A 144,179-nucleotide genomic window follows, 5' to 3' on the forward strand; every position below is an offset into this window, starting at 1 on the left:
AAAATAAAACAAGCTGTAAATCTGAAAACTGATTAAAATTGAATTCATTTATAGGAACAATAAAATCTATTGGATAAAAAACTTAGAATAAAAAAACAGTACGGAAAATGCACAGAACATCTAAATATAGCATATTTGTTGAAAAATATATAGATATACATACACATAGTATATACATGCATATATACATATTACATGTATATATATAAGTATATACATCATGCATGGGAACAAAAAAGTAATGATTTCAAAGTACATTTTGAGGAAATCAAAAATTCAAATTAACCTTAAAACTAAAACTCGGTGGCACGACAGCCCATAGAGGGCCAAAGCCTACTATGCTCTTCTAAGTTTTCTTGACCTTGGGCTCAGGAACAGACGTTCCAGTTGGATGGTCAGCTGAACCAGGAACCCCCAGTATTTAGTCCTCTAACATGCTTGGTAAGAATACATATAAACAAAACGGTTGAACAGGAAATGCAGGCAAAAGAATATTAAATAAAGTAAATTTGAATAGCTTAGAAATCCAAGAATATAATAAAATACAAACAAAAACTTACTTTAATAAACAGTAAAATGAAAATAAATTAGTTTATCATGTAGCAAATCATAAAATGTAAAATAATTTTTCACTAAGCTTCATCATAAATTTAGAAGCCTTTTAAAAAAATATTAAGATTGATATCCTATTCAAAAGTGATGCTTTAATAAACATTGAATGTAAGAAAAAAAAATTTTCAAACAAAAAAAATTATAAATAAATAAGTTTTTTCCCCCATTTTTATTTCAAGGCTGACGATCCCTAACACAAAAATTCCAGATTCATATTTTCTACAAAAATTTATTAATATTAGTTAAAATTCACTTTAAAATTAGTTAACAAAATATTGGTAACACAACAAACAAACAACAAAAAATTTAACAAAATTTTGCTGCAAAATAATTTATTAACTTGAAAATTTTTTATGTTTTATTTTAAGCCAGAGTGATGATAAAAATGAGAAAATTTTGTTTTTGAGCAAAGTCTGTTAGTTAGAATCATATAGCTTCAATTTTAGAATTTTGTTGAATTTATAGCAGTTTTAGCTGTCACTTTTTGACATAATGCTCACAAAAATTATGGAGTGTTAATATTTAACATTAACAATCGTAGGTAAAAATTAAGCAAACTAGTGATTAAAATAAATTAAAAAATATTAGCCACGGAAACTTAATAGTTTTGAAGCAGTTTAATGGCTTTAAAGAGAAAACTTTTCCTACAAAGTAATTTTTCTTTTACTCACAAAATGGACCTAAATTGTCTAAAACAGTGTTAAATTATATTTAATTGGCTTCCTCTCATTAACTAACTCTGATTACCACATCAACTACATAAAATGAAAACCTAACAATAGGGGCCAAATTTCTGATGAAAGATGATTAAATATTGGAAATTAAAAGGCTTCAGGGAATTAGATTAGGAATTAAATATTGGAAAAGCTTTTATGTCAAAATGCTTTGGATCTTTAAAAAAAATCACTTATTTCTCAATTCTGTCATGTATGCTTTTAAAATTCCGTTATGACCATTTTATTTAGGTGTCAAATGACAATTGCCAATTTTACCCATAAAATTATAAGAAACAAAATAGGACAAATTTATCTATTCCAACAATATGAATGTCTCTAATCATAACCAGTTTTTCAAGCAAGTTTGGATTATACATTTGGTTCTACAATATTCACAATTACAAGACGCAATGACAATTGAGACAACAAATGTTTCTTTTTGTTTTATTTATTATCTAATTCTATAATCTGATTTTTATGGATCACAGATGCACAGGAAAACAAGCGCCAACTATGCTTTAGTTCACGTAGTATTTAAATGAACAATCAAATGTGTTTTCAAATGAGCTTTCTGGGTAAAACTCTTACTACAATAATGGCACATAAAAGGACGATCACCAGTATGAACAACAATATGCCTTGCAAGTTTACTTTCGTAAATGAAGTGTTTCGGACAAAAAGGGCATTGTAATTGCACAGCAGAGTTTACTGATTGTTTAAAACTAGGAGATCTATTAACTTGATTTATCTTTTGAGATGGATTAACTAATGGTTGAACTTCACTAATCCTTTTAGGTTCCATATATATCTTCACTCTTTCGGATAAAGGATTATTTGAAAGAAAATATGATCCACTTTGATGATCACCTAAGAAAAAGAAAACAGCAGTAAAATTACAAACAAGCAATAATCAAAAATGGAAATATTGCAAAATAGTTATACATATAAAAAATTTTAAAATACAGCACCAAAACACAATTAATTTTACTGAAAAACAACCAACTACATAGTCAGCATCAAAAATTGAAATTTTTACTTTTAAATTGTATTGGTTACTTAAGATGCATAATTAATTTGTTGTTCATAAGTATACAGTGGCTATTTTGTAAATAAAAGTTCCTTTAAAAAAAAAACTCATAAAGAGAAAATTCTTTCTTTGAATACATAACAATCATTTTAAAGGAAGGGAAAAAATTGCTACAAGCAACTTCAGATAACAGTTTAAATTTTACTTTGATTCTTCAATGTAGAGTTAAGTTGAATGTAGAATTTAATGACAAGAGGGAAAAAAAACATCTTAATTGAGCTAAATCTAAACAATGTGCTCTATGCAAGCTGATAGAAAGGTGGGGTAAACCATGTCAAAGACAAGAAAGGAAGAGATAGAGAATCTGAACCTCAATAGGGTATCTGATTGTGAAACTACCAGAAGTCTAGTTCTGTTTCATCAAAAAAGTGTTACTTAAATAAGTTTATTTAATAGAATTTAGAATTGAGTTTAATTTAGTGACTAGAAATAAAAAAAAATTCTAGACTAAGACTAACTCATTATTTGGTTATTATATATGAAGAATTTCAAAAAAATGTTAACTAAGTTTCCACCTTATTGTACCATCCATAAGCAAAAAGTTGAAAAGAAAAAATTATTTATAAATAAAAAAACATGCAGAATAAAGAATTTTAATAATTTATTAAAGAAAAAATTTACTATTAGATATTAAAAATTTCAAACAATTTGATCCTAAAGCAATAGATTGATGATTTGAATAAGTTGATGGAAAAATTTTACATTTACAATTTTTTGAACTATTGTTCAAATTTCACATCATGAGAACTTTGGATAGCAAGATTAAAAGAGAAACCAATGTTAAGAAAATGAACAGTTACTGTCAAACTTGAATTAGAAAAGTTCAATTACAAAAAAATGAAGATTTTGCAGAAAATAAATAAAATAACATAGAATTATTGCAGATATTTATTTTAAAATAAAAATACCATTACATTTCATTTTTAACAAGGAGTAATGCACACACACACAAAAAAGAGATTTTTTTAATATTTTTGGGTCAGAAAAAAAAAAGATTAAGACTACAATACTATACAATTATACAAACAAAATTATTTTCATTCATGAAAAAGTAATTAAATTTCTGGGGGGAAAAAACAAATGTTTTAATAATGAAATGTAACTAAGACCAGAAAAAATATATAAAACAGTCGTAATAAATAATTTATTTTTAAATTAAAATTCACTATAAATTGCAAAAAAAATTTAAAAAATAACATGCAAAAAAAAAAAAACATTTGAAATTGAGTACAAGTTATAAAAGCGACTAGAAAGTAATTCAACCGTAATTCTTGTGCAACAAAATATTAAAAATAGCAGTATACATACTTTATGTTCATATAAAATACAATTGGTTTTATGAAATAGATTTTAAAAGTTCTATGGAATAAAGTTTTGATCATTTATTTGCTAATAACATTTCTATATAATAAACACTGACATTGATTGTTTCTACATTAATTACCATAAATTAATTCTAAAGATTTGCTCTACAAACATGATAGATAAATTGATCTCTCCTTATAAACCCACGATTACATGCTCTACAAGCATATGGTCTCTCACCTGTGTGAATACAAATATGTCGCATTAAGTTAGATTGAGAAGCAAAAGCTTTTGGACAGAACCTACACTTGAATGGTTTATCACCGGTGTGTGTTCGAATGTGGCTCACTAAATAGGATTTCCTCTTAAAAGACTTTTGACAAAACTCACAAACATATTCTTCGTTATAGTCTAGTTGCATAGATGGAACCATCTCTAGGTTTTCATCGTGAGGTAATATCAATTGGTTTGGCTGGATAGCTTCAAGTACATCCATACTTTGCGAAGAAAACAAATCACTTTGGACGTCAACATCTGAAAATAATAATAATTTCAACAGTTTTACTAATAAAACAAAAATACCGTTAAAATAATCTGAATCAAATTACAGAAAATTTTTTCAACATAAAATGATAAATATACTTAATATTCTTTCAAAAATAGCTTAGTAGCAAACATCAATATGCAAGAAACATTTTAGAATAGATAATTTTGCTATAATAGTAATCAAACGAAATAGTAACACAGTTAAATCTGAAAAAAATTCAAAAAATTAATCAAAATTATTTAAAGAGAAATGTAGATTAGAGTAATAACCCATAAAATAATTTAAATAAATGTTGATAATTTATCAAAACAATCATTATTTAACAAGGCTATTATAGACTAATTCATAGGCAACAGGATATAGTAGTAACAGTATATTTTTCAATATCATTTAATTTTAAAACTGTAAAAGAATGTGTGATGCATTTAACTCATAAGTGATGCATAAATAGAAATTACATACATTGCCGCAATGGGAAGATATTCCTCTTGGTACTTAACAGAGTTCTCCCTACGAATAAAAGAGGGACCAACTTAAAGGGTATAACTTTTGGGCAAATCTTTAATTATTTTTATAAAAAGTTTTGCAAGTATAAAAGACTATTGTATTGCCTGACGATGGTAATTGGTTCAAACAGATACCAAAATGGAAATATCCCTGCCACATTATTCTATCCACTGTTATTATCCACTTCTCTTTCAAAAGGGCCAAGCTTGACCAGAAAAATAATGACCACATACAAAACTATGCACATAGTTTATTGAAACCATACACTGGTTATTTGAAATATTAGAAACTAATTAAATAAAACTAATATTAACAATAAGGTGCTTTAAAATGTTTATTTACAAAATCGAGAGCTAGCAAATATTTTATATATCATGACAGTGAACAATAAATCATAATTATGCAATATGAACATAAGAAATACGGATAATCACATATTTAAATAAAATACCAAATATTTCGCATATATATAAACAGCAGGAACTAGACATAAAACTTCTGCCCGCAACAGCAGGAATAAAAATCGTGACCTATTTTAAACGTAGCTAAACACAAAATACAACAGCATAGAAATTCTTGCCCCCCAATGAGAATGTTCCTATACGCTTTAAAAATTATATGATTTTCCTTTCAAATATTTAAGATCAAAGTATTTCTCATAAATTAAGGTTCATGAACGCAATCGTACACCAAGACATCACACACAATCAAGAATTTGCAAATATTTTATAAAAAGAGCAATTCAATTATATTTCAGTAATATTTCCGCAAGAGATATCCATAATAATGATCACGGATAATCAGACAACTCATTAAATAGTGTTCATTATACCGCATTAACAGCACTAAATATAAAACTTTGCAAGCAGTAACAGGAATAAAAATCGTGATCTATTGTTAATGTAGCTATATAAAAAAATTTAACACAAAACAAAGCATGGTAAAAATGCTTGCCCACATTAAAAACGTTCCATTACATTTCAAAAAAAATACGATACTCTTTTTAGAGCTTATATGATAAATTTATTTCTTATAATTTAGGAATCTAGTACACAAACACACAAACGTCAACAATTCCAAGAAAAAAAACAAGCAGCTGCCATATTGAACAACGCGCCTGTCTTTAATGCCACATTTTGATAGATGTAACATTAAAATAAAAGTACTTAATGTATAAATAAAGAAATAATTAAATTGCAACAAAAAAAATTTTTTAAAAGGCATGCTTGTTTTAATAACTGACAAAATCTGATTTTTTTTTTAATTTACTTTTATGAGCTATTTCAAGTTGGCAATGGAAAAGTTAGGTCATTTGTTTTTGTGAACCCTTATTATTATAAAAAAAATTTCTCAGTTCACGAAAAGATTGCCATATAAATTATAATATTTTATTCATAATTGTTTTTCCATTAACTTTAACTGATTTCTTTTTATTTCAGTGGTTTAAATTTTAACAAGGCTATAATGAATTGTTAAATGTTTAGACAAAATTTCCACACTACGCGAATCGAGAGGACCGACTTTATATTTTGTTGTCATTACTATTATTAACTGAAATGTTATATTGTTTATATTTTAAGTTTACTGAATGGTTTTTTGACATTTTCTATTGTAACTAAATGCCTTGTAAAATTATTATTAGGCTCATTAAGTGATATCTATAAATGCATGCCTTGTTGTTTTATGAAATAAGTAAACAAAATCAGTATTTTTGTTTCATTATTATGAATAAAGATTGTCATAAGTAATCGTCCTTCTTACTTTTAAGGCTATGCCGTTTTTCGTTATTGTAATTTGATTAAATGAGATAATGCCAATTTCTAATTTTTCTCTTATGTTTGTTTAATATGCTAACATTTACAAGTGCTACGAAAAAATTCGTCTACTATCTAACATAGGGAGCTACTATATAACATATCCAATATTCGGAAATATTTCCGTATCTGATCTGTTATGTCAACCATAAACGCCCAGGCTCCAAATAGATTTTAAACTTGTTATTTTAATAAAAGAAGAAGACAAGAAGGTTTGTCTGAGGATAGCTGCGTGTTATACCCCTCAAATTGGTCCTCTTGACTGATATTTATTGATTGTTTCTTGGGGAGGACACAGCTCAAAGGTTGCCAAGGTTTGGGGATTATTCTGCCTCAGGTCGTAATACAGAATTTTTCATAATTACTTGTGAGCCACTGCCCAGAAATTGCCAAAACTTGATGATTATTTTATCTTTGGTACCGATCCAAGAAATTTCCATTAATTATGAATTATATGAGAAGTTTGCATTTTTATGTCCTGAATTATTGATAACAGATATTCAGATAATTAAAATTAAGAAACCTTTAAAATACTACAAAATGAGGATGGAAAATAGCCTATAAAATGTTCAGGGGGAAATTAAATAGCAGATGTCCGCTTAATGAATCAAATGTCCATTTCAAGTTTTGTTTTCTTAAAAGTATTTGCAAGGCTGCTTCTATCAAGCTTCATGATAAATTATAGTGTTAAAAATTACAATTTTGTACAATTATATACTCTCAAACATTAATGTAAATTTCAAGTCAAAATCTCACAGATTAGGAAATCTTTCTTTTTAATTAATGAATTAAAGTAATTTTGCTTGTTTTTAAGTGGAAATACTACACAAGTCGATGCATTAACTTTCATGGAAACTTTAAAGTGGAATATATTCACAAACAAAACTACATAAAACCCATATAGATCTTCTAAAAAATGTACTGACATTTTTAGTAAGTATACTTTGCTCCATTGGTAATAAAAAAAGATACCATTGGATACTAGTCGGAAACCACTAGTGTATATAATGCAAATGCAACAGTATTAGTTTCAATAGGTTTATAAACTGTAATCTCTAAATTTATATACGGTTTAGGAATTAAAACATTTTACATTATGAGAAAATTGAATTTCTTAAGAAATACGTTATGCAACAAAATTATAATAACTTTCTTTCTTTTAAACTCTAAAAGAGACTTTTAATGTTTTATTTCCATGATTGCACCATTGCAGGGAATATTGTCTGCAGCACTATTTATTTTCCTAGTACTAAAATTTTCATTTCTTAATTATGAAGTACACAGTTTAAATTAATGAATAATGTTATGGTTATATATATTTTAAATTTGCATGATTTACTGTTCTTTTTTGAGAATTTAGTGAGTAGTTCAATTTTTAGTTAATAAAGTGAAGAATATTTTATTTTTATCTGTTACTTATTTTGTTGCACAAATTTATCTAATTATCATGATTACAGAGATTTTTGCGCGTATATTGTGTTGTTAAATATTGTTGAAGTACTTCCTATAAGTAAACAATTTATTTTAATTATCATCATGATTTTTTAACCAGTATGGATTTGTTTTGCATCTGTATAATTTCTCTCACTAAATTCGCTGCACTGTTCTTGAACGGTAAACCATTTTTATAATTTTGTTTTAAATAATATATTTATTTTTCAGGTTCTTCTTTTTGTTTTATTCTATTTTTGGAATGATTAATAATTAAGTTTTGGTTTTTGATATGTCACTTAATTTATCTATATAATTGTATTTATTTATGACTATTTATTAATTACATCCAGATTTTTTTTTTTTTTTTTTTCTTAATTCCAGTTTCTTACAATTTTGATGACTTTTAACTTTTTTTGTTCATCTAGCTTTTTTACACTTGAATGTATTTTTTGTGAATTAATATTTTCAGTTTGAAATTTAGGATGTTTAATTGTTAATTATAAATTTGTCTTTTATTTCTGAATTGTCTCATCGAAAGATTCTACTATAATATTTTACTGTATTTTCATTTATTAATCTGTTATGCATCAAAATAAGGACTAACTGCATTTTTGTCTTTATTAATTTACTGTATCATTAAGTATTTAACAGTATTTTTAACATATATTGTCCTGGGATATAATGTCCTGTTTAAAATTAAAATAAAAATTTTATTTCAGATATTTATTTAAACTAATAAACTTTTCTGGAGTTGTATTATTCATCATATGTATTTTCTGGAGTTATGGAGTTGGAAATTATATTTTAACTACATTTTTTTTAATGTGTATATCATTAGTTATTGCTTTATTTCAGCTACTTATTTTGTGTGTTTCAATTTTTATTAGATTTAATTATTAAATGCATAAATACTTCTTTCATAATTTCTCAATTGTTATTTTATTTGTTTTTTTCCTAGGCTTTGTATTTTAATTTCTTAGGGCAAATTAAATATATTGTATATAAAGTAACTACCAAGCTCCAATATTTTTGTTTTATTTATTTATTTTTTATTATATTTTACCTGTTACATTATTTTTATTTATTTTAATAATAACTAGTTTTTTTTCTTATTTCAGATGTTTGTGCTAATAAAAAATAGCTAGTCACCGCTTTAAAATTGTGCTTATATATATAATAATATATGTTTGATGCATTAACATTAGATATAGTAACTGATATGGTGTATAAATTTGCATTTTAATATCTTTATCTCTTGTCAAAAATTGTTTTTATTATACCTAGTGATGGCAATTCATATTTTGTTATATTTTATTTTTGTGTTAGCTATATTTCATATTTCTCTTTTATTTTTATAAATAGTGATTCCTAATTAGTTTAATTTTTATACATTGTTTTATTGTTTGCTAGAATAGTTTAGTTACTATTTAGTTAATACTTACTTATTTTGATTTTTATTCTTGTTAATAATGCTATTGTAGTAATTTATGTTCCTAAAGTTACTATTCCTAAAATATTATTTAAATTAATGTTTTATGCTTCTTTTTTTTATTATTATATAAAAACTTGACTGATTCAAGAATTGAGCTTGATCTAATATTAAAATGTCAGTTGCCTTGTTTTTGAGACAGCACTAATTATTATTTCATATTAACTTTTCTTTTACATTTATTTTGCTTTGATTAATTTTTAGGAGACTGTTGTTATCTATAAGGTAAAATAACACAGTCCTTCTATTCTCTATATGAAAAATGTGAAATGATATATTATCCATGAAATGTATTAACATTTCTTATTATGTTACTTAAAAAAGATAGTTCATAGCCTGTAGGTGTTCAAGTTTTTCAAAAATAAAAGGACCGCTTTTTTCTTTATTCTCATATTAATTAACCTTTCCAAGATATATGCCCCTTTAAAGAGATTAAAACCCTCAATCTGCACCCACAAACCCTAATTTTAAAACGATTGAAACCCTTAAAAAAATATTTTTTAAAAAAATATTTGCTGGACAAATAATTTTAAAACTTCTACTATTTTTTTTTTTTTTAATATTGTCGTTTGCTACATTTTAAATATTGCAACTATTTATTGTTTTAAAAATAAAAATCAATTGAGAAGAAATGTTTTAAAATCAACAAAGAAAAATTCAATGATTTTTTTAGGAGGGGAGAGGGGAGGGGCATTGAGTTATTAAGTTTGAGATGCTGAAAATAAAAGTTATGAATCTCTGTTTTTTGAGCGACAAATCAAAATTTTGTGCAAATGTATTTGATAAAATTTATTATTGTTATAATTTGAAGCATTTAGTTTTCAATAAAATAAGGCTGAATTTACTTTACTTAAACTTTTACTTTTAAGAATTGCTATACTTTACTTTTAAGAATTATCATCTAATAATTTTTTGTAAGTTATGCAAAATTTACTTTCTAATTTTACCATATTTCTTTTACTAGATATTGATGCAATCTTTTCTTGTTGTTAAATATCTAGAAACTTATCAGCATTTATTTTTTCGATACTTTTTATGTAATTTAATATATTTTTATTTTGTAGAACATGTGTGGAACATGATATTCCGCTCTGCACAACTGTTTTCTTGGGGCAAAATAAGTAACCATGATAGTTCTGATAAGCTACCTGAGTTGAAATGCGACCGTTGCTCTTATGTTACGGATAAAATTGTCAACTTCCAAAAACACATTTCCATCCATGTTGGTGATGAAATCCCTGCGTGTGAGCAGTGTGGAGAAGAATTCAATGATGAAATTGAGCTCCTGCGTCACCTTTGCAACTTTTCAGGGACAAAGACTATTTGTTGCGAGTTCTGCACAAGGAAGTTTGGCTATCTGTCGAGTCTTAAAAAACATCAGCGTCGACATACGATGTATCAAGCCCATAAATGTGCCTTATGTTCCAAAAGATTCAATGAAAAAAATGAGTTGATACGCCACTCTAAGACCCATCGAGGTGAGAGAAACTTTGACTGTGACCTCTGTGATAAGAGTTTCTACGAGAAAAAAGATCTGTCACGCCACTCGCATTCTCATAGTGGAGAAAAACCATTTGTTTGTGTCGAATGTGGGAAAAAGTTTAGTCGTAAGAATGATCTAGTTCGACATTCACGCTTGCATACTGGAGAAAAATATTTCAACTGTGAGTATTGCGGAAAAGAGTTTTATAGAAAAGATAAATTAAAAATCCACGTTCGTGTTCACACAGGAGAAAAGCCATTTTCTTGTGACAAGTGTGGGCGAAAGTTCAGCGCAAAAACAGATATGAGTCGCCATTATCGCTTGCATACTGGTGAGAGACCATTTTCATGTGCCGACTGTGGAAAGAATTTCAGCCTTAAATCCAAATTGCGTGATCATGTTTGTATAAAAGAATTGGGGTTCGAAGATAAATCAATGCCTCTTACCATTGATTTGAAGTCTTAGCTTCATAAATCTGGAATAATTTCTGCCTTAAATCTAAATCCTGTTAGTGTAAAATATTTGGGGTTCAAAGATAAATGAATGTCTCTTACCATTGATATGAAGTCTTAGCTTCATAAATCTGTGTGTTACAGCAAATGCAAAGTTTGATATTACTTAATTATACTAGAAAATTTGTACAAAACAGTTTGAAAAAGGTTACATTTTTAAAAAGTTCGCAAATTTATATGAAATTGTATTTTACATGGTATAAAGCAGTATTCTTTATAGCTTTTTTCAAATGTCTTAAGAAATTTTTTTTATTAAGAATGTTTGTGCCTTACTATACCAGTTGTTTGACAATGTTTGCAAAGAATCAAAGTAGCGAAACATACTTGTTTTCTTAAAAAGTTATAATGTTAGTGTTAAAATATATACCATTATCTTTTCCATACAAAAGTAGAAATGTCAAGTTTGTTTACTTACAAAGAATTGCATTATTGAAAAGTTCACAAATTATACTTTTTATCAACTGACGATTTTTAAAAATATTTATCACTTACGTTAAGAAATGTTTTCTCATGAAAAATGTTTGTACCTCAATATACACATTGATTGTTGGTGCTATTTGTAAAAGTCGTAGTAATGAACATTTCCGTGCTCTTGATACTTTATAATGATTGTGAAAAAATGTATATGAGTCGGCATTGATAAAAAAAATTTCACTTTGTTGTGCTTACTAATAAAAATATCAGGGTTTGAGGATAAATTTTTTATTTTTTTGTATTTATTTAAAATTTTAGCTAGTTTAATTTGCAAAATTTAAGTTGCATCATGCTTTGATATTAACCCTTTGTGGGGCTTGAAAATTTAATCAAAAATTCTCAACAAGGAGTACCATAAGAATTGTGGTTATCGTATGTACTCCCATAATGACGTAAGCTTCTTATTTTAATATTTTTTCAAAATTTAGAGCGATTGATGAAAACTTGCAATTAAAATGGAACTACTGGAATTTTAATAATTTGTATTGTCAAAGATAAGTAGAACAGTTCTTATTCCACTGCCCCTAAAAGGGTTGAGCAAGTAGCTGTATTTTTCAAAGAATCACAAATATTTTTAAATGTTGTTGAAATGATCTGATTTTTAGTCTCTAATATGGCTACATCTTTATTTTTGTGGTAAGAAATTTTCTTTTTATAAAAAATGTTTGTGTTTTTTTGTAATTTGCATCAATTAATGATGCCCTTAAAAATCAAGTGTACCTTGAAATGTCTCATTGTAATTTAAACTGTGAATACAGTTTTAAATTTTGAACATGGTTTAATCAGTTTAAATTTTACTGTTATTTCGTATTGTTTAAAAACTTGTAAATACCTTTTTTCTAGTTAATTTAGAAATTGAATGTTTGTTTATTTTATATCTTTCTCATGCTAGTGAAAAATATTTTAACTTAGCTGGATGCTGTGTTCTTTACAGTGTTGTATATTCATAAAACTGATTGACCAGCCAAATATGTGTCCGGAAAAAGAAATTTCGAGATTATTTTATTAGTTAAACTTTCTCAAACATTAAAGGTAAAATTGTTAAAAATAGAATCCCACATTAACTTTTTATCTTGTGGATCATTAGCAAAAACAAATAAATAAAAGAAGCAAAATAGAGGTCATTATAAAATAAGATTGACGGTGTTTGAAACAACTTTTCTAGCGTTCATTTTTGCATAATTCCAAAATCCATCTGTCTGATTGGTGTGACTTAATTCTTTCTTTACAATTCAATGCCCAGATTCATAATTAAAATGTTTTTAAATTGCGCATCAAGAGTCATATTGATGAGATTTAACAAATCATGATTTCGTATTTGGAAATCTCAATATAGCTAATTTAAGTTGAAATAAAGTCACAAATAAATTACTTGGATGCAAATCAGGATAACTGAGTGTGTCTAATAATCAGACTGTATAATATACATGAATGCCGTTGGCGAGAAATTTGTAAATTTTTTACTATTACTAAAAAAGAAAAAACCTGCCTCTTCAAAAAGTTTTTTAAAACTCTCGAGAAAAAAAAAAAAAAAATTTTTTATGCCTTTTCCTATCAATGCAAACGCGATTCAAAATTACATTCACATGGTTTGAAATCACACATCGTGATTCCTATTTACGTGATTTAAGATAGCACATTGTGTTTCGTATTTTCATGATTTTATATCAAATATCGAGGTTTGTCACACAATTTAAACAAATGAAAAAAATCTCGCTTCGATATTTTTATTGAAACCTTGATTACATTCTGTGGGTAAATGCTTCCTACATAACACTTTTATCTTGTTCTAATTTCCGGTATTTTTTTTTTTATTAAGTAAAAAATGTTTTTGCTCCTAACATTATTGGATTTCTATTTTCAGCTTTTTTTGGTTTTTTCCTCTTATCCCTGTAGTATAAATCAATATAGAATTCTATTAAAATGAAACATTTTTGAAGAAAAAAAAACATGATTTTCAAACGAATTTTGTCAAAATGAGGTGGTAAAAGCATAAAACAAGTAATGAGAGTTTATCAATGCTTGCAGAAAGTTTTTTAATTGAGGTTTTGTGTTCATAGAAATTTTTTCATTTTATCTAAATCTGCTAATAATCTGGATTCTGCTGTACCTTTAAATTGATATTTAGTTATAGTAAATATCATTAAACTAGCATTCTTATAAATTACAAAGATCACTGTGATAGTTAATGTTGATTAAAATGTTTTCTACAAGTTTTTAAAAACTAATAAATTCAGAAATTGTGGTTTGAAGTTTTATGGATAATTAAAGAAGTGCCTTTCATTCCTTCTTGTCATTTCATAAACTATACATCTTTTTTATAAATTTATTCTTATGCAAAAATAAATTTAGAGCTTTTATTTCTCCTTATTGCATATTATAATATATATTTATTACTTTTATTCCTTCTTGTCATTTCATAAACTATACAATTTTTTCTTATTTAAGAATAAATTTTGCTTATTTTAATAAATCTGTTTATAATTAAGTATACTAAAGGAGTGTTTTATAGTTATACAAATAGAAAATGCATAGATATTCTTGTAAACCTTTGTAATTTCATACTATGTAATAGTTACAGATTCTCCGGAGATTTTCAAAATATTCCTGAATTTCAATGTAATTTTTCATATTCACATGAAAAATTCAAATCTCTCAATTGTTGCCGAAATGAAAAAAATGCTAAAGAGAAAATTTGCCCTTTAAGAAGACTTTTTAAAAGAATGTCTCTTTGTAACAGTGTACATTTTTATCAATTTTTTTAATCGTTGATAATATCATTAAAAATATGCAGCTTTTTTTTATTGTACAAAAATGTATTGTTTTCATTTTATGATATTGGCAGCTATGTTGTCTCCGACAATAGTAGATTCTTTTACCTTTAACATTGATAATCCAATTTTTAAAAACATTAAATATTTCTTTAATTTATTACTTTTTTTTAATTTCTAATTGTAAAAGGCTCATGTATGTAGATGGAACTTGACTGTAGTTTTGTCTAAAACTTACACCATTCAAAAATAGAATTTTGAGATTTTTGAAGTGTGTTTTCCAAAATATTTTAAACAATGCATGCAAGTTAATTCATTTGAATTTGTGAAAACTTATGTGTATTAAATATTTATAAAAAAAATAGTATATTTAGTGTTAAAAGATCAAATTTTAAGCATTCGCATTTTATATTATATTTAAACCCATCTTTCTTCAAAGTACGAAATAAGTATTAACTGCTACTGTCTCTAAATCGACCCATGTTCAGGGTTTATCCTGACCCACATTTTATGGGGGGTTTTTTTATTCAATATTTTTGGTTATTAAATTTTTCCTGAAGTTTAAAAACATATTTTTTAAATTATTTCTTCCATAATGGTTAATTATAAACGTTGTTTTTTAATATTTTATATACATTTGATGTCCATAAAATCTAATTTTTAAGGTTTTAGTACTGTAATAATAAGTGCATTATTTAGTTTTCATAAGAAAACATCATTGAGTGCCTGTTACTTTTGTTTGTTATTGACCTAAATGTTATTCTACAAGTCTATGTGACTAAATTACTCTTCTCAAACCAATGTAATTTTTTTTTCCTATATTATCTTTCTGCTTTAACAATAATTATGAAATGTAGCTATACATTATATATGTATAGGGGGCTACTTAATCATTACACTGAATATATATTTTTTGAGTACTTTATAAAAATGGGATAAAAAAAGAAGACACTTTAAAGATCAATAATTAATGTCACAAATTAATGTTTATGTGAGAAAGTTGAAGAAACAAATCAAAATCTGGCAAATAATTATTTAAGTCTGAATACGGATATCAAGGAAATAGGAAACCATCTTGATTGCTGGGTGTAACTAAAAGATGTTCAATTGTTTTTTTCTTACTTAAATATTATTTAAACTTGCTTGAATAATTAAATAAGTATTACTAATACATAGTGAAACAGTCAGCAGAAATCAATGCAGAACTTTTTTTGTTCTAAAATGCTCAGCTTATTTTTTTTTTTCAGAACTCTTTTTTAAATTAATTTAAACTATCTTTGATGAATTAAATACCTATTAATTTTGGAAATTATGAGTAAACATAATACATAACATTTTAAGTATGTTTAATGTCAATCATAATTGGAAAATATTGCAGTTTTTCTATTTTGATGACTATAAAAATCCCTATGTGTAAAATATTTAGTACATTATGCAATAATTATCATGAAATTTTATATTATTTTGTGAAATCTACTGGATTTTTTCCTCTCCATGTTGACAGCTACGTACATTGGCTTGTGTTCCAATATAGCCAAAGGATATTTTTAAATAAATTTCTAAATAAATTTTTAAATGTCTTCATTCAACAGAACTTATCTAAACTTAAATGTTTGTGTGTCAAAATTGGAAAGATAAATCATTCCTACCCTACATTATTCTTCTTTATTGCATGCTCTCTCAAACTTTTGCAATTTATGTTTTTGGTCTTTAGGTAACAAATATAAGTTCCTTGTCTAAAATGTGCTCTCATTTTAAATATCAAACAAAAAATAAATAGTAAAGAATTTTTAAGTTAAAATTTCTAGCTTCAAAAAGTTGTTAAGTCTTTTGCGCTTTTTTTCTCCAAGAATCACAAATTTTTCTCAATTTCATTGTTAGTAAAATTAAGTATGTAGCTTGTAATAGTTCTTTGCATCTGTATAAGAGTGTTAAAGTAGTTATTTATTATCAAATCCGTCCATGTGTGTTTGGTAAATATCGTCTAATATTCTGCTCTTGATGTCTCACTCAGAATCTGTAATAAGATCTTTTTATGTGTCTCAGTGTTTAAAACTATTTTAAAAATTTTAGGGGATGCTAGATCACCATATATTGTTCCTATCATTAATGTGTTTTTGTAGATTAAAATGATTTAACATCTGTTTACATTATATTGTGTATGAAGGCCTTATTTGAATAGTGGACCAACAACTCATGAGTTACAGACATAACACATTACATGTGAATATTTTTTGCAATATTATTCCAAAAAATATTATTCAACTGTTATAAATTAAAATTTAGGCAAGATTTAATTAGTGGCACCCCTCTGTTTAGCTGCAGAAAAAAGCTACTACTTTTAATACAAGACAGAAATGAATAGCAATGACGTGAAATTGAGGCTCATTTAATTTCTTTAATTAAGTTAATTGGCTCACTATTCAAATTAGACCCTCGTATTATTTCCTATAATCAAATATGAATAACTTTTATGCAGCTGTTGTATTGTTAAAATGTACATGTTTCAAGAGCTTATTTGTTAAGCAACATTTTAATAACGAAATTTTTCAATATAAAAGAAACTCAATTTATTGTCTTTTTAAGTAAAGCTCTTTTCAGTAGATTTGTTAAATTTACTAAATTATCACTAGAGTTCTTCCATTATACTCTGCCTATGTAAAGTACTAATTAAGTTGAGCTTTTTTTTTCTTTTGCATGACGAACTTTTTTGTATTTTATGAAAAGTGTAAGTATTACGTAATCATTATTTGTTTTGGGTGCTTACAACTAATTTTTCTCCCTTTTTTTTTTGAGGTATCTTTCATAATGAAAGCTAGTTTGTTGTGATTGTTAAATAGTACTGTTTAGTTATATACTATGTAGTTAATCCAATCTGTACATATTTTTATTTGTATGTATTAGTTTCTTCTAATTTATCTTTTTGTTTGGGTAAACTTTATAATGTATATTATTATAATAAGTGATGGGTTCAATGTATCACAAATTTAGTTATTTGTCTTTTCTTTAATTGCATTAATAAATATGAAAAAAATTTGTTTGTTCTTTGCTTTAGTTTGGAAAATTTAAATTGTATTGTACATATTGCCATCATATGATGCTGCACCAATCACTTTTTCCAGCTTCAACTAGTTCTGATTGTTGCTTAATTTCAAACTGCTCCAAAATTGACATTTTTCAAAAATTATTGCAAAATTTGCCTTGATCTGCTCCAAAATTGGCACATTTTCTTGACTTTCAAAAATAAAAAAAGAGAGGGAGAGAAATTAGATCTTTACTTGAGTTTGAAAAATTAATCAATAGTCTACTAAATTTCTTGAAGTCAGGACCAAATTTTAGGATCTGGCGATCTGGGAGATAACCGTGTGCCAACCAGGCCCTGATTTATCATAAGACCTGAGAGGCCAAGGGCCCTCTAAATGTTACAGATATATTCTATCTATCAGGGCTGATTGTGCTCCGGAAAAAATCCTGATTTCCGGATTTTTCGCTAACAGTGATCCGGAAGTTTCCGGAGATCGAAAGTCCAGACTTTTCAAAAAATCATTGATCACTTAAGTTTCCAGAAATCAAATTTTTAAAGGTGGAACTTAAAAACACAGTTTATTTAATTTGTTTGTAAGGGAGAGCCACAGAGATACTTTATAAGCTTATATTCCTGATTAATATTTATTTTTTATCACTAAATAGTTGTTAACTCCAAAAAAAAAAAAAAAGACATATTTGTAAATTTTAATTACTTCTCTAGGTTATTATAGGTATGTGTAAATGGTATAAGTATGGGTAAAATTTTAAATATATTCTTAGTAAACTAAGAAATATTGAGAAAAAGGAAAGAAAAAAAACCTTGTTTAAATTTTTTTCAATTTAAACTGTTTATTTTTTGTTGTTTTTTTTTTTCAAATTCAGGAAATTTCCCGGAATTATGACTTGGACTCACAATCACCCCTGATTTATGTTTTTCCTTAAGAATTGTCTATTAGAAATAAGAGTTAACAAAAATTTAAATAAGTATATAACCTTAAATTTACTTGCGTTATAAATAATTTAAAAACTCTTACTAATTAAACAACATGTAAATTTGCTTTAGGTTAACAACCAGGGGGCTCCTGACTGTTCTGTATCTAGGTCCCCGCTTTCCTAGATTAGTAGATCAGACTCTGGTGCCAGCAGTCAGTTGTAGGTGTTAAAAAATGCGATATTTCGATGCTCTAATTTACTAGATTACTGGGTTCGAAAATAACATTGCCCATAGCATATAAATATTCAATCAGAAATATCAATTGCCCTATGCATTTTGGTGGAAGTTGCCAAGATGTCTAATGAGGTGAGAAACTAAAATCGACTACATTTGTCCTAATTATTAATTCCCCTAATCATGCTTATTTTTTCTCTAAATTAAAAGGAAAAAGGTGCTTCTCTCGTTACTCAAAAACTGTTGAAGAAATTTTGCGCATTTCTGGAGCAATGTTTCAAGAACATTTTGTTATCAAAATGATATTGTTGCGGTCACTAGTTTTTTAGTTATTTTATATATAAGTTGAAGTTTTTCTTTTTCACCCTGATAATTTAGTTTAACGAAAGCTATTAATAGTAATAAAATTGTAACTATTAGTAGGCTAATTTTTTTCTTTTTTTACTCGTATGTCTGATAGCAGGACGTCTCACTTAATTTAAATCTGGTTTATAATGACGGTTTTTCGAGGTAAAGACCGCTCTTACATTGACCACCCTGTATATAGAACTGAAACATAACATAATGAGTAGCATAAAATTACGAGAGTCATCCTTTGCAATTAAATTGAATTTCATTAAAAACCACGAATTGTAAAATTTTATCAAGAACTTATGCACATTTCAGAGTAAAAGAATTTTTTAAAAAAACTAGGTACGTTTGGTTACAGTGTCCTAGTGTATCACAATAATATGCAATATTGGGATACAAAAAAGGAACACTGAATAACTTATGATCTAATTTCACGCACAATGGTTTAGAGAGGTAATCTCATATGCTGATTAATTATTTGTGCCGATGATATTTTTTTAGTTACGAAATTAGGCACAAAAACATACTTTCTCTAAATAAACCTGATTCTGTTTAGCATGATTTGAATTTCGGACCCTCTAAATGTGAGGAGTAGCCGCAATCTGAGAAATATAGTGCCAATAATTTGGTCTAAAGAGCGGTTAAAAGTTGGGACCTTTTAATTTTTGCGTAATTTGCCATATTTCGTAGACTTCTTAAGCAAATAAAAAAATTTTGAGCGCAGTTATAAAATTATTTTTTATACCCTTGAGTGTTAATACTTTTGTCAGAATCATTCAAATCGATTTTCATGAGTTTAATCGATAATAAAATTAAGTTTTAAAAACTCTGGCTACTAGTTCAGTATTAAATTACTTACTGAAAGGGATAAGCCACATAATTTTATTACTTTACAATATTTCTCTTGACCAAAATGAAACTGCCTTTTTTTTTCAAATGCTATAGATAGTAATATTAACGAATGATACTTTATCATAAGTTTGTTGAGCACAAAAAAAAAGCATGAAAATTAAAATTCAAAATAACGAGGGAAGATACTTCTTAAATTAGTGCCACATTCCATCACATTTACAATTTTTTTATATTAATCTTTTTTATAATCAGGATTCTTTCAACAATTATGTATTAAGCCGTGGCAGCTCGGAGTAAAGAGCGTTTGCCTCCCAGTGAGGTTAACCTGGTTCGAATCCCAGCGGTGGCTGGTTGATACGAATTCTGCTCCCTGCTCGCTCTGACCACTGTGCTGACGTATCCTCAGTGATACGCGGAACATGAGTTAGAATCCTTTTGCTGTCGGGCTAACTGTGGAAGGTTTTCATCTCCCTGAAAGGCAATTGCTGGTTAGTTCCATCAAAAACTAGCTGGTCCCAATGCTTGGTCCAGGATTTCCCTTGTCTTTTGGATTGAGTTCAAAATTACTAACTAGGGAAGTGTGACTCGCCAATTCTGAAATAAACTAGTGGGATGTATGCCTTATAAGGAATAATTTTAGGGGGCAACATTCATTTCGGCCCATAGAAGGTCCTGTGAGAGATAAAAAATAATTCAATATATAGAAAAATCGGTATTCTATTACTTTAAAGCAGACTATTAGTTATTGTAATTGTCTCAAAATCCAATTAATTTGTAATTAATTGGATAATTAATTAATTTGCTAATTAATATATTAATTAACATTCGTTTCGGCCCATAGAAGGTCCTGTGAGAGATAAAAAATAATTCAATATATAGAAAAATCGGTATTTTATTACTTCAATGCAGACTATTAGTTATTGTAATTGTCTCATAATCCAATTAATTTGTAATTAATCGGGTAATTAATTAATTTGCTAATTAATAAATTAATCAGAAAATTAATTAATTGCTAATTTTTAATTAATTCGCAATTACATACTCCAATTAATTTAGAAAGTTTTTTGAAAAAAAAATGAAAAAAAATTAATGTCATTTTTTTTTTAAATTAACCTAACAGGTTTTTTTGAAAAACTACGATATATAAATTTTTAAAATCAATTTTAACAATAAATATGCATTATATAGTACGTGAAAGTAACAAAAATTAATTGGAGTATGAGACAATTACAATAACTAATAGTCTGCATTGAAGTCATAAAATACCGATTTTTCTATATATTGAATTATTTTTTATCTCTCACAGGACCTTCTATGGGCCGAAACGAATGTTACCCCCTAAAATTATTCCTTATAAGGCATACATCCCACTAGTTTATTTCAAAATTGGCGAGTCACACTTCCCTAGTTTCCCTTGTAAGCTATGGAGTTGAACATTGATAGTCGTAAACTCAGAATTGGGTCTGCTGTTCAACACCTTTTGTAAAATAAAATAAAAATACGATTATAGATTTAAAATTAAAATTGCGTCATAACCTCCCGAGTAGTACTAGGCAATATCAAAATGTCAATATCACGATAGATTGTCAGAAAATTTCGATAGTCCATGTTATTGATCAATTTTTTCATTACCTAAATGAGTTTTATTAACAGTCGTGACACTATCATTTTCAATATTTATCCTTATCGATATTTGTCGTCAACGATCGCGACATTATTATATTCGATATTTATTGTTGATAATAAACACAATATTATCGTTATTGTTAGTAATAGTGAGATACACTAATCGCAATATATCGTAAAAATACATTTGAAAATTTTGTTTAAGGAGATGTGTAAAAATAATCAATGAATCGACCTATCACCCAGTTCTAATCCTGTGTAAAGTTCAGAATCATTTTATAGTACATATTTGGCCACCTTGTAATTTTTGTAACTTGTGCAAAATGTATAGAAATACGTAATAAATATTTCAGCAGTTTATTGCATTTATTTAAAACTAAACGTAATAATATTTTTTCGAATAAATTCTTTAAAAATAACTATAACTTTTGAAAAAAAATTATTATGTTAGAGAATGAAAATTAACTTAAAATTTAAAACATGCATCCAAAATTTAATTAAGTAAATAAAATAATTAAAAAATTGTACATGCTTATAATTATATATTTATGAATCAGATATGTAAGCGTTTAAATCACATGAATCCTATTTGTTAACATAAATTGATTCATATCCTATAACATCTCCGGTATCGATTGTCATTATATTATTTGTAGATGACTTATGATTACCTAAATAAGTATAAACTCTCTGCTAGCATGCTTGTTACATTATAATTATCTAGAGGAAAAATACGCATTAGGCAAACATAATCGACCACAATTGATCAATTTTTTGTTAAGAGGTCACCTTTTAAATTACAACACTTCAGTAGCTTTAGATCCTCTTATCATTATATGCCGATGTAAACAGCTGGAAGCTGTAATATATCTTCATTACTCATTAGAAAATGAAATCATTAAGGATTTTTGAAACAGCCGTGTCAGCACGATTGATTAGAAATATTTATTCTATTGAATATAATTTCAAAAACAGCTCCGTTTTTAGCTTAGCACTTCCAACCGAAGCTATGAATTTTTATTTTTTGCCCCGAATTTGCTATGATTTTCACTGTTGATATTGATCAGTAAGAATAATTAGTGTAGGGAATACCGGGCAAATGTGAAATGGCAAACAACCCTTTAACCTTAAAGCAATAACAATGTAAGTGTTTATCACTTAAGCAATATCAGAGTAAACACCAACTCAAGCTATGAGAGTTTTTTCTTTTTTATCCAGAATTTGCTACGATTTTCACGGTTAGGATAGATTAGTAAAACTCTTCTGAGTTGGGAATACTGAGCAAGTCTAGAATGGCAAACATCCCTTAACTTAAAGTAATATAAAATCAGTGAAAAGAATGTCATCGTTATATGTGTGCCGGGCAAAAGTCTATAACAATAAAAGGAAAAATCAGTGTAGGCAATACCGGGCAACGGGCATTAAAAACCTTCCAAAGGGACAACTATATAGCTTTTTCTACCTGACACATATCTTATAAATGGTGATGATAGCGTTTCCTAAGATTTTGCGAATTTCGGACAAAATTAATTCGTTTAAAATGAACTAAATTAAATTTGTTTTTTTTTTTTTTAATTTTTGCAAATATTTCATTCATTGTGGCAAAACTACAACTACAAATATTAAATACCAATTCACTAGTGTGTAAAACATAGCTTGATTTTGCCATGAGGTACTTTTTGGTTGATGAAGGTTAGCATAGTCAATGATTAATTTCCCTTAGAAGAACTATTCTTTAGTTTTTTAGTTCGGAATATAAATATAAATTTAACCAAAAACGATACAAATCATTAATTTTAGAGCCTATACAACTATTTTTTTAGGAAAATTCGAATGTTTATTTTCATTTTGGGTGTTAAGTAAGATAAGTTTAGTTTATGCATTTTAATATATATATATATATATATATATATATATATATATATATATATATATATATATATATATATATATATATATATATTATATATATATATATATATATATATATATATATATATATTATATATATATATATATATATATATATATATATATATATATATATATATATATATATATATATATATATATATATATATATATATATATATATATATATATATATATATATATATATATGAGTGGAGTGTGTGTTTTCAAAATATATAACAACCATTCGCAAATTGGTAATTGACTGATTCGTAAAGTATTCGCAAATTGTCCGTCAGGTGATATAAAAATTTTCGGATACCATAACCAGAAGTAACTAAATAGGCAAATCGATGCAAAATAAAAATGTTATTTCAAAACTTTGAAAAAAAAGGAATTACTTTCAATAATTTCTGATTAAACGATAGAATTTTGATGTTCTAAAACACATACTTAATGCATCAATGGGGTTGACACCTGTCGCAATAGTTTTGTCAAGAGAGTGGTCAAAAGTTTGGGACCCTTAATGTTTTTAAAACTTTTTACGTATTTCACCAGATCTCGATAATTTTTTATACGAATTGAAACAATTTTGCACAGAATTATAAAATTAGTTTATCCACAGATAATTATAAGCAGAAAATAATTTTTAATAATATTTATTTTTAATTATAATTAAATATATATTAATAATAATAATTTTAATTTTACTGTTTTATTTTATTATAGTCGAAAAAATTTTAAGTTGAAGGATACCTTATTTTAAACCTTACCTTATTGAAGAATGTTATTTCCAAGGGAGCCGGCAGGGGGGTGCAAGGAGGTGCACTTGCACCCCCCTGGCTTTTTTTAAGCAATTAGAGATACAGAAAAACAATTTTGTTATAAATTTTTTTTATTAATAATACTTTTATTCAAAAACAAATAATTAAGTAATTATTGATACATAATAACAATTAAAAATTTGTTTAATCAAACAAAAATTGTAATCGTCTTGTTTGCTGTTCAAATCTGTTAATAACTTTTTCAATGAATCCTGAGTCATCTTTTATTATTTTCTTATGCACAAACTTGGTAGATATCTAAGCTATATTTTTAAATTTCATTTCATAAAATATAAATAATATTATATTTTCTATTAATTATTTTTTTTAAGAAAGGCGTATAATACAAACTGACCTCTCACAACTGTAAAACTTCATCAACACAATAATTACCAATGTTAAGCGTGCACCACGTTAGTATACGAAACTACTGTTCGTAGTTATTTGAGTTTCAATGCCAGCACCATCAATACAGTTTCTCGTGGCAACATTTGCAAGTACAAGAAATTTGTACTTTTTTTTAAATACCTTGTTAACAATGAAGAAATGTATCTTGAAAAAAATTAAGAGATGAAAGTATATGTAATAGCAAAACAAAATGTAATAAAAAAGTATTTAAAAAAAATTGGGGGGGGGGGGTCTTGTTTGTTAGAGGGTTGCACCCCCTTTCATATTATTCTGCCGGCGCCCTTGGTTATTTCATATGGCAAAATATTAAAGTTGAACGAAATATATTGATTTCGGTTCAATATTCGATTTCTCAGAAACTATTCGGCCGACTAGGTTCAAATTTTGCATTTTGTTACATAAAAATGTGTTTTTTAAAATTATGTAAAAATTAGTTTACCTCATAATTCAAAAATTATCAACTGTTATATTTATTAAATGTAAGAGTATGTATATGTATTGTAAATAATTATTAAAAGAATTTTTTTTTTACCTATAATTATCAATGGATGAACGAATTTTATTATAATGTGCAAAATTTTTTACGAATTTTATTATAATGTACAAAAAAAATTTCTGAAAAACTTCTCGAGATATGACGAAATACACAAAAAAGAAAATTAACATCATTACTAGGTTCGAACTTTGAACCACTCTTTTGACCAAACTATTGAATCGAAGGTCAAAGGTCATTCAAAAATCTTCCAAGTATTTTCTTTCTGATTTTCCTTGACTAAGACCAGTGTTTCCCAAAGTATGGTACGCGTACCCCCAGGGATACGGGAACAGTTTATCGCAGGTACGCATTCTTATGAGAAATATCTTGCAACAAACGAAAATTTTATTTAAAAACAAACTAGCCATGAAAATTTACGATTACGTATTTTTCTATTGGCTATTTTTTGCAGAGTTGTGATTTTTAAATTTTGTGAAACTTTCAACTCATTTTTGTTATTAGTGGTACACAGCGTTATGAAAAATTTAGAAAGGGTACACTAAAGTCATAAGTTTGGGAAACACTGACTTAGACCGTCGAAATCTTCTTGAGTTATCTGTGAACCACAAATGTATATGTTTCTGAAAATACATACTAATGAGTAGAATATAAGAAAATTAACACGTGTGTGTCGAACAATGGTTTAAATAACTCAGAGTAACTTTTGATCTAATAATCGAATTTTCACGTACTCGGACCCAATCGGTTCAAGAGGGTGGCCTCAAATATGCTAATTAATTAAATGCATACTAATTAATTAAATGCATATATTAAGTTACTAAATCAGTCAAAAACTGAGTGCTTTCTCTGAAAAAACATGCCTTTTTTCTCGACAGATTATGATTCCAGCTTCAATCATGTGAATATGATCCCAATAGATTGGTCAAGAGAATGGTCTAAAGTTTGCACCTCTTAATGTTATTTTCCTTTTTGTTATTCCACCATACTTCGAGAACTTTTTAAGCGAATTGAAACATTTTTACAAACGATAATAAAATTCGTTCATCCACAGATTAATAAAGGCAACAAGAAAATTTCATAATTATTTATAATACATATAGTATGTAGGACAGGCCTGGTTGGTAGGGCACTGGGCCCATGTCCAAGAGGTCGTAGGTTCAATCTTCAATCTCTGCCGTCTGAAGACTCTTCGCGTAGTAAATGGTGACTGATGCACGTTAAATCTGTCAGGTCACAAAGTCTTTTTATATGACAAAATAAAGAATTTGAACGTAATCAGTCGAATAGTTTCTGAGATTGCGAGTTTTAATCACACATTCACACACGTCGTCACAAAAAGTGTTTCTGCTCTACTATAAACACAGTGGTGTGAAGCATCAAAACTTAGAATAAATCAGATGGTTAGCCTCGATTGAATTTTAAAGTGAACTTATTTAAACATTTTGTCGCGTGACTGAGTTTAGTTTAGCTGTGTTACATTAGCTCATTCTACCGCCTAATGCTTTCGGTAATTGTATTATTTATTTCAAATCAAAATTAGAACAGACTATATTTGTTGGTAAGAGTCAAACGCTTAGTACAGCGGGGGACTAACTGATTTCAAAATTAAAAATCTCGGAAACAAATTGCGATAGGAGAATGAAACAAACAGTGCGAAAGCTATAAAATGCTTTTAAGAGAAATTCTGGAATTTAGTTACAAAGATTGCCAACAGATGGCGCTGCAAGACATTGAAAATTCCATAATTTCTGCATAAATATTTTGCATTTATTCCTCCATCGCCTTTTGCTTCTGAGAACAGTCCTCCACTGGACATCCGGTGTTTGAATAACAGTAATCTCTAGGAATTTATGAAGAACAAGTTTCTTAAATATTATTATTTTTATGTGGAAGAGAATGTCAAGTGCGTACTTTTTGAGCATCGAGGTTCAAAATAATGCTTGTCTTTAATTTACTTTAAAATAATTAATTAAAGTACCTTGTTAAAATATTTAAAGATATATTATCTCAGTAAGATCTTTAATTGGATGTAAAAAAAATGAAATGTTTTTCCTTCGAATGCATTATTCTTACTTAATCAAAATAATGTTTTTTTTCGACTTCTGAACTATATTTGTGAAACTGCAAAGAAATCAGTTATTTTAATATCAATAATTTATTCTTACAATAATTATAATAATTATAAAGATAACGATAGAATAATTTATAATAAGGAAAACAAATTGATAGAGCTAAAATTTTATAAACGAAACAGCAAATATATAACACATGTTTCGCCATCGCATTTTTTTCCAAAACCGCATTCTTGAATACTTTCATCACTGCCTAAAAATAACATTGTCTAAAAATAACAATATAAAGTTTCAGTTACTGTTACATTATACGATTTGCTTTTCTGAAGTGTTTAAATAAATAAAAAAAGAGGCAGAAATTTCATAAAAAATTTAATTTTATTCACAAAAGAAATATTTTAAATAAGTAAGACATACATATAAACATAGCACACATTGCCACACATTATCCTCAATTGAAATAATTGTACAATTTAAGTAATATAGATCACAGAATAGCTAGCAAAGCCACTCCGTGATCAGATATCATTAATTAAATAAGCATCAAGTATTAAAACCACTCATCAGGATGATAATAGCACAGTGCGCAAAAAAAATAATCAAATATTAAACATACGAATTTTTTGAGATTTCTCAGGAACTATTCGACCCATTTCTCTCACGTTTTGTAATTCGCCATGTAAAATTAGATTCTTTAAAATGATTCAAAAAAAATATCTACTTTACAATTCAAAATGTTTTTGACTATTATTAAAGGAAATAAGAGAAGATAATAAATATTTACTAAAAGCAATTATTTGCATATTGAATTCGCTTCAAAAAGTTTTTGAGTTATGGCGAAATACGCAAAAAGTAAAATAAATATGAAGAGATCCAAACTTTGCACAGCTCTACTGATCAAACTATTGGGGCCATATTTCCTGATTCTGGCTATCCCTTATATTTCGGGGTTCAGAAATCTGAATCCGTCGAAATTAAAGGAATGTTTTTTTAGAGAAAGTACGTTTTTGTGTCTGATTTTGTAATTTAAAATATCGTCTGCACTAATTTAGCATATTTGAAGTCACTCCCTTTAACCATTAACATTGAGTCCTAGAACGTGAAGATCCGATCATTAGATCAAAAATTATTTAAGGAGGCCCGTTTATTTTTTTTGCGCACTGTACATTATTATTTGTCTAAATTGAAAACAATAAATGGATGAAAAATGTAATAAATATTACATTTTGAAATGAAATGTTTCATTATGTTGCTAAGTATGGTGGCCAAGATACGTTTTGATTGGCAGTTCGTAGCTTTTCACGAAAAAAAAGGTAAAATACACAAAATGTAAGGACATTTGATCATAATCATCCTAAATATATGGCACGTAGAATTAAGCAAATTGTAAATTATTTTTTTTTACCATGGTGCTTTTTGAGTTATAGGAGTGTTAGCTCAAAACAATATAACTGTTTGTAGTAAATCAATAAAATATGACACAAAAAAAGCATTAATCCAACCTTTTTAGAATATTTATGAATATTCTTAAATTTTCCAAGCGTTAGAGAGTTTAATAATCATCATAAAAATTAAATATTTATGCAAATATTTCTGAAATTAATTATTTCGAAAGATATAATACAGTTTTCTATAATTTAAAAACTTCAACACTGCTTAGAAATTAAGTTGATTTTGATATACTATTAAAATCTGTGCAATTTTTCAGTACGCTTGCCTTCTATTTTAAGTAAAAGAGAGTTGAAATTATTTGTCTAAAATTATATATTTTTTTTTGATCAGCATTTTCGTTTTATTTTATCTTTAAGATATTTTTACACCAAAGATGCTTACAAAATTATACACATTTTCGTGTTAATTGTAAATTACTACTATATTGTGACGTTATTTTAATCAAATTAACATTTTATATGATTTATATACGCATTACTATATTCTCAACAGTTATATAATTTTATTTTATTTAAAACATTTAAGTGAGTAACCTAAACACCATCAAAATCGAAATTTCTAATAGCACCAAAAATATTTAATAGAATTAATCATCCTCACTGGGTAAAATTTTAAGAAATTATCTTTAATGCTATTAAACTATTTAATTACAAAAATATATCAATGCGTTGAGGTTCCCCCCTATTTTTTTTGTTCAACTAGCACGCTCAACAATTTTTGCACAAAAATAAACGCTCAGACTTTTAGCAGAGAATAAAATGCAGCAAAAACCAAACTTTCAGAAAAATTATGTACAACTATTTTGTTTACAAGCCTTTATCACACTCAGTTATGATTGAGCAATAAGAAAAGTCTATATACATCATTAATTACAATTGTAACCCATGGCACATAGTTGGCCCTCATATACACCAAGCCCAATACCAATAATAAATATATAAATATTACTTTCATCTGTTAATTTTTATAATTACAATAAAACCACAATTAACCAAGTCTCTGAGATTTAGGCTAGTATATGTGTAAGGTATTCCGTAATTACTGCCTTTAATATACAGTTTTTAGAACCTATGTAAAATCAACGAAGTCAAAAAAGTACATACATTGGGGTCGCAGTTCAAGAAAATTACAAAAATGTTATGAAAAATTAACGAATAATTATTGAGGTAGACAGGATTGAAAACATCAAAACCTATGTGATTGGCTGAGGTAACAGAGAGGCGTTGCACGTCGATTATTACAAACACCTTCAAGCTTCAAACACCTTCAAATATAAAGTCTATCCCAATAATGATTCGTCAGATTTTGATAACGTTTTTTTTTATTTTTAGCCTCAATATTAATTTCTGACTCCTATTGAATATTTATTTTTGGAAAAGATTTTAAACATATATATATCATGAACAGATGTTAAGCCATGTTATAGTTAACATCATATATTATTTGGGCAAAACAATGTGTTTTTCTTGTGCCTTGAAAACTTGAGATTTCAAGTGTATTATAAGACTTGGACTATGTGACTTTAGATAATTAAGGTTTTATTGTAATTAAAATCGATTTATCACAGGTATTATGCAATTAAAAACAAGTATTTAAGACCAAGAATACCTTATTTGCAAAACAAACTATACAAGGTACATGTTTTAGGCACTTACAAATTAGCTTTAAGGTTTACATATTTAATTGTATGAGAATGTTTCACACAATAAACAAACCAAAAAATTTAAACCGAAAGAAAAATAATAGTAAAAGCTTAAATGTTTTAACCTTATGCAAAAGAAACAGGCTATTTAAAATTAAAAATTCACTTTGGATAAATTCATTTCAGAGCGATCCAAATTCTAATTTGAATGGATTCGATATTTAACTCTAATTTAAACCCAATAAATCGTAAAAATATATATATATATATATATATATATATATATATATATATATATATATATATATATATATATATATATATATATATATATATATATATATATATATATATATAGTTATTCGTGTTCTGGTTCTAATCTAATGAATCAGTTCTGAATTAGTTCTAATCTAATGAATCAGTTAATTCAAATAAGGTTTTCAGGGAACTAAAAATAGTTCGTACAAACTCAAATATAGATTCTTTTAAAATAAATGAATCAGTCAACTTATAGTTGATTCAGATAAATCTATTCAAATAACCAAAAAATTATTATAAGTAAAAAAAAAACTAAAAAAAATTTTTTTTTTCTTCTTTAATCCTATATCTTTTGCAGTCAGCAAACTATAAATAAAATAGTTATAAATTAAACTAAAATTTTCACGAAACTAAAATTTGTAGTGCAGATAGTTGAGCAAATATCAGGGATAGTTTACAACAGCATGTGCAATAGTTATAAGCATTTTAAACACAGCCACATTCAAAATATAAAGATAAATGTGGCACTGCAAATGGCTAAAATTTCAACAATGTCAAAATACAATGGCATCTTTACAAAACAGTAAAAGAGGGTACAGTGTGATGATTGGCAATTAAGATCTTGATTTGGCACAAAAATAGATATATTTTTATCTTTAGGTATTATAAGATATCCAGACCACAACATTTCCTTAAACTCTTTTTCCATATAAATAACGATTTAAAAAATAGTTTAAGCACTTAAAAGGTTTCCAATTTTGTGTTACTCACACTATGGCTAAACAAAATTCATTCGTGGAAATACAATGAAAACTAATTTCAAATATGAAATTCATTCGCTAAAACAAAAATTGATAAAATTATCTATATACAATTCAATATACAGTTAAATAAACTATTCAGCTTTATCACATTTTTAAACTTTTCTTTTATATTGCAGAAATAACCAGTCAGTGGGTATTTTTTAAATCGTGATTTCAAATACCATAATAAAAATGTGAAGAGCATAGTGAATTAACATGTTAAATGAGATTATAAAATATTTGGAACAGTGAAAATTATTCCGGCAAGCTTTTCAACGAGGAAATTTTCAATTAACATTTTGCTGATGTTAATATATATTGTGAATCAGATTTTCTGAAAAAACACGTTCTTGCACATAGTGAATAAACATGTTAAATGATATTGTTATATGTTTACAGTAAAAACTATTCTGGCAAGCTTTTCAACAAGGAAATTTTTAATTAACATTTTGCTGATGTTTCCATATATCGTGAATCAGATTGTTTGAAAAAACACGTTATTGCATTGTGGTTTTTAACATAGTGAATAAACATGTTAAATGAGATTATAAAATGCTTGAAGCAGTTAAAACTATTCTGGCAAGCTTTTCAACAAGGGATTTTTTAATCAACATTTTACTAATGTTTCTACATATTATGAATCAGATTTTCTGAAAAAACACGTTCTTGCACTAAATTTCCGCAATATGTTTTTGCACTAATTTCATTTGACATGTTCTTACAAAAGTTTACTTAACATGTTCTTACACTAAGCTCTCGATTTCATTTTTCACATAACATCTTCAAGTATTTGTCATTTGAAAAAATATGTGATTTTTTTAACGGGAGAGGCATTCAACAAGGAAGTGTTATTATGCATTTGATATGCATTAAATATGCATATTATTTGCATTAAGGATGAATTTGACACAGTTAGGTATGGCAATCTGTAAAGAAGATGGCCAATTGACCAATAAAGTAGTAAGGCTATCAAAAACTATACTCATTTTCAGTTTGCTATAGTTAAACTTACAGAAATAAAAACGCATAAGTAATATTAATTTGTTTTAAATTATAACGATAGCAATAATTTACTAAATTCATTAAAGTATAATTTATGAAATAGACGGCAAAATTTGTGTTTGATTAATTAGTTATAAATTTAAAATCCTTTAAATAAAACTAATTAATCCATATAGTTCTTAGTCCAAATTTTAGCGAAATATATTTAAATATAAGGCTAATGAAGTAAGAAAAAAAATTTAGCCTCAATTAAATTAAAATTTTAAAATGAGTTATTTTTGATAACACTTTTTCAACAACAGCAAATGTTTAGAAAATATAATTTAGTAAGGAATAATTACTATGGGCTCTTAAAAAAAATTTTAAGGATTGCATTTCCTTTTTAAATAACTGCAATAAAATTTATACAAAATTTATATGACGATTTCCATAACATTTCAAATATTCTTCCACCATTTCTATTTTTCATCTATAAAAACTTCAGTAAAACTGTTCATATAATAATATATATATATATTAGTATCACGATTTCGCTTATAACAGTTTTATATTTTCTTCATATCTTTTTCATTCAAAAGTCCTAAGAAAATATTTTCTTTTCATATCTCCACATAGTCTAAAAATAATCACTCCAGTCAACAAAGTCCGCGTTTCACATTATTTATTAATATTTCACCTATTTCCTGGAAAGGAAAAAAGAAAAATAAATAAATAAAATTATTAGAATAAATATTAAAATATGAGCACAATTGTTTTACAGTAAGATAGCAGCAATGTAGAATAATAATTATAATAAACTTTTTATATGGTTAACAACATTCTATTTTTAAGGATTTAACAAGCATTCCACTAGATGGCGCTGCTATATTGACACTAAGGTTTTTAACTGGTTCAAGAACATAATATTTGGGGATAGATTATTGAATTACAGAGAGAAGGTTATTTGAAGTTTCGCTTTGTCGTTCACGCAAATGAGAAGAGCAAATGATTTCCAACTAATAAATTAATCAAAATATCTTAAAAAAGTGATTTTAAAAAAAATCAAAATAGTGTTACTATGCAGGTAAAACGGTGAAAATCGGACGTAGAGTTATAAATAATTCTAAAACATATACAATGAATAAACTAAAAATTCAATAACAAAACCTTGGAATGAATTTGTTAAGAAATAGAATACTACTATCAGAATAAAAAGCATCCCCCCCCCTTACAAGGCGCAATTTGAGCTAGATTATCAATTAAAGCAATCGTTGTAGTTAATATAGCTTGCGCATCTAATCGAAAATTTCAATATCCTCAATTTTTTTTATAAATTAATTTATATAACAATTTGTTAACTTAATTTATATCTTAATATTACATTAATAATTTATCTAACAATAAAAAATAAAAAAAATTAGGCTTTTCATGAAAATTTCGTATTTAAAATTCTTCGAATTTAATTCACAACGAAAAGTTATCAAACATAAACAATAATAAGCGTTAGTCTGCGAGTTACAAAAAATTTTTTGAAAATACTATATTGCTCTAAAAATGAAAATAAATAATCTGAAAATAATGATCAATAAATAAATAAAAAAAACTGTCTTCTTAGTTTATTTACAATTTCTCGGAACTGGATCTAAAATCCATAAAAGCTTCAGAAAATCCGTAGTATGTGGCATTCCTCGAGAAAAACTTCTTGTTTTACATTTGTTTTGCATTCGTTTGTTTTACATTCCAGATGTTGTTGTGATGAAGAAAAAAAAACGAGAAAAAAAAACTAACTTTAACTTCAATTAAGAGAATAAACGAACCGCTTCCATTATGACAAGCGGGGCCGACGGAAAACAATGAGAAGTAAGGTGAAGAAAGTATAGATAAGGCAAGTTTAAAAAATCAGACCGACTAGACACATTTAGGAAAGTTAAGTATAGAGAGGAAGAGGATAAAAAAGAGAACGAAAGTTGTTACGGAAATAGAGCTAAATTCTTGATAACAATAGAATACGACTTGTAAGCTAAATTTACTTCTTTCGTTAGCAGATTTTCTTACAAAACACTACTCCCCCGCATTTTTTTTTTTTTTTTTTTTTTTAGAAACTGCTGTTGAAAAAAATGGTATTGTAATCAAGCTGATAGTGTAAATTCTTTTTTGAAGCGAGGTTTTTTTTTTTTTTTCTTCGTTTTCTTTTTCTAGTACTTGGTCTTGAATCAAATTTTATATGATGAATCCTGGAAATATGGGGCTCAGAGTTAGTCTCAAAAACGTTTTTTGCCTGCTAATAGCATAAAAGGAGTTATATCAGTAAAGAATAACTTTAAAAAAAAAAAAAAAAAAAAAAAAAAATTCTTTTATTTACAATACGAAAGAATCTATCATTCCCTTCTTTGTACTCATACGCAAAGCGATTCGAAGATGTTTGCTCCATAAGTTTTCTATCAACGCTTAAAAAATTAAAATAAAACGTTATATGAATAAAATTAAAACAACGTGAAAAATCTCAAATAATTGTCACGTAAAACAAGCCATCCAGCACGCTAACACTTCACGCATTCTAGGTTTTTGCTTTATAGTGCAGAAGCGAGCATATGTCTGTTTTGTCTATGACGTCACTTGTGTTTCAACAAATTATTCATCAATAAATAAGTATGAGGTGTGGATAATTTAATAAAACCATATCCACAATGGAAGCCCATTTCAAATAGTCTTAATTAGGTTTAGAACATAAATAATACAAGGTTAAAAAGTTTAACTTCTTACTGATGAAACGTAAATGGTGAGAAAGATACAGAAAACCAGACAGGATTTGTAAAAACAAAAAAAACTAGAAAAATAAAAATTGGGAAGATGTGCAATTAATAGATCAAAAATCATTTTTTACGTCAACCTTTTAACTGCATCCCCCACCCTCAATGAATGGCAACAGCCAGTCTGTGGGAGAAAATGCTAAGCCTAATTAAATACCCGCCACTTTGCCCATTATTATTTTTTCTTTACCCCTCCTCTAAGAATAGTTCCGAATCAACTATCCATGCTGTGAGGAGACAACAGGTATACCTGGGGTCAAACTAAGGGTCAACGGTAGTCCATCTATTGTGGCGCCATCTGTTAGGCGCAGCAACTCCGCCCGCATATATGTTTGCTTGCCGCTTCCTTGGACGTATTGTGTTGTATGTCCAGTTTTTCCTTGCTCCCTCCCGCCTTTCTTTTTTTTTCACCTGATTACCGACATTCGTGATTTCAAGTGGGGGTCGTTCTATAATTTACAATAATTTTCCAATTCAAAAGATTTATCAAATGCGGCATAGTTTTTATAAAATCTGAGCAAATTTTACGCAAATCTAAGGAGTATAAAATTTCAATTCAGCAATTTAAAACTATTTAACGCAAATATAGTCTTGATATATATGTTTGATTTTATTAAAATTTATTTGCTTGGAAAAAAAAATTGAAAATTTTAAAAAAAGTGAAACAAATATGATTTTAATAAATGAAAATAAAAATGAGAGCAAACGATTTAAAAAAAAAATATTAAAAAAAAGAGGTGCGCATACAAATTCTTCTAAAAAATGAACAATTTTTAAAATTGTTTTCATTTAATTATTAAAAACCGAAATATTCACTTTTGCAAAGATAAACTATTAACTATTAACTTTTTAACTATTGCTATAAAATTTGTTAAATTGATTGTCATCAATAAAAGTTGTATCAATATATTTTGAAAGAGAGGGGTGGGAACTTTAACAAAATAAATGGGGGATTTGTAAATATCTTCTGATTTGTTGCCAGAAAGCAGGAAAGCAAAGAACAAAAAGAGGACTTTTTTAATTCCCCCCGTACTCGGCTTTACGGTTGTAATTCGTTCTAATGAGCATTTCTCATTATTAAGACTGGCTCCTCGATCAAGATCTGAAACACGTAGATTAATGAAATATATACATTGTAGCGTTGCGCGGCTACGTATTTTTTGTTACTCTTCTTTTCCAGAATACTTCGAACAGAAAAAGGATGGTTATAAAACGAGATAATCTATTTTAGATAAAATCGTTTGTTAAAATCCCTTGTAGTTCTTAGTCATTCATCTTAATTCATGTTCTTTCACTTCTTTGTTCTGAATTGACATTAAAAAAAGCTGGGTATAACTTAGAAATTTTTTTTAATGAATGAGTTCAAATTTTGCTGACAAAATATCTTAATTCACATTATCAAAATGAAAAAGGACCTTAATTAATAATAATCATGATCATCAAATTTTAGAATAAGAAAGTAAAATGATTTTTTAGCTGATGAGTTTAAACCATTTAATCAAATCATCACCATTTGTATTATTTTTCTGTCCGATATCACAATTTAAACTAAAATGTTATTATTTGACTTTTTGGTAGAAATTAAAATAATTTATTTAAATTTTTCAGATGGATAGGACAGTAATAACGTGTGAGTAAATTAACGTTTGCAATTGAGAATTTTTAAAAATAAGTTAGAATAACTTTCATGCAAAATCTTCGAAGAATCTTTGAACTACTAAGTTTAAACAATAGACAAAATTTTCATTCAATTTTCAATAAAACTTTTGATGTAAAAAAGTCTTACCTACAAGAAAAGTGTCTGTATGTTTCATTTTATAAGGGAAAATATAGATTTAAAAATGGGAAAAAATAATATAAGTTTCTTTCACGAAATACTAGTTTATATCAATCTAAACATTAGTCTAATTACAAATGCTTAAAAAATATGCATGTTTTATCAATAAAAGGGAAGAATTAAAGTTTCAAATCAGCAATAAGTTTATGTTTTTGACTGTTTTTTATTGCTATTACATTCCAATGGAACTGTAAAAACGATTTGCTTGTGGCATTTTAACCAGGGTTGGCAAGTTTTTGACACCTGACGGTTTTTACAGGTTTATACCATGGTTTTTACCGTCATGTCAAAAACCCTCTGTCAAAAACCCATAGTTTTGGTAAAACTGTATTTTTATTTGAGATTAACTGCTTATAATTTGAAATTAATTCATTTTTGGGCAATAAAAATGGAAAAAAAGTTGTTAAAAGATATTTAAGAACAGATTCTTGCATTTTCCCAACATGATTATATCAAAACATACTATTTGAAGTAAAATATTAGGATAATAAACAAAATTTTCAACATTTCCAAGCATCATTTTGTTTGGCATATTACATTACTGAAGAATGTCAAGTCATTCTTGACTTAGAGTTTGTTAGTAGTTACAAGTTTTGAAAGTTTTGTTTAGCTTATTTCTAATATTTAAGAAATGCCAAATTTTAAATTCTTCTTTTTAGTTCTTGAATTTATTAATAGTTCCAAGCTTTCTTATTTGTTTGTTTATTTCTAACAATTAAGAAGTGCAAAATTTTGAATCCTTTGCAAATCAAGCTATAATGATAAAAGTAAGTATCACTATTTTCAATAAGTATATTACAATATTTCTATATGAACGTATATTCTATAAGAATAATACATGTATATAGTATCAAAATCAATAACAATCATTTAGAACATTCATTTATAATGGCAATTATGTGAAAATAATATCTTGTCCGCTATATGCCATAAATTAAAGAAAACTGTATGTTTTTGACGGTTTTTACCGGTAAAAACACGGTTTTTACCACTGTCATGTCAAAAACCAGTTTTTGACGGCAAAAACCCAGCTCTGATTTTAACTATTCTTCTTTTATTAATGGAACAAAATTAAAGATTTAAATTAACACTGAGATCGAACTGAGTTCAGTGGCTTTAAAGGAAACTCCATTCTTCAATCTCTTAATTGCGAATGACAACATAGTTAAGAGAACTTAACGAAATGGAAAATCTCTTGAAGTACTCTCTTCGAAACTATAAGGTTACAGCGAAGAAAAATTCATTCTTCACACTCTGGTGGAGACTTCAGATAAAAAAGATGACGATGAAGAGGTGTGGAAAGGATGGGGAAAGTGGAATAGCAAAAAAGACTACTTGGCAAGCCACTACGCGTGCTAACCTCAGCAAATTACTCCCCCAAAACGCAAACAACTTTGCTTGCTTCCAAATACAAGCAAACAAATTCATTGTTCTTTGTATGGGTTTGGCATCGTAATATTTATTTTGCAATTTGAAAACTTCTAAAATAGTTAGATTCCATTTTTATTGCACATGCAAGTTGTTATAAGAACACTATCTCAGCGTCTGGATTTGATGAAAGACAAAAACGTTTCATTTATTTATCATCTAGAAAAATAATTTTTAAAATTAAGTTTTTTTTTCCTTCTATGAGTGTACAATTTGGAAAGAATCCCGATAACAGAACTGAATCTGCAGCACTATCATAATACGTCCAATTTCGCATGCGACCCTAATTCAGTTAAAGATAATTAAAGTAAAAATTCAGCTTGATCTAACAAGCATGAAGAAAAATTTGCAAATATAAGTTCTTAAAATATTGTACATAAAAACTGATAATACATAAAAATGATGCTTAAATTTAAGTTGAATTTTATATAATCATACACATCATAATATATCACAATATATAAATCTCTATAGAGCAAAAAAAAATATGTAATCAAGTAAAAGAAAAAATAATCTCGACTTTCAGTTTTTTGCAATGTTCTCGCAATTTAGCAACTTAATTTTAAAGATGTTTCAAAAAGGAGTCATAGTAGTTTTCTCCCGTTAGTTAGCTTGCTTTTTTATGAAAAAAAAAAAAAAGAAGACTTAGAACTACAATCCGCTGCCGTGCTACAAAGGCTTGTGATACCAGAAAAACAATCATATAAAGCAGAAACTTAAAACCTTACAGCTTTTTACTGTTACAAACTGTGCCAAAATTGAAAAAATTGCCATTTATGAACGTCAACTAGATATTTTAAATATTTTTTTTTTAATTGTTGATAAATATATTGTCTCTGATTCTAATCAGTCACAGACTGAGACTTAATATGGAAAAAAAAAAGGCCATGATAAAATATATTTTTGTGCTCATGATATGGTATGAGCTCGAGGAAAACAATTTTCAGCGTATTCTTTTAAGAAGCGCAATCAGAATAATATGAACAAGACAGCATTGTCACAATACTGCTGAATTTTATACAGTTTGTCTGAATGCATGTAGTTCGCTATCAGATGTTCAGAACCAATATTTCTGCATTAATTTGAAATTCTAATGTAAGGTTCTTAATCTGATTGGTTTCGATTTGACGCAAAAAACTATTCTTAAGAAGGGATGGAACACCATTTCGAAATTACCGAAAAATCACGCGTCTGAGCCTGATTTTGGTTGTTCTAGCATTTACATCCCAGATTTAAAAAAAAGCATAAATAGTTTGCTACATGTAATGTATATAATTTAATAAGAATTCATTTAACAAAAACTCATCTTACAATTTTTAAAAAAAAAGGAAGCATAACTTAAACTTTGAATTGCTAATGCACACTTTTTGAAAAGAAAACTGTCCGTGAATTAGCATATTCGAATCAGTGCTCATTAATATTTTTTTTCTGCCAAAATATGAGACAAAATCCGTGCTTTACAAAAATAAATTTATAACTTCATAGTTTGCTAACCATGCAGGAAAAATTAGGTTGCTATTTTGTACTGGAAAAATCATGAGGCGAACAACAGTGGTTTTTTATTTACAGGGTCTGCAACTTCGAATTTTCAACCCCTTATAATCTTTTCATTCTAACAACAAACGCGGGGGTGGTCGGATTACAATGGAAGAAAAACTTTCTCTTTTGAGTTGTCTGAAAGCAGAAGGGGGTGCTGGCAGCACGACTATGAAGGGAGGGGGAGTAACAAAGGAGAAAGAGCAACTGTCTGTAATGTGGCACCAAATACCTAATAAATGGCATACATAAAAGGTAGGTCTTCCTCTTTTTTCGTAGAACCAGCGTAGGTGGGTGAGAAAGATGAAAAAAAGAAGAAAGAAAAAAGAGAAAAAAAATACAGAACTGGCACAACCCCGTCAAGTATTTAAGAATAGTACCATGTCCGAAAATACGATGTCAGAGGTCATAGCAAAGAAAGTTTTGTGCTATATTTTTTTCTTTTTGTTATTCCTCTATATATTTCTATCCCCCTTATGCAGTTGTAAAAGAATAAATAACCAATATCGAATGGGTAATATTGGTAAAAAAGCAGTCTTTTTCAAGGGAACGAAAACTAAATAAAATTGTTGAGCAAATATAGAGTTTATAATTCTTTTGATTGTACAAGACTTGATTATGACCCAAGTACATACTATATGGGCCTCGGTCAGCCAGTTTTAAAGATCTTAAAATTTAAAATAAAAATATTAATAAAAATTTCCATATTTATTTTTGAATAAGAAAGATAACACATTTTTTTTTTTAAAGAAAACTTTTATAAGGTTATAAGGTTTTACTTTTTTTAAAGTTAAATTAAAAAAAATAAATATTTCAAAATTGTAGAAAGATGTAGACAAAAAAAATTTCAATTGACAGATAATGGGTTTTTAATGCCAAACATTTTGAATTTTCTGTGATTACCAAGCATTAAATTTATAGATACCGGAATTTTAAAAAAAATTTGCTAAAATTTTAATATTTTTCTTTAAAAAAGTTACATTACTTTTGATCATAAATTTGCAACCGATAAGTCGTATCGAATTGCATACAAGTCTACATTAAGCAAATCCTTCTAAACATAAAATAAATTACAAAAAATCAGAACACTTACCACAATTTAACTGCTCATTCGTGGTTGGATAATTGTCCTAATCCTGTTTCACTGGGATTGCGAACACATAAGGCACTAAGTTTATGAACTGGTGACGGATTTAATGAGCCTTCTTCCATAGACAACAATGGTGGTGGACTACCTTTAATGCGAGGTGGTGATGAAGACGATGACATAGGTGCTACGGGATCGTCAAAGCTAGAACTGCTATCAGGCAGTTCATACCTTGCATGAGTTCTCATATGGCGCGTAATCATGTCCCTTCGGCATGCAGCATACGGACACTGTGGACATTTGTATGGTTTTTCACCTGTATGTGTCCGTTGGTGAGTGCTCAAGTGATCAGACCTGCTAAACACTTGTCCACAAACACGACATGTGTAAGGTTTGATGCCAGTATGTAACCGCATATGTCGCGTTAACATGTCAGATCGTGCGAATGAGCGTTTACAAACGTCACACATATAACTTTTTGTAGATGAAGAAGTGGTTGTGTCAGCTTGTTGACGACTCCTGTGTCTACTGGCCATATGTTTGGCCAGTCGATCGTGCAATGAAAACATTTGACCACAGATGGGACAAACATAAGCCACGTCAGATCCAGGCGTAACCACCTCGACCACAGGGCTTACATTTCTTGGGGAAGCCATAGATGATTCGATTTTGGGAGTTGACGACATCATTGTGGGTGGTGTCCGAGAATCGAATGGGCTACCACCCGAAGAACCTCTTGGGCTTCCTTGGGATTCGCTCGAAAAATCTCTCGCTAATGGTGAGAGGGGGAAGCATGTTGTCGATGATGACGTCGAATCAGAACTAGCCGGAGTATTTGATTTCACTGACAAGTCTAACGGTGAATCTTGAGGAGTTGAGCTATTATCAGAGTCCAAACTTCCTCCTTTTTGTGGTATGTTCAAAGGTTTTGGCCTTCCATTACGAGCGGTAAAGTTAAAACTTTCCGTCTGAGATTCTCTGGGAGGCGGAGGTGGCATCGCGGGGTGTAAGCCAAGGTGAGGATGGCTCGATGCATCTCCACCAGATCCAGTTACTCCAGAATCGGCTAACCATTGTTTTAAGTCCGAATCTGAATGGCTTCTTCTGCGATAATACAGTTCTAACTTGTTCTGCAACAGGGCAGAATAGGGAGGGGTGATAGGAGACACGGGAGTCATCGGAGTACCAGTGGCCATCATCTTGTGAAAAAGAGCACGCTGTTGGTCAAAGTCCCAATCAAAAGGATGGCCCGGTGGCTGAACGGCCAATCTTCGGCAAAGATGGCAATCACAGATGGGAAAACTCGGGATACTAGTGTTGAGGTGATGCGAAAGAGCGGTGTTCCCCACCGATGCCCCGTTGCCCATGACAACGGGGTGTTCTCCGGAGTAAGGATGATGCGAGATCACGATGGGATGCGAAAGACGAGGAGGTGGTTGTAAGAGTCCCGGTGGATATGGCAATATCTGGAGCGGAGTAGGGCGATTACTTGACAGCCTGTTGCCTGAAGGCGAACTGAAAGCGTCATCATCTCCTTCTATATCTTCCTCCTTGGGGGGTGTCTCAACACCCGACCCCCTTACCAGGGGGGTACAGATACCTGTGGGAGACCTGCAGCTTTCTCTCATTGTGTGTGCGAACGGAACTTTTTTCTGCGGAGAACAAACGGGGAAGGTCGTTGGTCCCCCACCTTCTTCTGGAGGTGAAAGCAAAGGGGAGGGTTCTCCTTGGAGTGATGGTCCGGCAACCAAATCTCTCTTTTCCGCAACATCCAGCAAATCTAATTTCACCTGCACGCAGTGGCTCATTTCAGAATCAATGGAGAGCTGCTAGAGGGAGAAAAAAAATTGCATACGTTAAAAAGCAGCAACGAAAGCGATATATTATTAAATTTTTTAAAACAAAATTTTAATTTTCGGCTACATAAATTTTTTTTTTTTGTAAAATCTCTTTTTATAAAGTATTTTGCTTATAAAGTACCCTTTTTTTAAATGTTAAAAAGGGTCTGTTCAAATATTGCTAAACCATCTTTAAGTAATTTTAGAATCCACCCTCTTGTCAACAAAATAAGTAAATCCCCTCTTTCCTATACTTACATAAGATTTATTTATTTATTTTTTAAAATTTAATTTTCTTGACAAAACTTGAAATTAATGCAATTTTAAGTTATTGTTTTTCGAATATATATTTTTATGTAATACTGTATATATTTTTACTATTCATTATCATTTATTTATATTAATTTTTCAAAGTGTAATTTTTTTCTACGTAAGCTTTTTTTTCTTCTTTCCTTTACCTTGTCAACAAAGATAAGCAAATCGTAAAACCTCTAAAACAGCTTCTAGCTAAAATAGGCTGTCAAAATCAAAAATTATTCACCCTTTTTGTGACAGTTATAACAAGAGCCTAGTGGGAAAAAATTGACTTTTCGAAAATGTTACTTAAATTATGTCTTTTGAAAATCCTCAAATTCATAAGTTTCGAAAGTTGTTGAAGAACATTAATTTATTAAGCTAGTAGTAAACAATTTCTTTAAAGTTCGATACCAGCATGAAAAAAAAAAAAAATTCCGGTAAAATCACCTTGCTTTATAGTAATAATATTTCTGGTTTTAAAAAAAAACTGTTATTCTTGTTATAAAACCAAAATAAACGGTTTTTAGATAAACCATTCATTTAGTAATTTCTCCGTTTATAATAGCTACAGTTTACCAGAAATTCTGGTTTTTAAAATTATAGTTCTTATAAACCACAGATTTGGTAAAAAATATAAAACTGAAAAATAAATTTACCGAATAAATGGTTTTATTGCCCTGCTCTAGAATATCTGGATAAAATTACCAAATTTTATCTCATACCCTATTTAATTGTTAATTTTACCAAAATCTTGACCAAAGCGCATCTTTAAAAAATAATTAGCTTTTTGGAGTTTTCAATTAAGACAGAAACACGATAAATTTTACCCTATTCTGGTAGGTTTGAGCGTACATTTTCCCTCAGTGTGCTTGAATCAAATTCTTGTATAAAGTTTTAAACTTTTCAAATATAAGAGATTTTTTAAGGAAAAAAAATTTTAATTTCGTTAAAATAAAAATTAAAAAATTAAAAATTACTTTTTGCGGGGGAGCTCTCATCTTGGATCGGGGTGCATTATCCTCGTCCACCCTAAACGATTTTTCAGGATATGGTAAAAATACACTATTCTCGCTTGGACTGCTACTGGTACGGCCTCCTTCATCTGAAGATGTAGAGTCAACACTTCGACGTTCCACCTTAAAACGAAAAAGAAAAACATTTAAGAAAAAACAAATAAGAAACTTATAATTAATCAGAAAATATTTAAATTTAAGGAATAAATATTATTAAAACGTTCTTTGTGGTACTTGTACTGTGTCAATGGCAGAAAAAGCATGTACTCCAAAAAATAAATTTAACTTAGAATCGTAATATCGGTATCTTACCCAATAATATGGTGCAAGTTACTACAACCTTGATAAGGTGTTAATTAAATCTATTCAAGATTAATCTTTGTTGCGTGTAATCAAGCTTAAGCATTACGACGTGGTTTAACCAGCTCTAAAATTTTTACAGTGTATTTTGGTTCATAAAATGTTAAACAATAAAAGTAAACTGTATAAACATCAGAGGGAAATAAAAATTTATAGTGTGTTTGAAATAATTAATTTTATCATTGATAAAATTGAATCTTATAAAATTAAAGATCTTATTCTCATGAGCTGATGTTGCTTAATAAAGGTCCTCAAGAGTGAATAAAAATTACAACATAATTCATAACTATAATTTTTTTACACAATCAAAGTTTTATCGCAATTATAGAAAAGATGACAACTTTGCATTGAATTATAATATAGTTACCTTGAACAGTAATATGGTGTAAATTTCCAGCAATCTTAAAAAAGAAAAATCAATTCAATGCGACCTTAATTGAACCATGCTTCCGCTTGAGTTGGACCGAAGTATCGCATCATCAAGTTTAAAAAGTACGATAATATGGTTAAACTCAGCACCATATTAGGGTTGTAAAAATTTTACAGATTATTTCGTTTCGTAAAGTGTTTAACTAATAAAATTGAACCATATAAACATCAGAAAAAAACGTATGCTTTTTAAAATAATTTATTCAAACATTAATAAAATTGAAATTTTCTGAGAAGGCATCATTCTCATGATCTGGAGTGGCTTAACAAAAGTCCTCAAGAATGAATAAAAATTACAACATAACTAATTCATAACTTTGATTTTTTAATTTAGTCGAAATTTTTTCACAATTCTAGGAAGGAAGACAACTCTGCATTGAATTACAATATGGTTACTTTGCTATGAACGGTAATATGGTGTAAAATTTCCCCAATTTCAAAAAAGAAAAATCAATTTAATGCAATCTTAATTGAACCATGTTTCCGTTTAAGTTGGGCCAAAGTATCGCGTCATCAAGTTTAAAAAGTACAATAATATGGTTCAACTCAACACCATATTAAGGTTGCAAAAAATTTGCAAAATATTATGAATCAGCACAAATTTCTAACAGTGCTCATCCATAAAGCGTTAAACACTCATCCACGATAGCAGTAAGCGTTTTAGTTTAGTCATGTGAAAGAAACATTAGAAAGACACATTTTTATGCCGAATTGTAAAAAAAGATGAACAACATTACCTGCGTAGTAAGTTTATCCAAAACTGCACTTAATCTCTTTCTTTTACGAGTGTTTTCATTAAAGTAATCCGTGACTGGTCCCTGATTAGTTGATGCAATGGATGGAGACGGAGCTGATTTGCTGCCTGAAACAATCTTAATTAGAACATAACGAATTGCTACAAAATTTAATTTTCAAATAAATTTTAGAATTTTTTTTTACCGTCGTCTTCTTCTGCAGTGCTAGTTGTCATGTTATTTCCAATGTCCGAGACCAAGCTCAGACTGTCAGCCATAGTGAGCTCAACATTTTTCCGACAAAGCGCTTTTTATGTAAGCAGATTCAACAGGGAGAAAGTTTCTTTAAATCATCCAGAAGAATACCTTATTCAGCGTGTTAGTATCTGTAAAAAAGACAAAGCAAAAGTTAAAGCAAATTTTGATTCTTGACAGTTTTAACAAATAAATATAAGTGAATGATACACACAATTTAAGGCTGTAAATTACGACGCAAAATGGTTTGTAGGAAAAATATTGGCTTAATTAAGATAAGCAAACTAAGATTGGGATGTTTATTTCAGTTATCAAGAGAGAACAGCAGTACATAAATCCTTGCAAGACAGTCATTTCTCTTAATTTGAAGAAAAATCCATTGCAAATTGTAAAAATGGTTAAATTTGAGGAAAATATTCAATTAGAAAAATTGAAATTTAAATTAGAATAGAAATTACGATTTGCTTATTTTTCTAATTAGGGGGATGAGTTCAATACCTGAAATATGACAACTTAATATTTAGAAGGGTTGCAGTTATCTTTATAGCAGGGAAAGGCGTTATATTTTAACATTTTACATTCAACCTAATTTAGCTATTTTACCTATGCATGTTTATATATCTTTAACGTGTGTATGCAGAATATTTCACATTGCTCTTGGTTGCTGATATGAATAAACTAATGGTCATATAATTAATTGGCGGGTGACTAAATAAAAGACGAACTAGTTGAAAAGTAAAATACTGGCACGTGAACTAGTTGTAGAGGATACCAATGGCAGAAAAACTGGCTAACTAAAAACTTAATAAATGTCAAACGAACTGATTGAAAAGTAAATTAAAACTAATGGCTCAGCAACTGATCAAAATTGGCAAATAGTACACTAACTGTTTGAAGACTAACCATATGAAAAGCTTACAATCAATGTATTTAAGATATTCCAGCTTAATATATACAGTGGAGCATCATTTATACGACGCCGAAGGGACCACCGAAAAACGTCGTATAAACGATAACGTCGTATAATCGATTTTTACTTCTAAAACTGAAACTAACTCTGTTTTCAGTTAATTTTAATGTTTAACGTGTTGATTTACATAAATTTCTAAATTAGACAAAGCAAAACAAACAAATAACCAAAGAAGAAAAATTGCAGTAAGCAGTTTGAATGTATGTTACCTTTAATTATATTTTCTTGCTATTAGTCTCTACAATGCTTTGAATAGCGAGTTGAACTTACTGCTTTCTATGATGCAATTTTAGATTTCTAATCACGGCCAAATCTAATGGCTGAAGCGCACTTGCGCAATTTACAGGAAAAAAGAGAGCTTTAACATTTTCCAAAATAATTAGTATCGATGGGTGCGCTGGACATTGGTCGATGAATAGCAAAGTTTTTCGTTTTTGCCTCTTCATAATATTGTCTAGTTTTTTCAGTCATCTAGTAAAAATTACGGTCGTCATCCAAGCATTCTTGTTGGCACCCTTTTCTGTATCATTCATGTTGGCAAATGCCGCCTTTTTTTAAAATACACAAGAAAAAATAAAAAATTAAATAAACGTGAACAAAATCTAAAAACCGACGTATAACCGATTCTGTGCGTCGTATAAACGATATATTTTTACATTAAAATGAATAGGAATGATTTGGGACCACACTAAAACGTCGTATAAATGTAAACGTCGTATAAGTGATCGTCGTATAAACGATGCTCCACTGTATATATACAGTATATTCCAGCTTGTTTTTGGTTGCTGATTTGAATACACTAATTGCAATATAATTAAATGTTGATGACTAAGTAAAAGACGAGTGAACTAGTTGAAAAGTAAATTAATGGCAGGGGAGCTGGTTAATCATTGGCTAAAAAGTTAATAAATGGCAAACAAACTAATTGAAAAGTAAATTTTAAAAAAAAGTAAAAGACAGGAAACTAAATTCAGAATCTGGTAGAAAGGTAAATTAATAACACATAATATTGAGGAGATGAATAGTTTATCAATTTGTCTAAGATTATTAGTTAAACAGTGAAACAACTTAAATTGATTAAAGTTTAACTAAAAACATTTAAATAAATAAAATTCCTAACATAAAATATATAATCCAACCAGCCTTAGTCTTAAAAGGAAGAACAATAAAGGGAGAAAAAAGAAAAACATGAGCATGAACTGTTTCAATGAGCTAGATCCCCTTTGTTCTCTCAAATTAATTTGACAAGTGTGTGTTCAATGCTGACACTCAAGTGTAACAAAGCTTCCGTTGTCACTTGGACATATGCAGGGACTATTATCCAAAGGCATGGAGCCAAATCTTTTGGCAACTTTACCTAAGCATTTGCGCGTGTTGGTATTTTTTTTTTCTACCTCTCAGAGATACTTCTTTTTTCCTTTTAATTTTTTCTTATCTTATTTTTTAATTACTTTTCTGCGATTGTTTTGGATGGTGGTGCAAAGTGATTGTTGCGGTGCGCATTCTAAAAACAGTTCTATGGGCGACAATGTGAGTGTGGGAGAGTGGAGAAGGAGTGCATTTCATCCATTGTGTCTAGCGGAATTTATTGTCTTGCCCGAAATGTGCCACCCTCGCAAGATGTTGTTTCAAAAATAAATCCCCCATACTCAACGACAGCTCAGTTAAAGAAAACAAAAAGAAGGTAACGGGAAAAGAAGAAAAAAAAAACCGTAATGATACCTTTCTTTAAAGCATAACGGCATTCCCTACATAATTCATTCGTAAATAAATTGTTCCTCTGATCTAAAGTCTCCTACCTAGTATAGGAAGTGCGAAGGTAGGCAACGAACAAAGATTCAAACGTAGCTAAAGCTATAATTAAACCCTTAGAAATATCTTAAAACACTTTAAGCGCATTAAAAGAGTGGTACATGAGATAGTTCCGCTTTTAAATACCTATTAAAAGTAGGGTTTTAACTAAAAATATCATAGAAGAAATTCCTTAGGTTGTGCGAACAAATTTAGGTTACTAAAATCGGCTCTACGTTTACAATATCCGCATCTTGAACCTTTTAATAGGGTGCAAATTTGCTGCAAACTTAATAAGATGTTACCACAGTATCGTGTAACAGGATAAAGAACTACGATGATATGGCTCTTTTTAACGCCATATTACTGTTGTAGCAAATTTGAACGATATTATGAACGATAGAAATTCTTACGGTTGAATAATTAAGGTTAGTAAAATTGTTGAATCACAATAACTATTGTTGAATAACTAAGTTGAATCACAATATCGATATTATGAACGATAGAAATTCTTACGGTTGAATAATTAAGGTTAGTAAAATTGTTGAATCACAATAACTATTGTTGAATAACTAAGTTGAATCACAATATCGGAACTTTGAAACTTTTAATACGGTGCAAATTTGCTGCAAAATTTAATAAGATATTACCATAATATCGTGTAACAGGTTAAATTACTACGATGATATGGCTCTTTTTAACGCCATATTACTGTTGCAGCTAAATTGAACAATATTATGAACGATAGAAATTCTTATGGTTGAGAGCATAAATTTAGGTTAATAAAATCGTTCTACGTTAAATCACAATATCGGAACCTCGAAACTTTTAATATGGTGCAAATTTGCTGCAAACTTAATAAGATGTTACTATAGTATCGTGTAAATAAATTAAAGAACTAAGGTGATGTGACACTTTTTTACACCTTGTAGTAAATGTGAACGATATTATGGGCCAAGCTTTCTATCAGTGCATATTAAAAGTTAGTATTTAAGTTAGTAAAATTTGACAGTTCAGATTGGAAATTGTTACCTAGTTTAAAACATTTTATATAGTACTATACTTTCAGAAAAATGGATCTATATTGAACCATAATATCGACACTTTGAAACTTAATACGATGTAAATTTACTGAAACCTTGGACGTTAAATTGAACCACAGTGTTGTGTAATCAAGTTAAAGAAGTATAGTAACATGGTTCCTGTTAACACCATGTTAAGTTTGCAGCAAATTTGAACGATATTAATGTTGAACATGATTTGAAATTTCTATCGGTGAAAAAAAAAGTGCGAAGGTGGGCAACGAACAAAGATTTAAACGTAGTTAAGGCAATAATAAAATTTTCAGCTATATTTTAAAACACTTTATGAGCTTTCTAAAAGTTGTCAGAAATGGTCCCACTTATTTAAAAATCATATTTTTTAACTGAAAATATAACAGAAATTCCTTAGGTTTAGAGTACAAATCTAGGTGAGTAGAATTTGATAGTCATAATGGTACAAATTACAATATTTTCTGTAATTCAACACTTATTTAAATAAAGTGGCATGCATTGGTAATGATTCAGGGTTTTTTTTTCTTCGAAGGTTCTGTTATCGCATGAAATGATACTTTTTTTTACGAATAATATGCTGATTTCGTAACTTTTGTAAGTTTGTAACAATTACTTATGACTGCTAGGTCAAGTTTAGCCTATCTTTAGCTAGCGCTTCCATTGCTAATTCTGAACATGGCGCAAAACCGGAGAAAAGCCACAGTTTTGAGAAAATGAAAAGCGTTTGTGGTCCAATTTTTTAATATTTAAAACTTACTCCAATGCTGCATTAACTAGTCTCATAAAACTCACTGTAAAAAATAGGAATAAGGCATTGATTTTGATAATTTTCATTTTGATAAAAAAAATGTCGCCAAATTGGTGATTTTCAAAAAGTTTAATAACTTTTGAAATATTTAAGTTATTTGTCCGCTCTATAGCCCAGATAATTCTTCAGGGTAAGATGGCATGTATAGTTTAAAACTATAGCTTTACTTCAGTTTTATGTAGTTGTATTTTATTTACTATTCATCACAGAGAATGATTTTTTTCCCTTTAGTAAATGCAAAAAGATAGAAGTTCACTCGATATTAGACTGTCAAAAAGAATGAACTATTAATAAAGAATATCTAATCGGCAATCAGCATGTTTTTTTTTAATCTTGTAAGAAAAAAAAGGAAATGTGTTAGGTATTTTTTAAGAAATACAGTCAAATTTGTCGCACATTATTCATCACTAGAATGATTTTTTCCCCCTCTTTATAACTGCGATAATAGCGATATTTGCTCGATATTTGGCTATTAAAAAATATTAACCATTAATTAAATAATTTCCCCGCAACAATCGGCTTTTTTTTCCTCCAATTTTATAGTATAATGTGAGAAAAAAGGAAATATTTTAAGGATTTTGTACTCAACGTAATAGCATATCATTTATCATGCTTTATTTCCCTTTTACTAATTTCAAAAAAGCGAGATGCTTCGTTGGTACTAAACTGTTAGTCAAAAATGTGTTGCTTATGAAAATAATAGCTGAAAAGTGCGGAGTAAGATTTTAAGAAACCTCAACATGCTTACAGTCCAAAAAAAAAAAAAAAAGTACCTCAAATCCATGAGGTTTAATCACGACCTCTCTCAATTATACAATTGGTAACAGGAAACAGTTGTAGCCACTTGCGCGACCTTTCTGCCTTTTACTTGATAGTCACTAATCGTCGTCGGGCGTATCCACCCTCTATCATTAGGAAGTAAGGCTCTATTTTAGGTATAAGGTTTTTTAATATTCTTTTGTTTTTCTCTCGCTTCGGGAAGCTAACGAAGGCAAACGAGAAGTTACAACTTCCGCCATTTAATTGATAGAGAGAGAGAAGAACATCTGCTTCTTTTACTTTTCTTCTTGTTTAACACTGTATTAAATCATAAGGATTATGATTCCACTAAATTGTCGTTTAGTGCTCCGCTGACTATCAAATCATATTTACAATTTTAATACCTCCACCCTGAAGAAAATCTATTGGTTGCCAACTCCCAAGTCTGCTCGACTAGCGCATTTATAAAATTATCTTCGAAAACAATGAAGATATTGTTTTTTTTTCCCTTACCCTCTGAATTAATTTTATTTGTTAACATAATGATGCAATATATAACCTATTATGCAAAAGCGCATTACATACAACATTATAAAATAACATTGTATATAACAATATGCATATTTTAAAACACTGTATGAAAACAACTTTCAACTTTAAGCAAAGGTTTATTATACACATTTAAAAATACAAGTCTGTGTTAAAATCTGAATTTTTTTGTTATTGTGACGAAACTTGGTCACTATTAAATTTTAGGAAGAAAACAACTGTAAAATTTTTCATATCGTAAATAATTCGTAGATTTTTTCATAACGTTATGGTTTCCGACTAACGCTATTTGAGCTTCAAGCGTTTGCGCAAAAATGTCCCTACAAATGGCAGAAATAGAAAATAACGTTAGCGGCACGATTGACGTAAAACAAACGTTTTGAAGAATTTCTAGCGTTTGTGTATATAAATTTTGTTAACGTCGGGTTAACTGTAAGTGATTTATGGAGTTACCTTATCACTCGTAACATATTTGCTGTTAAAATTTCTTTAAATAAAATTCGATCCCTTCGAAATTGGATTCTAAAAAAGAACACGGTTAAACACTAAGAAAATCAACTGTACTGATTGACAATTTATAGACTGTGAAATATTACAAAAATATACAATTTAAATAAAATGAAGATAGAATTTTCTTTATTGAGATATTTACCTGGAATATAATAAAAATAAATGACACAGAAAAAGATCCATATTTCATTCGCCCCCACGTTGTAATAATCGTCTGCATAAAAAAACAAAAAACAAGCACAAAGAATTTCCGAACTACCGATGGCAACATGCTGCGCTAAGCGACAGTTGGGAATATGAGACGTAATCGCAACCGCAGCGTGGTACCTGAAGCTTCTGACAGATAAACAAAATTATGCTTACTCTTTTTTCTTACCCTTGTTAAAATGGTGGGAGAAAAAAAGAAAAGAAGAAGAAAATAAAATTTAAACGTGAAAAGTGTGTTCATTGAGAAGCTAAGCACACGTGCCTGTCTTCGTGGATGAAGAGACATTTTTCTTGCTTTTTATTCCATACTCGCAATCACCATTTATTCGAACATTTTCCTCTTATCTGGTTCTTCGAACCATTTGCTAAGAATAAGAATTTCATATATATAGAATGGTTTAGACATACCGCCTGATGACTACAAATACAAATAATCAAACACTTAGAGGTGATAGTTTCTCTCTCTCTCTTTTTTTTCTTTTTAATTGATCTGCTGTGTCAAGCTGATAAAAATTAAAACGCTTCACTTAAGATCTAAAAAAAATTGTGAACTAAATTTTATAGATAGATACAGTCGAATACCAATTATTCGGATTGCTTTTTTTTTGGGGGGGGGGAGCAAAGTATTGAGTTATATAGTATTTTCAGACGATGTTCGGTCTGACTTTGAACTTTCATTAGATATTTCTATTATTACTACCCTCTGTATGAAAAATGAACTTAAAAACTCATCTGCAGAATTTTAATAAATTTCATCATGTTAGAAACTCTGAATTTGTTGCTGAAATCTGAATAACTCGAAGTTGAACTCAATACGGGTCATATAAGAATATGCACAGATGGATGTTCAGATTTTTTAATATTTGTCCTAGAATGGCCTCTATAGGGCCTATATAGGCTGAATAATGAATATAAAATATCTGATGAATATGAGAGTTCTGTATAAGGCCGATATTGTATCTGAAGTGGCTGTAAAATATCGGGTGAATCGAACAATTCTATATCGGGCCAATATCGGAAAATAACGGCCCTTTGAACCCTTATTGAGGCAAGATTCGTGAATATTGGTCCAATGAGGGACCGAGTTATTTTGCTGCTCGGGATATTATTCTCTTTTACAGCACCAAAACCTTCTCTCAAGATTTTTCGCTTGGATAAAAGTAATCTATTTTCATTTAATTTATTCATTGTCCAGCACTCATTTCCATATAAAACTTTTGGTCTTACCGCTGTCTTATCTAGTTGTAGTTTTATTTTCTAACTCAAATAGTTTGTTTTGAGCTGAACTCCCTCAATCCAAAATAGCTAGCTAAAATCGGAAGGAAAAAAAAACGATTAAATTGTCACATTAAAAATAAATGATCAAATGCGTGATGTGAATTTCGTGCGTAATAAAATTGCTTAAAAAATATCGGGAATTAATGTTTTTAATGAGAAAATTCGTTATAATAACTGTAGAAAAAACGATTGAACCGCCTCATGGATTAATTGTGATATCTCTGCAAAATAGGGTTTTTTGCTATAAGAAAATCCTAAAAAATACCTATGGGCGGTTTTTCTATTTTTCCTAAGCAATTCTGGTGTTTTCGAACTCTGGTTGTAAGAGTATAGATGACTATTTTATCCAGATAAATTTTTAATTAAAAAAAAAATCAGTTTCAAATTAATATATTTTGTTAATTTCTTAAATTCATTATAAATAAACATATTATTTCACGCAAATCAATATTTATACTTTTAAATATAATGGATTTGAGAAAACATAATGATAAGCCACATTTTGAAAATTTAGTGAAAAATACTATGATTTTAATCAAGAAAGTAAAATATTTCATTACATTGTGCTATTACATTGAGGAAATTTTAGAAATTATTAAGTATCTATCTGAAACCAGTCGATTGGATTCTGCTCCCAGCTCGCACAGACCACATGGCTGACATAAAATATCCTCAGTGGTAGACGGGTCATAGGTAAAAATCCCCTTGTTGTCGGGCTAACCGTGGAGTTTTCCCCTCCATGTAACGCCCAAATGCGGATTTCTATCAAAAAATTTTCCACGAAGAATAGTTTGTCTCAATACTTGATCTATAGCCGCAGTGGATCAGGGGATAGAGCGTTCGCCTATTAATTAAGTGAACCGAGTTCGAATCTCAGCGATGGCTGGTCGATACGAATTCCGCATCTGGCTCGGACCGACCACAGTGCTAACGAAAAATATACTCCGTTGTAGATCAAGGATTAGAGTTCCCTTGCTGTCAGGCTAACCATGAGAGGTTTTCGTGGTTTTCCTCTCGATGTAACACAAATTGCAGTTAGTTCAATCAAAACGTCCTCCACGAAGGCAAATTTATCCCAATACCAAATACAGGAGTTCTCTTGTCTTCTGGATTAAGTTCGAAATTGCAAGGCTATGGAGTTGGACATTGGTAATTGTAACTCAAAATTAGGTTGGCTGTTCGACGAGGGTTATAAAGTAAAAATTATAAAAAATTTTTAAAAAGAATAAAAATTAATTTTGTGAATGTTTGCCCCCAAAATGTCCATGTACTATCTATCTACAACTACCACCTTCTCGTTTCATATCATCTTAAAAAAAGATATAGAGCTTCAGCTAGATTTACAGCTACAGCTCTGTTATTTAACCTATTCCCATATTTCATCTGTGATTTGAGAATTTTCCAAAAAACAATCTCCAAAGCAAGAGAGGTAAAGGAGGAAAGAAAAAAAAAGCTATAAAAACTAAAACTGTTATAAACCTTTCTATCTTTTTAAATATAGACTTCTTTTTCTGAGAAACAAAAGATAAGCCTGGCTTTTACCACGATAAATACACAACTGTCCACAAATTGTCTAGCTTGTGGACGTGAAAAGTTTGCAAAAGTGACACCTGCACCTGGCCTTGGCAGTGACGTAACGGAAGAGACCACTCTTGCATTAATGTCCTTTTTAGTGGGCCCAAATAGGTTAAAATTAAAAAAGAAGGAAAAAAAGAAAAAAGGGCATGTGTCTTCGTTTTGACGCCATGTGAAAATGTCCGAATAACGACATATTTTTGGAAAATTAGCCGTCTACTAAGAAAAGTGAACTTGTCGCCAAAATATGGGGGAGGGAGGAGGTGGAGAATGGTGAGGAATTCTGATGGAAGAATCATGTTAATGAAAATAAAGTCCACTTTCTTTAATCGTGTGAAAATGGTCGTCAGTTGAGAAATAGGAAATTTTGGCGGAAACCTGACCTCAGAGACGATTGGCGAGGTTTTTTTTAATGAATTTCAACATATACGATGTTCTTCTATGATAAGCGAGTATAAGATCGCGTGAAGCAGCGTTTCAATGCTAACATTTAGTTTCTTCATAATATTTAGAAGATAAGACATTCATTACCTAAGGGTCCAACAATTGCTTTTATATGTTTAAACAGTGATGTGAAATAAGTGTAAATTTAAGAGTATGCAGAAATGAAATTTTGATGAAATATATCCGTTGGGGGGAAATATAGCACTGATTTTACGTTATAAAACGTATGTTACGTAATTTAAAACTCTTTTATCAATTGTTTAGCATTTCAAAACATTTAATGCCTTTTTTTTATTCAAAATTTAAAATTCTTTGCTTTGTAAAGACTTCATAAACTTTACAGCTTAATTTAAAAACTAAGCCAAATATTCTTCCTTTTTTCAACTTTTTCTTGTAATTTTATTTTCACGATTTGATTATATTGTAAATTTAAGAACCTATAAAATAATGGGCTTGAATCTAAATAGTGCGAATAATCGTTCTGTACTTCAGAAAAATGAACTTAAATTAAATTTTATTTTTTTTTATAAAAAAAGTTTGAAAAAAAATTTCAGTTTATCAATTCAAAAGACAAGTAACTTTTATACTCGTTCCTGACATCTAATTTATGTATATAGAATAGCTATTGCAAAAATTTCGGTATTTTTACTATTAATTTAAGTTTTGAGCATATACGATGCCTCAAAATCAAATAAGGTTAAAGACTTTTCATATAAATGATGAATTATGCCTCAAAACGCAATTCTGAGCGATATATATTTCCTTACTCAGTGCCATAACTTTTTTTTAAAGTGGTATTATTGTAACTTTAAACATTAAAACTAAATAACTAAATATGGAACACATAGGCTTTTAAAAAATTCATCATTTGCATTCTGATTTTGAGCATATATAGAGTATCTTCCATAATCAAGTGTGGCTTATAGCCTATTTTAGCGATAAAACGCTACGAATTATGCGCAAAACTGCAATTCTGTACATTTTTTAACAGAGCTATAATTTTCTTGCTTTTCAATCCGATCTAAACCTTTTTTTATGGACTTAAACAAAAGATAGTACACAAAAATACTTAAAAAATTTCTATTTTTGAGCATATTACTATTTTTAATGGTCGAATATAATTAAAATTCTTATTTAAGAGATAAACGCTATGAATTATGCCTGAAATCGTAATTTTGAGTGATATATATTTCCTTATTCAGCGCCATAACTTTTAATGGAATTGTTAGAGCTTCAAAAGTCAGAACTAAATAAGGAACACAAAAAGTTTTTTTTCTTAAAAAAAATTTCAGCATTTATATTCTGATTTTAAGTAAGCATTATTTTCCATAATCAAGTATGGCTGAAAACCCATTTTAGCGATAAATGCATCGAATAATGTCTGAAACCTCCATTTTGAATGATATACCTCATCACTCTGAGAGAAAATTGCAATCTTTTCGTTACAGATTCAAATCTTTTGTGGTACTTATGTAATTTCAAGGATCGAGTAGAAGTTAGTTAGCAAATCTCAGCGTTCGCATTCCAATCTTAAATTTTAGGCCTATATACTGTTTTTCATAATCGAGTATGGCTGAAGCATACTTTGGCGATAAACGCGACAAATTCTGCGTAAAATCTCCATTCTGAATGATATATCTCCTCACTTGGTACCAAAACTGCAATCTGTTTTTTACACAGCCATAAATCTTGTCTTGCAATGCCCACAAACACACTGTTTAAATCAGAGTGACTAAATGAAAGATACCAGTTCATGTTCTGAGAGTTGTACGGCGAATACGTGAATAGAATGAAGAGGAATTAAAGCTCGCCCCCGAACGATGTGCTCTAGGTCGAAGCCATTTTCTGTCACATTTTTAGACAAAGTTTATCACTGGACAAGAGTTTAGTTTATCAGACATGAAACTATATGAGCAGTGTCCGTCGTCCATCAGGAGGTATACCAGCAACAAGTATTAAGTGGGCCTCTTAGGGTTGACGAACTATAAACGCTTAGAAAGATGCGAAAGTACGATAAAATACTTGGATGAATTCCGTGTAATTCTTTTTTTATCAATTTTTAAGAGCTCTCAGGTCTTTAAAACTTTTGTATGTGTTTCAATGATAAAAAGAATGTGGAATCGTTCTAGAACAAGGCTATGGTTTGAAATTGCCTTAATTTTTGATTCGAAATATATCTACATTATTAAGTGCAAGTTTTGATACTCTGTTAATTTAAGGCGCAGATGCGTTGAAACTATAAATAGATTAACTTTACTTACATTTTCGAAACAATTTTGTTTAATTTAATTTAGAGATTTTTAAACAAGGAAATAATGATATATGCAAGGGAGAAAATGAACTAGTAAAAGGCATTTTTTTTTTTTTTTTTTGTAATGTAAGTGATGATATATTTATAAGTTGGGATAAAAAATAAACAAAAAACAATAAATTTAAGCAATAACAATAAGCATTAATTATCAGGGTATCCACAAACACACAGATAAAAAATTCCCTAACTTTTCTGCGATTTTTCCATATTCATTTTATCGAATTTCCCTGATATTTGCAAGCTTTATTATTAATTTGTCAGCTTTGCCTCATTCTCATAAAATATATAAATATACTTCCTAGTTGAAAGTAAGCAATTTCTAAAAAAAATATTGTTACAATACCACTCTTACTAAAAAATAACTAGGTACCGAAAAAAAAAAAAGAAAGAAAGAAGGAAAAGAAGAAAAAAAAGAAAGAAAAAAAAAAGTCGAATTCGTAAAATAATAATAACAGTAAAGGAATTTATAAATGCCCAATCCAGAAATAGGTTTAAATCGTCCTTCCAACTCCATAAATAACTGTGCATAAATATTTTAACTGAATTTGTCAGAAACAATTTCGATCCAAAATGTTATTTACTTTATATAAATTAAAGTAAAAACTTCTGAGAAAAAAAAAAATTTTTAGGCTAGCAACTTTTCCTAAAGAACAAAGCCCTTCAAGAAAGCTCCAATTTAAAGATTATCAAATTGCAGAACATTAAATCTTTCTTAGCAGTAAAATACAGTTCGAGTAAGGAATTTATAAAATCTAAACAAATCCAGGTATAGGTTTAAATCAATCGAATTTATTCAAAACATATCAATATTTAAAACGTAGTTGTCCAAAATTGTTCCAAAATGACCACAATAACAGTCCACAAATAACAGTAATAACTGCAGATGAAGAATTCCAAAAGACAACTCTTACAAATTTTTTCAAGAAAGCTTCGGTTTAAACATCATAAGATTTCATATTCCGAAAAATACATCCCGAATTTTCAAAACAATAAAATAATTTATATAATCTAAACAAATCCAGGTATAGATTTAAAACCTAGGAACTAATTCCACACTTATAAATATTAATCAAAAATTGTTCCAAAATGTAACGAAATAAAAAAAAGTAATAACTGCCGATGAAGAACTCAAAAAGATAACTCTAGAAAGCTTCGGTTCAAACATCATCAGATTATAAAGACTCCATATTCTAAAAAATACACCCCGAATTTGCAAAATAATAATAACAATAAAAGAATTTATAAAAAAACTAAACAAATTCATCTATAGGTATAAATTGTCCTTCAAATAATTTATAAATATTGAAAACGAAGTTGTCAAAAACTGTTTGCAGATGCTACATAGTCTATAAATTAAATAGCTTCCAACGAAGAATTCAGGGCAACTTTTGAAAGTGAACAGCTCATGAAAGCTCCAATTCAAATATCATCAGTTGTAAAAAGAAAATGACTATAAAAACTAGATATTTATTACAGTTTTTTCAATAAATAAAATAAAGAGACGATCCATAAAATATGTCTGTCACAGTATTTGATATTGGCGACCACACGGCTAGAACAGAATATCACTTGACAGCGCACTGTCTCCGCCGGCAATTGTTGATCGTTTTCTCGAATTAATGAACCAATATATCTTTAGCTAAAACACATATATAGAAAATTAAATTCACGTTAAACCTGTCTGCTAGTTGTCAAATCAATATTTACTTTGTTTTAAGTTCTTTTAAATGAAATTAAGAAAAAGAATGAACTGATTTAAATAAATTATTTTTTATTTTATCAGCTTGCTATCTAATCTAGCATGATTTGATCAGAACAGAAACACAGATTATTAAAAAAAAAAAAAAAAAAGGAAAGGCACATTTATACTTTTACTTTCATGATACTTATTTACAAAACAAGTATATACAGTTATGCATAATATTTTATTGAAATTAAAAACTTGATAAGCATTTTTTCCTGTTTTCAACTCGTGCAAGAAAAAGATTTAATCTAACTTTTTTTTTAAAGAAATTAAATTTTAAACCATAAGCGGTAAGCTCAGGCCAAAACCCGGTCATTTAGAGCAGTGTTCCCCAACCCCCGAACCGATCAAATGGTACCGGGCCGCCCATTTCATTGAAACTGAATTCAAATTCCTTGGTTTATACCCCCAAATTAAAAATATTTGCGTTCCATTAAAATTTTATTTATTAAAAAAAATGATCTTTATTAAAAAAAGTTATTTATTAAAATTTATTTAACGTTCTAGTAATTTAAAACGTTAAATCATTCTATATTTATTTTTTGGTGTAACTGCATTTTATTTTGAAGGCATGTTTAAATACAATTAAATTATAATTAATAAATCAAAATAATCTAAAATATAAACAATCAACGTCCCTCCCCCTCCAACGGGTCGCGGTAAAGTTATCAAACGTTGACAGGTCCGCGGTGATAAAAAGGTTGGGGAACACTGATTTAGAGCACCGTGACAATTCGTCCCTGGAACGACATTTTTACGAAAATAGAGCCGTATCAGGAGAAAATAAAATAGAACAAGAAATTATAATCTTTTTCTTACAAAATATATATCATTATTTTATGGAAAATCAAGAAAATCTCATTAAAATGGTTATGGCTACTTTCGACTGAACTGGTTTGCGCCAGTTTCTCCAAAACTTAAGATTTGGATTTGCAAATTGAATAACTGCAAATTTCTTGCATTATTTAGGTACTGTGTACTAATTAAATCTTTTTTTATCTACGATATAGTGGTAAATATTTTTTTGAAAAACCTTATTCCTTATATCAACACTCGCAGAAAATTTGGTTCAATATTGAACCAAAATACTGACATATTGAGCCACAATACGGTGCAAAATTGCTGTAACTTTAATAAGGTGAAAAATTGGACCACGTTTCCACTCTCGCTGAAGCATAATATCGTGTAATCAAGTTTAAGAAGTACGATACAATAATACAATATTAAGGTTTCAGCAATGAGACCAAAACTTTCCAAATTTTAACGACAATTTTGAAACAATTAAATTGCCACTTTTAAATTTAAAACTTCACTGATTCTAATAAGCTGAATTTTTCTAATTTGCTTTGCATAAATACAGATCTATCAAGAATCGTGTATTTTTCAGATTTATTTATTTTTCTCGTTTAATTTTAAATAGGAGCAAAACTAAAAACACCTAAAATAGTTAACGCATCTTACTTCTTCATTGCTATCTAATCTGGTATGATGCCTGAAAAAGATGTTGCACGCTCTTAAATTATTACCATATTTAATATCTTTCTTTTTTTTAGGACTATAATTATAAAATTTTTCTTCGGATGTACCCCCGTATAATTAAAATGAAAACTAGCGTTGAGTTTTTCGCATAAAAATTTAACTTATTTCGCTCCGAACTTGAGCATTTGCATAAAACTTGCATGCAACCAAGACAAAACCTTTATTTAAAAAAAAGAGGGAGGAATCACAAACTGCTCTTTAATGACCACTCAATGAATAAACTCCGAATTTTCACGAACAGGAATCGTGAGCAATGCTCGGGGGCTATATATTTATATAATATCTAAGACAGATAAGATAAGAAAAATCAGAAACAACTATTTTTTCTTGAAAAACAGATCTTTAATGATATAATGGAATACAATAGTTTGCTTGGAATTATATCTATGTTGAGGTCGAATTTAATTTTTTTTTTAAATTTATATTTATTAATTTAATTTTTGTCTCAAATTATGCCTTAATATAAAATGAAAAGAATAGCTGTCTAAAAACTATGCATCATTTGGAATTAGGCTAAACGAGTTGAATTATATTATTGTGCAAGTTAAACTAAATTTACCTTGATTACGCGTAATTATGATCTAACTTGATCGGGAAGACGGTTGCTTCAGTTTAGCATTTTAATAAGGTTGCACACCTGTAAATGTCGACTTTCAACATGCACACTGATGGTGATGCTGAATTTTTTTTTTCTCATTTTTATTTATCTTTTGCAACCAACTCCTTTCAACTAAGCATGCTGAATTACGACACTTATAAGCGTCGTCAGTCGTTAAGTTTAGTAAAAAATTATTCCATTAAACAATTCCTCATTAGTGCACACAGCTGAAAGTCGGCTTTTTCCAGTTTAAATAATAAAAATTATTGAACAATGACCATCAGTGTATGCGACTGAATGTCGACCATTTCGGGTTTAAATTATATAATAATAAAAAATTTTCAACAATGACATTCAGTGCATGAGGTTAAATGTCTACTTTTTCCAGTCTAAATGATACCAATAATAATGAAAATGATTCAACAATGACTAGCAGAGCATGCGACTGAATGTCGATCTTTTCCAGTCTAAATGATACCAATAATAATGAAAATTACTTAACAATGACTATCAGTGCATGCGACTGAATGCCTACATTTTCCGGTCTAAATATTAAAATAATAAAAAAATATTCAACAATGACCATCAGTGCATGCGATTGAATGTCAACCACTTCGGGTCTAAATAATATAATAATTATTCAACAATGACCATCAGTGCATCAGGCTGAATGTCGACTTTTTCCGGTCTAAATGATACAATAATAATACAAATTATTCAACAATGACCATCAGAGCATGCAGCTGAATATCGACTTTTCTGGCCTAAATGATACTAATAATAATGAAAATTATTCAAAAATAACTATCAGGGCAGGCAGCTGTCTGACAACACTTTCTGATCTGAATAACATAATTAAAATTATTCAGCAATGACCATCAGTGCATGCGGTTGAATGTCGATATTTTCTGAACTAAATAAAAGAATTAAAAACTTATTCAACATTCACTATTGAAGGTTAACATTTACTAATTTCGGTCTTTCACAGTATATCATATATACAACCCCTTAGGAGAATTTTCCGTTTGAGATGCCGTGACTGTATCAATATTTTGCGGCCCCGGTACCATTAGTATTCGAACCTTTTTAGAAGAAAGAACACTTGACTCATTTAATCACAAAGGTTAGCCGACGGAAAATTTTATTTCCCTCAATATTCATTGTTTTGTTTTTTATTTCTCTTTCCCTTTCATTTGTAATTCACCCCCTCTTTTGTGACCATTAGCGTTTTGGATTTGAGTTTTTATGATTCACTTCATTATTTAATTCACAATTAATTCTAATCGGAGATATTTAATGCGGCGATTATCATAAGAAACGGAGCACGGATTCTCTCTTTCTTTTTTTTAAGTTGGAAGGATTTGCCTTATTTGTTCTTAATGCTTGCCCTCTGGTTGTTCCGATGGAGTGCACCCTCGCTCAGGTACTGTACGAAAAAATAAGAGAAAGAAAGAAAAAAACTATTTAGCTTCTTTTAAAAAAATCAGTTTTTTATTTTTTTAATGAAACGTGAGGCAACATCAATTTTCTAATTTTTGTTTGAAGTTATTCAATTTTCATATGGACATTAAAAGACTGCATAAAGGAACAATAAATTCCGGAACAATTACAATTTGGAACAAATTCTGTTAATTGAAAACGAACTCTTTTGTAAATAAGAAGTTGTTCTTATCATTTTATGAGAAGTATAGATAAAAAAATCATTGTTTCTTCAGATGTATCAAGCACTTGATACATCGTAATTGATAATAAGTATTATTTAGAATATGCACCAAGGATTAAGTACGAATAGTTAACACTAAACATATCTAGACTTTACAATACAATACAACATAGAATAACTAGCCTTTTGATCGATTATTGTATCTTTTGTGTTAATGCCTATTGTTCCATAAAATATATTATTCAGAATATGCATCATATTATGAGCTATTTAGGACATAGAATTCGTTGTAGTATGAAAATAAGATATTACCCGATTAAAAGCTTCATTTACTTCAAAAATGCATGAAAAGTAAATAAAAAGTTGACATGTTTCAAGCGCTTTAAAAATGGGCGCTCATTTTCAGGACTGGTCAGACGTGAATGAAAAATGCCTTGAAAATGTTCGAATATATGTATTTTTGAAGCGAATGAAGTTTCTAATCGGGTAATATCTTATCGCTTCAGTTTCTTAGGATTATTTAATTATAATAAAATATTTTAAATACATTCTAAGGGATATAAAATCCGAAAAAACATAGTAATAAAGGACTTATTAATGTAACGAACACGTAATTTTCCTGACTACAATTTTCGTTTTGACCTGAGGCATGATGATATTACTTATAACTATAGAGAAAAAGTATCCATTGCGAATGAAAGTAAATTACCCGGTTATACTTGATAACATATTTCTGTGCAACAGAATGATATAACACGAAAATGATGATTTTTTCTATGCAAAATCATTTTCGAAGCATACTTCTGCGCAAAACTGAATACCAAATAGCCTCATCAGACACTAATAAATAAGACACTACCATCTATACAGTCTTAATCTGTAAAGAATTAAATTTTTACTAAGTAAGAAATTAGTTAAAATTTTGTAGTCCAGTTTTTCTTACTGTTTTTAAGCTCAAATAACTATATACGAGAGAATGCATATATTTCTGTGCAAAACTGAACACCAAGTAGATTCCATATTACATCAGACACCAAATAAAGTACAATATATTGAATTGCTCCAATTGATAAGGAATTAAATTTCGACTAAATAAAATTTGTTAAAATTTTGTCGTCTAGCTTTCCTTTGTATTTTCAAGCTCAAATAACCATGTATAAGGTCAGGCTCAAATAATTATACATATGCACATAACTGAACTGAAAAATGAGCAAAACTAAATACCCAACAGAATCTATATTACACCAGACACATAATGAAACACAATACATTAAGTTATTGATAAGGAATTAAATTTCGATTGATAAGGAATTAAATTTCAATTGATAAAGAATTAAATTTCGATTCACTAAAAAATAAAAATTTTATTGTCTAGCTTTATTGGTGACTTCAAACTCAAAGAAACGAGTACAGAGTAAAGAAATTCAAAGAATAGTCCTTAGAATAATTGTGGAGCAATTTACTATCAGGGATTGAGCAGGACATTCCAGACACCCTTCCAATAGAATCTATTTATCGCCTGAGGACAGTACTATAGGTCCGCCTCCTACACTTAAAGAAATGGGGTGTAAAAAATGTTATCTTTCCCCGAGTACACCCACGTTGGAAGTAACTTTCCTAGAAAAAGTCATAAATAACCTCTAATAGTTAGGCTAGACTGTGGCATCGGCACTTTGTGCAAAAGAAATATTTAGATACTTACAACAATAGGTCACTGACAACAATGAACTAATCACAGGAGTCTGAATTTAACAGACGTCTGCAAAGACTAATGATGTTACTTTACTCTTTAATTTTATTTTCAACACCCTGGAGAAAGAAAGAGGCACTCTCTCTCTATCACTTTCATTGCTAGTACAAAATGAACCATATTAGCAATATATATATACATATATATATATATATATATATATATATATATATATATATATATATATATATATATATATATATATATATATTAAAGAACCATATACTCGGGTATTTCTTTCTCTATTGGAAACACTATAGTTATTATCTATATATATATTTCTCTTACACGGCGACAAAAAAAGCCTCATTACAACTCCCCGAACAGCAACGCTAGAAAATCGACCAATGATAGCCGCTAAAAATGTCATATGCAAAATCTAGCTGAGGTGGCTCAACATATAGCGCTTTTGAAAACAGAAACTAAAATAACCAGAGAGAGCATGAGCATTCTCACCAAATGTGATCTCTTCCGAAATTCACCCTAACAGCTGCGGCAATCTCATACTATTAAGCTAGGCAGAAGTGAGTAGTCTTTGTCGATAGATCTCTATTGTAGTATTTTGTCGAAAGCGCTTTTTATATATTACGAATTCATTTGACGATTTTTTGATTTAAATCAGGAATTTATTTGATTTATTATTGTTATTAGTTATTCATTGAAAAATGAGTCTCAGTCGTGCTGTTACGCTTTAAGATTTTATACTATAGCACATTTCTAATAGGTTTAACGAATTACATGTCAATTATTTGAATTCAAATTTATTTTAATGACTTAGTATTTACTAAAAAGATGTAAATTTTTTTTTTAAAAAAAAGTTGTTATATGGATTTGAATGATTGTTTTGAATTCTTAGAATTTTGTGCATTTGCAATGCACCTAAGTTAGTAGCGAGGGAAGCGAGCTTGGTTTGCGAAGCAAACCATATAAGATTGCGTAGCAATTTTCGGGCGTTGGCGAACGTTCATTTTAGTTCATTTTATTAGGTTACCTTAAGTTATAATAATTTAAGTAGTGTTAAAAAACTAGTTATACATTAAGCATTTGTATAGAATCTATCTGTTAGGTTATCTTAACGCGGGTCTGTCTAGGTTTTTGTGAGAGGTATCTATTTTGTGAAAATTTACGCATATTTTGTGAAAATTAAAAAATTATAATTAAGGAAATCAGCACAAAAATATGGTAAAAATATGAATTTATCGTTTCTTACGACATAGAAAAATAAAATTTGAATAAAAAGTATTTTGTGAAACTACCGTTTTTCCTAAAGTTGAATTTGTGAAGGTACAGCTAAACAGTAGTAAATTTGGCCTAATGTAGTGGCCACACAAATTTGGCCAAGTAGTGTTGAATAATTAGTTACACGTTAAGCATTTATTTCGAATAATTTTGCATTTTTATAGAAATAAAAACTTAGTATCGAAGCAACTATTTAGATTTATATTCGATCCTTTTTAAAATGGCTGAAAATTTCTTTTAAACATAAAGGGTGCAATGGTGACGAATGAATTATTGGTCATATTATAACAATTATTGGAGACGGAGCTTGTCCATTTCGAGCAACAGCATAGATATATCATGCAAGTTAGCACTCGCGAAATGCGTGAGAAAGTACACTAGTTCAGCACGTAATGGAGCAATGGGACGAGTTTTCTTTCTTTATTTTAATGCATGCTGAAAAGTCCGGAACTCAAATTTACGGTGGTTTGAATGATTGAATGGCTGCTCGAATAGATTTTGAATGATTACTAAAATTCAATGCATAAAGAACTTTGACAACATCTCTGACATCTCTTAAAAACAATTTAATTCATAGTACTTCTACCAGGGTAACGGGCGACAGCTAGACGGCATAAAAAAACTGATTAACATATTGTTTAAAACTAATTACTGATAAACAAGAAATCTAAAGGGGCTACAATATTTATTTAGCTGAGAAAAAAAATTGAAGTCGTAAAAAGACTATTAAAAGGACAATAAAAACATCAGACACTGAAAAACTAATAGTTTTAAATGAAGTGAAAAGAAAATGAGGATATTTTTAATTTTTCTGTATGTGATTAAACAGGTTTTCATCTTAAAAGAGAAGGTTACATTATGATAACAAAATTCACATTCTTTTCCTTTTTTGTCAAAAAAAAGATAGAAAAGCAAGAAAGAGAAAAACTAGATACTGAAGAACCATATGAGTAAAATAATTAATTCTTCAAGTGTATTATACATTACATTAGTTGAAGACGTGTAGTTGAATTGATTCAATTACAGAAAGGTATTTATGCCCTGATATACGTCTATGTACAATGCCCCCCCCCAAAAAAAAACGGACCACCCTGAATAACTTTTGATCTAATAATCGGATCTTCACGTTCTGCGACTTAATCTTAATGATTCGAGGAGGGTTACTTCAAATATACTAATTAATAAGTATAGACGATATTTTATGTTACGAAATCAGACGCAAAAACGTACTTTGTTTGAATAAATATACCTTTTTTTCAACGGATTCAAATTTCTAACTCCCAAAATATAGGGTGAAGCCGCAATCTGGGAAATATGGGTACAATAGTTTGGTCAGGAGAACAATCAAAAGTTTAGACCCCTTAATTTTAATGCTGCTTTTTGCGTTTTCCGCCAAATCTCGAAAACTTTTTATGCAATTTGAAAAATTTCTGCAACCAATTTTTGATGCAATTTGTTTATCCAAAAATAATTCTACGCAAAAATAGCGTTAGTGAAAATTTATTATTTATTTAATGATAGTCGAAAAACGTTTGAAATGTAAGGTAAGGTATACAATGCTTTACATCGAAATCGAATTTTAAATGTACGACTTTTCTAAAATTCAATTTCTCAAGAACTATTAGACCGATTTCGCTGAAAATTTGCATTTTGCATGTAAAATTACATATTTTAAAATGATGTGAAACATTGTATACCATACAATTCGAAAGTTTTTCGACTATTAAATAAAATAATAAAAATAACTAATATTCATTATCATTTATTTTTTGCGTCTATGGACAAACAATTTTCATAGATGTGTGCATAAATTCTTTAATTAGCTTAAAAAGTTCTCGAGATATGGCGCAATACGCAAAAAGTAAAATTAACATTAAGGGGTCCAAACTTAGGACCGCTCTCCTCACCAAACAATTGTGACCACATTTCCCACATTGCGATTACCACCTATATTTTGGCAGTTACTAATCCGAAACCGTCGGCAGAAAGGTATGCTTATTCAGGTAAATTACGTTTTTGTGTCTGATTTTGTAACTTAAAATATCGTCTGCCCTTATGAATTAGCATACTTGAGGTCACCCCCTCGAACCGTTAAGATTAAGTTCTAGAATGTGAAGATCCGATCATTAGATCAAAAGTTATTCTGGGTGGTCCGTTTCCCCTCCCCCCTCCTTCTTTTGGCGCACTATACACTTTACTAGATAACTGTGGTAGACCCAGAGCTAGAGGCTCATCTCAGCGGTAGAGGTAAAAACAGAGGCTAATCACAGCTAGCTATATTAGGAAAAATTCATATAAAAAAGCTAAGACTCAAAAAATATGAATCAAACAACAATTTAAATTTTTTATTATTCTTATGCTGAGGTATATTATGGAAGAAAAAAAACATTGGAAAAAAAATTATTCAATTTATTTAAGGATCAAAATCAAATTGTGCTTTTTGTCGATTTCATTAAAAACTTCACCTGCATATTACTAAAGTTTTACATCATTAGTTTGATTGTTTGTTATGGGCCCAAACATTTTCACGTGTTTTGGATAAAGTTTAAGACCTACACGTTCAAGTTAGAAAGATTTGACTTGCAGTAATTAGCCTAAATTTTGTACCAGTTGTATCAGTTTTACTTATCAATTCTAGCACGCTATCAGACAATGTTATTGTTAGTACGAGTAATATCCTGCAGGAAAAAATGACTTCTTAACTATTGCTATCCGTTATACATATTTTAATTAAAAATTAAATAAATAGATAAAATTTACAAAAAAGAAGGAAAATAATTGTAATCCATCCTTTCGTCAAGGTCAACCAAACTAGAAAACGCTACCCTAATAAAGATTCATTTGAAAGCATGACAACTTTCTCTGTTATCGAAATAAACAAACAATATCTTGCTGATCTAAGTAAACTCTTTCTTATTCTCTTACTGATAAAGAACTAAGCCAGTTATCTGTTCTGAGCTCAAAGCCCAAGATGTCTGTACAAGATATGTATTTATATTCTGCAGAAGTCAGTTGATTATCTGAACAACTTAGCATCGAATAGGAACAATATTCTTTTTCCAGTATGATTTGCACAAGTTTCGCGAAGCGCAATTTAGTAAATTGTAGTTCGATATGATGTTATGTCCTTACACTTTGTAAAAATCGTTTCAGTGTTGAACCATAATATCATTAACTTGAACCATAACACGGAGCAAATTGTAGACCACCTTGAAGGTATTTTGCACCATGTTATCAAAATCATGCTTCTTAAACTTATTTACACGATTGGCTCAACTTGAATCAGGGCTAAAGAGAATAGAAGGGCTGGTTCATTCCTTTGAAGTATCTCTTGCCGCGCCGATCCTCCGACGTCACTCTAGTGAGGTCACTTTGGCGCAAAGCTCGCACTTTTACTTCAAGAACGGAGCGTTTGGCCTTACTAGCTCTAACTAATATTGAATCATTTCTTTTTGCGAGATATTCTAAGACATTTGTTATTTTCTATAATGACTTTCCTCAGTTTTTGCAGTGAATTTACAAGAATTTAAAACTATTATCTAAATGCCAGTTTGCGCGATTGCAACTTGCAAAAATTCTGATATAAAAACAAAAGGAAAAAGTATAATTTTTCTCGTGTTCCCTAAAGTAAATGAACAACTATGTAAAGAATGGATTCCGAAATGACACAGTTAATATAAAACAGCATTACGTTTATTCTGTCGTAAAGAACTTTTATAAAAATTCATTATCTAAATAGAAACCGCCTCGCTACTTCATAAAGAAAGGCAGGTGAAAAGAATTAAAAAATAGATAAAGTCAAAGAAAATTAAAATGTAAGTAAAAGGTATAAATAAAATATATAGTATATAGTTGAAATTCTCCTAATTTCATAACATATTTTTTAATGTAGTTATTCTAAATATTTATGATTTTTTTTAAAAATTATATTCTCTTCAATTTAAATATCTATGTATTATATCTATGTATTATATCATCGTAAATTTAAATGTCTATAAACAATTGTAAAATTTCTGATGTCATTATGAACCTAAATTATTATTTTGTTTCAGTAATTAGCGTTTAAGGTTGATGTTTCCTAATGATTAAGTATGAACAAATTGCTATTAACGACATATTTCAAAATCATGGATTCTAAATTTAACTTAACTTATCTTTATAAAAGAATATGTAGATAAAAGAAGTGTCGATATATGCCTTCATTTTTCTTAATAGTTAAAGTTAAAACTGAACTTTTTAAAATAAAGTATTTATCGTGTCATTTTCACCAACTAGCAAAACATTTTTATAAGTTTAAAATGGTATTTTTTTAATATAATAAAGAGGAAAGTTTTTTTTGAACTATGTTTATGAACGGAAATAATGTGTTAATTACGTAAAGTTTGAAGGCTAATAACCAGAAAAAGTCTAACTTATTTTTACAAGAGAAAGATGCAAAGTTATCATATCTTTCTTTGCTTGCGATCTCCGAGATCTGTAGACACAGTGACGTCATGAGGAGGGAAATCGTAGCTTCAGCTCTAAGAGCGGAGTGAACTAGCCCTTGTATTCTCTTTAGCCCTGACTTGAATGGACACATGGTTCTATTTGGCACTTTCTGAAGGTTGCATTGCAGCAAATTTGCAATGTATTAAGTCTCTAGGTACTGATACTATGGTTCAAAGTTGAACAGATTTTTCTGGAAGCGTACGTAAATGCTTAAGTCAATTACGGTATCATGTAATTAAATTTAAAAAGTGGTAAAATATGGTTCAAATAAGCACCATGCATCCAAACCGCTTTTCGAAATTTCCAACTGTGTACCCTGTCTACGGAGTCTAACTACATTTTCTCTTTCTCTATTTTTAAATACTATCTTTAAAGCGGCTAATTGAACATTCTTAATGATTGAACATTCTAAAACAGTAACACAATAAGAAAATGGTTAAATTCAGGGCACGAACTTCTAATGTTAGTTTCAGCAGGTGCCGCGTAATTTTAAGCAATTATACCTTTAAATTTGATGGAGCAATTTCTAATCGTTGTGCACTTAAACTAAATTTAGAGACATTTGAAAATTCTTTTTATTTATTTTTTAATGTAACAGGATAGATAAGAAATAATAATAGTATATAATAGAAATAGATGTAACTTGGAAAAGCTATTAATTCCAGAGAAGCTATTAATTTTCTTTTCTATTAATATAAATTACACAAATTGGATAAATACATTGTTCAATTTTTCTATAAAAATCTTACCCAATCGGTATGTGTTCAGAATTACCAGTCTATTCTTATTTCTTAATGTAGTCATTAACCGCCCCCCCCCCCAAATGTCTAATAACACAAAATTATCAAAATTATAATTTTTTATACTGACAAACAACTGATTTAAAAACTGAAAATAATGAGTTAATTTTAGCTTTAATTTTAAAACTCTATGACTTTTTCACTAAAAGCAATCTTAAGATTTTCTTCATAAAATGCCAATTTCTTCAAAATTCTTAAGATAACTTGAAAAATTCTCCTTTTCTTCAAAATCTTTTGGTCATTTTGATGACCTTAAATTTCATTTAAAATATCTAGCTTGTTGCTAATATCATAAGTTGGTTTTGGCAACTCGTGGTTTCCTAAGAAATTTATTAATTTTTGGTGATATTGATTAATTTCTAAAGAAACTATATTCTGAAAGTATTTGACCAATTATTTAAATTCAAATTTTGCAGAATTTATAATGAAGTTTTCTCTGCAAACTAAAATGTATAGATACTTAAAAATCTGCAATAAAATAAAAAAATGGTTCAAATACTTTAGAATATTTTTTAAGAAAATAAGGATATTTTTAAATTTAAAGTTGAGCTCGTAGTGTCCATTCACCTTGTACAAACTACAACTTAGGGTACTACTACTAAATTTTCCAATTATTAATTTTGCTCTTCTAAAGTGATATAGAAATATACAATATCAGGACGCATACGACAAAAGTTTTTAATGCATTTAAGTACGTATTTGTAGCAAAAAATCTATAAATATCAACATCGTAACTAACCGTGATGAAAAACAAAAATCAATAAATCAGGACTATTATTCCAAAACAGTACTAGTGCTGATTAGTAAATTTATTTATTGATTTTTTCACCCAAACTGATGCGTGAAAATTGAAGTGCAACTTAAATAAAGACAGCATTCTTATTAATACCGATATTTAAAGATATTGAAATCTGTTCTAAATGCATGTATACCACTATTGTTCCAGCTGTTTTAATAACTTTAATGCACTTAAAAATACCTATGTATTCTAAGAAAAGAAAAAAGTACCTGATATGAATCGAGGCTTGAAATGAAAAATCCACTCACCAACATAGCACGTGTTCGCAACAGGTACAACCCCCTCTCTCTGTTAGAAAGCGGTACGGAGGAGAACAAAAAATTTACAGGTAGCCCTTCTGTTCTTTCTTCTTTCTCGGACTGTCAAACTGAAGGAGTTTGGATCTCAGAATCTCAGTAGCTTCTCGGACTCCACCCCCATAAGGGTGCGCGCGCCATTGGCTGGCGGAGGATGGCGTGCGTGAGCCATCTCCTCCCACCCCCCTGGCATCTCTTAACTACACAGACGACGCCCGCCTTTTGTGAGGGTGGGGGTTTGGAATGGGGAAATCGCTTGCTATCCAAGTTTTGTTTCTAGCAAAGATAAACAACTTTTTGAGCGGCGCCACCTGGCGAGTCGCGGAAAGTTTTCTTGTGTGGGATGAACGGTGTTTGGGAAGGGGTTGAATACCATAGCGGAAAGCCCAATAGCGTGTTGGGATTCCTAGGGTTGGTGTTGACTGTTGTGGTAAAAGAACATATTCAGGGTCATTCTACGCAGAGATTGCGCCAAGATCCCCCCCCCCCACTCAAAAGGGTCATAAAGCCTGGTCAAGAGGGCCCAATAAATATTTTTTCATACACATATTTTGTAAAACACATTAGTAAATATTTTCAGCTCATGTCTGTTAGATCTAGATCAGTGATTACCAAATGGCGGCCCTCGGGCCGCATCCGGTCCGCGAAGCCTTTTTTGCGGCCCGCGAACTGAAATATATTAGTCGTCATTATTAGCGGACAATTTTCGTAAAAAATCTACATGGGTTTAAAATACTTTTCTTTCGTTACAAAAAAAAAAAAAGAAAAAAAACTAATTTCTTCGTTTCTGTGAAATTTAACATCCCAACGACGAAAAAAATTTATTTCTCAGGTTTTGCATTCAAGAAAATATTTATTCAAATTCAAAAATAATCGTGTATGTTGCTTAAAAATCTACTTTGAATTCTAATTTGTAATTCAATACTTTTGCTTTGTACAACCTGATAAAAATCTGACATTAATATTTAATGTTCCTGCAAACATAAAAGAGTCCTATATAAAATTTTGATAAAGTTGCGGCCCGCCATTTGACTGGTGCTTTTAATTGCAGCCCCCTGCTTCATGCAAGTTGGAAACCCCTGCTCTAGATGATGTATCGTTATTCGATACATTTTTAAATATTGATATTTCTACATGAATTTTAAAATAACGCTATTAAGATAAACATTAATCTACATGAGTCAAAATATATTTAAATAGATAAACATGACTTAAAATACATTCTCCTGATAGATCAGGAATAACATGTCAAACGATAAGTATCGAATGAAACTATAACTTCAGACTATAATAGTTTCGTGACCATCATTAAAAACAACAAATGATGGATACATTAATATAATCAGTATTACAGATAATGATATTATCATGAGTGTTATTTTATTTTTTATTTAATTTTATAACCGCCGTTGAACAGCAGACCCAAATTTGGGTTTACGACTTCTAATATTCAACTCCGAAGCCTTGTCATTTTGAACCCAATCCAGAAGACAAGGGAACTCCTAGATCAGGGAGAAATATGCCTTCTTGGAGGATTTTTTGATGGAACTAATCCGCATTTGCTTTACATGGAGAGGAAGACCACGAGAACCACTCACGGTAGCCGTGACGGCAAAGGGACTCTAACCCATGAACTGTCTACCACTGAGGATATTTCAGGATGAGCTATTGAGGATGAGCACTGTGGTTAGTGCAAACCTGATTTGCAATTTTTATCGACCGTCCATCTCTGGGATTCGAACCCGGTTCATCTGATAGGAAGGCGAACGCTCTATCCCTTGAGCCATCGCGGCTCTGTCATGAGTATTAGTGACTATCATTTGAAAAACAAAACGTTAATCAATGCAAATTAAAAAAAGTTATACCAAATACTTTTTATGACAAATTACTTTCGAACCTACAATAGCAAATTTCAGAGATACCTTCTCCGCAGAATGTTAAGGGATTTTCTAAATTACTTCTTTTTAGTCTCCAAAAGTTGAGAATCAGTTATTGCAATACGCAAGGTGTTCTGTAGCAATTGCCCTTCCTATCTTATTTTTAAAATCGTCAGCCAAAATGAAGTAAAATATTAAGGGAGGAATTAACAACAACTATCGAAATCTAACGAATAACTTACGAGCAAGATGTTCTTGAAAACATTAAAACCTTTAAAACAGCAGCAAGGAAAAAAGAGTAGTTGCAAGGTGATTATTAGAAACCCCTAGGTTTCCTCAAACATGTAAAAATGTTTTTTTTTTTTTTTTTTTGAAGAAAAAATATTAAACTTTCTTAAAAATATATATATAAATATCCTAATTTTTTTTAAGAAAAAATTTAAAAACAAAATGAGGAAAAGATATAATCTCGTCATCAGCTCACACGATTATATCCAAAAAAAAGTGCTTTCTAATATTGCATCAATACCGTTGAAATAAAATATATCAATGCAATAGTGTGATGAGCACCAGAAACTGAAACCAAAATAGAACTTATTAAGCAAACAATGCCAAATAAAGCAAAAAATGCCAAATAAAATAAGCAAGAAACAGAAAATAAGAAAAAATCAAGAAAATACAAAATAAAACTCAAAATGTAATATATAAAGCAAGAAGCGAATTTTATAATTAAAATTCAACCTTATTAATATTAAAGTTTTACAATTTAAATTAAGCCTTATTAATTTTATTTTATTTTATAACCGTCGTTGAACGGCCGACCCAATTTCGGGTTTACGACTACTAATGTACATTTCGATAGCCTTGCCATTTTGAACCCAATTAAGAAGAGAGGGGAATTCCTGAATCAAGTATTGGGACAAATTTGCCTTCGAAATCCCCATGGTTAGCTTGACGGCAAGAGGACTCTAACCCACGATCCGTCTACCACTGAGGATATTTTGCGTCTACACTGTGGTCGGTGCGAGCTGAATGCGCAATTTGTATCGACCGGCCACCGCTGGGATTCGAACCAGATTCACCTCAACGGAAGGCGAACTCTCTGTGCCCTGAGCCACCACGGCTCTAGCCTTATTAATTTTATTTTATTTTATAACCGTCGTTGAACAGCCGACCCAATTTCATGGGTTTACGACTACTTACGTTCAACTCCGTAGCCTTGTAATTTTGAACCAATCCAGAAGACAAGGAAACTCCTGGATCAGTACCCCCAGAGGTATTGATTTGTTGTGGGAACATGGAGGACTTTGAGACTCGACAGATTTAACGTGCATCAGTCACCATTTACTACACGGGGAGTCTTCGGCCGGCGAGGATCGAACCCACAACCTCTTGGATATGGGCCCAGCGCCCTACCGACCAGGCTATCCCGGCCAGCCTTATTAATTAAAAATTTTGTATTATCCAGTATAATATTACTACCTTGTCCACATCCAGATTCGGGCCAATCCATGGTAACTAACAAATCAAACGCGCTTCTGTTTCTTCAGTAAGAACGCGACATAAGTTGATTTCCACCTATGCTCCTATTTTCATATTTTTTAATCTGGCACACTTGTTACGAAAACATTTTAGATCCTTTTTGAAAAATGTCAGTAAGGTAGTAAATGTATTTAAATGTAAATACATTTGAATTAGCTACTCGCTTTATACATTACATTTTCAGTTTTATTCTGTGTTTTCTTGATTGTTTATTTTCCATTTTTTGCTTGTTTGTTTTATTTTGCATATTTTGTTTTATTTCACTTTTTTTGCTTAATAAGTTCTATTTTTGTTTCAGTTTTTTGTGCTCCTCACACTAGTGTATTGATATATTTTACTTTGGCTAAATTAATGCAATATTATAAAGCACTTTCTTCGGATATAATCGTGTCAGCTGATGACGAGTTTATATTTTTCCTCATTTTGCTTTTCGGATTTTCTTAAATGTTTAAATTTTTTTTTTAAAAATTCATCAATATTTTTTTTTTTTTAATCTACCCATCGTTACATGCAGGTTACAGGCCCATACTGGTTTTCTCTATATTTTTAATTTTATATATATATATATATATATATATATATATATATATATATATATATATATATATATATATATATATATATATATATATATATATATATATATATATATATATATATATATATATATATATATATATATATATATATATATATATATATATATATATATATATATATATATATATATATATATATATATATATATAAGTATCGCTGATTTCAAATCTGCAATCGGTAAATATATCTCCAAGCTGCAGTTCTTTCTAAATTGACATTTTTAGTCTATTTTTTGTAGAAATGGTTAAGTTTTAAGACGATTTATAACAGGGGATCGCGTAAATGTTGTAGCGAGCTTCTAGGAGAGTTAGAGCTTATAATCACGATTAAAATTGCATTGATATGTCATCATAGCCACAAGGGACACTTGCCCCATTGCAGTTTCTTCCTGCACTTCTGCACATGCCATAATAGGGTAGCTCCTCAAGCCACACATGATGAAATTTCTGGGCATGGGTTCCTTAGCAATTTTGATCCTGATTATGTGCCCTAACTCTCATAGAAGCTTCTTGTCACATTTATGTGACCCTTTGTTATATATAAAGTTTTGTAATTTGTACGTTTCGATAAAAAAAGATTAAATATGCAATTTTGAAAGAATCTGTAAATTCCGGAACAAAACTAATTTTAGATTTGAAATTCACACGTAAGAATTAAGAAAGATTATGCACTTGTTTAAATGCATACTTTTATTTTCCTCAGTGCTATTTATTAAAAAAAAAAAAAAAAAAAAAAAAAAACTCGTGGTTACATTCGTTTTCCACAATACTAAATTGTAATAGTGTACATTTGCCACAATCATTTCAAATAAAAGGCATCATATCTATTTGATCAAAATATAATTATAGATAGCCATATTAAAAGAAAATTGTAAAAAAAAAATAATAATAGTAAAAATAATAAAAAAAATTTCTTTTCGGAGTTGATTTAAATTACGACACAATTTAAATAACGATGTTGTATAAACAGTCCGAATATTTAGAATAATTCGGCTAGGGCAGGTCCCACTAACTTCGGATAATCGAGATCTCGAGCAAAAAATGTATGAGAAACAGTTTAAGTAGAACTTAAATTATTATTTTGAATAGAGGAAGAAAATAGAGAAAGAAAGAAATGGAAGGGGGGAGGGGAAACTCGTTACGCATGAAAGCGGAACAAGCTTTTATTTAATTAAGCTATTTTGTCTCGCGTTTTATGGCAGACTCGACGTTTCCACCTTCTGAAATAGGTCAGGGCCTCCTTCACACCTGGACCTCTAAAATAGCTATTAACTATGAAAGTTATAATGCAAAATTTTAAACATGCTTCACTATTTTTCATGACTTTACAACGATCTCAAGAATGTGGGAGATGGTAAAAGACTATTTCATTCACAAAAGACTTCCTGGTACAAAGTACTCAGGAAATCAGTTACTGGCCTTGATACCGGACTTTTCCTGAATAACTTATATTTAAAGACCTAAGTAAAAAGTAACATACTATAGGGAATACTGTATGTATTTAGATAACAAAATGAAGATTGCTGGCAATTTCCATGGTGATTGACGTTACATTTTGAGAAGTTAACTTTTTGTAAACTTTTTTTTTATTGTTAAATAAATATATATATATATATATATATATATATATATATATATATATATATATATATATATATATATATATATATATATATATATATATATATATATATATATATATAAATTTTACAAAATCCGGAAAATAAAAGATATAATCTTTTCATCAGCTCACACGGTTATATCTGCAAAAAAGAGTGCTTTCTAATATTGCATCAATATAGCCAAAGCAAAATATATCAATACAATAGTGTGAGAAGCACTCAAAAAATTTTTAAAAAAAATTAAAACAAATGAAATAGAACACAATAAGTAAAAATATCACGTAAAAACAGAAAATAAAATATAAAGAAAAAGCAGAATAAAACATGAAATGAAAACTATAAAGCGAGCAGCGAATTATAATATATATATATATATATATATATATATAGGATGTTTTGCAATAGCCTGATATTATTATGTATATCAGAATAAATTAATGGAAATTATTATTGCTTTAATTAGATTAAAAATAAAAAATGTGACTGACGTTGCATAGAAATAACAGGGAGTACATGATGACTGACGTTACATTATGATAGGTTTTCTTATTTTAAAAAAAAATGTTCATTGATAAATATTTAATAAAATTTTTTAAAAATTATATGAGGTGGTTTTCGATAGCCTTATATTTTTATGCATCTAAGAAAATTGGATGGAAATCATAAATGTTTTATTTAGAATGAAAATACGAAATTTGACTGACGTTGCATAAAAAAGGACATGAAGTAAATGAAGATACTTTTGTTTTGAAATTCTCTTTCTTATATAAGCAATAATTGATTTTTTTTTGCATTTACTTACCTTATTTTCATATTTTATTACAAACTTCATTTATTATTATAAACTTCAAATTAACAGAAAACATTGAAAGTACACATTAGATGACATATAGAAAGTGGCAAATAGACAAAAAGCTCTGACTGGCTCTACAAATTCAAACTTTATTAAAATTTCAATTAACTGTTTTTTTATTATTGTAACAAAATATTTAAAAACTACTCTTATCTTAAATAGTTAATAAAAAGTTAAGATATTTGTAAACAGAGAAATGCTATTAAATGTTTATTTATTTCTGTTATGTTTTCTTCCTTTGTATCATGGAATTGCCATGGTATATTAATAGAATGTGATTTCGAAAGAAAGTTATAGTTCATTAGTAATAAGCATCTTTTTAAATTACTATGCATATAATAAAAATTTTAATTGCACATTTATTACGAAATCTTAGTGATAAAATGATTAACTTTTCAATAAAATCAATTTATTTCACAATTACTCTTATTTTAAAAAAAATCCGTTATTTATTGTAGTTAGTACAAGTTTTGAGCTATAATTATGGAAAAATTAGTTTCCTATTTCCCAATAAACTGAAAAAATTAACTATACCTTTATAGGATGTAATACACTTACGTAATAGATAGTTTTTTCCTGTTTTTAATCAACAACAATTTTTTCCGGTTGGCAAAATATTTGAATAACTATCTATTAGTAATTAATTAATTAATAATTACAACTAATATGATTTTCCAAATTACTTATTGATCACTATTTACAGCTAATTAGTGTCACTCTGTAATTATAGATAAAAAGTTTCCGAATTGCATCACAAGAAGTTAAAGTATATAAATTATATTAAAAATTTAAAAATTCAAAACACTCTGAATAACTCGTAACCTAATGACCAGATTTCTATGTATTGCTATAGATTGAAATCTTCATGCTTTCAGTAAGACGCTAAAAATATTCAATTAAATTTGCGATAATCAGTAAGTTACAGTATCGAAAAATAAGATACTTTTTGTCAAAATATTCAATTAAATTTGCGATAATCAGTAAGTTACGATATTGAAGGAAAAAAAAATACTTTCACTCAAAATATTCTATTAAATTTACGATAATCCGTAAGTTGCGGTATCGAAAAAAAAAATACTTTCTCTCAAAATATTCTATTAAATTTGAGATAATCAGTAAGTTACGGCATCGAAAAAAATAATACTTTCTCTCAAAATATTCTATTAAATTTGCGATAATCCGTAAGATGCGGTATCGAAAAAAAAAGAAAAAAAAAACTTTCTCCCAAAATATTCCATTAAATTTGAGATAATCAGTAAGTTAGGGTATCGAAAAAGAAAAAAAAGCTTTCTCTGAATGTTAAAAGGAGGAAATTTTATGTATGCTTATACTTAAAATTATAAAATAAAACTATACACTATTGTAAGTTGATTAGAAATTTTATAATTTACTGCTCTATAGGAGTAAAAAACGTAATAATATGGTCGAAATATAACGTTCTTTTTTTTTAAGTTATACTTCTTATGCGACTTCCAACAAGGTTGCGTTAAACGTTAAACGCTACATTTTTATTGGCCGGGAAATCACGTGGTAGGATCCAGTTTTCCCTCATTCGTTTCCATATTGTTTTGGTTCTCACTAGCATAAAAATAATAAAAGTCATAAAAGTATTATTTTTCTATAAATATTTTAGTTTGATTTGATACACATATAATTTAATAGGGCAGTATTTTTTATTTTCAAACTTAGTGGATAACAATTGTAAAAAATGAGTGAAAACAATCCCACGGACAATGCAACGGATTTAAGGTTATGTCAAGGTACGTCTCTTGTGAATATCAATTGATTGTTAGGTTTTCTCTTTTCTAATTACCATTTATATTTCGCCAAATGCAGCCATGAGGGATATTAAATTATTTATTGCAAAATCTTTATTGCCACTATCCACTGCAGGTTCACAAGCTCGGGCAGACGTTACTGGTGAAGAAATTGATTATTGTGAGCGGCTTGTGATCCTTGCAGGTGATTTTAATGTGAATTTCTCGTTACCTGAAGCTGAATCATTATTAACCTTCCTTAAAGACAAATTTGGATTGGAAATGATAAATGGTAGTAATGATCCAACAACCAAAGGGGTAACTACCATTGATGCAGTTTTTGCAAGAAATATTGAAAAAATAGAATTCAAACATTTCGTATCTTACTTTAGTTATCATAATCCCGTTATAAATGTTGTAGATTTGGATATTTCTCCACTCGAAAATGATAATTAAAAGATGCGATCAATTGTGAATTGTAAGCATTGTTAATAAAGTTTGTCTTAAAGAAACAATATGATTTCACTAAAAATCAATTTCTACCCCTTCCTATTTTCATTTCCACATGAAGTTTCACGGAAGTTTCACTTCTTCCGCGCGGAGGGACTCCACGCACTATTTTTTTTTATTATTATCTCTCTGATGAAGACAGGTTCGTTCTTCTTGAAACACGTAGTTTTTTCTGCGCATGTCTTAAAAAATCTTAATATTATTAATGTATTGCACAAGCATTTTATGTCTCACAATGGACAATAAGTTTGTTTTGGTAAATGAAATCTCATATTTAAAGAAGACAAGTAAGCATTAGCTTATGTAATAAAAGGAAATAAAACAAGACATTTGTTTTATTATATGAACATATACTACCTACTATATTATGAACTTCTGTTAATTTCCTCGTAGACATACTTTCCCGAATTAGTGACTAAGGAGTTAATTTCTTCCTTCCTGACATAACCGTATGCTCTTAACTTATGTCACACCAATAATTAACTCTTTAGGTCGAAGTCCTTATTATTTAATTCCTTATCCTTATACTGAATTCTTACAGCCACAACCAATTGCTAATCCGTAAAATAGTTGTTCTCCTGTAATAATTTATTATCCCTAAAATTAAATATTCACTTTTTAAAAAAATTTTCATCAAAAAATTAATATCCTATCATTATGACAAAACGTAAACCCCTCTATACTTCTAAAATAAGTCATCACCTCAGAATAGCATTGAATTCAAATTTCAATTTAAAATGCTTTCCTAAATATTTTATTAAATACACTCTATAACAAAAAAATCGACGCACCAAGAAGGAGTTGTCTGATTGAAACAAAAATTGGTGGATATGAAGACAATGTAGGGGAGAGTGGGGTCAATTGTAACATTTTTTACTTAACTATTTTTAACTAACAAAGAATCCAATATATTATTAGTATTAATTGACAGACGAGTAAAGTAGACTATTCTCTACTAGAAAAAAAAATAAATACCTTATTTTAAATGTTATTATATTAGTTATTAACAATTTTTGACAGTCGTGCACTTGTTACAATTGTCCCCACTTACAGAGTCAATTTTAACAGTTCATGAATTCAACTAAAACATAGTTAATTATACATATTATCATAGTTGTGATATATTTTTTTATTAATCGAAATAGTAGTGATATTTTAGGAGTAAAAATAATAATGAGCAGAGACCTAAAGGATTAAACTTTTAACTTTAAGGGGTTAAAATTTTTAATTTATGCTGTGAAAGGTGACAAATAAAATAATGCACATGCAACATAATATAAATGATGTAGGAAACTATTGGTGGTTCTTAAAGAGTTAAGTAATGGTTTGTAAACATAAGATTATTTATTTGCAGCTGTTACTATCGTCCCTTTACTTATTGTTACAATCGTCCCCAAGACGCCATTTCAGCTTCATTTGTTAAAAACAATGCAAGTTAATTAACAAAACTAATCTTTTTTTTTGAAATGTTAATTAAGGTGTCCACTTACATATTGGGTTAATAATTTTTATTTGTATAAACAAAATTACTTTGTTACAATATAATATTCTAATACCAAAAAAAGTACTTACGTAGCGTGAAAATATCTTTTGTGATGTAACTCTTTCAAAAGTACATAAAAATGGTTGCCAGCAGGGGCGTGCATGTAGATGTATTAAATACACCTTGTGCGCCACCTAGGAACCAAATCTAGAACCCGACACTCGAAATTTTTGCTTTGTTACAATCGTACCCTGTTACAATTGACCCCACTCTCCCCTACAGAATAGTAAATGATTAAAATTTCAGAACAATTGAATAATTTATTGCAGAGTTACAGTAACAAGTTCAATAAGGTGTTGACCCGCCTCTAGCCTGGATACAAGCATGCTCGATGGGAGAGAGATCTGGTGATCTGGCAGGCCAAGGAAGAAATTTGACAAGCTTGCAGACAGTTCATAGCAACACGTGCCGTATGTGGTCTGACATTGTCCTGCTGAAAACCAGCCCAGAGCGCTGCAAAAGAAACGGTAGCAAAACAGGTCTTAGGATGTCGTCGACGTACCGCTGTGCAGTAAGTGTACGTCTAATGACGACCAAAGGGGTCCGGCTGTCAAAGGAAATGGCACCCCAGACCATAATGCCTTGTTGAGGGCCGGAGTGGCGTGCAATAGTGAAGGCAGGATCCCCCCTCTGCCCTGTGTGTCTCCAAACACGTCTTCGATGATCGTCAGGACACAGTTGGAAGCGGGATTCGTCGCTAAAGACTATGGCTGAATTGTCAGAACGCAGTCTAAATTCGGTAGTTTAAACCCCAGTTCCGCGGTTTACGTAAACCTGGTCTAAACAAAAAACTAGTCTTCGTTGCTCGAACGTGGTTTTGCCGAGGTTTAACGAGACTGGAGCAAGACCACTCTTATCGGATGTATTTGCACCAGAGTTTTGCCTGGTTGATAAATTCACCCAATCAGGTGGAAGGAATCGTATCTGTCACTATTTGGAAAAGTCTTGGGATGTTTTGTTTACATTTTGTAGATACGATCATAATGAAAATAAAGTTAGTTATGTTAGAATCATTGCATAGTTAATCAAAAAAGAAATGTTTTTATGAAATAGAATTCGGTTTTGTTAAATCTTGTTGTGTGTTTGTAAGAAAAGTTCTCATGCAGTACATTATATTTTAAGTTTTCAACAATGAACATTGGTCTATATTCTATTGTAAATAAAATGATACTTATCTGACTTATTTTAGAAAGAAAATTTTAAGAAATAATGGATTTTTAAATAAAAACTTCACATGGCAAATAAAAATCTGAATAAAAAAGTGCTTTATAAATAAAATTGATGTATAATAACATGTATGCTTGTTTTTATTACTTTATTTCTCTATATGTGTTATACAAAAATACATTTAATAAAATAATCTGATTTTTTTTTTCATTCTATATAAATGAAAATGAGTGAAAAGTAATGTTTCTATCATGCATGGAACATTTTATTATTATGATTGGTTTTGCTATGATTTTTGTTAGAACTTAACAGTTACCAATTAAGTGAAGGTAAGTAATAGAAATATAATCAACATTGGTATTATAGACATAAAATTAACTTGTTTATTAATTTGGTTTTGAAATAAAATTTCTTAAAGAAAATTTACTAATAATTAAGTTTTTCCAATAAATATACAAAGTAAAATTTTTATAGGACTCAACCACAGCACGGGACACACAATCTTAGAACATCATTTTAGTATATTTGTTGATCACATATCTTTCTAAATAATTTTCTTATGTGTGTTTCCTTTCAGTGCACAACATTAAGGAATCTGCATAATTTCTATATAACAAGAATATATATACATTTAGAATATATATATATATATTATTTCTATTTGTGTAAGCAACATCAATACTTGATTATGAGACTTAGTATTAAGTAGATAAACTATTTTACAATGATGTTTTGTAAGTAACTCATGCAACCATTGTTCATTATAGACCTCACGTTTTTCAATATTTAAAAAAGAATATGTTTGTCCATTAGCAGAAAAGATTTATAGATTGCTCCCTGTGTACCTAAATCAAATTTTAGCCCACAACCAGGCAGTAGCTGACAAGAAAGAAAAAAAAAAAACATCATGAAAGAGTATGAAATTCAAGGGCTAACTCGTAATCTCACCCGGGTGAACAACTGTGTATTTTTTAAAGATAATTTTGTTTCTTCTGGCAATTGTTGTTGACACAAACATATTCCGATATGGAAGTATTACCTATATATAAATTTTTGCTCACATAGATCATTTTAGTTACTGATAAAAGAGCACAATACATGATATAGCATAAAAGATTTATAGATTGCTACCTGTGTACCTTTATCAAATTTCAGCCCACAACCAGGCAACAGCTTACAAGAAAGAAAAAACCCACATCATGACAGAGTATGAAATTTAAGGGCTAACTCGTAATCTCTCCCGGGTAAACAACTGCATATTTTTTTAAGGTAATTTTGTTTCTTTTGGCAATTGTTGTTGACACAAACAATTGTTATTGACTACTAGTTAGATTAGTACTGTTTGTCACAACTTTGGCACCAATCAGTGAAAGGTATTGCATCAGGTTGCTTTATTTACTTTGGTGATTCGAAGACATGCCATCGCAATTTTGATCATCTGCAGAAGGAATGGCTCCCCTGATTTGGTAACCCGACGTCCTGCATTCGAAGTCTAGCACTTCATGGTAAAACAGTTTTAGGAGAACCGGTACAGCATGTGGTGACCTGCCTACTACAACTCAACGCTGCCAGTCTCGTATCCCATAGCAACGAGGAACACAAATAAAAGAATACTAATGTTTTCTTTCTGCTGCTGCTGCTTGATAATTCTCCTGTTTTTAATATGTACGTTATTGTTATTATTCAAAGTTGTTAATATATTATATTTTAAAATAAGAAGCGAGTCTATTTATTTCCTCCACAAACTGGTGACCTCGGATTTATTACGAATCACAACCTGCAATGTTGTACGAATATGGAGTTTATATGCAAAAGCCAGAGCAACTATAAGTTGTCAAGAGTGATGAAATTCAAGTAAGACATTTTACCTTTGATTTAAAGTGTTTTGCCACTTTCTGGTAAGTCAACATATTTCTGTCAGAATTTTATCGGATCTATGTATGGTGTGTAGAATTTGGATCGCCAATTTCTCTGATTTAAAGTACCAAGAAGCTGCGTTGCTATATACGTATATTGATTATTTTTCTGTGTTATTGAGTATATTTGACTGATCTAAAATGGTTGACAACAATGATTCTTCACAATTGGCGCGAGTTTCAGTTAAGCCTCCGCCATTTTGTCGCCAAGACCCATCGCTATGGTTCATTCAACTGGATGCGCAGTTTAAATTGAGTCACATTACTGCTGACGAAACTCAATTTTATACAGCGATCTCCGCTTTAGAATCAGAAGTACTTCAATCAGTTCGTGAAATTATCATTAGTCCACCGGCGATGGAAAAATACAAATCTTTAAAAGAAAAATTAATTTCTGTTTATTCAGAATCCGAAACAGTTAAAATCAAGCAACTATTGCAAGATTTACAGCTGGGTGATATGAGGCCTTCTCAATTGTTGTCTAAAATGTCAGACTTATCCGCCGGTAACCTAACGGACAATATTCTTAAAACATTATGGATGAATAGACTCCCATCAAACATGCAAGCCATTTTAGCTGCCAGTAGTGAGCCTCTTACGAAACTGTCCGAAATCGCTGATAAAATACACGAGCTGGTCATGCCAACGCAAATACATGCAGTTCAAACTTCTGATCAAGGTATTGAGGTGTTACAGGCTCAAATTAATGAATTGTCCAAACAGGTCTCTCAATTAGTAGCCATTCAAGCTGAAACTTTTCGGCGCCATCGCTCTCCATCACGTGGTCGATATGCACGTCGTAGCCCATCGAGGAAACGTTATGAAAGCCCTCCTCCGGTTATTTGCTTTTACCATCACAATTTTGGAGAAAAGGCAAACAAATGCCGCCAACCGTGTCGTTATAACAACCAGGGAAACGAGATGGGCCGTCGCTAAAAGTCGTGAACGACAGCGGCCGAAATATTGCACGCCTTTTTGTCATCGATAAGAATTCCGGTTTAAAATTTCTTGTAGACACCGGGGCTGATGTTTCTGTCGTTCCACCACATTTTCATGAGCAAAAGCGCCAAACCAAATTACAACTTTACGCAGCAAATGGAACTCCTATACAAACTTTTGGTGAACGCCTGATATCTGTTGACTTAGGATTGCGCCGCAAATTCCAGTGGCCATTCATTATCGCCTCCGTTTCAAGTCCTATTATTGGCGCCGACTTCTTGCAAAAATTTTCTTTGCTTGTTGATCTTAAAAATCGCCGTTTAGTAGATTCTTCAACGAACTTATCTTACCCGGGAGAAATTCGCAATAGTCAAGATTTAAACATTAAACTGATTTCCGATACTTCTCCATGGCATCAACTTCTCAGAGAATTTCCTACAATCACGCGCCCAGTTATGGGTAATTCACAACCCAAACACGATGTACTACATTATATTGAAACTACCGGACCCCCAATTGGTTCTAAACCAAGACGTTTACCTCCAGACAAGCTCAAAGCCGCCAAAGATGAATTTCAATACATGATGGAACAGGGAATTTGCCGCCCTTCGAAAAGTTCATGGGCCAGTCCGCTCCATCTAGTTCGGAAACGAAATGGTAACTGGCGCCCGTGCGGGGATTATCGCCGGTTAAATGCAGCTACAATTCCAGATCGTTACCCAGTCCCGCACATTCAAGACTGTATGCAAGTCTTAGAGGGAAAAACTATTTTTACAACTGTTGATCTTGAGCGGGCGTACCACCAAGTACCCGTTAATCCAGCTGATGTTCCTAAGACTGCGGTTATAACGCCTTTCGGACTATTTGAGTTTCCAGTCATGACTTTCGGCTTATGCAATGCCGCTCAAACGTTCCAACGCTTCATGAATCAGGTGTTAATCGGCCTGGACTTTTGTGTACCTTATTTTGATGACGTCTTAATCGCTTCCTCTTCAGAACAAGAACACTTATCTCATTTAAGAACTATTTTTGAACGGTTTCAGAGTTACGGAGTCAGCCTCAATCCTTCCAAATGCGTTTTTGGCCAACAAAAAGTATCCTTTCTTGGTCATGAAATTTCCGCTGATGGCGTTCGACCCCTTTCAGATAGAGTCACCGCTATCCGCGATATGCCCGAACCATCTACAGTAAAGGACTTAAGAAGATTTCTTGCCATGCTCAATTTTTACCGACGTTTCCTACCTCATGCCGCGACCATACAAGCACCTCTAAATTCTTTTTTGATTGGAAGCAAGAAAAATGACAAACGTGTTATAACCTGGACCACAGAATCACGCGATGCTTTCCAAAAATGTAAAAATGATTTAATTTCGGCAACTAATTTGCAATATCCTTCAGCATCTAAACCATTATCACTCTACGTTGACGCATCGACAACAGGTATAGGAGCAGTTTTACAACAGAAAGATCAAAAATCATGGAGACCACTTTCATATTTTTCTAAAAAACTCTCACCAGCCCAAACCAGATACAGCACTTACGATCGCGAATTATTAGGAATTTATGAAGCGGTAAAGCATTTTAGACATATGTTGGAAGGACGCGTTTTTATGATTTTCACTGATCACAAACCATTAACCTATGCTTTTCAACAGCGTTCAGATAAAGCCTCCCCTCATCAAATGAGACACCTGGACTTCATAAGCCAATTTTCAACCGATATCCGTTATGTGGAGGGTTCACAAAATATCGTAGCAGACACCTTGTCTCGTATCGAAGAATTAGCCATTCCTTCGCCAATTGACTTTGCTGCCCTTGCGGATGAACAATATCAGGACACAGAACTACAGACCCTCTTGAAAAACAAAACTACCAACAATCTCAACTTGCAACCTATGCAGCTAACACCTGGAAAATCACTTTATTGTGATGTTCAGGATTCGAGAATTCGACCATATGTTCCCCCTGGGTTTCGACATGCCATTTTCAGTCAATTACATCGTCTTTCACATCCTGGCATCAAGGCTTCAAGGAAACTTATACAACAACGTTTTGTGTGGCCTAGTATGCAAAAAGACATAGCGAGCTGGACACGTTCATGCTTGGAGTGCCAAAAATCTAAAATTGTCAGACACACCACCAGCCCACTTAAAACTTTTAATTTGCCATCATCTCGGTTCAATCACGTGCATCTCGACTTGGTCGGACCATTGCCGCCTTCTAATGGATATTCATATCTCCTTACTTGCATTGACCGATTTACTCGCTGGCCCGAAGCCGTTCCTTTAGTGGATATTTCAGCTAGTACTGTGGCAAATGCGTTTTACTCAGTTTGGATTTCTCGATTTGGAGTTCCGGAACAGATTTCTACTGACCAAGGGCGTCAGTTCGAATCCCAACTCTTCACATCGCTAGCTAAGTATTTGGGAACTTACAAAGTCAGAACCAGTCCTTACCATCCAAGTTCCAATGGAATTGTCGAGAGATTTCATCGCTCTTTAAAACAATCAATTCGATGCCACACTGCAATACAGTGGACTGAGGTGTTACCTACCGTACTTCTAGGTCTTCGATCAGCGTTGAAAGAGGATCTGAATGCCTCTTCTGCCGAACTAGTATATGGTACTGCTCTCCGTTTGCCAGGAGATTTTGTACATTCAGTCAATCCACCTAACAGCAATGACCCTTTTACATTCGTGCATCAACTTAGAAACTGCATGTCAAAATTACGACCAGTTCCTACCAGCGCTCATTGCAAACAAACTGTCTTCGTACACAAAGAACTTAGAAACTCATCTCACGTTTTTCTCAGATGTGATGCTCCAAAGCCTTCTCTTGCACCAAAATTTTCAGGACCACATCAAGTACTAGCTCGAAACGAAAAAACATTCAAAATTTTAGTAAACGAAAAAGAAGTTAACGTTAATATCGACCGACTTAAACCAGCATTCATCTGGAAACCTGAAGCCACTGTAACACATGCGTCATCAGCACCATCTAAAACCACGACGTCCGACTTAGCAAATGCTACGACAACAACACGCTCGGGACGTCGAGTGCGCTTCAATCCGAAATATTTGTAAGAAAAGAATCGTTAGCACTGGAGGGGGAGTACTGTGGTGACCTGCCTACTACAACTCAACGCTGCCAGTCTCGTATCCCATAGCAACGAGGAACACAAATAAAAGAATACTAATGTTTTCTTTCTGCTGCTGCTGCTTGATAATTCTCCTGTTTTTAATATGTACGTTATTGTTATTATTCAAAGTTGTTAATATATTATATTTTAAAATAAGAAGCGAGTCTATTTATTTCCTCCACACAGCACACCCTCAGTCTCTACGCAAGCTGATCAAAGTGGCTACTCACCCACTTATTGACTGCAGCCAATGGTGCTTGACTTCAGTGTTCTACTGGTAACCGTGTCTTAATCAGTCCACTGCAGGACTAATAGGGATGAAAAAATGAGCTTAAGAGTTTAAATTTGCATTAAGGAAAAATTCTACTGTATTAGATTTTATTCATGCAATTCAAGGGCATGCACATTCTAGAAAATTTACTTAAAAGCATAATTGGAAACTATTAATAAGATGATCATCATAAGATAAATCATTTGTATGTATTTAAAAATGAATGAAGTAAGCTTTTGTGAACTTCATAAGTTTTTTTTTTCTCCCAAAAAGCTCTTTTTATTACTCACATGATTAATAACTTCTTAAACTTTTTTTCGGGCTTACTGACTTGATTTACTACTAAATTTATCACCATGCTGATATCTGTAAGTTTTTATAACATATAAGATGTTATATATTATTACATACTATTTATGTAGCACAAATTTTTTTAAACTTACTTTTTAAATTGCATTATAGTTTTTAATTATTAAACAATAAAACATAAGCATTATTTGATCTATAAAATTTTTTTGACCAAATCATATTTTTACTGTAACATAAACCAACATGAATGATAATATTATGGTGTTTAATTTTTAATTCCATGGAATGAAGTTATTGAGCCAATCAATGTCACATATCTGTTGTCTTTTATAATTTACTACATTCGCAAAGTTTGTTTCTCATATTTTTTCTATAAATATATCTCAAAAATGTAAAATAATAAAAACATGAGCACGTCTTCATTTATTAAGGAGTCAATAAAATTATACTTAGTTAAAACAAGCTCTCTTCAAAGAATCATGTTGTGGTGTTCACATGCTCAGTTGCAAAAGTCTAGAAAAATAGCAATTTTAAAATTCATTTGCCACATCTCTCATTTTAGTTGGCCCGATAGATCATGTTACAGAAATATCCCTGAATTGCGTTAGATCATTTAATAGTCTATTTTCCCTTAAGAGACAAATGTTTCTGCCACTCTTACAGGGCAAGAATCACTCGTTTCCATAGCATTAAAAGTTTATCTCCTGTTTATTTGGTTATTGACAATATACATAGAAAAAATATTTAAATGCAACCTATTTGTCAAACTTAGTTGATAGTGCCATGACAAACCAGTTTTCAGCATCTTAAATGACTTTCAGTCAATTAAATATAAAAAAATTGTGACTTTACATAGCTCATAAAGCAGTTCAAAGAAAAATTATTGCTATCTCATATTACAGTAATGAAAAATTCTTTTTCATCTAGTCTATTTCAGCTGTGCTAGAGACATGCAAATAAAAATTTAAGAAAATTCTACTAAGTTAGTCCATTCAAGTAAATATCTCTACTTAGTGTTACAAAAACAGATATGTTGTCTTTAACAAATTAATTTTCGCTTATATTTTTCTTATAATTTAGTTGAAATAAAAAATATTCTCACCAATTCACACTAAAACTTCATCAATAGTAACAAAATAAAGTGAAAAGTGGCTGTGAATTTTTTTTCTTCTAAATTAAGTTTTAAAAACACAATTTTTTTCAACTTCCAGCTACAAGCATTTATGTAGTTAAAATTTATAAAAAGGAGAATTATAACATGCACAGTAACTTTTATTCATGGCATGAAGTTGTGCTCTGATTTAGAACATTTTACTAAGTGATGTTTTTTTTTTAATACTTTAGAAAAATGTAGCAAACAAATCAAAAAAGATAAATTAATGTATGTGCTTTGAAAATCTGTTGACTGCTACTAAAAAACATATGCTAAGAGATAAGAAATTTTATAAATAAATGAAACTCTCCTCTTTAAAAAAATCTAATCAATGTTTGAAACTATCAAATAAAGTAAATAGTAATAATTATTGTCAACATGTAAAGAATCCAGTACTTTTTATTAACAATAGCACTATTTTAAGATCAGTAATTGATCTATTCAAACATTCATGATTTTTAATTTTAAAAAAAAGTAATCTCACTCTTTAATCCTTAAATTTGTAATTTCATATCCCTCACGTTTTATTATCATTCGTATCAGGTCTATCTTCTGAGTGGTTGAATATAATATACAAAATCACTCAAAAAGAAAGCCCCATTCAGCAAGTGAGATATTAAATTATCTCAATGTTTATTTTCAAGAAAAAAAAAATTACTGAATAGTATACTATCAATTCAGAAAATAAAAGAGGCATTATTTCATAAGATTTTATAAATACTTTAAAAAATACAGAAAAAAATATACGATATTAACACTAAATTATATTATGATTTCTCAATAATATGCACTTATTTATATTTTAAAACTGCTAAAACAATACTGAACTAAACATCTACGAAAACGAGATTGACGTTCTCCGATTGTAAGCAGACGATCGAGGTTTAAAACTCGTCTGCCTGGTTTAAACCTACCTCAGACTAGGTTTAACTTAGACAAGGCTGAACTAGATCTTTAGAACCGCGTTTTTCCTTAAACTTCGTTTCTGCAATGCAGCTTGGTTTAACTTCGCGGTTTAGACCAGGTTTAAAGTTAAACCTCGTTCTGACAATTCAGCCTATACGTCGGCATCAATCCAGCATAATCGAGCGTCGATTTTGCGCGTCTTAGTGCGTTCTTGGTGCGTCGATTTTTTTGTTATAGAGAGTAGAAACATATAATATTGACTCTTAATGATTAATATCCTACCCCTATGATAAATCATAAAACCTCATTAATTCCATTCCCTTAAAATAAATCTTAACCTCAGGGTCATACTAAATACAAAAATACTAATTTTTTTTTCCTCAAATACTTTTTTTTTTGTGCAAATAATACTTCATCCCCACCTAACTTCGGTTTTCACTTCTAAAGTAAAACTAGTTTTAGTAACTTTAGTAACTAGTTTTAGTAACTTCTGACCTTTTGAACTGATAATTCCTGACCTCTCATCTCAAAATCTCACTTGAACTCAACACTTTATTCCCCATGACTATTCTTTACACCAAAGATTAGTTTTTTATTCCTGAATTAATTCTCTCCTTATCCTTTCATTCGTTATCCCTAAATTAAATCTCAACACCTAATAAGTTCTCACTCCCAATAATTGGGGCCGGGATAGCCTGGACGGTAGGGCACTGGGCGCATGTCCGAGAGTTCGTGGGTTCGAACCCCGCCGGCCGAAGACTCCCCGTGTAGTAAAGTGACTGATGCACGTTAAATCTGTCGAGTCGCAAAAGCCCTCCATGTTCCCTTAACAAATCAATGCCTCCGGGGGTACTGGATTGGAGATCGATCGTTCTCTGATTCAGGTCAAAATTACTATCTATGGATGAACGGGCTTGACGTATGGTGTGTCAGAAGTCGAATTCTTGGCCATAGATGGCGCCACTGGAAAACAAGAACAATCTCACCCCCTCTGCCTAAACAGGAGCACGTCAACAACAACAACAACTCCCAATAATTCTGTTAATTATGAAATAATTATCACCTCTAACTAATATGTCCCTCAAACTAACTTCTCTCCTTTTAAAGGCTGTTTTTCGAAAGCTTAAAAGGCAGTTGGAATGAAGCTTTTTTGCGAATAATATGTTTTTTCCTTCATGAGTGATGCGAGTTTGCAACAGTCTTTAGCCGGAGTCTTCTATGTTTATTCTGAAATTGGCACAAGATGTCGATGTGGAGAAAAGCCATAATTTTGAAAAAATGAATAGCGCTTGTGGTCAAATTTTTTTTAATCTTTGAAAACTTACTCCAATACTGCATTACCTGAACTTATAAAAAGTTGCAAAACATGAGAATAAGACATTGATCTTGATAATTTTCATCTCGTTGGTAAATGTAGCCAAATTGGCGATTTTTAGAAAAAATTTACAAACTTTTAAAATATTTTATTTGTTTGTCCGTTCTAAAACCCAGAAAATTCTTCACGGCAAGATTATGTATGTAGTTTAAAATTTATAGCTTTGCTCCAAATGTGAGGTACTTAAAGTGTGACTTTTTTTTATTTTCATTAGCCTTGAAAAACCTTGCTAAGGGGATACCATAACGCGAGAAAAACTTTTCATCTCAAACTCTATTTGACGTTCATAACCAATTTGAAATTTCCTACTTTAGCAACCATTTTACCTTAGCCCCAGTTGGGGTCAAAGCTGGCTCATAATGGATCCTATATGAGCATGCACAGAGCGACCAGTATTGAGATGTCTAGAATTTTTAACATTGGTCCTATATAGGGCCGATATCAGTTTTTATGGGGCCTATTATTGGCTGAATAATGAATATTAAATATGCGGTGAATCTGAAAATTCTATATAAGGTCGATATTGGATGTAAAGTGGCTGTAAATTATCGGGTAAATCGGGCAATTCTATATAGGGCCAATTTCTGAAAATAACGGTTTTCTGAACACTTATTGGGCCAAGACTATTGAATATTCGTACACTAAGGGCCCAAGTTATTTTCTGCTTGGGAGAATAAGTCACGAATCTTCCATTGCTGAACAAAAAAATTTAAAAAAATCAAAATAAATACAAAGTATTGGTAGAGAATTTCCCCATTGCGTTATCCTAACGTATGTTGTCATAATTTGTTTTATTTTGATATTTTCTTTTTACCATCCGAAACTTCGTGTCTTACTCTAGGCTTATCTGAACTCACTGTTTCTCTACTATAAATTTTAGATTACTTATGCAGGTGAAAGAGAATTTGGGATGAAAAGTTTCTCCCATTGTATAGCATCCACTCAATAACATTTCTTCCAAACTAATTTCATTCTAAAAAATTAAATATTCCATCTTAATCACTTTTAAAAACTTCCACAAACCTAAATTAAATTCTACAAATTTAGAGATGAAGAGGATAAGTAAGAAATAATCAACATGAAAAGAACGCTTGTTGTTTGTTTCGAAAGTTGTTATTCACTTGGCATAAAATATGCTACCAAGTAAAGGAATTTCCTGTTTATTTCTTGGAAGTCGTTCTCATAATTTATTGAATGCATAACGACTACAATTTATTAATCGCCCAGTGATAGAACAATCAGTAATATTTATAACCACCAGGCGCTTCACATTGTGAAGAAAAAAGAAAAGACTCCCACGCTGCGGCCAAGAGGAGCCTGCACTAACAAATCGTCCTATTAAGGAATGTCCAGCAATTAGTGAATTTGATAGACAGAGCGTCCCTCGTGATTTTAATGACTGGCTGTTTAACGGGTGTTTTGTGGGTGGATCACGTGAACGGCGTGATTCACGAGTTGGTCAAGTCGTGAAATATTTATTACGGGAAATATTATTCAGACGCCTTTTCTGAGGGTGACTTGCGCAATTATTGGCAACGTCTATCCCCCCTTCCTTTTCTTCGGAGATAACATTTAATATCTTTCGTAATCAGTACATGTAAATTATAAGACATAGTGAAAAATAATTATTTTATCCCACAGAAAAAAGTTACAGTTGCGTTCTTCGTTTTGATGTATCAATATAAAGCACAGTGAAAAATAATTATTTTATCCCACAGAAGAAAGTTACAGTTGCGTTCTTCGTTTTGATGTATCAATATAAAGCATAGTTAAAAATAATTATTTTATCCTACAGAAGAAAGTTACAGTTGCGTTCTTCATTTTGATGTATCAATATAAAACACAGTGAACAATATTTATTTTATCCCACAGAAAAAATTTACAGTTGCGCTCTTCGTTTTGATGAATCAATATTAAACACAGTGAAAAATAATTATTTTATCCCACAGAAGAAAGTTACAGTTGCGTTCTTCGTTTTGATGTATCAATATAAAACATAGTGAAAATTAATTATTTTATCCTACAGAAGAAAGTTACAGTTGCGTTTTGATGTATCAATATTTCCCCTCAGATCAGTTCTGGGAAACTATTTCCTCCTCCCTTCTTTTTATTGCATGAGGTTCTTTTAATAGATGTCGAATATTTTCATGTTGCTGATTTCAAATCTGCAATCATTTTCTCTATCCAATCTACAGTTTTTTCTCTCAGGGTCATTTTTTAGTCGATTTTTAACGAATTGTGTAAGTTTAGAACAGCAAGTTTAAGAAAAAAAAAAAAAAAGTTATTGCTTTTTAGACCCACAGGAAAAAGAAAGCTGGGAAGGTCGCGGTTGAGATAGTCTGATTTTTTATAATTAGTGAAGAGAATTGGAGATCAAAGATAAATCGAAAGTGATTATGGAGAAATCTTCAGAGGAAGGCATTGGCCCACATTGGGCTGTCTGGAGCTATGATGAAGATAATGTTTAAAAACGTTGTATTTAAAAGGGTGTCAAATAAATGTTGCGACAAACTTCTAGGGGAGTAAGGGCGCATTATTAAGATTAAAGCTTCATAGGAACCCATGACCGGAAATGTCATCGTACGCCGCTGGGAGCACTTACCTATTAGAAATTGTTTATTCGCGTGGCTCTGTAAACTGGTCGTAGTAGGAAACCACCCTTGCCCTCAGGCATGGGTTTTTATGCAGTTTTAATCCTGATCATGAGCCCTAACTCCCTTAGAAATTTTTCTCAACATTTACGCAACCCCCTGCTATATGTAAAGTTTTTAAACATGTAGTAATAATAGACAGCAAAAAATAGACTATTGCTGTTGTTGTCTTAAGCCATTAGGCGAGGGGTGGGATTGTTCTTGGTTCACAGTGGCGCCATCTATGGGCAATTCGACTTCTGCCACACCCATACGTCACACCGATTATAGGGAGAATCCATTCATACTTTTATACACAGATATTGTAATTTTAAAAGGAAGCAGAAAACTATCAATCTCCAATTCAGTACCCCCAGAGGTATAGTTTGTTAAAAGAACATGGAGGACTTTGCAACCCGACAGATTTAACGTGCACCAGTCACGATTTACAGCAAGAGGAGTCTTCGGCCAGCTGGATTGGGACTCCCGTTCTCACTAACGTTAGTCGAGCGCCCTGTCAACCAGGCTATACCGGCTTAAAAAAATTAGACTAAAAATTTCATTTAAAAAAAAATATTTGTAGCTTTATGAAAAAACAAATCGATGCATTAATTTAAGCAAATCGATGCATCAGAATTCGACAAGATCAAGTATTTACATAAAAGCAACGGCAGGGCGCTGCTTAAGCATTTGTTCCCCAGTGCTATCTAACGCACACAATTTATACTGAACACAAAATTAAATTTCTAAGCTTATCAAAAGATTAAATTTTTTCTCCCATAGAAGAAAATTGCTGTTACATGTTTGAGTTATCATTTTTTCGCACCTGAATTATCCATTATACGCAGTTTGTATCAAATATTAAGGTGAAATTCAGAACCTTTTAACAAAATAATTATTTTATTCAAAAGAGGAAAGTAAGTGTGAAGCAATGGGGTTCAATTAGGGGTGACGGCTTGTAGAAACTTTAGATAAATAGGTACCAACATCTCTTGGAAGTAAAGGCTGTAGATGTGTAATGATAACCAACTCCATGACTCTCAAGGCCCACAACATGCCGTCGTGGGAATACTTTACTTTAATAGAAATTATTTGAGGACTCTAGTTAATAATTAGAAACGTTATGTTTTATTAATACTCCAAGCTACTAATTAACGACATAGATTTGAGCTCGAGATAGCAGATAATTTTATTCAGTTGTTTTATGTAAAAAATAAAAAAAATAAAAAAAATGAAATAAGAAATGTTTAACATACAAAATTTTCCAATATTTTCTATTTTATTTATTTATTTACTTATTTATTATTATTATTTAATTATTAATTTTGACACTGAGTACCTCATGTATTAATTTATGTGCGACTAGTTCTTACTGCATAACATAAAAATCGCGTTGGAAAGGCCAGATGAAAATTCAGTATGTATTAAATTTCACACATAAATTCATTTTGAAAGAATTATCGAGAATCCTTTAGAATTTCAGCTGTAAATTTCTCTCACCGCATTGCTTCAAAAACTCACTCAAAACTTGCAGACAAGGTTATTCATTTCACCTGTAAATCTATCTTCAACATCGCTTTACTGCACAGCAATATAGCGCAGTGAAAACAATTTATCTTATGATACACAGCATTAAACTATCCCTGAAAACTGAGTTTACTGCAGGAGAAGACATTCATTCGGAAAAACATGAAGCCGTCTGAAATTGTGCTTGCAAATCAGATTGACAGCTGAATATTGAAAGTTCACAAGAAACATTCTTCTATGATTCTTAATCTTCTCTGTTAATCTACCTTACTACACACCTTCAATGTCACAAAAAAAAAGCCAATTAAGTTTCACGATGCTCAGCATAAAGTTGTACACTTATTCTTAGCAGCAGAAGTCATCTATTCTGTAAAACATGAAGATTCATTGAAGAGTCTGATATTGAGACTGTAAATTTGATTGACTGCATGACATCAGAAGTTCACAGAAAGCAGCCTTCTATGATTCTTAATTTCGCCTGTTAATTAACCTAATCGCCTGTTATCTACCTGCTAATCTACATTTTTAATTTCGCCTGTTAATCTACCTTATAGCATATCATCAATGTCACTCTGGAAAAATCAATTAAATTTCTTGATGTCCAGCATTAAACAGCCCTTGTAAACTTACTCTACTACAGGAGAAGTCATCCATTCTGTAAAACATGAAGGGGAGATCAAGGAGTTTGAAATTGCACCTGTAAATTTGATTTGCTGCATAACATCAAAAGTTCACAAAAACATCCTTCTATAATTCTTTCTAATTTTGCCTATTCTCGGCCTCCGAAAAAGTCAACTAAATTACATGATGCTCGTTATTTAACTACCCTGTATACCTTCTCTATTGCAGGCGAAGTCATTCATTTAAGTTCAAGGAAAACATCCCAATGTTGTTTTTCATTTCGCCTATAAATCTGTTAAAAAAAAAGGCGAAATTTTATTTTTACTCATTTTTTGAAGAAAATTAGAATATAAGGCACTCATTAGGGGAAAACGGCTTTAAAAGAACCTCTGGACAGGTGTTGTACCAAACAGTTTAAAACGCAATTAAAAGTAATCCCAGCATCGTAAGATATCACGTTTTATTTTGTGTTCCCTGCAATTATAGAAAATACCCGAAATTCTCAGGAGGGAAAATAAAAAACAAAATCGACAGAAAAGAGTTAAACGGCGTTCAGCGAACTTTTAGGCAATATGCCAGTAAGAGAAAAAAAAAAAAAAAATAAGGAGATAAGAACAAAACTAGTCATTTCAAGACGATACTGTCGTTAGAGATGCGACTGCGTGAGATCGAAATCCAACACCATTGTTTTACCTTTATTTTTGGCGAAATTTCCGTCAACGCGGCGTAAAGAATTGTTTTTACGGCGAGCTGAGGTTGGCGCATTTTATACTCTTTTTTTATTGTTAAGCTTTGCTAAAGAAGCGAAGGAAGTTAGCACAGTAACTAGCTTTTTATACGACCTTTTTTTTCCCTCTTTATTTTTACTTAATTCCAGACTCATAGGTTTTGTTCCTTTTAATTGTTTTATTTTTGTTGCTCTCCGCATTCTATTCTTTACTTAATGGATGCCGATTTACATCGGTACAGACTGCTGTTACAATTTTAGAAAGAATTTTATTAAACCATCCGCTTTCTACTTGTACTCTGGCACAAGCGCTGAGACAATGTAAAAAATTTTAAAACGATTCAGATGTTGATAAATAGATTATTGCGGATAATTAAGCTCATTGTAAATACACATCAATAAAAGTTACAAGTCAAAGTATTTTGTTATAGGATTTGATTCAAAAATATTTTTATCTGAAAAAAAAATTGTGATAAAACAATAAATTTTTAAATGACAATTGTAATTAATATTTTCTTATTATGCCTATTTCGAATTTGATACCTGCAGGCTGATGATGCCTAATGCTCTTTGAATTTATAATTTTTTCAGCATTATATATTTCAAATTAATTATGATATTAAGTTAAAATTAAACATCAAGATACTGACAATTTATTTGGCATTTCATAACTTATTTTCATGATAAATCATGTTTTACATGACATTAAATTTTTATCTATACATTCTGATTTTTTTTTCATTAAAACTTTTCTTTTTATAAGGTTTCAAATGAAAATTAAAATAGTTTAAATAAAGTTGCTCCCGTTTTCCCCGATGTGCTTATGGCTTATATGCAAACACTGTTACCAACAATATAATACGTGAAGATAATTTTGATGATAGCGAAATACGATCAGCAAAATATCAAATTAAAATATTCAATTAACAGAACTTTGCAACTATGTATAACATTAAAAATTTCTTCGGATCTTAATCACACGACCACCGATTATCTCAAAAAAACTAATCGAACACCTATCAAAATCTACCAAAAAAAAAATAAACCCTTTCAGTGGAAGGGTCAGAAATGACCAGAATCAATTTCTGAAATATGTTTTTCTGCACGTTTGTCTTCAAGTGTCTCCAACCTATTCATTAAAAAATTTATTATTTTTCATCTCACTAGGTTTGGGGGTTTGGAAAGATGCGGAAGGGGCTGAAGGAACTAACTTGTGCTTGAACTTAGATAAAACTATATCTTATATTAGCATTTTAACCGGTGGGGGACAGGGAAGGCTTTTTTGGCCTTTTAAACTATCTTTGTTGATGTTTAAAAAGCGAAAAGTAAAGCATTCACGCAATAAGCAAGAGGATCATTGTGGTTTAGTTAAACTCCACAGTTTCACGATCAACGGCATGAGTTGTGGAAATCAGGTTAGATTTGCGCACCGACCGCTTTAACTTTCTTGAAAAACTGGTAGCCACCACCCTGACGCTGCACAGGTTTCAAACCCAGCTGCTTCCGAAATTCGAACCCAAGTCAACAGCCCAGTTCCTTAGCCACTGAGGCATTGCTAATTGTAATGGGGGGGGGTAGGAGAGGAGGATGGAATTTCAGTTTTGAAAGATCATCATTGAGGACATTTATAAAGTGTTGAAAACGGTATTTCAGGTACAGAAACATCAGCTTTTGTGGGACTTAAATGGTATCATTATTTCATTTATTTCTGAATCTTATTTTCTTCTTTATTTTCTCTATAAATGGATCACGTTTTTAAAAATATACGTTTATTTAATGATTGCGGGATGGAAAAAAAAAAAAAAAAAAAAAGAAAAAAAAAAAACACTTACTCTTCTTAAATCAAAAGATTAAAATAAAACCCTCTTCTTTTCTTACAATACAGAAACAACAGCTGGTGAGGGACTTTTGTGGTAATAGTGTTTAATTTTGTTTCTAAATCTTCTTTATTTTCTCAATAAATGTATCACACGTTTTTAAAACATACGTTTATTTTATGGTTGCGGGATAAAGAAAACCACCTACTCTTCTTAAAATGAAAAATTGAAGTAAAACGCTCTTCTTTTCTTAAACATTTCTTCATGCTCTTCTCTTTTCTCAAAAAAAAAAAAAATTTTTTTTTCTTCATTTTAATCCGAAGAGCAGTCTTGGTGGCAACGCAAACGCCTTTTTTGTCACCTGTCAACTTGAGCGGCAATTTATCATTTACGTTCGACAAAAGAAAAAGAATCAAAAAGGAAGCTTGAAATAAATAATCTTTGAAAAAGAAGGTGATGTTCTTTTCAAACAGAAGCCAGCAGGTCACGAAGAGTAAAGATTTTACGAACTAATTTAACGACTGTATAACATTTTACGAGGTTTTGCAACTTTCTCGAGCTGAGAAAAAGTTGCATTTTGCTTATTCTACTGTTCGTGACTGATGCTAAAGAAAATAGCAGTAGCAATGCATAATAACTATCTATCTATCTATCTATCTATCTATATATATATATATATATATATATATATATATATATATATATATATATATATATATATATATATATATATATATATATATATATATATATATATATATATATATATTATTTATCGTTATTTTTTATCGTTATTTTTAAAATATATTATAGTTAATTTTTCTTCCGAAATTTACACAGTTCTTATTTTTCTTTTTTAAGAAAATTTAAAAATTAGGAGGTATTAATGCCGCACGCAAGCATTTTTTTATACCTCTCCTTCTTGTCAACAAAAATTAAGCATAACTCTAACTCCCTCTCGTTTGGTGCCTGAGCTATATTTGAAAGGCTATAAAGGTTCTTACCTGTGAAAAGAATTAAGGCCGACTAGAAATAAATTTATCTCAAAGAAGGGTTTATTTCTTTCCTTGTTATCTGGAAGAGAATACAAAATTTTCATGTTAACAAAAAAAAATCCGCAGTTTCGAAGTTTCTGTAAAAGTGGATAAACTGTCCTTTAAATAGGCTACCGAATTACGATAAATATTTTAAACTGTGACTGGTGCCATATTTAGCGTGAATATTATGCACACACACATGCTACAGATTGTTTTTAGTTTGCTATGATATTTAAGCAATTTAAAGGCAACAATTGAGCTTTTATGTGGCGCAAAATTAATTTTGCAGCATTTGTATAGCAGGGGTCCAAACATTTAGGCACTTAGAGTAATTCTCAATAAAAAGAACTGAATTTATGTAATAAGCCCTTGGCTACTAGCTTGAACAACTTTCAAAATTACTTTGTACAACACGGGAACCAACATAGAATGCACAGCGCAACTGTATTTAAATATTCTATTTTTCAACTCCTCCTCCAATCCGAATATTTCAATTAATTATTATTAACCAAAGTATTAGTAAAATATAAACCAAAATTTTTCATCGTCTAGCTGCTGCTTGCGACTTTGCCAGCGCGAAACTACTTTGATATCAGTTTTAACTATTTTTAAGAGATGTCAGCGATATTTTTAAAGTATTTATGCATTGAATTTTAGTAATAATTTAATTTTTGTCCTGCAGCCATTAAATCACACAAAACACCTAACTATGGTTTCGGGAAATTGCAGCGTTGTAGGCAGCAGAAATATTAAAACTATGTCCATCTCTGTAAAGAGATATAAGATAAAAAATTCCTCCCATTGCTCCATTACATGCTGTACTACTTCATCACGCATCTCACTAGCCATGCATTGAGTATCGTATAATCCATTTAGAAAAAGCATCAGAAATAAATTTAAATTCTTCGTGACGTATAAATAACTATCAAACGCTACTTAAATTATTGAACCTAACAAAATGAATTATAATTGTAGTGCTGCTAATAGATAGAGAAATACCCAAGTTTATGGTGCCACATGCGAGAAATACATATAGATTAAATTCTTAAACATTTCTTTAGCTATCTTGATTAAAATTACAATTTAGATAAAAGATTTAACTTATAGTAGCTAAAAAGTAGAGAAGTAGTTGGAAGGAGCACGGGTATGAAGCACTACAGGTTTAGGGGAGGGTGTGCCTAAGAAGAAGAACATGAGGAAGAAAAGTTAATCACTTGCACAAATTCATTTTTTACACAGGAAAGCAAAAATTTTACACTTTTGCATTATGTCAGTATGGTAATAGGTTGGTTTGATCACTTCTGAACACTTACAGATGTGTACTTCTGCTGAGCCCAAATATTTTTAAGCGCAACAAGCGCACCTTAATTTCCTTACACTCCAGATAATTGATTTTAAAGTTTTAACTAATTGTGCCGATTTTCTACAACCTTAATAAGGTGTTAAGTTTAAACACGCCAGATGAGTGGCGCCATCTGACAAACCATGTCCTAATTTTCAAATCAGAGAGAGAACACTTTCTCAAAAAGAGTTTCAACGAGCACATGCACTTAGGTCATATCTTTGGTTGAATGCAGGATGGTCACATGATCTCTTGCTCTAGATGTGATGAGCTGGGACGAAACGAGAGGTGCGAGGTGGTTGCAGAACCGAGGCACTGTAATATTAAATTTGCTTCAAGCTAGGTTTTGTTTTGTTGTTAACGTCGCACTAAAGCTATAGTTTGTCTAGGCTAAGAACTCCTCCCGCCGCAAAGTCTGAGGCCGCTTGGTGCCATGGTAACAAGAATGCAGAGTAGCTTCATACTAGGACTAGATAGGACACGATAAACAGAAGAAAGAGATTCTCTTTCTCCCAAACCAAACCGAAACCCCTCTAAAACAGTGAAATAGTCAAACCTCGTTACCATAGTCACCGCCACAGGTTCAGCCGAATGTCTGGGGAAGTTCTTATTTTAGACAAACTATACACCAGTGGGCTTTTGGTGGATATCTGGGATGCTCCCTTAATTACAATCGGAAGTTATTATGAATGCTCTTCTGTCTAGTGGAAAGGAGATTACTCTCCAATGGATCCCCAGTCATAGCTTATGGGGGGGGGGTAATGAAAAGGCTGATAACCTTGCCATAGACTCTATTGGAGCCCCCTGTATCACCCACAAATGTGAGAAAAGTTAAACAAATTGTGAAACTAAAGCTTCGAAGTCTCCGGGTTTCTTCCAACAGAGAGTAAGTTTCTGGAAAACCTGGGGAGAGAATTCTGGCATCCTGTCTTCCGAAAAATCTTCCTAGAGCTATCGGTGTTTCATCTTTCCGATTGTTGACAGGGCACGATTACAGGCGCACTTGCACCGTGTTGGTCTTTCTGACTCTCCTAACTGTACTCTATGTATAAATAGGGCCCATATGAATGACGGGCATCTATGGAACTGCTCTGCCCTCCAGGAGGCCCGCAATTCTTTTATAGTTTCAAGACGCTCTCCACTCCTGGAGATACTTCTTTGTTATATTGGATTGCAAGACTTCTCATGCTCGAGAGAGCAAATGATGGACGTAATTTTAAAAAAAAAAACAATCGGAAGATAACACGGTAGCATACGTGCAATACACTACCATAATTTAAATTGGCTGTCTGATGCTGGTAGCCGGAACTCACTCCTCGTTCGCTCAACCGTTTGCGAACTTTTACAACTCTCAAGTTTCCGAAGATATTACCTTAGAATGTATTTCGAATTTTAAGACATATGACCGGAGAAAATGCGATATAGTCTTATAGCAGAGAGATTTGAACCCCGGCTTAAGAAATTGTTGGTTAGACTCTAAACATCACATCGATGGGATGGCTTGAAACATAAGGTAAAATCCTTTCGCCGATATTTTTCGTAGTTGTGTTAAATGTTGTGAGTTTCCGCTTCATCACTACCCTTTCTCTTTTGCATGTTTAGCTTCATTAAACGGAAGAAGAAAAAAAATAATAATAACGGGAATAAGTCAAGGCTGGAATTTTCAAAAAATGCTATGTTTAGCTACTCTTAATTATGCGAGTTAACAAAATTACATGCAATAAAAAAAAATACTTCATTAACTGTGGCCAAAAAACAATTGCTGCCAATAAATGGCAAATTTAAGCCAGGAAAATATATTAATTTAAGAACTCATTCAGTTATTACATACATCGTTATTAAAAAACCAAGCACGATTTGTTAAAGTAAACTATTATCTGGTGAGTTTGTTCTAATCTCATTACCACAGAATGAAAAAAAAAAATGACGGCCAAATTATTTCCATGGCGAACATTAACAGTATTTTTTCCCCCACAAACCCTGAGGATTCATTCGCGAAAGAGAAGGACAGAAATCATAATAGATACATAAAAAAAGGGGTCCGACTTGGAAGATTGAAGAAGATCGTAATAAAAATAGCCGACGGCTTCCTTATGATTCCCTCACACAAGAAGAGGTCACATCTGCCCGTTTGTGATCAAGCATCATTAGTATTTTGGTCTTCATCGATATCCATTCATTCCTCGAGGTTAGGTCCTTGCCCTTGCTTGTGATGACATGGCGAGGGACGCCGCCTTCTAAAAAAGAACGGGGCCCCCGAGGGCCCACATCGCTGCTGCCAAACAAACAAACCCAAAAAATAAGAAGCCCGGTGAATATTAGCTATTTCAAAAAAGTGATTGTGACTATGATTAGCATGCGAAGTGAATTTCAATGAATGGAGAGAAGGCAAGGGTAAAAGTTGACATGACGTTTGGCACTTTGGCTGAATTGAAGATATTAATTTTCATATAGGCGGTATTTCTTTCTATTCATCTGTTTAAAGATAAGGCATTGATGATCAGGCAAACAGTATAATCAAGAAGATAAATAAGAAATTTAAATGGGTCTGGTTTTTATTCGAAGTGGTATACATGTAGAATTTATAGGGTGGGTGTTTGGTATTTTGTGTTTTCAATAATTAAAAGATCTTTAAATCGTTATCTTGGATTTTGGGCTCAATTTTAAATTTGTGTTTTCTTGATATTTTTTTTGGGCTCAAAAAACTTTTGATACTATAGTATTATTAGACAAAACCTTTCAAAAAAGTTAGAAAATAAACGGGTCGCTTTATTAAGAGACATTTGATAATTCTTAAAAATACTATGAATTTCTCCTTAGAACTTAAAAGCAATAAAACGACGTGATTTGTGCTTTGAGTAAGTAATTTAAAACTACACGTTTCTCAGTTTTTCAATGTCTTAAAATCTGATTTTATTACAGTTTAAACTTATTCACATAACAGTTGAAACCGATTTGGATAACGCTTAAAAATTCCCTTGCTGTCAATTGCATAAAAACAAAGATAATTATCAAAACTATAAAAACAGGCAACTGTATACTTATTAATTACCTATCAAAAACTGTTGATTGCCGAATTGTACTAGCATAATTTTGTCATAAAAATTGATCGAGAATCTAAAATAGCGCCTGCTTTATATTTCAAATTGGGATTGAGTGGCGTGGCGGATTTTTTTAGTTGCACTGAAAGATACTGTCTTGTATTTTAGATGCATTGAAAGATACTGCTAAATGGAATAAATATTCGTCACCAGTTTATTCGTAAAATTTAAATAAAGAGGATTAAAAGCATAATTCGAATTTTCCCTTCCCATCTTCATGCCTGTGACAATTGAATTCCGTCGAGAGAGGATGAGTTTCTTAATTTTTTAATTCAAAAGTACACTATTTATATGCTCTACTTTTTTCTGCTGCTTTTTATAAAAAAAAAAGAGAGAGAGAGAGAGAGGGAGAAAGAGAAGACGAAGCTCTGAGAATATTATCGATTTCAAAAAGTTAATTGCGGTAGTTGATAAACTTGCCGAGTGATAAAAGGTTGAAATCTGCTTAAACGTTTGGCACTTTACTTGAAATTGCACTTTTTTGTTGAATATTTGGCACTCTGAAAACAACTATGAGTTCTCTTCTAAGTTGAGCTAAAACATCAATTGCATTTCCGAAATATCAGAAAAAAAAAAAAAAAAAAGAAGCATTTATCCTGAAGAGATGGATAGGTAGTTACAGGTTTTGAAGACTAAATAAATTAAAATTAATTGTTATTTGCGTTACATACAAAGAAAAACTAGTAAATAAAAAAAAACGTGCGGCAATAGGACTAGAGGATTGTTACGGGCTCAGAACTCTAACCGGTATTACGGGAGTTATTATGGGCATGGGACTCGAAACTATCTATTTCAGAGATTATCATGTGCATGAGATGTTAAACTATCTATCACGGGTACCATTATGTTGCTATAAACTCTATCACAGCTCTGTGATCAGTGAGGGTCAATAAAAGCATTCGAAACAACAACTTGTCACTTGAATGGTAACTAAGAAATTGAAGAGATGTAGCCAATTTCGTTGTTGTTGATATTTATGTTACTTCCAAATATTAGCATGCCTGCTTGAAATTAAGCTAGCCTTTAAGTTTGAGGAGTAATTTCTTGTTTTTTTTTTTTTCAGTGACACCGTCTATTGCCAAGAATACGACTTAGTAGCCGCTCACACGTCACAGCCCGTTTTACAGGGAGAACAAAATCAGACTTAATTCATTCATCAACACGTCGTAATTTTGACCTGAAGCAGAGATCAATCAATTTCCTTTTCATCACCCCCAGAGGTATTGATTTGTTATGGGAACTAGAAGGACTTTGTGACTCCAACAGATTTAACGTGCACGAACACGAGGCCAACGTCCTAATAACCAGGCTTTTAGGAAACTTAGAAATTTGTATTCTTAAAGAAAAAAAAATGTGTTCATAATATCTTACGTATTTAACCCTATTTCAACCATATCTTTAGTGCTCAATTAGTTCAGGTACATACTCTTGCTCATTATACATTAAATTATGATGAATTTCATAGCCGATGAACTTCGTGGCCGAATCTACCATTCATGACTAATAAGATTTTTTTAAACTGTTATGACAGGACTTTTTTTTTTCAGAGAAAAAAGAATAATTAGTTTACAATTAAGAGTAATAGAGCTTATTTTACTCCTCACGAAAATCAGCTATAAATGAAATGGTTTTGTTTACAGTTATTCCTTCTTTCCATCTTGCTTTCAGCACTGATGAATTTGTCATTCCAAAATTAATTCTTCATCAGCCATTTATCCCTAATTAGAAATAACTTTTCTTAAATTCAGAATTAATCTTTGTTCTACTTTTGCTTTGACGCATATTATAATAAGATATGAGTAAAAAAAAATAATGAATGCTTCATGTTTTATATTAAAAGAGAGAGACAGGAGTTATTGTACTGATGACATAACAATGATACGTGAAAAAAAAAAAAAAAAAAAACACTTGAAAAAAAAGCAGTAAAACAGAATGTTTATTATTTTTTTTGAGTTGCCTAGTTTAAAGTTAAATATAGTCTCTCTATGGAACGAACTCCCCTCACCGTTCATCTGGAGCAGTGGCGGTGACTATGGTTATGAGGTTTAAATATTTTTACTGAGGGTGTTGGGTCAATATTAGTACGGGTTTTGGCTTGGGTAGGTGATAGAAAGGGAATCATGGGTAAGAGAAGCTCTATTTTCTTTGAAACTATTTCTTGTTTCCATCCCAACAGCCAGCCTTAGACTTTGTGGTGAGGGGCGTTCTTTCTTTAGACAAACTATAAGTTTAAAGTTTTTTTGGTTATTTATTTCGCATTTCGAGAGGATCCAACCTCGATAATAAACACTCCATATTACTCCTGGCTACTTCACTGTGTAAACTCAATAGTTGAACAACATAAGTTTGGTTTTAAAATTAAAAATTTATGTGATGAAAATAGTCCCAAGTCATCAAAAAAAAAAAAAAAAAAAAACAAGTTTTGAACACCTATTTGCAAAGCTCTCTCTTTCATTTATTTATTTAGTGACGTTGTTACTGAGGTCGCAAAATAACCTTAGTACTGATTAGAAAGTTTCTCAGATAATTACATGATGCATTTTAATGAATTTTATTTCGAATACTGCTCTCTTTTCAATACAACGCATCTTCTTTTATTGGCTAACTCATACATGGAAGTTGTCCAAAAGCAAAAAGAGACAATTATCGATTACATCTGCTGAAGAAGACAACTCAAACATAAAATCATGATTTATAGAATTTCAACTTAAGTGTATCGATTTACAAAGTTGTTCAATGCAAAATCTGTGCTAAAACGTCAAACTTAATGAGTGTCTAACCAGGATTCGAGTTGTACACAAAGTGGTAGGTCTGTTATGACAAATTACAACCTTCTTACTCCACATTCAAGACAAACATACCGACTTCTCTGTGACTGTAATGCGTATCAATAATCATTAAGCCTCTCAGCACTGTCGACCATTGATAAAGGTATTAAGACATTAATTTGCATATGAGAAGAAGTGGAATAGATGATTTCTAATTACAGTCGAATGAACCACTCCATCATTAGGTCTTTTTTTTTTTATCCTTTTCCGGAAAGACTGACATTCTAGCCCTTTAGGCAGCCCTTAATCTAGAACTCTTCTAATAAGTTGGTTTGTATTGGGAAATCTGAATAATGTTGTACGCTACTCTATCATAAGGATTAATAATGCTTCATATGCACTCAATATGCTCGGGCCAGCATCCATCATTAAATATTATTCAGCTTATACAAAGACTGAATGTTAAAAATTTTTGCTTTTTTTTAAAAAGATTTATTGAGCTTAAAAAACCATTTATAAATGTCTTTGTTTATATTTCAAAAGATGGTAGCGTATTCCCTTTTAACCCTCTAACTGTACCCGTTTCCAACACTATTTTAGTTGTGCGGACAACTATCAATTTTGTAGAAAAAAGCTTTGAGGCCCAATAACTTCTAAACATACAATATATATATATATATATATATATATATATATATATATATATATATATATATATATATATATATATATATATATATATGTGTGTGTGTGTGTGTAATATAATATATATATATGTAATACATATATATATGTAATATATATGTGTAAACATAATAAATTCAACATTTTTGAAAAGGCGAGGAAACCGTTAGTCATTAAAGTAAAGAGACAACTGACGTTGAACAGCAGATCAGATTCTGAGTTTATAACTATCAATGTTCAACTACGTAAACTTGTACTTTTGAAACCAACTCCGAATACAAGGGAACTCCTGGATCAAGCATTGGGACACACTAGCCTTCGTGAAGGACTTTTTGATGGAACTTACCGGCATTTGCGATACATAGGGAGGAAAATCACAAAGTAAAGGTATATTTCATTTTATAAACGCTGTTGAACAACCGACCAGATTTTAAATTTACGACTACCAATGTTCAACTCCGTGGCCTTGTAATTTTGAGCCCAATCCAGAGGACAAGGGAACTCCTGGATGAAATATTGGAAGAAATTAGCCTTCGTGGAGGAATTTTTGACGGAACTAATCCACATTTGCGTTATATACAAAGGAAAACCATGAAAACTACCGAGAATTCCAGCCATCGTAGGGATTCGAAACCGGGTTACCTCATTGGAGGTGAGCTCTGTAACCCCAGAGCCACCACGGCTCTTATAAACAGATAAAAAAAAAGCAGCTGAAAAGTGAATTAAACCGAAAAAAGGGTTTTTATGCCGTGCTCTAAGGTATCATGATAAAATTACCAAATTTTACTACATTTTCCAAATTTTAACATAAATTATAGAAGGATAATTTAATGTTAATTTTACCAAAATTATGACACTCGGTAAAAATTATTGAGCTTCCGATAGAGCCAAAAACACGTTTAATTTTACTAGTTTCTAGTAGTTGATATATTCTCGCTTTTTATGTACGCCATTTTGTCAATGAATGGTTTTCTTCATTTAGTTAATGTAATCTAAACTTTTAAATTAGGGTAAAGCAATTTGCTTGCTTTTAATTAATCACGGGATATTTATCAAAACTTTTTGAAATTTTCCTCATTCACTGATGAAAATTTAAAATATAAGTTAACTTCAAAGTCTTATCAAAGTTAACTTTAAATATATATTTAAATAAGATTTAAATATATTAAATTACGATATTTAAATATATTTCAATTGCAAAATTTTAACATAGATTATTTATTAATATTTTATGGCTAATTTTAAAAAAAAAGTCATTATAAATTACCATGCTTTTTGGTGCTCCCACTAGAGCTAGAAAAAGAGTAAATTTTGCTATATTCTGGTAGTTTTGACCATATTTTTTTTCTCGGTTTACGAAGTGCTGTAAATCTATATTTAATTTTTTTTTCTCTGAACCAAGTCATGGAGTACTAATTTGTAGTTACTCATCTCAATTCATGGGTTTGTGCCACTCAAAATAATAATAATAATAAAAAAAAATGAAATAAATCTTTTTGGTATACAAAGTATTGTAATAAAGGAAAGCAATAATCGAACACTTTTATGATTAATAATTTTGTCTCGTTTCTGCCGTGGGTCGAACTCACCCACACACAACGGTCAACGGGGTGACCACACCTGCCCCCTCACACTTGTCAACTGCTATCAAGTCCCACGCATTGATGTATTATCAATGAGTATTTATAAAAAAAAAAGTAATCATACACAAGTAATCAATAGGTGAAGTTTGTACCACGCCCAATTTTCAATATCTGAGGCATTGAAAATTCTCTTAAATCATCTTGAAGACAGTAACTATGTATTAAAAACCAAAAGAAAAAAAAAGGATTACGATAATGTTAAAGAAAAATTCCAAATTGTTTCAAGGTAAATTAAACTTTTAAAAATCCATAATTACAAAATAACAGAAACTAAGGAGATTTTCGTCATTTAACGTAAATTAAGAAATAAATAGGAACTTAATTTTTAATTAATGAATTTTTTTATGTGTCTTCAGACCTTATTTAGGGGAGCATTTTGTGTTAAGATCACTCGGTTAAGAAGACGCTTTGGAAATAATCCCACAACTGAAGGAAAAAATTCTTTTATTTTCCCCTAGTTCCAGTTTCTCCCTGCTGTTGCTGAGCAACAGACTTGATTTAGAAAAAATTTACAAACATCTTAGACAGTTCTTTACGTTTTCCGCAGTTTGATTCTTGGATTAATAAATGCTTAATAAGATTCATTGATTTAGTTATTTTTTGATGTAACTGAAACATATGAATTTCTAGATCACATGAATAAAAGACCTGATAATCAGCAGCAACGTGTTTAAGTTCAGGTCTAATGAAATATTGTCACTTGAAGTCCATGTAGCTTCAGATCGATGAAAAGTAAAGGCAGCCAGTGCGCAATGTTGACCACATTGTCGAGGAATCTAAAGAGACTGTTTTTTTGAAGGCTCCGTCTTCTTATGAAATGATGCTTTTTTTTCGAATAATAAGCTTTTTTCATAACGGCTGTGATTTTGCAACACTTACATGTTTAGTCTATCTAAGCTTATTCTGAAAATGACGCAAAACGGCAATATGGAGAAAAGTCACAGTTATAAAAAAAAGAAAAGAGTTTGTGGTCTAATTTTTTAATATTTAAATACCTACTCCAATACTGCATTATCTGGACTCATAAAAATTAGCAAGAAATGGGAATAATGCATTAATTTTGATAATTTTCATTTAGGCGGAAAAATATAGCCTAATTTTCAATTTTTAAAAAAAGTATATTAATTTTTAAAATATTTAAGTTGCTTATCCGTTCTAAAGAACAGACAATTCTTCATGGAAATATGATAGATATAGTTCTAAATCATTGCTTTGATTCAAGTGTAAGTCGCTTAAACTGCGCCTTTTTTTACTTTCCTTTGCAACAGAGTTTCGAAAAACCATGTAAAAAAGCCATTTTTTCTCTCTACCGAACTTGACTGCCAAAGCGGCGGGGGCAGAGAGAATTCATCAACCAACATTTTTTGAAAGACATTTCAGTATTATAACACTGTACATTTTTAGAATTTTTATTAAATATCTCTGCTTTTTCGTAATTTAGTTTAAAAATAAAAAATTCAGTAAGTTAATTTTCTTTGGTTAAAAATAATAATACATTTATTTAGAAAAATAAAATCTAAAAAAAAATCTAAATGTACGTTAGTAAATTACTCACTCCAAATCCCTTTAGGTATCTTTACTTTTTCGAAGAAAAACTCTAAGAATTTGTAAAAATTATGAAACTCTCCTTCCTCTAATCTGACAAAATGACTGATTTTTAATCCTTTATTTCTTATGAAATTTTCGTAAGTTATTAAAATCGAAACAGAAATTTTCATTAAAATCAAGTACCGAACAAGTAAAATAAGGCCGTTTTTTGAAAGCTCTGTGGTCGCATGAAATGATGCTCTTTTAAGAATAATAAGCTATTTTCATAATTGATCTGAGTTCGCAATGGTTACTCACGTGACTGTTATGTCAAGTTTAGCTTATCTTTAACCAGAACTCTATATGTTTATTCTGAAAAATGGCGCAAAATGTCAACATGGAGAAGAAAAAAAAAGCCACGGTTTTGAGAAAATAAAAAGTGTTTGTGTTTGAATTTTTTAATATTTATCTACTATCTTGAATGCTGCATTATCTAAGATCATTAAAATTTGCAAAAAAAAAGGAAGAAAGAAAAAAAAAAAGCGGGAGAGAGAATAATGCATAAGTTTTGATAATTTTCATCCCGATGAAAAAATATCGCCAAATTGGCGGTTTTAAAAAAAGCTTAATAACATTTTAAATATTTTTATTATTTGTCCGTTCTGTCCAAATAATTCTTTACAGTAAGATTGCCTGTGAAGTATAAAATTACAATTTTGCCTCAAGTGTAAGTCACTTAAACTGTGGCTTTTTTTAAAATTTTCCTTGGCGAAAGTGCTTCGAAAAACCACAATAAGAGTTTTACTGGAAACTTCTCTTTTTCTTGTAGCTAACTCCTCAATTTTAAATGAAACCCGCCAAAATCATCGCCTAAATAGTGAGTGTTGGCAGTGAAGCTTCTTCAGGGTTATCTGGATCGATCAAAAGCGGGAGTAGAAGTTTTTCTCCTTGACATCTCTCACCCCCGCTTTTACTTCATCTTATCTCGCTATTGTTTTCTCAATCCGAATATGATGAGGATGATAAGAAACAAGACTCTTTAATGATAAGTTTGATCCACACTTTTATCCAATTAGCGTAACTCAACTATGACACAACAGATTACTTATGAAGGGCTTTGGTTCTATTTAATGATAAGCCATGCTTTTACAAAAGGTAACATTTCCAGATATACAGTTGTCAAGGAATCAGCCCATTATTACCAAACACTTCCCAGAAACAGCTAATTGCTTACCTGACAATCGTAGTATTATTTATTTATATATTTATTTTTATTTATTTATTTATTTATGCATTCATTTTTACATATTATGCATTTTTCAAAGCGCCAAAATATACCTCAAAAAATAAAACATTTTCTTGCACAAGTTTTGGTATATAAAGAGAAAATATTCCAAAATAAATAAATAAACAAGCAGATAAATAAATAATTAATAAAACAGAGGATTTTATTTTAAATTTAATGTATTAATTTAAAAAAAATTCGTAATTAAATCAGTTTCTTTATTATTGATATTGGACTAAGCCTAAACTGTTTAAGGTATTGGAAAAAAATTTGAGTCGAATTTCTTTGATGGCGTTACATGAAATTGACAATAAATGATGATTGTCTCTTAAACTATTTGGATGCGAGCGAACATATCATGTTTTTACACATTTTACACAATATGATTCAAGATTAAATACTTGAAATATTTTCGACCAAAGAAGCATCGGGGTTTATTTCTAAATTTAGGACCGAAATTTGCGAAATTTTTAGTTTTAATTTATGACCTTAATCTTTGGTAGGTCCACTAACCTTTTGTGCAATGGTGCTTGCGAATGCGTGAGAGATTATTTGTATACCCGTCTTTTTTAAAAAAAAGATTTTTTTTACGCATGGTGAGGGTAAATTTGTTTTATATGTATTTAATTTTTTTAATTTATGTCTTTATTGATTCATTTATTTGCAAACTTACTTATTTATTTATAGATTTATTTATTTATTCTAAATAAGAATTTTTAAGCTCTGCGACACGGATACAGAGCTTTTTAAAATCCTCCTACTTTAATTGAGAAAAAGATATGTTGCTTAGGTTAATGGTATGGCTATTGAAATTAACAATGGCTTTAATCAAATTTTTTGTCACAATAATAATCTTTAAAAATAAAAACTACGATATGTGTGACAAAAACACACATAAATAAAATTTTAAATAATTATTAAAATATTATTAGGGAGCTCCTTCTATGATTGCAACCTGTGAGCATGTTCTCTGAATACTTGAACCAGGAGTTCCTTTGTCTTCTGGACTGGGTCTAAAATTACAAGGCTGCGGAGTTGAACATTAGTAGTCGTAAACCCAAAAATTTGGATCGGCTGTTCAACGATGGTAATAAAATAAAATATAAAATGAAATCCTGTTTAATTATGAGATGTTATTTTATTCTTTGGCTGTTTTCTATTTCCAAGCATGTGAAATTTGTTTAAATGGTTGTTAACGTTACAATTTAATTTAATTTATTCATTTATTTTCCTCAAAATTATTATTTACAAAAGCTATGTTTTTTTTGTTTTTTTTTTGTTTGTTTGGAAGAGATATTTTTAGGGCTTGAAATTACTGCTGGCTTAAGACTATCGCTTAAAACGAGGGAATTTTATTCAATATTAAATCGGTATTTTGTGGATAAAATAGCTTCTTTTGACTTTTGCATGGATTTATCTTACATCCCATGTACGTCTGGAATTATTTTTTATTGAAGGAAGTCATTAAGGATTGTTGATATTGATTAGTAAGCAGTTTTACTTGAAAAATAATAATCACTTCATTGCAATCGTTTCAATAATTACAATAATCCTTCCTTCCTCAATGGCACGACAGCCCCGGGTGGGCCCTGGCCTTCTCAATCAACTTCCTCCAGGCCTGCCTCTGCCTGGCAGTTGTCTTCCAGTTTGAGACTTTTAAGACTGAAATGTCTCTTTCCACGCAGTCGGCCCATCTCAGCTTTGGTCGACCTCTGGGCCTTGATCAATACATAAGTTAAATTTTTTTTATTTCAGAAAGAAAATTTTTTGCAACAATAATGAACATAGGGTCAATCTTGAGATGTAAACTTTTGCTGATATTATGAAAATATTAATCCCCGTATTGCAATCGTTTCAATACTTACGGCAATACCTATTTTGAAATTTTCATCAATCTTAAAGGAAATTAGCAAACAAAATAAATTATGATAATTATTGCCATGAAATCGTATTAAATTTTGCGATAGTATATGAATGAGAAGCTGTTACATAAAAGAAATTTAGCTCAGCAATATGTAGAAAAAGTCGATCTTAAGGGCAAATATTTGTTGATTTAGTAATAGTAAATTATAAAAAAAAACTTAAAATAGAAAAAATATTTCTTAGAAAAGGTGAATTTTCTGCAACAATATAGAAAATATAGTTGAATTGTTGTTGTGCACTGTTACTGATATGATGATAAATAATAAATATTGCACTGAAATCATTGTGAAATTTATAGCAGTTTGAGTTTTCCAATAGCTAATAGTACTTTACTATACTTTACACAGCTTAAAAGGCTTTACTACATTTTACACAGATAAAAGGGTTTTACTATACTTAATATGGAGAATATACCAAAAAATTACACATGAATTGATAATTAATAATTACATTGCAAGAAAAACAACACGTAATTTGAAGTTATATAGCGATGTTTAGTGTGCACGTTAACTTAAAATTAGCAGTGAATTTACATTTTTAACGTGATTAATTAAATATGAATGCGCATGCATTGCATACAATATTTTTTAGAGTAATTAGTGTCTAAAAATATCAAGAGCATTTAATATAACTGACAATACGAGGGGGGAGGCAGTTTTATTTGCACCTGGTGATTCTATTAGGTATTCCATTTGTGCATTTTAGTTTGCGAATGAAATACTTTGCTAGGAAAAAAATCACGTTTACGGAAATCCCGAAAACAATCGGATCCATCGTCTATTTTTTAATACCTGCACCCCCGTATTGTCCTTAGCTTACCTGTGAGATTGCATAGTAGGCTTTACCTGTTTTCCATAGGAATGTTCTGCAAGGTTACATACGATATTGTAATTTGTTGGGTGTTCCACTGCTGGTGTATTCTGCAAACAAGGCTGGCAGTTTCGTGTAATAACCCATGTAACTAATTTTTATAAGAAAATTCAGAATGTTATACTTCTGTACTGCAATGACAAGAGCAGCACGCACGTTTCCCGGGGACCCCGTATTGGCATAGCAACGCAATGACGCAAGCCTGAGATGTAGTTTCCATGACAACAGGAAAAGGGAAAAGCCCTCTATCGACGGGGAAGAAGTGTAAGTTTTTCAATGTCAAGGTTGATATCTCCCCAGACTGACTTCTGAGCTCCGTCTCGTATGGAGGGGAAAGTGGAATGAAGTTCCCTCTTTTTTTCATGTCAATGAGTACGATGGTCAAATTAAAGCTTTCTGCTCTGTCGCGTAATGCATTAATTAATAATTTTATCTTCACCTGTTTTTAAAGAATTTTTTTTAAAATTTTGCACCTGTTCTTCGTTTATAATCGAGAGCAAAGTATATTTAGCATTTCATTTATGATCAAATACAATAAAATTTCGTAGCCATGCAAGGCTGTGAAGAGGATATAGAATGAAAAAAAAAAAAAAAAAAAAAAAAAAATGATTTATGAAACAAAAATTAAAATGCAAGTAAAAAAAGAAATATTAATAATTATAGTGCAAAGCAAAAGGAGTTAAATAATTTATCTTAACCTTTTTTTTTTTTTTTTTTTTTGTTAATAATATATTGAGATCGAAAAATGGAGGGCTATATTTAGAACTACATTTCGAGATCTATATTTAGAATCTCATTTATCTACCGTTAAAGACTACGAAGAAGATGCGAAAAAAATTCTTTTTTTTTGAAGAATATAAATTTAAATGCTAAAATGCAATAAAGGAAGGAAGGAAAGCGTAATTTTAGTGTAAAGCAGGAGTGATTTTTAATTAGTTAAAAAGAAATCAAAATAATTTAAAACTCTCGGATAGATTTTCAAAAATACCTCTTCTTTTGTTGAACTTTTGTTTACTTGCTTATTGCTAGAAAAACCTCTACTAGTCTAACTACTCTGTCTTTTACTTTTTGATCTAAATCTCTAAAGTAGTTGGTAAAATTTGATATAATAGTATAGACATTTTTTTTTGAACAACTGTTGCTTTTAGATCGCACTACTGATTTATTTATTTGGTAAATAAGATTAGTTTGTGAAAGAGATCTTAACAGCCTGTCTCTGCTTATTTTACGGACAATTTGGCCATCATAAGTTTTAATATGGATTTTTATCTTCAAAATTGTTAACGATCTCTTGACTATTTATGTACTTTTCTAAGTACTCTTATTAACACCACTCGAATTCGAACGAATTTTATAATCGCACGCAAAAATGTTTCAACTCGTTTCAAAAGTTCACGAGATATGTTGCAATACGTTAAGAGGTCCAAATTTCGAAACGCTCTCCTGACCAAACTATTAGGCCTATATATCCCAGATTGCGGCTAACCCCCAATATTTTGGGTTTCAGAATTTCGAATTTGTCGAACGAAAAAGTATGTTTATTCAGAGAAAATACGTTTTTGTGTCTGATTTTGTTACTTAAAATATCGTCTGCTCTAACAAATTAGCATATTTTTAATGTTACCCCTTCGATCCATTACCATTGAGTCCCAAAACAAGAAGAACCGATCATTAGATCAAAAGTTATTCAGGGAAGTCCGTTTACTTATTATTTTTTCTTTTTTTTTTGGTCACTATGCATCAAAATTAAGGTTAATTGGACAGTACGGTGTGGAGCTTTTAATTCTGGATACAACTTAAAATGTGTGCTTAAGAAATTTGCCATACCTCGAAATTCATGTAAAAGAAAATGGGCACAACTCAAAACACGTGTTCAATAAAATGGACACAGCATTAAAATGAGCCTTTTATATGATTAACCCAAATTTAACAAGTAAGCGAGGAATTTTGTACTTACATTTCCTTACTTTTTCAAACACTAATCATTATGGTGAAAAATCCCTGATTTCGGGATCGAGTGACTGGATATATTACATATGTAACTTATCAAAGTGATCTCTTCGAAATCAAAACACTAATAGATGAAATGGAGTTAAAAATCAAAATTCGTACAGCATAAATTTAAATTAATAGGAATTGCAACTATTATAAATTATTATAAATTTATAAATTATAAATTTATGGGAACTGTGACTACCTTGAAATCACTAAAGTTTAAAAAAAAACTAATTAAAAAAAAAAATTACTGAATGATTTAGACAAGTGGACGACATCGCATTGCGAATTTATTTTGATCTATTGGTTTGTTCTTTAAATAAAGAACAATTTTCAGAAGAGTCGTTTTAAAAAATGAAGTCAAATGTTATGTCCACATTATTAAATACGCATTCAGAGCCATACCCGTTTTCTTTTCTTAAATACGCTTTTTGGAGATGTATCCATTTCTTTAAAACGCTTTTCGAGCTGTATCCATTTGCTTTAACATACGTTTTAAGAAGGGTCAGATCAAATTTCCTTACAAAAAATTTTGTGTTTTTCACATTTTTTTTAAGAAGAGGTGTAAGTTTCTTCATATCTGTGTAAAGACTACAATATTGAATAGTCTTCAAAAATTCTTTACCATAAGAACACAAGACTTTTTGTTCTTTGAGGAGGAGGCCCAGAACAAATTTTGTTCTGCAGCTGTAAAACCTGTGTCCAGCCTTCGATCTATATTCATACTAGCGCATTTTGATCTGTGTCCATTCTCCTAATCACGCATCATTAACTATACCCGTTTTCTTAACCCCGCCTTTTAAGCTATACCCGTTTTCTTAATTATGCAATTTGAGCTATGCCCATTTTTTAATCCCGATTTTTCAGCTATGTCCACTTTCTTAATTCAGCATCTTGAGTTTTGTCCATTTTTTTAAAATTGCACATCTTTAGCTGTGTTCAGAAGAAAGAGCTCACTGACGAAGAGTTTCAGAAAAAATGTTTTGCTTGTGTTGAAATTCTCGGCTTTAATAATAATAATAATAATAATAATAATAATAAATAAAAAACGCCAAGGGAACAGGCAGTTTATGCTAATTTCGAGAAATATAAATTTCGAGAACAAATTAATCTCGAGAAAGGGGGAAATGTCTAAGTAAAACTAAAATTATTTTAGAATTGTTATTATTCATCATGAAGTAAAAATTGTAAGGTGTAACTGTGGTTCATAATCGTGTAATCGTAATATGATTCGGTAAATAACAATAACAAAGCACATTATTTGAGTTTGCTTAATCGCATAATAGCCCAATAATTTGATTATTGTAAAATCGTTGCAGATTCATTACAAAATGATAGTAATCAAAAAATTGTTTTGATCAAAATGAATGATTAAACTTGATAACCGTGAAAAAATACTGTACCACTTTGCTCCATCAACTTAACAGCCAGAGGGTCTTTTTATTACACATTATGCAAAGGAAGCGCAATTAGCCGAAAAATTTCTAACCAATCTTCACGAAAAATTTGTTGAATAGTTCAATATTTAATAGTCCCACGAAGCAAGAAAAACGGGAAGCCAATCTAGCCGTAGGCGTCGATTGACTTCTGATTAATAGTGCTATGTCGGTGAAAAATGAATTGTGGGATCATGCAGGTGATTATTATCCCTATACTGAGAGGGTTGGAAAATAATAAATAAAATAAAAATTTGGACTGCGTTATATCTCCTAGAAGACTATTTTTTAATGACAATAAATAAGCATTTGTAAAACCTCCTCGATACTGGCATTTATTACGATAGGCGATAATCAATATACTTTGCAGATGGTTATGTTTTATTAAACAGAAAAAAAATGCCTCTGTTGTAATAAATTATTACTGCGTGAAACGTAGGCTAAGTTATCAAAATAGTATATCAAAAAACATTTTTTAATTATACAGGTTGAATAATTCAAAGGCTGAAAGTTCTTTATAACTAAACTTAGCATTATACACTGAGAAAGAAAGTATGGTCAAAACTACCATTAATATGGTAAAATTTACCGTCTATCTGGTTCTATGGAATATCAAAAAGCACTGTAATTTTTACCGAACCGCTTTAGTAACAATTTTGATAAAATTAATAAATTAGTAATAAATAAGAAATAATAAAATTAAAATAATTTTTTATAATGTGTTTTAAAATTTGATAAATGTGAAAAACTTTGGCAATTTTATCATGATATCTACGAGTAGCAGTTCCCAGATTTTTCTGGCTTTGAAACCTTAAATGTTCGAGCTTCTTTTGGTGAAATTCCATCATAATTAAAAAAAAAAAAAAGATTAATAAGCTGCAGTAAATAAACTAACAAAAAAAAGTTGTTAGTTATTTTTAAAATATTTATTTGAATAATTGAAGAATGAAATATTTGGTACTATGCATTTGTTCTTTTTGTATGCCTACTTCGAAAATGAATAAAATAAGCTGAATTATGGGGTCCAAAAAAGATCTGTTGCAAGCTTTGAAAGTGAGAGAAACGTAGTTTTTTATTCTTGAATTTAATTTTTTTTAATTTCGTATTGAAAAGCTTGATAAGAAATACTTATTGATCGCCTAAGAAAATGCATATCCTTTTCATAATTTTTTCAATATAACGATGCAGAAGAAAATATTACTTAAAACTTAATACTTTTTTCCAGGCATTTTACATAAATGCGTTTATTTAAGCAACTGAAACAATTAGTAAACTGTGGATTATTGATTGAATATAAATGCAACTATGACTGGTTGAAAAAAATTAACTTAACTTTCGGAACCCCTGTTATCCTTCCATGGAACTTTAGGGTTCCACAGAATACCTTTTGAGAACAGTTATCTTAAAAGTATGGCATAAAATTTTTTTGTTCAGTTTTGTATTTTTTTTACTAAATGTGTTGCAGAAAGAACCATAATTTGGTAATTTTAATGGAATTGTTTAACCATTTTCCCGTTCGACTAAATTGAAGAAAGAGAGAAATTAATGGGATTTCACTTCTTAAACAAAATAAAATGCTTAGAATCTTAATTTGATCTTTTGCGTGAGCAACCTTAAGCATTATCTCTAACTCACGTTTACGTACGTACCTAAGTATTATCTCTAAGGTAACGTTTTATTTTCTTTACGTTTAAATAATAGTTTGCCATCCCTGCAATGTTGATACGAATGACAAAACTTTTAGGTGAGTTATCAGTGTAGTTATATGATCGTCTAGATTCGATGACTAAAAATGGAGAATGGTGTTCGATAAGGCAAGCAACTGAGCTATATTATTATGAGTGTGTGGTGATATCACCATACAAAGAGCGTATTCATTGTTAACCTTAGTCGCCAGTTACTATCACCCCTTCGTTCAGCATTCCATTCATTCCACATCACTTTCCAGACAAGCTATTGCGAGTGGACTATAATAAAAATAATAAAAATTGACGACTTTCAGTTTTTTTCTGTTATATACAGCCTTTTAAAGATCATATCATTCAGTATGTTTAATAAATTTTATCACATATTTATGTAATTTTTATTTTTAAATTAATTTTTTGTAGTCGTAGATTATTTCTAATATAAATTGTTTTTAAGTTTTAATGCAAGTATTAATTGTTAAGTCTTATAATTTTTTTACCCGATTTGTTTTAACCCGAGCAACAACAAAAAAGTTGCAATTGAATGAAAAGGACTTATCGGTATCGGTCTCCAACTCATTCGGTGAAACAGTGACTACTAAGTTATTGGAGTCTCTCGGCCACTGACTACAAACTGAGAATTTAAATTTTCAGGTCTAATAGCGAGTAAACAAAAGTTTAAAATTTATACTTCTGCACTAAAGTCTAACATCGGGAATTTCTATGGATAATGGTAACACTTGAGAGGAAAAATTTCTTAGAGGAAAATGAGGAATGAGTTCAAGGAGTATTAACAAAGAAAACAAATAATGTGGTTACATTGTATTTGTTACGGTGAAACACCGAAATCTGGAGAATGTCGACATTTACCGGTGAATGTCAACATTCACGTAGTCGCTTGGTGTATGTCCGAAATATTTGCTAAATACCCTTATTTCTGACTCTCACCGGTGAATGTCAACAATCACATAGTCGCTTTGGTGAATGTCAAAAATATTTGTTATATCCAATTTTATATTAATTTATTCGTTAATATTATTATATTTATTTGATATTTTTATATTTATTCTATATTTTAATACTTACTGACGATAGATTAGAAGAAACATCAGTGTTTGGAGTATCGGGCAAATATATACCGGGCAATGGCACTTGATCTTAAAAAAACTTCAGTGTAGGGTATACCGGGCAGTGGCACTTAACCTTAAAAAAAACATTAGTGTAGGGTATACCGGGCAAATGTATACCGGGCAGTGGCACTTAACCTTAAAGAAACATCAGTGTAGAGTTAAAATATCGAATAAATGTAATTATATCCACGAATAAATTCATATCAAATCGAATGTAATAAATATTTCAGACATTCACCAAAGCATATCTGTGATTGTCGACATACACCGGTGAGGGTCCGAATGTACAAGAATGTAATGAAATATTCGATCTTTCACCGACGTATTTGGTGTTTGTCGACATTCACCGGTGAAAGTCAACAACCACCGATTTCGGTCTTTCGCCGTGACATATGCAGTACAGAAGTAGAAATGGGGAATTAAAAATAGCACTTTATTCTTTTCCCGATTTTGATGCAATTTAAAATAAGGATTTAATCATCTGGCTCATCCTCCCAAGGGTACTAGGAAAAGTTCAGCCCGCAGTCACGATGGTTCCCCGAAGAAATCCAGGTCTGACACTACGGCCAAGTGACCTTGTTTGGTCACCACCCGCGCAGTTTTAAGCCTATCAAAATGGAATTACAACATATATGGCATCAGACGTATTACAATATTTGGTTGACAGGTAATTGATTACAATTTATTGGCCATCGGTACAGTTGAAGAAATTAACTCAAGAAATAAAAACCATGTCCCAACAGGCCAAAGTATACTTTTTATTATGAAATCAAAATATTAATTCCAAGACTTGAAGAAAACGAGTTTTTCTTTTGTTTAAATAAAAAAGCGTTTTTCGTAAAATAAATATTCGTGAACTTTGAGCAAATTTTTTTAACAACGCCTTTTTTTTTTTCTGTACTCACTGGAGCATTTTTTGTATATTTATAAGAGCCATGGTGGCTCAGGGAATAGAGCGCTTTTTTTCTGTACTCACTGGAACATTTTTTGTATATTTATAAGAGCCATGGTGGCTCAGGGAATAGAGCGCTTTTTTTTCTGTACTCGCTGGACTCGCATTTCACGAAATTTTGTGCAGTTATTGCATATAATAACCAAAGTAATTGATTTAAGTTACAAGTCTATCGCTCTAGTTTTTGACATAAGATGTTCAAAAAAAATTTTTTTTATTCGTAATTTATTGCTGGTCCCTCAAACCTCTAAAATCTTTAAACTTTATTGATACATATGACGAATGACTTAATCTAAGTACTTCTAAAGTCTTAAAATACTTCTCCAAGTTTTTCCCTAGAAATTTTAAAAAATAAGTTAGTATTTTGCCCAACCCAACTTAAAGTACCGTGATATGCAATCATTTATATATATTATTTTAATTTAAGCAAACAGATAATGATTTTTTAGTGATTCTATTTTTTTAGGGATACGAAAAACAGCATTGATTAAAGTAAAAAATTATTATCATTAGAAGAAGTGAATGCCAATCATGAATTGCAAATATTTGCCTCGACTAAACTTTTGTTGTGATAGATGATATCTTTGAATGATGATACCTCCGAAAATATTTGGCCATATACTGAATACTAATTATAATAAACAACAATCATAATAATAAACACTGATGAAGAGGTAGACAATCACCAACTTAAATGTTTGTTTTTCTTTCATTGATTTTTAAGTCATTGTTTTAGCTTAAAAAAATAGGAATAGATCAGGCATAATCGTAAAATCCTATGACGTAAGCGCTAACAGACGCTTATTTTAATAAATTGGAAGGAAAAAGACAACACCTTTTATATTTTGTAATTGAGCAAGTATGTTTTTTAAAATAATACTTTCAAGAAAACTCTTGAATTATTTTTATTTAAAATTTTATACACATATATTTAGCATTTGTGTTTATTTCGTTTTTGAAATATTAAGGAAAAAAAGTCAATTTGAAAAAAAAATTTAACAATATGCTTTTGAAACTAAATACTACTTAATATCAACTAATACAATAGGTTCCCTTATACTAATATTACGCAACTCTAATTTATAAATTAAGTATGTAGTTCACACTATAAAAAATTCCAGATCAAATTACGGTATAAATTACTAACACTCCGGGTACATCATCCGTAAAATCAATTTGACAGTAAAATTCGTTTTTACTGTGAAATACTATAACCTAATTTTTACTGCAGTATTTATTCAATTAGAGTGGCTCAGTGATTTTGCGGTAATTATTACTGTAAAAATTGCGGTACATCAGATTTTTTGCTCCGTAACTTGTTCCGGTAGAAATAGATTTTATGGTAAAAATTACCAGTGCCCTGAGTGCCGGTACTTTTTACTACAAATTGATCAGGAATTTTTTACAATGCATACGTTTATTTATAATGGTTTTAGTTCGTCTATTGAGGTTCATGTAGTCCAATTTTAAAAGTTCTTTTTAATATTTAATTCAAAGAAAGAGTTCATCACTTTGGAAATATTACGATTAAAGAAACGTCATAATTTCAAGGAATTCTCCGAATTGCCATACGATCGATGCAACCAACTTTCTCTGCTCTATAATTTGAACTCACCACAAGTTTTTTTGCAGGACACAATTGTCTAACTTTAGTCTCAAGTGTCAATCAAGAGGACGGAGGCAGCAGGTTTGAAGTAATTGCACAAATCAGTGACTTGTGATACCTACGGAATGTAAATACCTGAACGACAGAACCAAGTTCGAAGTAATTGCAGAATCAGTGACATGAACACACGTACAGAACTTGCGTTCATTGAAATCACAATTATTTAATTCAATTTTCAAACTTGCAGTAAATAATCTCTTGACATGAAAGGCTACATAAGATCCCCTAAAATAATGTTACGGAAATTAAAATTTGATTATTATTCATTAAAAGTACACTGTTTATGCATATTTGCAGTGTTTATTTATTTACAATGTGCTCGTTTATTTGCAATTTTTTACTTAGTCCACGTCTATTTACAATGCAGCATGTGACTTAGTTTATTTAGGTAACATTTAAAATCTAACTTTTCCTTCTTTTAATTATTGAAAAGGAAATTGTCCATAATCTAAGAAATATTATGATTAAAGAAGTTACAAAGGAATTCCCCCCAAAATGTGCAATCCCAATACTCGATCAATACACAACCAACCTTATCTACACTATAATTTGAACTCACCACAAATTGTGTTTTGGAAGACACAATTTTCTAACTTTCGTCCCAAGTTCCAACCAGAGTGACGGAACTAACCTCGAAGTAATTACAGAAATCAGTGACATGTAATACGCAAGGAATTTACCTCCAAATCACAATTGTTCAAACCCAAGACTCAAAATTGCATTTTGGTGAAACCTGGAGGATGGGTAAAGGGTCATCATTGCCTCTCCCGCACATTATCCACATGACTGAAACTGTCCGCGAATCAATTTTACCTTTGAGAGCACATGAACATGGGGCGAAAATTACAGTACTCTCGCCCCTAAATTCAAGGCACGCTTGATTAATCGATCTCTCCACCCCCGAGGCTATAAGGTCTAGTATTTCTCTATTGTGACTACTGGGAAATAATAGTCATCACCGCAGTATGGCTTGCTCCGAGCGGCTCAGAAGCATGTATTTAAAGCGTTTACCAAACTGGGATTTTTTCTTTCTTTCCCGGTCTGTTTGAGGGCGGGTATTAAAGAAAGGGGTTTTTAGGCTTTTGTTTTTTTGTGGGGTTTAGACGATTGGTTGAAGGTGGAATAACTAAAATTTGAAGGGACTGTTTTTTTGTACCACAATATAATTATGATATATTAGCTGTTTTGTGGAATTTTTTTTCTCTGTGCGCAAGCTCTTACCTTGAAAAAAAAAAAATTATTGCCCAAACTACCAGAATATGGTAAAATTTACTGAGATTCTGGCTCTATAGTAACACTAAAGAACACTGTAATTTTTATCGAAGAGCATTTTTAACAAAATTGATAAAATTAACATTAAAATATCATTTTAAAATATATGATAAAATTTTGTAAATGTGGTGAAATTTGGTAATTTTATCATGATAGCATAGTGAGATACCATAGAATAGTAGGAATAAAAACCCTTTATTTGGTTAAATTTACTTTTAGGTTTTGTATTTTTCGTATTTTTTACTAAATGAGTGATAATGAGAGCTATAATTTTGATAACCAAAATTTCTGGCCAACCGTTGCCATATGAGCAGAAACATAACCAAATGAATGGTTTTGGTGTCGCATATTTTGGTTTTATTAACAAAAAATACGTGTTTTTTTTAATAATAATAGTAATAATAATAATAAATAAATAGATAACATCGCATGAAATCTATCAATTTCTGGAGAAAATAAATAGACGATATTTTCATTTGGGCTAATAAAAATGATAATTAAATATTAATAATAAATATAAATAATGGACCATATTTGAGATTAATCAAATAGTAAGGAATTTAGAATCTATTCATATAACATTTGATTAATATTTATGAGGAAAAATTTAAAAAAATTATAATAATTTGAAAAAAGTGATACATAATTTCAAAATGTTATGAACCCATTATTTATCGAACCCATTTTTTATCGAAGCTGGAAACAGGCATTTTTTTTTAAATTATTCAAAAAAAATAAATGTAAAAAAAGAATAAAAAATAAAATGTTGTTTACTGAAAATCAAATTAAAATTCATAAAACCTCGTTTCCCCTACCATTGTAATGTTTAGATGAAATTTTTGTTTTGAAATGGATGCATTCAATTACTGTTTTTTCCTTTGCTTTTTTATTTATTATTATACATTTGTTGAATGTTTGATAAACATATAAACATGCCTTAAAAAAGAAAAAGGCATTTCAACACAAGAATACGAAAAATAGCATTCCATATTATTAAGCTCAAGGGAATAAAACACTAAAATTAATTTGCATTCTGAAATGTTGTTTAACTCAGCAATTTATTTCGGTATTAGAGATCCAAAATGCGCTTTCACTTATTTATTTATTAACAGCAGATGGGATTTTAAGAAATGCGTGAAATAATAATAATAATAATTTAAAAATAAATTCATTTCCTGTAATTAAGAATAAGGAATATAGAATTCGATATTATAAAAAATCAATAATAATAAGAGCAATAGAAGTAAAAAATTCATTTCATCATGATTAAGTATTAGGAAAATAGCGTACGATTTTTTAAAACACAAGGATATAAAACACTAAAAAAATATATTTAAGCAATAAAGTAATTTTAAAATACTTAAGAATAAAGAAAGTGGTATTCGATGCTAAAAAATATCAATAATAATAACAATAATAATATTTAATAAATAAAGTTATTTCAACATAATTAAAAATAAGGAAAATAGCATTCGATTTTGTAAAACTAAGGTTATAAAAGTCTAAAATAAATTATTATTAATAATAATAATTAAACAATAAAATCATTTAAACATAATTAAGAATAAAGAAAATAGACTTAATATCATGAAAATATATCAATAACAACAACAACAGTAATAATAATAATAGTAACTAAAAAGTAAAGCCATTTCAACATAATTAAAAATAAGGGGAAAAACATTTGTTTTTATAAAACTCAAGGGTATTAAACACTAAAAATTTACAACTATATTCTGAAAAAATATTTTATGCTGCAATTTATTTCGGTGTTGCGGATTTGAAATGCACTTTTACTTATTTATTTATTAAATCAGCAGATGAGACTCTAAGAAATATGTTTGAGACAACAACAATAATAATAATAATAAGCATAGTATTAAATCATTTATACTAGTTGTGAATTGTAATTTTAGAGGAAATCCCCTATTTCTTAACATTTTATATAAACGAAACTAAACTTTTCATGCGATTTTAAAATTATTGCTCATAAAAGAATTAAATAGAAATGGAAAAGAAAGAGGACGAAAAAAAGGAAAACTGAAATAATAATAATAACAAGTATAATATTTGTTTATTCAAAATTACTAGCTGTGAAGTGTACTGTTACAAATTCAGAAATTAAACTCTCACGTTTGACGATTCAGCAATCCTTGAGCTGTGATTCGTTAATTTTGTGAATCATTTCGTCATGAAATCACGTGATTTGTGACGAAAAGCGAATTCTCAAATATATGATGGAAATGTTTCCTTAATTACGGAACCTTATCGTAGAGCATTGTGAGAAATTGTTAATTAGAATGAAGACTAAACGATTAAAAACCAAGTGACGATAAAGCCGAGCAGCTTGTATGGGCGTTAAGGAGTTGCCTCGCATCAGGAAGATTCCCGATTCAATTCCCACACCGGGCATAGGTGGAATTTATCTCTGTGTTTTATCAACATTGTTTAGCAACATTGATCCACCTATATGGTGCCCATGATACTGTGATTGCTAGAAAAACTAGGCGCTACAAGTTTTAATTATTTTTTTAAAAAAGATTGAATATTTCATCAATTTTGACGAAATTCGTTTTCTCGGAGAGTATTTCGTCACTTTGACGAAGTTTTTACTCGGAGCATATACGATGAAACGGTTTCGTCAAAAATGAAGAAAGTTCCGTGAAATTTGAGTATCCATTTTTTATAGTGTAGAAGAAATCACCTAACTTTTTACATTTTGTTAATCGAGGTGTAACAAATTATTGCTCATAAAATATTTGAAGAAAAAAAGAAAAGAAAAAGAGGAAAGTAAAAGAAAACTGAATAAAGCTAAATAAAATACATTAAAAATCGCAGAGCATTGTGTCATGGCTGACATACACCGAGAGGCATGAGGTACTTTAATTAAAAGTCATCTTGCTTTGCATAAAGACTTTTTTAGAAGTATTACACAAGCTAACACTGATGCCTACCATTATTTCCCTTCATTTTGAAGGCAGATTTACAATAAACTAAATAGAACAAACATGTTGATTACGTAGGTCGGCGAAGTAGTTTTCCACCCCCTACAAAGTGCTTCTCAGAAAGTTTTTTGGGGTGGACCAGGCCCCCTAAGGCGTTAGGAGAAGTGCTTTCACTATCATTAGAAACGTTTATGATGCCTCCTATAGAGATACTGGCGTCCTCCTATACCTTGTTCCCCACGAATTAAAGTTACCTGTCGAGAACTGTTTTTTTGTTTTTGTTTTTTTAATGACCTGAAACAAGCGTTTTACTTTTGTTTAGGGCTTTTTGGAGCAGCTGTTTAGTGCCCGTTCTTATCTTTTCTTTTATTCCCTGTTTCTTCAACGTCAAGAAAAGAAAGGATTACACTGAGTTTATAAAAAAAATTGCAATTACAAGTCTTGCAATTACTTTTATTCCAAGGGGAAAAAAATTATTTAATTTCCTAAAAGTTAGTTTTCAATATCTGAAAGATAATCGGAGAGATAAATGTTAACTCATTTGAGAAAGCAACCTTTGTGATTATCTACGATAGTGATAATTGTTTTTACACTATATATAAAACTTAAAAAATTATCTTTTTATATTTATCTATGTATTTGAACCATATTTACTCCAGTATAAGAAATACAGAAATTGAACATACGAGCGATGATAGCAATTTTTATGATATAGCGATGATAGCAATGCGATGATAGAAATATATATATATATATATATATATATAAAAGGGGGGGATAATAATAAGTAAAAAATAACAAACAACAGTTTATATAATATATATAATAAAAAAAAAAAAAAAAAAAAAAAAAAAAAGATTAAATTTTATTTAAAAAACTGGAGAAATAAAACCGGGGAAAAAAAAGATATAATCTTTTCTTCAGCCCACACGATTATATCCGCAAAACAGAGTGCTTTCTGAGATTGTATCAATAAAGCCAAAGCAAAATATATTAATACAATAGTGTGAGGAGCACTCAAAAATTTTTTTTATAAAAATAACAACAAATAAAAAAGATCACAAAAAGTAAAAATAGCATGTAAAAACAGAAAATAAAATAAAAAAACATTTAAAAGGGACTATAAAGCGAGTAGCAAAATCAGATCAACTTACAAGGACAGAAAATATTTCAAGAATGATTTAAAAATGTTTTCGCAGAAAGATTGCCAGATTACAAAATATGAAAACAAAAGCGCAAATTGAGTGTAACAAGAGGGTTTTAAACTGTCGTTCTTACTGCACTGCTGAAGTGATTTGTTATTCTGAGCTTTGATTTGTTAGTTACCAAGGATGGACCCGAAATGGATGTGCGCAAGGTAATACTATACTGGAAAATTTTAAAAATTGATCATAAATAGTTTTAAAAGATAGATGTTTATTTAAGAAAAATATAAAAAAGAAAAGAGAAACATAACTTTCCTGTTTTGCAAATAATTTTAGTCGCGGATTTGCACAATATGGATTAGCACATAGAAAAATTATTTAAATTATCAAAGAAAAAAATTTTTAATAGATAATTTTAACACGGATTTGCCCGAAATGGATTTGCACATGGAAAAATTAACAAAGAAAAACCCTTTAGTAGATAATTTTAGCCACGGATTTGCCCGAAATGGATTTGCACATGGAAAAATTGTATAAATTAATAAAGAAATTTTTAGCAATCAATTTTACCCACGGATTTGCCCGAAATGGATTTGCACATGGAAAAACTGTATAGATTAACAAAGGAACAAAGGAAATAATTTAGTAAAGGAAATTTTAGTAAATAATTCTAACCACGGATTTGCCCGAAATGGATTTGCACATGGATATATATATATATATATATATATATATATATATATATATATATATATATATATATATATATATATATATATATATATATATATATATATATATATATATATACACCGAAGAGTAATTACATTATGACCACCCTGCTAATAACATGTAGGACCACCTTTAGCCCTTAAAACTGCTAGCATCTAAGCCGTGGCATTGATTCCACAAGGTGCTGATAGGTAGTCTGAGGTATCTGGTACCAAGCGCTCACCAACTGGTCCTGCAATTCCCTCACATTGCGAGGGGGTAGCATGGCAGCACGAATTTGGTTTTCCAAGTAGGACCACAAACGCTCTACTGGATGAAGGTCAGGTGAATTTGGGGGCTAAGACATGACTTGAAAGCCACTAGAATGTTCCTCGACGATTTGACCCTTATGACATGGTGCATTATCCTGTTGGTAAACACCATCCTCCGCAGGAAAAACTGTTGCCATGAATGGGTGAACCTGGTCTGCAACTACGTTCAAGTAGCTTACAGACGTCAAGGATTGTTCTATGAGGATTATGGGTCCTAATGTGCCCCATGAAAACATTGTTCCTGGGCGAGAAACCATGAAAACCTGGGCGATCCTATTGTTATAGATGGAGGGTGGTCATAATGTAATGGCTCTTCGGTGTATATATATATAAAGATACTTTGTAAAGGGGATAAGGCTTTCCAACCTCAGCAGGTGAGTTATAGAGGAAAGCTTTGCAGTACGCTTTATTTTTAAGCTAAAAGCGGTCTCTATGAAAAATTTGCAAATATATTACATGTATATTTGAAAAATTAATTGTCATATTTTAAGACAGTAAAATAGATATATATTTTTTAACATTAAAATATTGAATTATGCATGTGCATTAGAATTATTTTTCGTTAGTCTGTGCATTGAAATGTGAGATATTAATAAAATATTAGGAGTTTTAGTTTTTGCACCTGCTTGCGAGATCAGTTCAAAATCTGTGCTTTTTCTCAAAGGAAAAAAAAATTATAAAATAAAATTCACAACGTTTCTAAAATTCTATGCAGCAGGAACTGGTCACAAGAAATAAGAAAATTTTCCCCAGAAGAATTTCTTTTTAAAATTTAAATAACTAACCAAAGTAAATTTCTATACAGTAGTTTTGTACGGTCAATTTGAATCGAGGCTTTAAATGCGAGGAGAATAGTTTCAAATCCTGAACAAGTTTTTTTTTTAGGAAAGGGTTGTATAAACTCCACTGTGTGTCTTCTCAAGTTGGGGGTGTGGGAAATAATGATTTCCAATTACTTCAATGTTTTCGGTAACTCGGAGACACGACAACGCTTGGACAAACCATCTCTAAAGGGCCTAAGTTCAAAACACACCCATTATACCACAAATGCATTTATAAAAAATTACGTATTTACCACACAGTGAATTTCTAGAATGCTTAAAACAAATCACAGAACAAAAGAAATAAAAAATGGCTTAAAACTGAACTTTTTATTCGAACTGTAAAAAGCAATGCTCGCGGTAAGTAAAATATTTGTTACATGCAGCAAAGACGTTCCTCTATGCATTTACTAATTTTGCGGTTAAAGGTAAGAGTCCCCAATTTTCCCCTAAATGCATTGTTTCAGTGCAAGCTCGTCCTTCAAAATTCTGTGGTTTTTCTGCGCCACTGAACGGGTCACATTGTGACACCGTGTTGCTTTAAATTTGTAGAATTTTTCTAGAAGTTTGCGTGCTCTGATGCTCCGTCATCAAGTACTCTCACCTGTCGTTTAGCACGAATATATACTTCGTCACACCCCCCTCTTTTCTTTATTTTACTTTTTCTGCTGATTTTATGGAAGCACATTATAAAATTAATCCGTTTATTTCTGATTTTAGTTTTCAGACGAGAATTACTTCAAATAATGAACATTTTCCTTCGTATAGGTTGTTTTAAAAAATATTGCATACAGTTGACTGCGAATAATCTACATAATTAATTATTGTGCGCGCGTGTATAAATTAAAACAACGTTGCTTGATTGCCTTTTCAAAAAATAAATTAGAAATTTGAATTTTTTATTATTATATTTTTTAAGCAAATTAAATTGTAAAGAATATAAGCTTTTTATTAGCTTTAGTCATGGATGGGGGAAAAATTTATTATTTTTCACGAGTGAATTAAAGAGATTCTTATAACTTTAGAACTCATTTCTCCTGATTAATGAAAATACATTGTTCTACTCATTTTTTTTTATCAGCAGCTTATTAAAGAAAAAAAAAATCAACAAATACTTCTACTTAACTGTTTGATCAAATGACTTAGTACAATGTGAAATACATTTTTTTTGCTTCAAATTCTTAAAAAAAATTCGTTGAAACTTAAAATCATTATACTTATTTAAATTTTCAATTTAAATAAATTTACCTTTATAATTTAACAAAAATTATTTTTGAATGATAAAAAAAAATTGCCTTAAAATAAAAGTGATCGAGTTGGCTTTAAAATTAAAGACTTAATGTGTTAATAACATAAATTATGATTAAAAAGAAAGCAAAAGCCTTTCATAAAAAAAAAATACAGCTCTTTAAAATACAACCTTTTGAGTAAAAAATTACATAGTTTCTGAACAATTATTAGTCATTCATAATACATTAAGGCTTTGAAAGGAAAAACTTAGTGTATTTGCATCAACTAAAATGTAATTATAAGCAAATAAAGCTAAATAATGTGTAACACATTACGTAACATCTATGCTTTTTTTAAAATTGTTTAGCTTTAGTCACTTAAAATACCAAGTACCCTTTGTATGCTTGGATATTTATTAGCATTTAAGATCTAATCTATAACATATGAACAATAATGTATGACACACAATTAGCAAATTATTATTTATACATAATGCATGAAGCTTTTAAAATGATAAGTTATTTTGATTCTAAATGAATGAAATAATATTACTTGGCACTTTTTCTCTCTCTATCTCTTTTTTTATTTTATTTTTAAAGAAAGTATGTTACGATTCTTTAAAAACAGCCTTTTTGACTAATAAATTACACATTTTGCAAAAGCAAATTATTAGCTATTCAACCTGAATTTATACCTTTGACTGTGTTTCGTCCTGTATCTTTAAAAATGACATCACGGAACCCACCTCCAACCAACGAAACCCCTTAATTTGTGCCTGTTGCTTTAAGAGATATCAACAGTCCGTCACAAACCCTCAAGTAAAAACCATCTAAATTTGAAGAGTGGGTTGAGCCCTTAAATATTATAGTCAACCAACGCTCGTTGATAACAGCATGTTGATAGTGACGTGTTATGTGAAAGGTAGCAATTTCTTGTTAATTGGCAACAAGGCAACCCAGTGTTTTTTTTTGCATTTGAAGTTAGTGATATTATTTGAAAGGCTGCTGTCAGTTTTGAATCGTTTGAGAAGTTTCTGCCGTGACAGTTTTAAGTGGGTGTTTATTAATATTAATTTTAAATTGTATGGGCGCCATGTTACAGGTAGTTTTTTTTCTTTCTTTTTCTTCTTTGCTTTGAATAGAATTTCAAAAATTAATGTAATTCACCAGTTCACCGTTTTGTGGCTTGTTCAAGAGTCAATTTTAAAATATTTTTTAAACAACAAACAAAATGATTTTTTACTGAGTAATTCAGGTGAAATTACCGAATTGAACGGTTATGACCTTTCTATTAAAAAAAAATCCAAATTCCGGAATTAAAAACTAAAATATACGGTATATAAACCATTCACTTAGAAATTTTTCCGTTCGATAACGGTTTACCATAAAATCTGGTTTCTATAATTAGAGCTCTTATTACCACATATTTAATAAAAAGATGCAAAACTGAAAAGTAAATTTAATTTAGCCGAATAAAAGATTTTTATGATATATACTATGTTTTCATGGAAAAATTATCGAATTTTACCATGTGTACCGAAATTTATCACAGATTGCGAAATCCTATTTATAGTCAAAAACTTATATTATTACTAAATTCGTTACTATACCATAATTCGTGCCGCATAAAATTACATATTTTGAAATTATGTAAAAAATTGAATACCTTACAATTCGAAACTTTTTTTTACTATTATTAAATAAAAAAGAAAACAAGAACAAATATTTACTAAATTTTTTTGCATAAAGTTATTTTCAGATAAACGAATTTTATAACTGCCGTGCAACAACTTTTCTACTCGCTTAAAAAGTTCTCGAGATATTGCCAAATATGCAAAAAGTAAAATTAATGTTAAGGGTCCTAACTTTGGAAAACACTTCTGAATAAAGTATTGTGACCACATTCCCCAGATTGCGGCCACCCCCTATATTTGGCATTGTTTTAAAAAACATCGTTTTCAAGCATTCAGTGTATACGAAAGAGAAAAATTTAATATTTTATAGAATTATTTATAAACACAAAATTAAGATAATTTTAATCCAATATATAATAAATATTGTTCCATGGCATATATTACATAACATACACTTAGTAATATTTACATACATTAAACAAGTAAGATCATTATCAACGCAAATTCTTGACTTTCTACATTTTAGTCAATTTATTCATCATTTTAAGTAATTCGACATTTTTTTTACTTTAATTCAAGCAAATGGTATGATTGCACATTTATATTAATTAACCATAACAATTATTTTGTAAAGTTTGGTAATTGCGTAGTAAAAAATATCCTTTTTTACAGGAGATGCAGTTGTTCTTCTCAAATAAAAATTATTCCAAATAAGCAATAATTCCAAAACTAAAAATGTATAAACTAGATGAAACTTGACAAAAGTTCTTGTAACACACTTTCGAATAACAAATTGTGGATTAAGAGAGGTACTCATGTAAATGAATTAAATGCTAAGTTTACATAAGATATTATTGCGTAAACAATAGTTAAATAAGTTAATTTTTAAAAATATACTAAGTTTTAACAACTTACGTGATTGGTCAGAACCTTTTTGCATAAATTTTTTTTTAAAAAACAGAGTATTTTGCTTAAAATTGCCTTTTACTCTGCACTGAATTTGCAAATAAAAACTACGTAGAACAATTTAGGAAACAGTATGATTTATTTAAGAAGCATCGTTTTTAGGATCGTTTGCTAAAGTCAAACGATTTTTCGAAGAATAAATGTTGAATTTCTTTCTACATTCATCAGCATTTGAGGCTCTGCTTGCAGCTCTTTATTTTGTTCATTAATTTTTTTTTCGTTTTGACTTACAACACCTTTGCCCTCAACACTTGTCGCTCCTCCCCCGTAGTCAAAGAAATCATTCTGACGATAAAATAGAGAATTCCATTCAGCTTCTAAGTTATCAGGACGACTCTGTTTGCTTTTGCTAGAGTTCACCTTTCATAGCTATCAGTCTTTCGCCGATTAAGCACGAGTGTGGGTGGAATCTGGCAACATGTTTTGACGCCTAGTTTTCAAGTGTTGGTTTGTGTTGCTTATCTAACATCGTTGCGAAACGGTAGCTGAGTAGTTCTAATTCTTAAAGCCACCCGCGACAACCCGAAGAGCAGATGTAAATTGTTTGCGTTATACAATTCTTATCGATTTATTTCTTATTTCTTTTTTTTATCTTTCAAGAGTGGAAAGAAATTGATTAAAGGGGTAATGACTGAAGAGTCAAGGCGCTAACTTCTTAGGTTAGCCTCATTTTCGGAAAAATGTTGAATCTTGAGAACAGTAATAGTAATAGCACATGGCGTACGTTATAGTAATAGTAATATCACATGGCATCTAAAGTATTATTTTACTCATTCACAAAATTAGATGAAAAAATACCAATTGTACCACATAGTTTTATTTTTTGAAAATATTCATGGAGCCTACTACGTAAACACATTTTTTTGATTGTACCCTGAGAAAAAGGAAAGTATGGTCAAAGCAACTAAAATATGGTAAAAGTTACCACGCTTTTGGCTTGATGGGAACACCAAAAATCTAGGTAATTTTTACCGCAGAGCTCCGGTAAGGATTTTGGTAAAACTAACAATAAATTTTCATTTTATAATATACAATAAAATTTGGTAACTGTGATAAAATCTGATAATTTTTATCACGATACCATAGAACATGGCATAAAAGCTATCTAGTTGGTTAAATTCACTTTTAAGTTTTGTAATATTTACTAAATGTGCGGTAAAGAACTATAATTTTGAAAACCAGAATTTCCTGTTAATCATAACCATGTGAATAAAGAAATTTAATAATGAATTTCTTAAAAACCGTACATTTTAGTTTTATCTACCAATATTATGTTTTTTTTTTATTAGAAATGTTTCGTGTATGGTAAATACAGTACGGCAATTTTAAAGGATTTTCCCTTCTGTCAATAAAAACAAGCAAATATCAAATCTTAAATCCCCAAAATTTTTTAGACATTGCCATAATTTGGTATTAGAATATTAAAGGGGGATTATGGGTTATCAGTTAACGTATTGCATGTTATCACTAAATATGTTTGATTGATTATCTCTGAGTGAGCATCAATGAGTGGGAAATTGATAATCCATAATCGATTGTTTAATTAGTTGTTTTAAAATAAAATAAAGAAATTCATAGCTGAAATATGTTAAAACATTATCTAATGCTTTCTTTTCATTTTTAATCATTCCCTTTTTTAACGAATTCGAACTTATTCGAATTCATTTAGAATTATAATTTTATGTTTGGTTATAAATATTAAAATAAAAGAACAGAAGATGCTTAACATTTAAAATTCTTTTAAAAACTATTATAAAAAATTATATCTGCCGTAAAAGATTTTGAAAAGATTTTGATTTTGATTCTTGAAAAAGACAGTTTATGAAACTATTGAAGCTAATTTGTAAGATCCTTATAATCTTTTAAAATATTCTTCGGTGGAAGTACTCTTTTGTACTTTTAAAGTAGGGGAGAGTGGGGTCAATTGTAACATTTTTTACTTAACTATTTTTAACTAACAAAAAATCCAATATATTATTAGTATTAATTGACAGACGAGAAAAGTAGACTATCCTCTACTAGAAAAAAAATAAACACCTGATTTTAAATATTATTATATTAGTTATTAACAATTTTTGACAGTCGTGCACTTGTTACAATTGTCCCCACTTACGGGGTCAATTGTAACAGTTCATAAATTCAACTAAAGCATAGTTAATTATACATATTATCATAATTGTGATATATTTTTTGATTGATCAAAATAGTAGTGATATTTTAGGAGTAAAAATAATAATGAGCAGAAACCTAAAGGGTTTAACTTATAACTTTAAGGGGTTAAAAATTTTAATTTATGCTGTGAAAGGTGACAAATAAAATAATGCACATGCAACATATTACAAATGATATAGGAAACTATTGGTGGTTCTTAAAGAGTTAAGTAATAGTTTGTAAACATAAGATTATTTATTTTCAGCTGTTACAATCGTCCCTTTACTTATTGTTACAATTGTCCCCAAGACGCCATTTCAGCTTCATTTGTAAAAAACAATGTTAGTTAATTAGCAAAACTAATCTTTTTTTTATTCAAAGGTTAATTAAGGTGTCCACTTACATATTCGGTTACTAATTTTTATTTGTTTAAACAAAATTACTTTGTCACAATATAAAATTCTAATACCAAAAAAAGTACTTGCGTGGCGTGAAAATATCTTTTGTGATGTAACTCTTTCAAAAGTACATAAAAATGGTTGCCATCAGGGGTGTACATGTAGATTTATTAAATACAACTTGTGCGCCACCTAGGAACCAAATCTAGAACCCAACACTCGAAATTTTTGCTCTGTTACAATCGTACCCTGTTACAATTGACCCCACTCTCCCCTACTCTTTTAAACTCCCTATCTAAAATGATCTAGTTATTTTATTTTGAAAAGGAAAAATTTCACCTTTTTATTTCAAAGAAAAAATGAATAAATAAATTAAAAAAAATATTAAATAAATAAAAAATTGCTCTATTAGTTCTTATTAGTGTTTCAATAAGGATTTTTAATTAACATTTTTCTCTTTATCTTTTAATAACATATTGCAAGATTATTACTTTAACAATGAGTAAAATATTTAGACTAATGATTTGTCTATTAATTAAAGTAAATAATTATTCAAATGACAATAAAGTGATAATTTTGAATTAAATTTTTCAAGTATTTAAAATATTTATTTTGCATAAATATATATATATATATATATTTTTGAAGGAATGAGCTGAATGTAAGATGCTTAAAAAATAAATTTTAAAAACTAAAAATGCACCAAAATTCGTTTAATTACAAAATTCCTTTTATTCCATAGCTAATTTTTTATGAATAAAATAAATCATTCATTTCTACATTCCACTAAAACTAAAATTAAAGGGAGAGAGATGAGTTCAATTGAAAAGAATATATTATTTTAATTAAATGAAAAGAATATAAACTGGAGCGATATTGTCATTTTATTTCTCGTTCTGATAGAGCTACTCTTTTTTCTTCAAGATTTTCAATACCCCTTTAGGAACAAATAATACGTCCTTGTAACACCTAGTTACGCTGACGTCGATACTGAAGTTATTTTTCTTTCTTTCTTTTTTTTTAATGTTTTGTTTACCTTGGAAACCGCGGGTTAGGAAAACAATCCACCTACGCACTATACAGGTATAATACCTGCTGCTACCGTTGCGAAAACAAAAACTATCGAACAGAAGTGAAGTGGGAGAACGAAGGATTTTCCATGACGTAATTGTGACGTCATGAAAAGTCGACCGGGAATTTTCTTAAACTATTGTGAGAAAAAGAAAAGAGTTTTGTTCTTCATATGCCCGGGATTTTCTGAATTGTTGCGTAAAGCAGTTCAAAAATGATGTTTCGCGGAGCCCTAGGGCTCCTTTGAAGAGTCAAAAGGGGTTCCGCGAGTTAGTATTTTTTATAAGCAGGAAAGATTTTTTTGAATTATTATATTGAGATCCAACCTAAAATTGATAATTTGTTTAATCTCTTGGTTGTCTTCATAAAATTATTTTCAATAAAATGCAAATGAAAAGAAATATTTTTGAATATTAAAAGAAAATATATATTTAATAATAATAAATTGAACAAATTAGGAAAATAACAAGCATATAAAATAAATTGCTAAATTCTTTAATAAAGAAAAATTCTTCGTTTACAACAATTTTCAACACTTATCAACAGTTCTTTAAAGTTCTCATTTTTAAGTAAACCATAATTCGGTTTATTTATGCATTTTCAGTTTATGAATATACACTAAAAACAAATTAATATAGGGTTGCAAATTTATTTTTCGGACATATATGTATGTAAATCATGCAGGCTTATATTTAGACATCATAATTTAATATTATTAATCACAAAAACGATGAAAAATCTTCATTCCTCTAGCTAAATATTTTAAAAGTAGCCTTTTATAGGTTTTAACTTTCACAATTACCTTAAAAAACTTTATTTATAAAATTGGGGTTCCACAGAAAGAAGGTTCATTATTTAAGGTTCCGTATCTGAAAAAAATTGAGAATCTATGGCGTAAAGGATTTTCAGGGAAATACTGTTGCACAACAAACATAATACACATACAATGCATTTTAATAGTAATATTTCTTGCTATTAGTTATGTATTTGTTGCAGGGGAGCCTAAATTATTATTTAAAAGCGTTGTCAGCTGTATTTAATTTTTTATAAAAATAAAGAATATAATAAAAATAATAAAAAAGGCATTTCCTTGTTAGAAATAAAATGAAATTAGTTATTTTCATCAGCCGGCCAGATGGTCAAGTGGTTAGCGTGCCTGTCTGTGAAGCCACAGGCTGCAGGTTCGAATCCCGCTCCACCCTATGAACGGGTATCTGTGGCAGTGTGGCACCTCCGTGACTTAGGTTCACAGGTGCCCAATGGGTAACGTTAAATGAGTAATACTTCTGACCTCTTCCGAAGAGAAGAAACTAAAAGTTCAGTGCCTGCTATTAAACTGCTGTTTGTAGAAAATGCAACACCATGAAAGAATCATCAGAATCAAATGAAATTTAATGCAGAAACGACTTGTACTGATACAAATAAATGATGAAATTTTCAAAACAAAAGAAACAAATTAAGCGTCCGAAATCAGTATTTGGTGCAGCCACCACGCGCTGCAATAAGTGCTGCTATACGACGTGGCATGGAGTCAAACAGATGTTGAATATCTGCTTGAGGAAGAGAATTCCATATCGCTTGTATGCGCAACCAAAGTTCGTCTTTGGAAACTGCAGGACGCGGATCACGAGTGAGACGCCGACCAACCATATCCCACACGTGCTCAATAGGCGACATATCCGGCGAATAAGCAGGCCAAGGAAGAAGTTGCATGCGTTGTGCTGAACAGAAGTCTCTAACAGTCCGCGCAACATGTGGGCGTGCATTATCCTGCTGAAAGATAGCTCCAGGGATGCCTTGAAGGAAAGGAACGACTTCGGGCTGTAGCACTTCACGGACGTATCTGTTGCTATTGAGATTACCCTCAATTCGTATCAAATTGGATCGTCCATGATACGAAATCGCACCCCAAACCATAACTCCGGGTGTTCGACCACTATGTCGTTCAATAATACACTCAGGAAGGCAGCGTTGACCGGCATAACGTCTAACACGAACACGGCCATCATGGGTCCACAAATTGAAGCGTGATTCATCTGAAAAGACAACTTGGTGCCAATCAGCTCGCCAGTCTCTGTGCTCAAGAGCCCACTGCCGGCGCAGCCGTCGATGATCCGCCGTGAGGGGAATCCTGTATAATGGCACCCTTGCACGCAATCCACGGCGCAGCAGACGACGAATTGACGAAGCCGACAATTGTACACCTGTAGCAGTAGACCAATGTGCTGCCAGCTGCCTGGA

General features: G+C 30.3%; 2 protein-coding genes across 2 annotated transcripts; one reads left to right on the forward strand and one right to left on the reverse strand.

Moving 5' to 3' along the window:
- Nucleotides 1-1,757: 1,757 nt before the first annotated feature.
- Nucleotides 1,758-73,636, reverse strand: klu (zinc finger protein klumpfuss). Its single transcript, XM_087149480.1, has 7 exons — nt 73,333-73,636; nt 46,197-46,377; nt 45,995-46,119; nt 44,433-44,591; nt 41,343-43,149; nt 3,961-4,254; nt 1,758-2,195 (listed from the first exon to the last, which is right to left on the reverse strand). Exons 2-7 carry the CDS (start codon nt 46,267-46,269, stop codon nt 1,852-1,854), a joined length of 2,802 nt encoding a protein of 933 aa, XP_087005606.1. The 5' UTR covers nt 46,270-46,377; nt 73,333-73,636; the 3' UTR covers nt 1,758-1,851.
- LOC107453864 (uncharacterized) lies at nt 6,087-17,787 on the forward strand. The gene is made up of 2 exons (XM_016070856.4): nt 6,087-6,466; nt 10,576-17,787. The coding sequence occupies exons 1-2, from the start codon at nt 6,439-6,441 to the stop codon at nt 11,457-11,459; spliced, it is 912 nt and encodes a 303-aa protein (XP_015926342.2). The 5' UTR covers nt 6,087-6,438; the 3' UTR covers nt 11,460-17,787.
- Nucleotides 73,637-144,179: the final 70,543 nt, after the last annotated feature.

Source organism: Parasteatoda tepidariorum, chromosome 8 (genome assembly GCF_982258835.1).
Source record: "Parasteatoda tepidariorum strain Cologne lab strain chromosome 8, Ptep-v5.0, whole genome shotgun sequence".
NCBI classification, from domain to species: domain Eukaryota; kingdom Metazoa; phylum Arthropoda; class Arachnida; order Araneae; family Theridiidae; genus Parasteatoda; species Parasteatoda tepidariorum.

Excerpts from the sequence above, each read along its gene's own strand:
- LOC107453864 (XM_016070856.4), top strand. The coding sequence starts at position 6,439 with ATGCATGCCTTGTTGTTTTATGAAATAA. Across the intron at positions 6,467-10,575 it reads CTTGTTGTTTTATGAAATAA|AACATGTGTGGAACATGATA; the intron begins GTAAACAAAATC and ends TTTATTTTGTAG.
- klu (XM_087149480.1), bottom strand. The coding sequence starts at position 46,269 with ATGGCTGACAGTCTGAGCTTGGTCTCGGACATTGGAAATAACATGACA. Across the intron at positions 46,120-46,196 it reads CACTGCAGAAGAAGACGACG|GCAGCAAATCAGCTCCGTCT; the intron begins GTAAAAAAAAAT and ends AGATTGTTTCAG. Across the intron at positions 43,150-44,432 it reads TGAGAGCTCCCCCGCAAAAA|CAGCTCTCCATTGATTCTGA; the intron begins GTAATTTTTAAT and ends TTCTCCCTCTAG.